Source organism: Aplidium turbinatum, chromosome 5 (assembly GCF_918807975.1).
Source record: "Aplidium turbinatum chromosome 5, kaAplTurb1.1, whole genome shotgun sequence".
NCBI classification, from domain to species: Eukaryota; Metazoa; Chordata; class Ascidiacea; order Aplousobranchia; family Polyclinidae; genus Aplidium; species Aplidium turbinatum.
In genome coordinates, this window is record NC_137476.1 from 11,097,864 (window position 1) to 11,204,607 (window position 106,744).

Here is a 106,744-nt window from a genome sequence, read left to right on the forward strand (position 1 = left end):
GAAGCCTTACTGTACCGCACAAAAGTAGGTTACGATGGCTGTCTCGTGGCAAAGTGATAACCCTCCTGGCCGAACTTCGTGAGGCTGTCCATGTTTTTCTGATAGAAAAGAAGTCCGACTTGGCTGAATACTTCTCTAACTAATGCTGGATTTCCCAGCTGTGCTACCTGGCTGATATGTTTGGTGAGATGAACAAAGGCAATCTTTTAATTCAAGGCAAGAATGTAACTGTGATCGACACCAATGTAGCCGTAGCAGCATTTATCTCAAAGGTTTAATTGTGGAACAAGCGAGTTAGAAGAGGCACAGTGGCGCAGTTTCAAACGCTTGACATGCACTTCGAAGGCAATGGATTTGAGTTGACAGCAGTGTTAAAGGAGAATATAGCTGACCACTTTGGCCAGCTAGCCAAGAAGATGGACAACTACTTTCTGAATTTGGACACGGCTAGTCTCTAATGGTGCACTGAGTCTTTCACATGTGATGACAGCCAGGTGGATGATGATGACTTTCCGGCCAACGAATCATTTATCACTCTCCGAATGAACGAAGCGTTGAAACTTGATTTCAAGGGGAAAGGCTTGGAACCTTCTGGTTTAGCAGACTTCAGGACGCACCAACATTAGCGACAAGGGCATTAAATATCCTGACCTCTTTTCAACAACGTATCGCTGTGAACAAGGATTTTCAACTGTCTTGGGAATGAAGACAAAGAAACGCAATGGCCTGGATGTCGAAAGCGACACAAGAAGCACCCAGTAGGCCACAAAGCCCAGGATCACAGAGCTGGCTGCTGAAGTCCAGGCCCAATCTTTGCATTGAATGTTTACCACGCATCGTAGCCTATCTTGTATTCAGTATTGTATTTTGCATTTTGATTGTCATAGTTAGCCCTTTGAAATACATAGCAATAAACACTTTGTTTTTGAAAATTAATCGTGAGAGTAATCGGCTCACTTCAAGGTGGAGATTAGGGTAACAGCCAAAAAAAGGTTGGGAACCACTGGTCTAATCTCTGGAAAAACCCAACAGACGAGAAAAGCATCTCTGGTGAATTAACATTTCACACGGGTGTGGCAGACTTGATGACCAGTTAGGTCCTTCTGCCACTCCCATCATTATCAGCAAACAACCTAACTCACATTGTAATCTTGTACTGTTTTTTGTTTTTTTTCACATGTGTTAATGATGCAAAATAAAAGAACTTCTCTCTTTTTAACATTGGACGAGTTCACAGTCGCCTTCCACTCAACCAAGACCAGTAAGGCCCCTGGCACAGACAGTATCTTTCCCAAACTTGTACTCTTGTACATGGGAAGTCTTGGCTGCGCAAATTCCTGTCTTCGTGCTTACGCCAACTTAAAATCCCCAAATTTTGGAGACGAACTAAAGTTGTCGCGATCCCTAAGCCTCATAAACCACAAGAGGGCCCGAAGAGTTATTGGCCTGTATCTAGATTAAAGCTCAGCGAAAGCAAAATAGTGACGACAGCTTTCCACTTGGCAACCGGAAAGCAAAGCGTGAGCTCAAGATCTACCCGATGGAAAAACCTTGTCTTTCTGCCCAAACTTACCGTCAACATTTGGAATCACGACGAAAAAAGATCTCAACACGCACAGTTTTGCTAAGGCGTCTGGTCAGCTTAGGCTGGGGAGCTGAAGTGGCCGTGGCCGAGTGGTCGTGGCCGTGGCCGAGGCCGAGGCCGAGTGGCCGTGGCCGAGTGGTGAGCGCGTTGGGCTCGCAGTCGAGAGCCTGCGTGTTCGACTCCAGCCACCCGCACTTGCTGTTGTTTCTTTGGGCAAGAAACTTTACGATAATTGCCTCTACCTAGTGATCGATTTCGAGTAATGGGTAGTACCAAATTTAAGTCATAAGTTAAGTAGACAACCGGAAACAGACATTGCTGTCGGCTGCAGCGTGGGTCAGGTGTATGTCGGAAGGCGTACACCGATGCATAGCGCTCAAGTCCGCTTTCCCGCAATGCAGGATAAAGATAAACAAACAAACAAACAAGTTGACAGCCTGCGCATTGCCGTCATTGCGTTAGGTTCACGCTCCAGCAGAATGCTGTGCACCTGTCTGCAGTCGCAGTGTCCACTGCAATAAATAACCCCTTGCGGTTCATGACTGGTTGCCTGCGACCTACACCATCTGACAATCTCTTTATCCTTGCAGGTGCCCATTGTCCAACCAGCTGAGCTTGGTCAGGAAGAAGCCATCATGTCTCTTTCTCACCTCGCTATGAACCCTAACCACTTAATTGTTCCACTCAAGCCTCTATGACTCTGTAGGCCTAATGTCTGTATGCGAGCAACCTCGTCGACTGAAATCGAAACACCTATTTGTACAAGCCGCACAACCAGGGCCTCCGAGAGAAATCATGACTGGTCGGAAAACAATACTAAAAGTGGGTCCTAAAAAAACATTTTTCAGCAAAAATACAAGTAACGAATTTGTATCATGCGTTGCATCATGTGTCTTAAGCTGCACTTGGCTACTTGCCTCATCGTGAAATTGAATTCTTTTAAAGTTTCGATTTTAAACAACGTAATATATATATCTACTGTATATGAAAAAACTTCTTTCAATATGAAAATCAACAAAAATCACTCGACTACACTTGCAGCAAAATTGCCATTGTTGCGCAATATTTTCTCTTGAAAGAATTGCAGTGAAGCTATATGATGTGCACAATGCACATGCACATCTCATACATGGTGCCTTATGCCACAGCCGTTGGGAGGAGAATTTAGGTCCCCTACTAAAACGATTCTCTGGCCCCAAATAAAAACACTTCTAAGAAAAACGCACCATATCCAAAGAATGCAGTAGGCTAGTTTGTGCAAACTCTCTGGTGTTTGGGCAATGTGGGTGTGTTTGCTAATGAATTCTTGTCTGTTTGTTGTGTAAAGTCCTGAAAGAGCCGCTTTTGGGTCGGTGATGTCGTCTCCTCCTTTGACAAGTCTGTGTCACTGCGTCTGCGTTGGTTCCAGTCATGTTGTGAATCGAAATTGTTATAGGTGGTAATTTTAGTAAAACCTACAGTAGATAGAGGAAAAATTGTAAACACACAATGCGGGCAATGAAAATAGCTCAACAAAGCATTCAATCCATTCCGAATCTTTTGCAATGCAAAGTTACGGATCACAGCATCAAACAATAAAGATTTTGCAAGGTCTAATTTGATGCACAACATGCATAAACTGTTCACTCGGTTTTGAGTCGTTGTGGAGCGTAAACGATTCTTACAAATTTCAGTGTGCTAAAACCACGTTTTCAACTCGCAACCGTTGGAGGTAGGCTATTGGTTTACGGAACAAATTTTTAAAGAAACAAAAATATTTGGAAAAGTGTTTCGAAAGTTGCAGTTAATGATTTTCTTGAGTAGATATCATGAGGTGATGCGTTCCGGTTTGCAGCTCAAGTTTGCAAGGTAGCTTTCTTTCAAAAGTAGCCTACCAACCAGGGCTGGGGAGCCACTGCAAAAAAGCATAGGCTTTCGCTCTAGCTCCGGAGCTATCAAGCATTCATCCACTAGCTCCAGCTCCGGAGCTATAAATTTTTAAACAGCGGCTCCGGCTCCATGCTCCGGCTCCATACTTTATCCGACTTATTCTTTTAAGCGGTATGCGCTTAACCGATGTTTTTACTTTACAGTGCCGGCAAAACAAATTTTTACATTCATCATCATCATCATCGGCCATGCCTGAATAAGGCGTCGGCTACCGTGAGTCTCCACAACGATCGATTGTCCATACTTCTAATTAGGTTTTCAAAATTTTGGTTTGTCCATGTTGAAAGATTTTTGAAGATTTCCAAACGTGGACGTCCCCGGTGCTTCTGACCAGGAAATCGCCCCATCATTACCGAGTGTTCAATTCCGCGTTTGCGGTAGACATGCCCGATAAATGTCATTTGCCTTTTTTTGATAGTTGTGATGAGGACGCCAGGGGTGCACCCAGAGCGTCTCCACACTTCTTCGTTAGTGATTTTATCCATCCAGTTAATTCCCATCATTCTACGAATGAACCAAATTTCAGCACTGTTGATCTTCTTCTCTATCTTCGGGCATACCTAGGCTACAGTCCAGGATTCACAGCCACATAGCAGAACTGACCAAATGTACACATGTAAAATTCTTATTCTAGTGTTTAGAGAGATTGAATTAGATTTCAGTATTTTGTCCATTTTGATGAAAGCTTGTTTGAATTGTGCAATTCTTGATTTTACGTCGCTCCAGCATCGACCATTCGAAGTGACCATAGAACCCAGATAGTTGAAACTATTTACTTGTGAGACTGTTGTATTTTGTATTTTGATAGTGCATAGGCCTACTGGAGTTATTTCTTTTGATGAGATGGTCATGCAGAAGGTTTTTGTTGCATTCAAATTAAGTCCAAGGTTTTCACTTTGCTTAATGACTATGTTGCAGTGTTGGGCGCGATAACTCATTTTTCAGTTAAGCGATAACGATAATCGATAAACGAAAAATGCCTAAAGCGATAACGATAAACGATAAATCAAAAAAAAGTTAAGCGATAACGATAAACGATAAATTATCGCCGATAATGTCCGATAACGATAATTTTTTTTTTCTTGATCAGCGCTGCCCCATCCCATGCAACACGAACTGTTTTCATCAACATGACGAAAAATCGAACATAATGTACTGTAAAGGGACAAAACTTTTTGTAAGTTATGCATAAATAGAATCGCAACAGCGGCAGTAGGTATCGAATCTTCAACCTCTTGATCCAGAATCAAACCACTGAGGTAACCGCCGTGCTTATAATTATACCTTCAGATACCACTTGGATGCTTTTATCAATTGAGTTACACTGCCGCTTACGTGCAGTAGGCAAAATAATTAAATCAAATGAAAATACTATAAAAAATTCCAAACTTTGTATTTTGCTTTCTACGGGCTGTTTACAGTAAAGTCAGCAATAATTGAAAAAAATCCAAAAAACGCAAAATGCTTGAAAATTTATCAGTAATCTTAAGCGTTATTGGTAGTAAAAATGTGCATACTGTGAAATCCATCAAGCTTGTCAAATTAGTCGTGTTTGTTCAAGAACAATAACATCATTATCGTATTTTACTGATAATTTCAGATAAATTTTTCTGTTTTCTTTTTGAACACCATCATAAAAGCAATGGCAGAACGCTGAGTTGTTGAGATAAGAATTACGGCACTGTATTATTAGTGGGAATAAAAATATTTGATTGAGCGTTGGCTATGTCGCATAGGTAAATCGTCGTCGTATCCAGGCTTACGCCCGGTGGTTGAAGATTTAGATTAAGTGGACGGGAAGGCAAGGAAGCCAATCTTCATGTCCACCTTTAGGCATGCCTTTAAGTGTCCTGCAAAAGACAGTGTCCTGCCCTTTCGATTGTCGTTCCAGCGCTCTCACCACTCGGCTATGCAGCATAGGTAAATGAGAAAGGTTATACTGTATTTAGCATAATTTTACCACGCAACTCGATGCGCAACTGTATGCTCATGAGCGGTGTCGAACCGGCGCCCTTTCGATTGTCGTTCCAGCGCTCTCACCACTCGGCTATGCAGCATAGGTAAATGAGAAAGTATTCTGTATTTAGCATATTCATACTGTATTTAGCAAGTATTCATACTGTATTTAGCATAATTTTACCACGCAACTCGATGCGCCTATTGTCATGCAAAAACTACTACAAGATGCAAAAAGTGTGATGTCGGTCTGCATGTCAAATGCTTCAAGCAATATCATATTCTGCAATGACTTGTTTCAGTGATGGTGGCGCGAAAGACCATGTTTCCGATGTAAAAGCGGCCTCGTATTGCGACACTTTCATAAACCACTTGCCAATTTCTTTCGCTTCGCTTCAAAGGAATCTGTACCGCCTGTGCGCTTACATTTTAATTGCAAAATTCACTCGCGATTGCCGATTGCAGCAAAACAACAAGAGACTTGTTGCATGCATGTCATTGCATTGCAATTTGCAACTTTAAAAATTATTGTGTTGTCAGGGCCGTCGCAGCAGGGGGCGTGCCCCTCCCATGACAACGACTTGTGCACACACACTTCAGGCACTGAAGAAGAACTGGTTTTAATTTTAGTTTCATGAACTAGGTGGCTAGTAAAAATATTACTTTTCATGTTCTTTCCACTTGTGTGTTGATCCGAAATAAAATTTATCGGCGATTAATTATCGGCGATAATCAAATATTGCCTTTGGCGATAACGATAAACGATAACTGAAAAAATAATTAAGCGATAACGATAAGCGATAAAAATTTATCGCCGATAATTATCGCCGATAAATTATCGCCGATAATGCCCATCACTGCTATGTTGAGTAAATTTTGTAAACTGGAGTTTGATGTGGCGATTAGTACTGTGTCGTCTGCGTATCTTATGTTGTTGAAGTGTTGTCCGCCTACAGAGACGCCTTCTTTGTCATCTAGATGTCGTAAGATCATTTCGCCGTAGAGTGAGGTGTTAAAAAGGTGAAATATTCACTCATTGCAAAGATTTTGGTGATACATTGCCTCTCTGGAGACCCCAGTATCTCTGGCTACAGCAATCACAGAATCTCCCTTTTCTCACAAAGTCAAGGCACGAGGTTTTTCTTCCATTTGCTTCTTCTTTCAACCCATTTTAATTTTTGAAAAAAATTTTGCAAGACCTCGAAACATTGAAAAAATGAAAAGTTTGTACGATTTCACCCCCTTACTATTCACGAAGCTGGAAAGCAACACTACGCACGTAGAGCAATGGCTTTACGGCGAAGTGTTGCAAGAGAGTAGATAATGATGTAACTATAAGCGTTTTTGGGACGCAATGCTTTTGGCGGGAACAGTAAGCTAAGAACTTGTGCAGATTTTACATGTAAAGTTTTTTTTTGCCAAATGAATGTAAAGATTTTTTTTGCCGGCACTGTTGCCTACATCAGATTGGATTTGGTTTGGGATTTCAGGTTTTGATTCAAATGAACGATTGATACGTTTAAGCAGTATACTATTAACCGATTTCGTCTGTATTCAATACTGGAGCTGATAAATATTTTGTAGCTCCAGCTCCGGCTCCACAAGAAATGTTTAAAAAGGCTCCGGAGAAAATGCTTGGCTCCAACGCTCCAGCTCCGGCTTCCCAGCCCTGCTACCAACTCATCCAAAATGTCATTGTTGTAGGCTACAACTTGTTTAAATTTGCTTCACGTGCCTGCAACTACACATCAGACATAGGCTAGCTTACAATGATATTTCCATAGGACTTCACTTATCGATATCTTTGAGTTTGTTGATACATTTGTGAATAAACTACCAACAGCTGGAAAACCCTTTGCAACATAGCGTTGTAAGATTGAGCTGGTGAAGCGGAGTAGTTGGAGCGTTCCGTCTCCAGAAAAATAAAATCTTTTTTTAAATTCATAGTCCCTATAACAACTTAAGCTTGCGAGTAGCCTAGCCTATTTTTCAGCTTTCCGTAACTTTGATTACATCTTTCTTTAATATTTAATAAAACTGCCATTCAACGTTTTATAGGTAGAGAAAACTTTTTTCTCTCTACATTGAGAAATTCCAAGTCTGATTACTTAGATTGCTGGAGGACGGAGACTTCCGTTTCTTCGACTTGTGTTGTTTTTCTTTAGTCATTGCAAACAAACTGTATTTATTCAAAAATGTCTGCAAATAAGCAGGCACTAACCGATCAATGCAATAAACAAAGAAAAACGAAACACATGATTATACACTGCTTCAACGCGTGACGGAAACCTACCAGAAGTTACCATCTGGCATTGGAGCGTGCAAAGCAATGTTGCAGAACGCGTTTTCGAATATTAAATTTTGGAATTTCTCAATGTAGAGAGAAAAAAGTTTTTTCTGCCTATAAAACGTTGAAAGGTAGTTTTATTAAATATTTCTGGAAACTTCCTTGGTTTCATATTATCTGAATCTTCCTTTAACTTCATTAAATTCATCAGCTTATTGTCCATTCGTCGTTGTCCTGTGAGCCTCCTCTGAGGCTGAAAAATATTGCTCTTTATCAGAGATGTAGGCTACGTATACGCCGCAAATTCTACGCCGTATACTTGCGGCGTAGACTTTTTGTTTGCGCTAACGCTTATGGCCACATTTTTTTGGATAGTTGTCGCTTGAGGCTACGCCGTGAACTTTTCGCGGTTTTTTAGCGCATAGCGTCAACACATACTTTTTAATGTCTTTTTCCCCCTACAACACGCCCATATACCTTCCAGCGCTGCAGTTGAAAGAATGTTTTCAATGGGCAAAGACATAGGTTTATTGAAACCAAAACGCATCAAAATGTCAGATGAACACTTTCAGATGCTTGTGTTTTTTCGTGGAAATTCAAAATAAAACTTTTTGTTTCGAGCGTTTTATACCGTGTGAATGTTTGGCACCTAGCAAACAAAATGAGTTTACGCTAGTGTAGCCTATGCGCTGGCGCCGTCAAGTTTTTTTACAAGTTACGTTGACGCATGCGGCGTATGGTTTTTCGAACGTTTGCGCTGACGGCGTCAATATTTTTTGTATGCGCGTACATCACTGACCTTTATCGCTGCATGAATAGGTTAGTAGAGTGAATCTCGCTTAGGACTGTAATCTACATAGGCCTAATGGAGAGAAGCACAGGTTTGAAACTGCTCAAGTAGGCTGCTTGGAAATGGGATAGCTTTCTTTAGAATTTTCTGTCTGGCTTGGCTCCAATTGAAAATAACATAGCCTAAGCTTAGTCGATCAATTAGAGTCCAGTGCTTCTTAAACAGGTGAATGGTTCACCCCAGGGTGAATAAAATTTTTGCAGGGGTGAACCGTCAGAAAAAGATGATAGCTTGCCAGCAGGGCGGATATTCCGGGTGTTCAACCTGTTTGGGAACGTTCAAATATTACGTAACGCCTTCGAGGGGGAGGGGGGGGGGTTATGCAAAGCGTTACGTTAGCGTCACATCGGGGGGGAGGGGGTTCAAGCAAAACGTTACGTAACGCTTTGGAGTACGGAATGGTAGTTTTTTGTGCTGAATTCGTAGTGAAAAAGCGTTACATGGGGGAGGGGGGGGATTGAAAAAAGCGTTACGTTGGCGTTACATGGGGGAGGGGGGGGTCAAAAATTCGGAAAAAAAGCGTTACGTAATATTTGAACGTTCCCTGTAGTGACCAGGTGAGAATTTCCAAAAACAAAATCAGTTCTAAGTTTTTCATTTTTTAATCAAAACTAATTGTTTATTATAAATTTCAATATTTTTTTATATAAATATCAAATATAGTTATTACTATCTGAAGCCTTTACAAATTGTTTTACCTAACGGATCATCAATATTTCAGATAGTATTTTTTTTTATCAATCATTCAGATAGTAATAACTATATTTGATTTAATTCGCTCTGCTTTGCCTTTTTGCTTGGCATTGAGCACTTTTTGTAGTATTAATAGTTTTCATTGTTTTAAATATCAAATAAATATATTTTGTTATATATAGACGAGATAGTTTTATCATAGACTTATCATGAAACAAGGGTGAATGAAATCTGGAGATAGATGCTAGGGGTGAACAAATCTAAAAAAGTATAAAAAGCACTGAATTAGACTACTCAAAAATGATATAATATTTGGACAACACTGCACAGTGCACACCATGAACTCCAACTCTAGTGCATTTAAGCAATGACATCTATGTATAGGCTAAGCAGGAAATAGGCAAGAAGGGTTTTCTTTCTTCAATCTTGCTTGGATACTTTTCCAAATATGTTGGATTCATTATCATATGCCTGGCCAACGCAGTTTTTCATGTCAAGGTAGGCTAAGTTGTTCAAGCAAACATAAATACACGCTTAGTCAAAGCAGCACTAGTTTTCAAGTTAGAACAACATAAAACGTTTAGTGATACTGAGATCATCAGGCTTAACAGCAACAGATTTCACGTATTGAAGCAGTTTAACATAGCCGGACTCAATACGAGAGTGGTTTGTTCTTGACGAAAAACATCTAAAGTAGCATCTACAATACTCGAAAAATACTTGTAACTACGCATTTCATTCAAAAATTTGTTTATTTTTAAGTTGATAAATTTTTATTTTAGTAGTAAAAATGGGCCCCCTCAAAAGTGACAAAACGAAAAACTACTCGTTTTTCCTTTACAATGTTATGCTAGGGGGGAAATTAGCCCGACTTTCCCCCCGTCTCGGAGCCCCTGCGCACAACTCTTGATGAAAACTGCTGAAGATCAATCCATTAGTGCGGCTACCTGGGCGGAGCACCAATGGAGCTCAGAGTAGATGAAGAACTCCTCAAGACTCCAAAGCTTCATCTTCGACACCTGCCCCTATCTAACCGGAACGCTTTTGCTAAGGAAGACCGGGGTGCGTCTCAACTGCCTGCGCACTGGCGTCGGACTATTTCGCTCCAACATGTACAAAGGGGAAATAGTTTCATCGGCAATCTGAGGGTGTGACAAGAAGTAGAGACTTTATATTACGGGACGCGAAACTCCGCTTATCTGCCAACACTAGAAGGGTCACTACACAATTTAAGTAGATACACAGTCACATCGAACAGCACCATCAATTTTGAACATATGAATGTATTGTCACTAAAGAATGGCAACAACGTTCTAATAAAGTAATAAATGTATCAAAACGCTTATATGACATTTTTTAATAAAATGATATAGGCCTATGCCAGTGGTTCCCAACCTTTTTTTGGCTGTTACCCTAATCTCCACCCTGAAGTGAGCCAATTACCCCCACGATCAATTTTCAAAAACAAAAATGTTTATTGCTATGTATTTCAAAGGGCTAACTATGACAATCAAAATGCAATACAATACTGAATACAAGATAACAATGCGTGGTAAACATTCAATGCGAAGATCAGGCCTGGACTTCAGGCGCCAGCTTTGTGATCCTGGGCTTTGTGGTAGGCTACTGAGGACAATTCTTTCGCTTTCGACATCGTGTCGTGTCGAAAGCGTGTCGCTTTCGACATCCTGGCGATTGCGCTTCTTTGTCTTCCTTCCCAAGACAGTTAAAAATCCTTGTTCACAGCGATTTGAAAAAGATGTCAGGATATTTAATGCCCGTGTCGCTAATGTTGGTGCGTCCTGGAGTCTGCTAAACCAGAAGGTTTCTAAGCCTTTCCCATTGAAATCAAGTTTCAACGCTTTGTTCATTCGGAGAGTGATAAATTCTTCTTTGGCCGAAAAGTCGTCATCATCCACCTGGCTGTCATCACATGTGAAGGGCTCAGTGCACCATTGAAAACTAGCCGTGTTCAAATTCGGAAAGTAGTTGTCCATCTTCTTGGCTAGCTGGCCTAAGTGGTCAGCTATGTCCTTCTTCAACGCCGCTGTCAACTCAAGTTCATTGCCTCCGAGATACATGTCAAACGTCTAAAACTGTGCTTCTTCTAACTCGCTTGTTCCACAATTTAACCTTTGCGATAAATGCTGCTCCGGCTACTTTGGTGTCGATCACAGTTACATTCTTGCCTTGAATTAAAAGATTGCCTTTGTTCGATTCACCAAAGATATCAGCCAGGTAGCACAGCTGGGAAATCCACTGTTGGATAGAGAAGTATTCAGTCAAGTCGGACTTCTTTTCTATCAGAAAAACATGGACAGCCTCACGAAGTTCGACCAGGCGGGTTATCCTTTGCCATGAGACAGCCATCGTACTTCTGTGTGGTACAGTAATACTTCGTATATTTCTCCCATCTTCTTGCACAGTTCCTTGTAAAGACGACTGTTCCATTCCTTCGCTTTTATAAAGTTTACAACCTCCGGTCTCGTTACCCGCAGAAAACAGGCAAATTACCCCCCGGGGGTAATTTACCCCCAGGTTGGGAAACACTGGCCTATGCAGTATGCATATTATATGCCACAGGCTATATAAAGCTATGTTGCATACATTTCACATACCATAGCATTATAAACAATATTCATAAATCAAAAAAATGTCACGTACAAAAGTAAATAATTGCACAATGTAAATAAATATGGTTCTTCTATAACCAAGCAACCTCTTCTCAATATATATTAATGGTTGCTTACAGTTAGTTTTTTGAAGATAATTTTTGAATTTTCCGTGATGAACTGGCAACCAACCAAATCTTTTTTAATGTCTTCAAAACATTTAAGTTCATTCTTTGCGAAACAATTGAAAGCAGTTTCTATCATCTTAAAGTTTGCATGACCAGAATCACACCTTAAAGATACGATGCCAAGAAGGTGATCAAATTGAGACACTGACCCTGTGAGAGCGGAAACAAAAATATTACGTTGATTCCCAATAGTGAACAGTCTCCTTTTAATTTCCCACTCTGATAACACAGCATAATAATGGTGCACTGCAAGAGAGGTTACAATAAAACATAGTTCTGTTGGCTTGGATAAGCCACCACGATCAGCTAAAGCAAGAAGCTTGCAATACTCATTGCTTTTTTCCACTAAAGTGTCATCTTGACCGGCAACAAGAAGTTCCTTGCAAGCATTACATTTTCTACGACGACAAATGCTTCTGTCAATATACCCAGCAACATAGTATGCCACATTCATGTCAGATGTGGATAGGGCATCTAATGTCACAATCCTAAAAAAATCAACCCGCCAAGTTACTGACAAGGCAACTTTTGTTGCTGTAATTGCTGGGAAATTTAAGGATGACAATTTGGCTCCAGCTGGTAAAGCTTGTTGAAGTAAAGACAGCATCATCTCGTATTTTGTTACCTGAAACATTCAGTAAGGGAGCGTTCAAATATTACGTAACGCTGTTTTTCCGAAGTTTTGATCCCCCCTCCCCCATGTGACGCCAACGTAACGTTTTTGTCAGCTCCCCCCCCCCTCCCCCACGTGACGCTTTTCCATTACAATGCCCGTTTTGCCAGTTTATATCAAAATTATGACGTGGAAACACGTGCTAATAAAATATCTTGGTTTGTATGCAGCTAAAGCTTACTTTTGAGACATGAAATTTTAGCTATATTCTTTTTTTGGAATTAAAACGTTATGTAGCCTACCTACTGAAAACGTTTAGTAGCCCACCCGTTCAACTCAATAGAACCACCCTGTCCAGAGCTAACACATTCTCTACTCTCTACTTAGTAATTAAAACGGATATAGTTCAGGCTTTAAGTCAGTGGTTTTCACCCAGTGTTCCGCGGAACCGTAAGGTTCCGGCAGTAAGTCTAGGGGATCCGCCAGTTTACATTTAAATCCGAGAGTCTATTATATTATTATATGCATATTGTTTAAATATAATCAAATATTGATTAGATTTGCCACTATTAATAAATTTTCTACACTTTAACACGTTCGCTGCGATCTCGAATTTTCGTTGTTTTCTTGTGGAGCGATAGCCTTTAACTTTCTGCTTTCCCGCCAAATTTTGTCGACATGTTTTCTTCGCTTCAAGGAGTTCTTTCAGACAGTTCGTTTGTACACCGGTGCGTCAAATTGCCGTGAACGTGTTAGAGATCATTTTGTTTTGCCAGTGGGCTATTAGGTTTTTTTACAGTTTGTATTTTTATTGTACATAAATAAATCTGAACATGAGTATTTTAATTTAAAGGGGACCTGAAATGAAAAATGAAAATTATTTTGGTGATTCTTTGGTGTTTAAGCATTATCTTTTTCGAAAAATTTTTTTGATATACTTTTTTGTTTGGCAAATATAACGAAAAGAAAATCAGCCACTGGATGGCGCTATGTGCCTTATGACGTGTTTGGTTGTTCACTCAGTTGGCAGCTTCATACATTAACACTGGAAGCGTTGCACAAGTCGTCATTTTTTAAGATGTCTGAAATCAGAAAAGGATTTTTGTTTTAACCAAAAAGACAGCGCCTTGACAGAGGTGCAGAGGTGACTGTGATTCGGATTCGAGCTCCGACAGTGCCAGACCCGACAGCAGTCGGATGGAGAATTTGAAATGGTGTAGGTGTGGAAATTGTGCCATCATGCCAACAATGATGGAAAATGAATGTTGCCAGGAGATTGACGCCGTGGTAGCCAAAACGGACATAGCCCGCCAATGCATAAACCAGGTCGGCAGCATTGAAAAGATGTGCCTGGATACAGAAGTGTTAGAAGCAATTATGGCTGCACTAAAGGATGTGGTCGGCGAAGATCTCCGAGATTCAATCTCAAACAGGTCAGTTTAGATAGTTGTAAAATATTATCCAAACTTTGCAGTTTTAGAACCCACTTGGTGAACTTTGTTCTTATATATGTGTGTTACACATAGCCTATGGTAGTGTAAAAAAATCCAGAGGCCAGAATTACCGTAGCTTACCGGTACCATTGTACAATGTAGGCTACATGCACCCTTGCCTGGGTCACAAATCCCAAGGTTTCCAACTTTCCATTCTTACTCTATGTTGTAAAGTTCTAGCCTAGGGCTTTTCTACATTGTGATTTACTGATAATGTTGCAATGAAAAAAAATGATGATTTTACACTTCTCGGTAAATCACATTTTCTTTTACAGGTCGTACAGATATGTTGCTTATCGCATCTTCAACTTCTGGATATATGGAAAATTGGGTCGAAAGAAGCGTAAAGTAATTCCTGCCTGTGCACTGTGCAGTCCTTGCAATCCGCAACAGATTTCCTGAAGAAGATGGCCAGTACGAAGGATACAAGGAAGCCATTGATGACCACTTGCCTGATGATTTTTAATGAAAATTATCTTGCTGTTTATTGTATTCCGGTTATTAATAAAAATTTTTTTGTAAATAAAGTGTTCACCTCTCCAGAATTTTGCTTGGGACAGTATTTATATTCAAACTGTCAGTCACTCAGATAAATGCCTGTCATCTCTCCAAAAAATGTCAATAGAGAAATAGGAAAAATTGATGTGTGGATGAAATCCAATAAACTTTCATTAAATTATAGTAAAACTACTTATATGATCCTCTGCAACAAAAAAATGCAGCTGAAAATTTTAGTCTGTCCATCAGTGGCTGATCCATCGAAAGGAAGAAAAGTATAAACTATTTAAGTGTAACTTCGGATGAGCGATTGACATGGGATAGTCATATTATTAATCTTAGAAAGCAGCTTGCAAAGGTCTGCGGCATAGCATTTAAGCTGAGATACATTGCCCCATTAACAATATTACAAACTTTATATTATGCTTTGTTTCAATCCAAGATCCAGTACCGTACTCAATTATAAATTGGGGAAGAGCAAACTCTACATTGCTTGTTCCACTTCAAGTGTTACAAAACAAGTTCATCCGATCCTGCCTATTTTTGCTGAGGTCCACAAATACAACTGTTCTTTATCACCAATTTAACGTGCTCAGAATTAACGATAGTATTAAATTAGAGACTGCAAAATTTATGTACAAATATGTGCACAAAATTCTGCCCTGGGCCTTGGCTGGCTGCTTTATTTTTGTAAACAAAATTCACTATCATAAAACCTGTCAGAACCAAAAGAATGATTTATATTTGCCTTCTGCAACGTCAAACTCTGGTAAGAAGATGCTATTTTTTAATGGAGTGAAACTATGGAATCAAATACCAAAAGAAATACCGTACAAGAAAAGTCTTATAATGTTTTTAAATTTAAATATAAAAGTTTATTAAAAAATTTATACAATGATCACTCCTAAAACATATCATCTGCTTATTTCCCCGCACAGTTTTTTTTATGTTGCGCTGTGTTATTCCGCTGTTAATGTATTATGTAAAGTGCTGGTATTGCATATGTGTTAATGTTCTTAATTGTGGGTCTATTGTTTAAATGTTTGGGTGGCAGCTGAATTTGGTGACCTTTTGGTCTTTCACTGCCATCCTTAATGTGCGAATTATTTGTGTATTTGTATATGTTTGTTTTTTTTTTTTTCTTTCTTTTTCGCCAACAAAACAAAAATAAACTGAACTGTTGAAAGAAATTTACACCAGTCTTGTTTGACAAGGAAATAATAGTTGATAGATTGAAATGTCCTTCCATTCGTGATGAATTCGCTATGAAACATTATGATACATGGTTAACAAACTTTTTTTAGTCCTGGGCAAAGATCAAAATGCTAATCTTATTCCTAACTCTAACCCTTACCTTAACCCTTCCTAACTTTAATCCCAACTTTGGCAATGCCTGATTGTAAGCATGGCAGTAAGCGTGGAAAAATAGCCACTTCCAATTGAGTATATGGTGAGGAAAAATGTACAAACACTGATAAAATGTAACTTTAGTATAAACATTTCACTTATAACATTTAAAATCATAAGGCTACGGTACATGGAATCGCCAATATTATAAGACCGTATTCATTTTTTTGGAAAATTAAACAAAGATGATTAATACTGCTGCAACGCCGACATTGTTAGGCCTATGTGTTTTCCGGGGCTCCAGGTCCCCTGCTGCCACAGGCAAGCATATTAACCCTTCAAAGGGGGGTTTCACGACTGCCAAGTCGCTCATTGTTGCCTGGTTTCGGAGGATGTTTGAAGTTCCCTGATTGGGGTAGGATCTCTACACAAACATGTAGTGCAGTCGAGCATATGTAGGAGCAGATAAACCTCCACGAACAGCTAAATCAAACAACTGGGCATATTCCTCTGGTACACAGTCTTGGATTTTATTCTTTGCAAGCAGAGCACTTTCTTATTACACTATATAGTGTAAACATAGCCATAGCCTAATTATAAAGTGTAAAGACAGCATAACCTATTTAACCCACTTGTATAAAATTCCTGTACCGTATCCAGTCTGCTAATAGGAACGAGACAAACAACATCCTTATAACTGCCATGTACATGCTAACACTGTCTTTGCAGGTACCGTATGCCATCTTCTATATACATATGCAACAAACCTACGGTATGTGTTTATAGTTACGGTATCTACCCTGCCAATGTTTTACTGACCTGTTTTAAAGCTTTGTTCATTTCCCTCTTTGTAATTCGATCCGAACGCCCACTCTTACTCAGAGATTTGAACCCAGGTCGATCAATTTTTGGGGTCTGCTACTATTCGGCGAGTCCGATTCGGCGAGTCCGATTCGACTAGTCCGATTCGGCGAGTTCCCTATTCGGCGAGAGCCTTTTTCGGCGAGTGCCCTATTCGGCGAGTTTTTGAAATTTTTGAAAGGAAATTATCGGGTACCGTAGCCTAATTATAATTGCCGTTTTTACATAGTTTTAACGTCGCTAAACGTTGAAATTGTGCAGAAAGGAATAAAAATAAAATGTTTGAACTATTAAATTAAAATTCGTCATGTCAGTTCAGTTCAGTTGTTTTTATTTCTGACCATCATATGAAAAACAATACACGTCAACATAGCAAAGGTGTAAAAAAGGTAGAAGCGACAAAACGCGAACGTTAAAACGTGCTTGTGACCGAAGTAAGTTATTGAGTTGAAAGAAACATACGCGCCGACTTCAGGGGGGGCCGGCGCCCCCGTAAATTTATGGTTGAGGGGCAACAAAAATGGTGATGACAAGTGGTGTTTCAAATATAAAACACTTCGCGAAGGAGATTTAGATAATTTAAACGGACTTAAAGAATGCCGAAAGCAAGAAAAGCCTACGTTGCTCTTGCCCGCAAAACAGCAGCTCGCATGGCTATCTCATACGGTACGGAAATTTCAAAGTAGATGGTAGAGTACTGCTGGAATAGTCACGTAACTATTCATTGCAATATTAAGTAAACCAGCTAAATTAGACGCGCTATTTTCAACGAGGTCTTCCCGCTGTGAGATCAATTATGATTCAACAGAACGCATTGTTTTGTTCGCAATGTGTGTGAATTAAATCAAAAACCGATAAAAGAAAAGGTGTTTAATGGTCTTGGTCGCAGATATTGCCTGCATTAACGACGTCTCTTACCGCTATTATCACCTAGCCAACCTGACATCATTGTTTTATGCGCCCGCTAAGGTTGACATCGACTTCAACCATCATGAAATGTTACGTAATAAGAACGATTATATCCTACACGCAAAAATAAAAAAATGATCTCCTCTTTCTGTTTTGTCTCGTGAGCTTTGCATATTGCTCAACAAGTGCATAAAGTTTAGAATTGACAAGAAATCATTGAATTTGAAAATTAAGTTTGAATCACTGCAAATAAACGTATTCAAAACTTTCACTTAAGCCGACGCGATTTCACACTCCGTAATCTACGTCGACAATGATTTTTAGTGCGTTCATTTTGAAAATTGCTGAGCTGGAGACAACAGCTTGTCCCGTGTTAGTTGAACTTGTTTTTTTGAGGTGAAAATCACTTGCGAACATCTCGACCTTTACTCGAGTATAGCCTACCGTATTCAATAAAAGACTATAAAGACTTTCGATAAAAAACAGAAGAGAAAACACTTCGCCGTTGTCAACGCTTTGAAAGTAAGTAATTAGCGAAACGAGGTTAATAAAACTGATACCAGGTTTTCACTCTGCTTGAGATCATGATTTTTTGCGTTTTATTTCGATAACTTCACTGTCTTGATCGTTGTTGTTCACTCGCACGAAAAGGAAATGAATCGGCTTGTTTTCCAACAGTTCCAATTATGAGCTAACAATATCAAAATTTTTACGACTAGGCGTACTGCGTGCGTAAAACTAATCCTTTCAAGCAGCGCTTCTAATAAATTCGGTTTGCGACCTATTTGTTAATATAAACACGACACTAAGCTTAATCAAAGACTATTTTAATTGAGTAAATAGCGCTATGGTTATGACGTTATCACCTTTCTCGCCCCCCAAGGTTTTTTGAAAAGTCGGCGCCTATGGAAAGAAATTTGGCACGGTTGCAACACCTTCAGAAAAATTTAAGATATGAAGGGAAAATAAAACAAAGAAAATGTTACAAAAAAAAATAAAATAAATCATGTTTATGTCTGTAAGTTAGCACTTTTGAATAGTTAAAATGATTAGTTTGGATCAACAAATGTGTGGCCTACAGCTTGGATTTAAAAGAAATTATCGGGTACCGTAGCCCAGTTATCCCAACCAGCAAAAATTTCCGTTTTTACATCGTTTTAACGTCGCTAAATGTTGAAATCGTGTAGAAAAGAGAACTTTGCTGACTAGGATACGTTGAAGCTGAGAAACATTCACAGAAGCCCTTCGAATTGTTCCAAGAACCCATTTAGCATAACATTTCATTTGTACATTGATTCAACGTCTGAATACATTATCTTAAAAATGCAACGTATCGTAGGGCTTCTGTGAATGTTTTTCAGTTTCAACGTATCCTAGTCAGCAAAGTTCTCTTCTACATGATTTCAACGTTTAGCGACGTTAAAACGATAGGCCACACATATGGTTAGCCTTTTCATTCTGTTACTACAATGGGTTCTCATTTGTTGATCCAAACTAATCATTTTAACTATTCAAAAGTACTAACTTATACACATAAGCATGATTTTTTTTGTAACATTTTCTTTGTTTTATTTTCCCTTCATATCTTAAATTTTTCTGAAGGTGTTGCGACCGTGCCAAATTTCTTTCAACTCAATAACTTACTTCGGTCACAAGCACGTTTTAACGTTCGCGTTTTGTCGCTTCTACCTTTTTCTACACCTTTGCTATGTCGACGTGTATTGTTTTTGATATGATGGTCAAAAATAAAAACAACTGAACTGACATGACGAATTTTAATTTAATAGTTCAAACATTTTATTTTTATTCCTTTCTGCACGATTTCAACGTTTAGCGACGTTAAAACTATGTAAAAACGGCAATTGTAATTAGGCTACGGTACCCGATAATTTCCTTTTAAAAATTTCAAAAACTCGCCGAATAGGGCACTCGCCGAAAAAGGCTCTCGCCGAATAGGGAACTCGCCGAATCGGACTAGTCGAATCGGACTCGTCGAATCGGACTCGCCGAAACGGGCCATTCCGCAATTTTTGTGGCACTTCAGTAACAGTGGCTTTCACATACCTCGAAAAATCAAAGACAGAGGGGACAGCTTCAGGGATGAGCAAATGTTTAGGTGTGGTGCCCTGTAGCTCTGCCTGTAGATCACGCTGGTAATCGCTGGCCAGAAAACGGTCGCTGCACAGTGCACACACAGCAGTGCTTGTTGACTGGTGGGTTTTTGAGTTTCATCGCAGAGATCCATTTCTTCAGCTTCTCTTGATTATTCCGAGGTAAACGATGAAAGTGTACCCCTTTCACGTTTCTTCCATTACTACAACCGGGAGCCATACAAAAAAACATCTCAACGCGTAAAACTCAAGTATAAAATTGTTCTCTGTATAATATGTAGCCCAATTGTTTATAGTTTGTTTGTATACAAACTAGTGGTTCTGAATTATTCTGCACAACCAATTACGTCATCAAAGATTTTGACCAATCAGAATTCTTTAAATCAATATCCCTTTTATTAGATTTTTGAGCTAATGACAAACTCAAAAAAAATTTTATTGTTACAAATCGCTTTTTCTCATAAAGATCTATGAATACAAAAGCTATATATTTTCGTTGCAGTGCACCTTTAATTTTATTAATCAAATGATGTTTTTTGCATAAGGTAATTAAATTATTGAACAGGGGTTCCTCGAGCTTTTCGAATGTTTCATTGGGTTCCGTTCCACCAAAAAGGTTGAAAACCACTGCTTTAAGTGATGATAAGTGATACTTTTAATTGCAATTTACTTAAAATAATACTTTCTAAACCGTCAAAATTTGCAGCCATAAAAAGAGCCAAATAAGGCCACATTTTCTGGCCTTATTTGCATCAATTTTTTTAAGCCAACTGCAATTTAAAAAGGATAGATTTTTGGAGTTTGGCCTAAAAAAAGGTCATCTGGCAACCCTAATGTTGTTCACTCACATCAAAGCAAGCTTTGTGATGTAAGAATGCTGCCTTGCAATTTCGCAATGCGAGGTTTTGAGCACTTAGAAAGTCTTAGAACCTGTATGGAATTACGGGAATTACAGTGCCATAGTTGATACTTGATAGAGATTTGTTGGTGCTGAATAGATGCAGTTGGATATGATTTCAGCTTAATTTAGTATCCAAACGACGATACCAGCCAGCACAAATAAACTACCGTACCGTACTCGTAAGTGTTACGTAACGTTTTGCCTGAACCCCCTCCCCCCCGATGTGACACTAACGTAACGCTTTTCATAACCCCCCCTCCCCCTCGATAGCGTTACGTAATATTTGAACGGTCCCTAAATCTATCTAAGAAGCTTCAACTAATTTCGGAATTTATAAGTACAGTATAATCTTTGGGTAATGACAGTACTTTATGGAGACAATGTGTTCTAATATGTACATTTTTTCTTTGTAATCAGTCATACAAATTTTGGAGGTAACATGCCAGAAAGCTTCAGTCTCCACAAATAATTAAACAATTAAGAATAAACAAATACACTTCTTCATGTGTGCCTTTGCAGCAAAATGTTAATATTTATGTAAAGTTGCTCTAACCTTTAAACGAATGTTTCACAGACGTCACTTTCCACAAATTTTCCACCATTTTGATAAATCGAGCGGTTTCAAGAAAAGATGGGTGATCCTCAGCATGAAATTCCAATCCTCGACTAGTTGATTCATAGAAAATGCCTTAAAATGAGTCATATGTTTAAGAATTAATACATTGCAACTTTCAAGAACACTGAAGTTAATGTGAATGACAGTCATGCAAAATTGATAAGCAAGCATATTTCTTTATATTGCAAACAAGCATATTAAATTACAATATAAAATACAGACAAAACCAGATAATTGCATAGACCAATTGTCAATTTTTTTATGATACATGCGATTATCCAATTACAGTATGTTATGGTTTGGTATTCAAAAATCTCATGCAATAAAACGGTTTGTGTATTTAACCAAGATATATGTGATAAATACCAAAGACTCGGGTCATACCAAAGACTTTCTAAAAATGGTACTGAATCCAATTCCTGCTTGGCACTGAGCAATGGAGTGGATTCAGGTAATAATGTACTCAGTTGCGCCTCTATACGGCTGCATTGACACTGTCTGCTTTGTAAAGTGCTGAGGAGTAACGCATTCTGCGATGGATACAGCGGCACAGCGCTATATAAAAACTAACATTATTATAAATCAATTTTATCTGCACAAGTCAAAATTTCAGTTTACAATTAACACAAAATACTGTAAACATACTTTTTGACTTACTGAGAGCATGTGTCAGAAAAACATGGCCTGCATGAGTGTTCCAAAATGTGTTCAAAGCCAGAAGCTGGAATATCTAAGTAATACTCTTGCATTCTTTGTGACAATCATTCAACTTCCAATTTTTTTGTGGTATTACTCGCACCCATTTTTCCTCAGTTCAACATCAATGGGAAATTTAAACAGAGAAATTTTAACCTCGCTACTTGATTTATATCCAGTTGTAGGCTCCATCCGAGTACATAGCAAGGGTTAACCATTTTGAGAATTAATGGTTAAATGCATTAGATAGTTATAAATACTACTAAAAGTATAAGAATGATTAGTATGTTAAAGCTACAGAATTACCTATGACATCAATACCTTGCTTAGGTTTTATGTGTGAAGCATTATCTGGTATAAAATCTGTTTTATTTGAGACAGGTGACAGATTTTACTTAAATAAAACAATCAAAAAGTATATATATATATGGGTAATCCACTAAGTTTTCATTCTGCTAATAACAGGATTTCTGCTTTATTTGAACAAATGAATTATATTTATTACATGACATCTACGGTTTAACAAATATCAACATACCTTCAATGTCACCATTATTATAAACTAATTGACTTACTGTCACTGACTGACTAAAATATACAGCAGACTATAAGACTAAAGAAAAGTTTAAAAATAGTCTTCACTGCTAAACTGTGTTACTGGTTTAAAGTGCAATAGGCTGGTCAGTGACCAGTGGTCACACCAACAAATTGTTGCCACAGTTGATACCTATATGATTATCCCACACCAAATTAACGTGTTGGGCTTTACTAGAGAGTGCTACAGTCCATAAGCAAAAGGTGGCCATAGATTCAATGCAGACATTATAACTTACTATATAGCAAAGTCCAACACCAACCAAACTATAAGCCTGCCTTGGGTTAACGTACTTTTCAAAAGCACTTTATCAAATTTGTATAGTTAACACATTATTTCCTTTAACTTCTTCAAATTGAAGTACCACAGCAACAATCTTTTGGTCACTTCTCACTTTCAGATACGCTGCACGCTAGCGTACTGCTAATCACTAAAAGGAAGTATCCTGAAACTAACCCTTCTAGTGTGCGGATAAGGAAAAAAACGGATGAGGCTTCGTATCCCTAGACAAGGAGGAACAAACTGCAGACTACACCATCTGCAACTCCGCCATTTGCCATGCGCCAAATGGTGTGCGTAAACTAGATGACGAATCTAATCAGTGGCTGCTTGACACTTTCCCAAACAGCAAGACCGAGTCGCTGCCATTACCCAAGGGTGGTAAAATACAGAGCCCCTAGACCCTAGAGTGGCGAAGGATCATCGAGGTTCATACGAAGAACAAGGCTTAGTTTTGAAGTTGATTCAGAGTTGCCAGGTTGCTAAAAGAGATTGTAACCACAAGACACAAAAACATAGCCAAAATTAACCAGTCCCTACATCGACCCTAATAAAAATTAAAAGTCATATGAAGCAATTAAATACACTTCAATAAAAACAACTGACATAATTAAAAATTCATACAAACAATGTCACATTCTTGCTCAGCAAGTTCCCCGTTAGCTCAGTGGCTACGCGCCCGGGTCAAAATCAAGCCGTGCTGGTTTGAATCTCGGGGTGTGCGCTTGAGCAACGCATTTCAGGACTGCTTTCCATTCAGCGGAACCTAGTGAATGGAATAATTCCCCGAAAATAACACTTTAACAGTCAGAAAACTTCACTCTGCCAATCTCGATAACCTGCCCTGCGTAAAGAGCCTCTGCAAGTAGCCTATGCGAAGCTACCGGGAATAACCAATCAAGGCTTAATCAGTCCGAGGATAAAGATTCAAAACCAAACAACCATAAATGGTTCTGGTATCTCCCTGTATTTGATTCTTTGATTGTTGATACATATCGTTTGTGAACAGCTTCAGCATTCTGGCTGTTACTTTAAAATCTTTGCAGCAGTTCTGATTTAAAGTTAACCAGGACTTAATTCTTAATATTGAATCCAGTTTAAAGAGATTTAACTCATTTCTTTTTTTGCTATTGACATTGGTGATAAAAGAAAATACCCGTTCCACAAATGCAGTGCTTGCAGGAATTGAAAATGCATTGAGAATGGCCTGAGAAACTGCACTAAATGTGTGGTACATCAAAAAAGCGTTGAAAACTTCCACAGTTCCACTAACACTCTAACTTCTTGTAAATTAGCCTAATTTAGCCTAAAATTAAGTGGCTAAAACTCAATTTTTTTTCTAGCCAAGCGCACAAGAAATTAGCCACAATGGTTAGTTTTAGCCACATCTGGCAACCTTGAAATGATTTGGATTCTAAGTTTTAGATCCGGCAACTCTGTGTTTACTGCAGTGTTTTCTTTTCGGCTTGCTTACACTTGTCACTTGTCAGTGTCAAGTTTGTCAACTTGTTGTTGTCGCAGTGTTCTTATTCTTAAGGAATATCATTCTTTCATTCACTTCTTCATTTTATTTTTTGTCATTAACGGTTCCAGGACGGAAAAGATACTACTAGTAACTACTAACTACAGTTAGTCGATATAGCCCTACCGCTACCAGCAAGTTAATGAACCGGAATAGATGGCAAAACCCTGAAAGGTTTAAAACGTACCTGAATAGTTGGTTTGGTTTGGTTGGTTTTGTTTTTTGAATCTTCATCTTCGAACTGACAAAGCCTTGTTTGGTTATTCCTGTTAGTTTCACATACTTCTAGAGGCTCTTGAAGCAGGGCCGGTTACTCATGCACTAGGCCAGTGGTTCCCAACCTTTTTGACCTTGCGGCACCCTATCAAAGAGATAAATAGTTTGCGGCACCCTGGCAAAACTGGATCAATTTTATGAGATTTCTGTATTTCAAATAACTGTATGAAATAACACAGAATGATTTGTAGCCTACAGTAGCTTATCTTCTTCTTTTATTGTCGCACTTGATTCCAAGCATTGACTGCCTCTTGCATGCAAAGTTTCCAAGATTCTCTGTTGTTTACAGTAGCCTATAGCGCGCGTAAATAAATGTATTTATTCAAAAGTTACTGTGAAATTTGGGCTTGACTTCTTTCACAAAGTCCCTTAATATCTGGAGGCACATTTGATAAAGCCACCTGCATTTCTTCCTCGACTGTAAGCAGTCGTTCTTGTTTTTTAGTTTTTATGTTCGTTAATAATCCACTCTCACATAGGTAGGCAATGAAGTGGAAAGCTGCAGAAAAAGCACAATAGCTTTTTTTCAAACGCAAGGATATTCATTTTGAATTTTTATCCAGAACTCGTCGAGAGGCATCTGCTTGTGCATAAGCTTAAAATTTCCATCGTTACGAATGTCAATTAATTCTTCTTCTTTAAGATTCAAGGCAATATGAGAGTCAAGTAAAAATTGATTTCTTACTCATGCTTAATTTTCCGTAGACAAGCTGGGAAAATACTTTTCGATTTTTTCTTTCAATGATTATAGAAAAATGTGAAAGCATGTCAAAGTTTCCGTTCTCACTTTTAAGGACCACATTTGCAGTTTTTCTCTCAGTGCTATCATTTTATCGGTTGAAGTTCAGAGAGTTTCATTTTTACCCTACATTTTGGCATTTACGTTATTTAAATGGTTGAAGATATCTACTAAATAGCCTACACTAATTTAGAGACCCAATTGTAATCGCAAAGCAATTCACAAAATATATTCATAAGTATAAAGAACAAATTAAGTATAACTTAGGCTTTTCTCGATTACCTATGTATCGTGCTTGTATACGCAGGCATCCCCCATGCAACAGTTTCCTATTTTATAATGGTTTGCAAACAATCGTGTAATTTTAGAATCGTGCTGGTTCACACAATCCGATAAAATCCATCACTGCAATTTGACTTTGTGCGCCGTGAAACGCAAAATAAAATCATGAAACCTGGCGATAATGATGCATTTTAAACGTTTTTATAGAAAGAACAGCAACGAGTCAAAATCTCTTTCACGCTCTTTTTCCTGGGCAAGAAAACAAAGGCTTAGGCTACCGGTACCGCAGATTATAGTTAAAATAAATAAATAAATTCCACTCTTAACGGGTTAAAGTTAAAATAAAGAATGGGCCGGAGTATTGCAATATCTCACGGCACCCTTGAGCATTGCAATTGGCACCCCGGTTGGGAACCACTGCACTAGGCTATGGTATATGTCTATAATTAGCACGGTCACAAAACTCAAAAAACAAAACCAGGAATAACCAATCAAAGCTTTGTCAGTCTGAGGATGAAGGTTTAAAACCAAACCGTAATAATCTATGAAAAAAATCTTAATAATGATATGTTTGATGTTGTAATCTCACTGAACTATTTTTTGTCATTCTAGTGCACATAATGCAGTTGGTTTAACTTATGTTGTGATTTTTATATCTTTTATGTGAATTGCATTCACATACAAATTGTTGTATTTAGCTTGATAGTATATGTTATATTTTCTGCAGTGCTTTTGCTTTGTTCTTACTATTAATCTATACTCACTTATTGTTGTTTTTATTATTATGTTTTCTGTTTAATAGAGGTAAAATGTCTCTTAGAAATTTGTCCGATGAATCAGACAACTTAAAGACAGCTGAGATATCTTATCAGAACAAAACATCAGAACACTTGGAGAAACCACCACCAAATGGTAATCAGAAAAAAACAAAGTTTTGTTGAACAGCCTAGTGGTAAAAAATATTGTAATGCAAGCTAGGGCATTCATGCGGATATGCCATATATTGTAGTGTAAATAGCATTATTACTTTTGTAGAAAATTGTCTACTCCTTGAATTTGGTTCTGCTCATTTTAATTCTATAAATATGGTACAGCATGTATTGGGTTGGTTGGCCAATGGCCATTGTTTGAGTGGGCATACTATCACATCGCAAACTAAAAATGCACAATTGTTGAATAGAATTGTGAAGTTGTCAACTTGCTTGGTTTAACTTACTGTTAAGTTGCTTCAACTGATGTATAGGCTATACAATACAATATATCGTATATGTTTACAGTGGGAACATGGATATCTGCTCGATTTGGTCTTGCTTACTTAGCATTTTTTGGGTTTGTTAATGTTTATGCCCTTCGAGTCAACTTGAGTGTAGCCATACTATCAATGGTTAACTCTAGTTATTTCGAGCCTGCCAGTAATGGAAATCATACTGATGACACTTGTCCTAAAAGTCCAGACCAAGCTAATCACACGGTTAGTGCTGATCATATTACTTATTATCATGTAATGCAGATAGTTTAAAGAAAATGGGAATTCAGCCATGTGCAATTTGTGCATGTCAGTATAGGATACTTGTCTAGGATAAGTATAGGATAATGTCAGTATAGGATACTTAATTATGAAACAGAACGTCTTTTGCAACAATGAGTTTTTGTCATAACAGTAACTGTTGTGTAAGTGTATGTTTTAAAACGATTTTAGCTGGTAATTTCTAACTTTTTACCTGTTTAGGGTGGTGAATTTAACTGGAATGGGCAACAGCGATCTCTTGTTCTTGGGGCTTTTTTTTATGGCTACATATTGACTCAAATACCAGGAGGTTACCTGGCCAGCAAGTGAGTAAATCAAATGAACAAGTCCGGGTACTGCAAGTTTGTTATAACACGAAAGCTTAATTTCAAGTACTCTTTGATAAATGCACATCTTGTTTAGATATGGTGGAAAGCTTTTACTTGGAGGAGGTATATTGTGGACTGCTGTTCTGACTTTAATAATGCCAATCGCTGCTCGTGCTAGTTTTCCTTTGCTTATTGCTGTACGTATAATTGAAGGAATCGGAGAGGTATAATATTTTGTCTACTTTGCAATTGCATGCACAGTCAGACCTTGTTAGTTGGAACTTATTTCATGAACTATAGAGCAGCTATCTTCACAATTTCAAATTCTTTTGATGTAGCTTTCATCATTACGTTTTATCAATTTTTTTTATTTTTTATTATCAGGGTGTCACATTTCCAGCAATGCATGCAATGTGGGGTGCATGGGCACCACCTATTGACAGAAGCCGTCTGGTTTCATTAACGTATGCTGGCTCCCATTTTGGAACAGTGCTGGCGCAACCAATATCTGGTTTGCTGTGTTCTTCCAACATAATGGGTGGATGGCCGTCTGTATTTTATATATTTGGTAAGTATATCAGATGTTGCGCAGTTGCTTGTCACCTAAAAACCTTTACAGTCTGTTTCATCAAAATTGGGATTATCAGAAGGTTCTGAAAAACAGGCAAAAATATTGCGTCTTGCATGCATTATTATTTGTTTAAAATACAAAAATATTTTTGATTTTTTTCAGAACCTTTTAATGATCCCAACTAGGCATAGGGTGTATAATTCGCTCTGCTTAGCTTTTTGTTTGGCATTTAGAACTTTTTGTAGTATTGGTAGTATTTATGGTGTATTTGGTAAGTACATAGGCGTACATTACTTCCAATATCAAAATTTTCGAATGTTTGAAGGTAAGCTTTTTGATGAAACAAACTGTTACCAGGTGATCTTATTGGCAAAATATCATTGATTTGAAGTGTAGTATCGGAGTGCAGAGAACTAGTTATTAATGAGGAAATGAATTACATGGAAGTGAGAGATGAACTGCAGTACTGTTGCCAATAGCCAATTAGCCATGTCCATTTTTGCGAGTAGTGGTTGGTTGCTGGCAGGGTAGCCAATCTTACAACAGAAAAGTTCAACATTAGCTTTTCAAGACTTTACTTTCAACAATTTAAAAAAAAAACTTGTGACATGGTTGGTAAGTCTTGCAAAGCTAATGTTCAACTAATTTTCAACAATTTTTTAAAAAACTTGTGACATAGTTGGTACGGTAGTATAAAAAAGAAAAAAAATACTCATATGACTGGTTGCATTGGATTAGAATGCAAGTGGTCATGTTTTTCCCATAGCCTTAATTTTTTTCTAATTTTTCTGTAAATTAGCTATAATTTCTTGGGCATAATTCGGGACAAACTCAAAACTATGAATCGCCTTCGTATGTCTAAATTCTATGAAATCTGAGACAAGACTTCTAACACCAAATCCGCTTTTAATTCCATTCTATACACAACTTGAATTGCTGTATATCTAGATTTCGAGTAAATAACTGGACGAAAGGCCGAAGGCCTGAGCTTGGCAAATTTTTATTCCATATTTATATTTATAAGCTTTAATATTGCATAATAAAGTATTGTACTTAGATTGAATAAAACATTTTATTACTTTATTTAAAGGAAAATATGTGTTAATTTAAGCAACACTAAGTCACAAATCAGACATTTATAAGAAAAAAAGAAAGAACAAACACTGAGAACAAAGAAATAACGCTAACTCACAAATCAAACATTTATAGGGGGGTGCATTCAGAAACCATTGGCTTCATCGTTTCATTGAAGTCAATAGAATAAGACGCAACAAATGTTACTCATTATTCCCAAACTAAAGGATTTCTCAAGCTATGCGCGATATTTTACTCAACCTAATAAGCTAAAAAAATTAAGATATTAAAATAAGCCTCGAGTTAAAGCAATCTTATGCCTTTTGGAACGGAATTATTTCATAATTTTGCATCAGGTTGGAGTTAATTTTGAAAATTTCACTAAAGTAAAATTCCGGGACATTTTGCTAACCGGGACGGGACACCGGGACAGACGTTTAAACCGAGACTGTCCCGGCCAAACTGGGACATATAGCTATATATAGCTATACCGGGATAGCTATATATCGTACAAGTTTCACCATTTGGTATCATTGCAAGATAAATTGATCTTCGTCGTTTGTTAAAACTCTTCCCAGTGGTAAGCTCTGATCAACCTGACTTTGTCAGTTACTGTCACAAATATGCATTTCAGGTGTTGTTGCTATATTCTGGTGTGCTTTGTGGTTTATATTTGCAACAAATTATCCTCATCAGTTTAAATGGATTTCGAAAGCTGAGTTGGATTACATAAAACGAACTGTGAAGCCGGTAGGTTACGATGTACTGCAAGTTAGCTACTAGTTCAATTTGTGAACAACTTTTCATGCAACCCATCAGTTTTTGGAATGGTTGAACGATAAATACAGCTACCGCAAAATGACTTGAGACCTACCTTATTTTTAAAGAAAAACACATGTTTATTTGTTATAAACGCTTTTATTGAAAATAGTCACTTTTGTTAATATTTTGTCATGTTGCCCTTGTTTTTAATAACCATTTGCAAGCGTTTGGGCATAGAGTCGCTTAAAGTTCTAAAATAATCTGGTGTCATTTCCAGGCACCACACTTTTTTCAGCTCTTCTTTAAGAGTATCCAGGTTAGAAGTTTTTTTTTCGGCCATTGCTCTCTTCATTTTGTGCCAGCAATTTTCGATGGGTGCACTATCTTGTTACTTTTTTGGCTTTGTGGCAGGGTGCACTATCATGCATGAACACCTCAAAGCCATGAATGTGGAAGAAATTGCTGTATATCAGCGTTCATTCTTTTGTTTTTTGGAAGAAAGTGCAGGCCTCCCCTTCCCTTCTCTCCAGAAAATTTTCCCCACACCATGACTGACTGTGGGTGTTTAACAGTCGGAACCGTATGTCATTATATCAAGGATCAAAACGATCAGATGACCTTGGACGCTGCACCGTTGTAGACCCCATCTTAAAGACCTGGAAGTTGCTCTCATCAGATAACATTACTTTTCTCCATTGTTCAGTGGTCCAATGGGCATATTTCTTGGCAAATGCTAGCCGTTGTTTTTTCATCCGCTCATTGATAAGAGGCTTTTTGGCAGCTTTACGGCTCGGAAGATCCAAGTCCTTTTGGAGGCGGTGCTGAACTGTCCGGATTTTTACATGCTGCAGCAGATCTGGATGAAGATCTTGCAGGCCTAATGCTGTTAAACGAGTTTTTTTTTGTAGTTCTCGTTTCATGATGGTGTCAGTTTGTTTAGATGTTTTTTTTCTTTTTCCTCCACCAAACTTATGCTTGGCAATTGTATTGCATGGTAGATTTTTGGCTACAGCCAAGAGCCTCATAATGGTTGCTTTTCCTCTTCCACTTCGTTTGCATATGACTTTTATTGGCACATTTTCCTGCCTCCATGCAAGAATACAGGGAGCAAGTCTTTTAGGCGTAGACAGTTAGGCGCTGGTCAAATGGGCGCGCACACTGTGGCGTCAAGATATTTAGGTGCGGAGCACTGTGGCGCTGGTTCATTTAGGTGCTATTCCTAGTAAAATCTGCAGATTGTATCAGGTTGGCAGGTAGGGTAATGCTTTTCACACAAAATGTTATATTGAACAGAAAAATATGTTGTTTTGTTAATGCGTGTGCGTTTATATGTTTTTAGTCATAGCTTCAGTGAGTGAAGCTGCTTAAACTGGCAATGCCTTTCACACAAAATGTTATATTGAACAGAAAGATATATTGTTGTTTATTCCGCGTGTTCGGCAATTATTTGTTAGTCCAGGTTTGCGTCGGCGAAAGTTTTATCAATAAATTATTCAAGTTACCGAACATTACTGAGTTCACTTTTAGTTAAGTCAAATAATAACTACACTAAACATCAGTAAAAAAATATACCGTAGCCTATATTCAAGCGGGTGGTAGGCTTGAGTGAAGAGTAACTTAGTTTTCCGTCAAAATCCGGACTAGGTTTTGTCAAAGCTGAGCTGATGCAATCTGCAAACTTTACTAAGAATAGCACTTAAATGAACGGGCGCCACAGTGCTCCGCACCTAAATATCCTGACGCTACAGTGTGCGCGCCTATTTGACCGGTGCCTAATTGTCTGCGCCTAAAAGACGTGGACCCAGAATACAAGCCTTCTCTTCATTACTAGTGTACTTTCCAGGCATGACAATTGACAAGTTTACTATAAAAATATTTACTCACCTCCGAAAACTTTTACTTTTGATTCTCTTATGCTTTCAAATTAACTATGATTCTCCCAGAACTTCCTCTGAATTCTCATCACTATTTTATTCTAATAAAGTGCCCAAAGCAATTCTACAGTAACATTGTCTTGCTAATAGCCCATTGTGTACGTATTATACATCATAATTGATTTGAGTGAAACAATTGCCTTTTATGCAATGGTTTAATACTTATTGCAATTAAAACGTGTGAAAATGATCGACGTCTCAAGTCATTTTGTGGTAGCTGTAGTTTCACTGATAGTTTTTTGGACTTGTATAAAACCCATAGCCTACTTTAGAATAAACCATATTTATTGCTAAGATGTGCGGAAGACCGTTTTTATTTTCTAATGTCACGTCAAGATATAGAAATCCAGGTTTCTTTTTCTTTCAGAGTCGTTATTTTGACTGTTAAACTTGTTTTTTTGCTAGAGATCGAAATAGTTCATGATTACAGAGGGCTGTGATGAGATCATTTTAAGCCTAGCCTATTGGCTTGGAAAAAAATATTTGTTTTCATAAAATGTTTGAACTAATTTTGTAGCCGGAATCACCACCACCAGTTCCATGGAAGCAGATTTTTTTTAGTAAACACGTATGGGCGATTAGCATTGCGCACTTCTGCAACAATTGGGGATTTTACACCCTTCTAACTTGCTTGCCGTTATATTTGAAAGATGTATTACAGTTTGACATCGCACAGGTGAGGTTTGATCTTTTCCAACAATATTTACATCAGCTTAGCTTTGAAAGCGACATGGTTGCATTGCATACACTACAAAATCTAAGTTGCTTATGGTTCGAAAAAGAAAATTTGTTAAGATTATTGCATTGGTTCAATTTATCCTTGTCAATATACTATTAGAGTGTTCTTTTCAAAGTGATAATAGCAAGAGATGTACCAATACCAATATTTTTGCCTGTACTTCATAGCGTTGCAAAAATACGCAGCAAAGACAGTAAATTTAAAGAAAAGAAAATTCATTGAGCAGTTGAGCACCAAGACGAGTATTGGTTGCACAAAACTGTTCAAAAATGCTTCATGCCATATTTGTTACGTTCCACCATTGCTTCTTTAATGTTTTTGTGACGTCATCGTGCTAAAGAACAAAGGAACGCATACCACCATTAAGCGGTTTGTAAATTAAACAAAGGTCTAATAACGGGTCTGCTACTATTCGGCTAGTCCAGTGGTTCTCAAGGGGGGGCGGTACCGCCCCCAGGGGGCGTTTTTATTTGCAGAAGGGCGGTATGATTGCCTCGGCTTAAGGGTACGTTTTGACTATTAGGGGACATTCTGGTTTAACCCATCTACCGCCCAGCGTAACGATTTCGTCAAAGAGCTCGTATCTTCGTGGTAGCATTTCCTACTTCATACCTGGTGGAAAAGGGATTCAGCTGTGTTGTTTTTCTACATACCAAACAGCGAAACCCATATGCATAAGAGGTGATCTTCGAATGTTTCTCGCTGGCTTTACACCGGTTGTGAAGAAACTGGCACTTTCTCATCAAGCCGAAGATTCACACTGACTACCAGTAGGCCTATACTGTTTTCATGCTCGCAAATATATATTTGCTTTTCATCGAATATAGTTACTATAGTCTCTAAAACCCTTGGCCTTACAGCCTGTTTCACCCTAAAAGGGGGGGGTCATCAAAAGGTCCTTATTCTAATAGAAATAGAATTCTGTTTGAATAAGGACCTACTGATGATCCCCCTTTTAGGTTAAAACAGGCTGTAAGGATTTTAGAGACTGGTAACTAGCCTATATTTGATGTAATTCGCTCTGCTTGGCTTTTTGCTTGGCATTGAGCACTTTTTGTAGTATTCTAAACTTTATGCACTTGTTGAGCAATATGCAAAGCTCACGAGACAAAACAGAAAGAGCTGTTTTAAGAAATCTATTTTTTTTATTTTTGCATGTAGGATATAATCGTTTTTATTACGTAACATTCCATGATCGTTGAAGTCGATGTCAAACCTAAGCGGTCGCATAAGACAATGATAAGGTTAGCTAGGTGATAATAGCAGTAAGAGACGTCGTTATTGCAGGCAATAGACCATTAAACACCTTTTCTTTTGTGGGTTTTCAATTTAACTCTCACACATTGCGAACAAAACAATGCGTTTTGTTGAATCATAGTTGATCTCACAGCGGGAAGACCTCATTAAAAATAGCGCGTCTAATTTAGCTGGTTTACTTAATATTGCAGTGAATAGTTACGTGACTATTCCAGCAGCGTAAGTTACTCTATCATCTACTTTGAAATTTCCCGGAATGGCCCGTTTCGGTGAGTCCGATTCGGTGAGTTCCCTATTCGGTGATTTTTTTTTTAATTATTGGGTACCGTAGCCTAATTATCATTGCCGTTATAGGGTTAGGGGTTAGTGGTTAGGGGTTAAGGGTAGGGGGTTAGGGTCTTATTTCAACGTTTAGCGACGTTAAAACGATGTAAAAGCGGCAGTTATAATTAGGCTACGGTACCCGACAATTTTCAAAAAAAAATTCAAAAAAATCACCGAATAGGGCTCTCACCGAAAAAGGCTCTCACCGAAAAGGCTCTCACCGAATAGTAGCAGACCCGAAATTTCCATACCGTATGAGAAAGCCATGCGATCAGCTATTGTTTTGCGGGCAAGAGCAACGTAGGCTATTTTTCACTTTCTGCACTCTTGTCTGCACAAGTCCGTTTTAATCAGTGGTTCTTAACCTTTTTTCTATCAAGCCCCCCTTCATTAATGGTCATGTGCCTTGCGCCCCCCTAGATTTTGAATATGTATCATTCCCAAAAATTGCATTTTTGTCTGTTTATTGTACATATCAGTGAGGTACTTGACACTGCTTCTTAACGACTAGATTTCTAATGCGAGGTTTTACTCCAGAGTGTGAACAATGTAAGTCTCCTTCAACTGTCAGCTTGTTTCGTCTTGATAGCAACGAGAGCAGAAAATGCAGCTTCACAAAGATACGTGCATCCAAACATTGTTAGAATTCGAAGAGCCCGAGTTGCGATAAGAGGGTAAACAGGAAGGTAAATGGCCCAGAACGTCTCAAGTTCCAGTTCTTTTAAGTCTTCTCTAGCTGTGGAGTTGAACTTCATCTCAAGAAACTCCTTTTGTCCTTCTTCAAAAATATCAACTACTTCGCATTGAAACGGGTTTCTGATGAACTTTCAGGTTTCACGCTTCTCATCCTGATCTGGAAAGTATTTGATGAACTCCGCTTTCAATTCATTAAAGTGGGTTTATATTTGTTTCTTCAACTCAGACTCAAAGTTACCATCTTTGAGAGCAGAATCCAAGTTACTGAAGCTCGCTGGATTTCCTTGTTCAATTCGACTCCTCCAGAGGTCGAGTTTGGCTATAAAAGTTCGAATGATGTCATGATGCTATAAAAGCAAGAATTACTGAATGCAATATAAAATAAGATAAAATACAAAATATGACGAACAGCATAAGTCCTAGGACATTAAAGTAATTTTAAAAAAATTGAAATTTTTGTAGAGCTCGCGCCTCCCCTGAGAGATGTTTCACACCCCCCTGGGAGGGCGCGCCCCCCGGTTAAGAACCACTGATTTAAACGATCTAAATCTTATTCGCGAAGTGTTTTATCTTTGAAACACCACTTGTAATAACCATTTTTGTTACCCCTGGTTAGTGGTTAGGTCTAAACCCCACTCATCTAAAGCTTCGATAATTTCAACTATAAAAAAAAAACGATATTGTGGAATAAAATACAACATTCTCTAAATAAACGAAAGGCGTCGTTGGAGTTGGAATTTTGTAATAGTTGAGGATTCTAATATATTCTAAGTTTGCATACAGACGGTGACGTAGGATACATGTCGATTTTATGTGAGCAAACATTTCAATTTAATAGTTCAAACATTTTGTGCTAAATTCATTTCAATTTATTTTTCTTTGTCGGAATGCAAACGAAACGATATTGTGGAATAAAATACAAAATTCAATTTAAAACTGTAGCCGAATAGGGAACTAACCGAATCGGACTAGCCGAAACGGGCCATTCCGCTAATAACAACTATGAAGAAATGCTTGCCACAATTATATATTCTGTAAATAAGACAGTCGGTCCGAGCGAACCTCCAAAAATAGTATCTCGGAAGTGCATGAAATGCAGTCAATTGTTCAAAAATGTCTCGCGTCAGCGCGATTCATTTGATACGTTACTTCATTGTCTATGATTCGTCGTAATAACAACAGCTAATAGACACCAACCAAATTTTTCTGCAAATTAAACTTGGGTTTTAAGCGTACCCTCCTCTAGTCTGAGTATTATCACTGACATTGCAACTAACTCGAACACGAGGTGATCAAAAAGGCTTCTGGTCTACGCAGGTCATTCGTTATGTTATTTGCTTGTAATGATTTATGTAACGTTATAACAACAATAACAAAATGGACACCATAATTAAATGTTCTGCAAATTTAACAAAAGATTCGAAAATATTCTGTAATTATCACCACAGGCCAGTAAAATCAAACACCGGCTGTTCCAAAAGATGGCTGTGCCATATCAGACTAATTCGTTAAGTTATATTCTGCTTCTTAATTGTTTATATCACATCACAAAGAAACAGCAAAGAAATAGATAAATTGTTCTGCAAATTTAACAGAGGATACCAGTGAACCTTCTGAATATCGTCACTGAAAGTAATAAAACCAATAAATCAAGTGGCGCTTTGTTGCCGTACAAAAATGACCTAGCCAAGTAGCGTCAGAACGAATTTAACGTTTTGCACTTGATGGAAAGTTTTCGCGAATTTCAGTGAAGAATGGCGCTGTTCTCCAAGCAATGCCAACCATGAAAGGAAATTTTAAAAAAATATTCCATTACCGAAATTTGCTTATCATGTGGTACACTGGTACTTAGTACTTACGACTTCAAGTATTAAGTAATAATGACATTGCGACATAAGTGTGTAACGAACTCCCTTTACAACAACAAGAACAACAATGTATCACTAGTGATGGTGCCATTTGAGTGCCGAGTTTGTGCTATCGTACGCAATGGAATACATTAGCTTAAAGCCTCGCAGAGTTGCTTGCTGCTTTTTATTCTTGTGCCAGTTGTTGAGTTTTTTATTGTTCTGTTTAGAACTATCATTTTGTATAATGGGTTGAGTTAATGTAGGTTCCTGTTCCTGTATAATGCAGGTTCGCTTTGGTAATGGCGTTTATCACAAGCTTTTGGAACACAGTTCCCTAGTCATGTGCAATGATGAGTGGTGTTAAAGTCAGGGTATCGTTGTTTTAATGCAACGATTTTGATGCAAACAACAATACTCAGACATCAACACCACTCGTCATTGCACATGATTAGTGAACTGTGTTGCGAAAGCACGTGATAAACAGCTGACACCATCAGCGAACTCGCAGCGTTAGGCTGAAACAGATTGTTTGTATCTACAGTTATGAAATATGAAATAAATCTACAGTTATGATATAATATCATTTTGTAGGTAGTGCATAGTCAAAGACTTTAATTTCATGTTGCATTTCAGGATGGCTTTGTTTCAGCATTGCCGTATTTGGTGATGTGGATATTTGTAAACATAAGTGGAGTTATCGCAGACAAACTCCGTGAAAAGGGAATCCTAAACACCACACAAACGAGGAAGACATTTAACACAATATGTGAGAGCTTCTTCCATATTGAGTCAGTTATTTTCTTTTATCAAATCTTATCGGTAGCTTTCGAATGAATGTTCTCCTGCAGTCCACTCTGTGAGAACTTGAGAAGAATTGGTGTGACAATGCTAGTTTGAATGGGTCCACGTCTTTTAGGCGCTGACAGTTAGGCGCTGGTCTAATAGGCGCGCACACTGTGGCGTCTGGATATTTAGGTGCGGAGCACTGTGGCGCCCGTTCATTTAGGTGCTATTCCTAGTAAAGTCTGTAGATTGTATCAGCTTGGCAGGTAGGGGCGTAGGGCAATGCTTTTCACACAAAATATTATATTGAACAGGAAAATATATTGTTTTGTTAATGCGTGTGCGTTGTTGGTCATGGCTTCAGTGAGTGAAGTTGCTTAAACTGGCAATGCTTTTTCACACAAAATGTTATATTACACAGAAAAATATATGGGTGAAGCTGCTTGAACCGGAAATGCTTTTCACACAAAATGTTATATTGAACAGAAAAATATGTTATGGCTTCCGTGAGTGAAGCTGCTTAAACCGGCAATGATTTTCACATAAAATGTTATATTGAACAGAAAAATATGTTGTTTTTTTTAATGCGCGTGTTCAGCATTTATTTGTTGTTAGTCCAGGTTTGTGCCGGCGAAAGCTTTATCAATAAATTATTCAAGTTACCGAACATGTATGAGTTCACTTTTAGTTAGGTCAAATAGCAACTAAACATCAGTAAAAAAATGTACCGCAGGCTGTACTCAAGCGGGCGGTAGGCTTGAGTGAAGAGTAACTTAGTTTTCCGTCAAAACCCGGACTAGGTTTAATAACGAGCGAAGTCTCACCATTATGCTTGCAACTTGTAGCCAAGGTGTAGCCTATATGCCCTGTAGAAATGTATTCATGTGAACAGTAGTAGAGCGTCTTACGCGTTCTCGTCACATGGCCAATCCATCCCGAACAGAAGTAATTTATATTTAATCTAAATTACCAGACATTTTTCACACAAAACTGTTGTATTTACGCGGTAAAAACATGTCATGTGATCGACGTAGACGCACAATCTTGACATCAAATGAAAGCATACATCTTCAGCTATCCGAAGATGCAAAGCTTTGCAATAAAATTTAAAACATTCTATGTACAACTAGCAACTCCAAACGGTATTTTTTCTAATTTCTAAAAAAATTAAAAATTGGCAGAAAAGTGTACTTCATTATAATTTTTACTACCCAAGCATGATACAATAATATGAAAACATATGTAGTTTAATCGAATGCCAAAACAATTCTGCACATGAGAAAAAATTTACTTCGTTTCTGCGCGCAATGCTTTAGGAGGTACAGCAGAATGATTATGGAGAAATTTGGAAAATTTTACGCAAAAAGTTTACGTAATTTAGCCTACAGTCTTTTTGATCGAGAAATTCCAAAGTAAGGGGTTGCCTAGCCAGTTTTGACTGCCAATTCCAATGAGTGAAAGAAAAAAAATCCACTGTGTCCCCATCTTTAAGAAGTCCTCATCTGATAACTGCACCGCCAAAATATTTTTTTTAATTAGCCAAAAAAGGACAGGCAAAGACGATGGATCTGCCATCATTTACATTATTTTTTTGCTTGAAATAGGCTACCTTTTAACCTTGGACGTAGGGATACTTCCTTGGTCATCATGGCAAAAATCCCAAGACGTGTGTATACGTCCGTGGTCGCGAAAGAGTTAACTAAAAATGAACTCAATAATGTTGGAAGCTTCAATAATTTATTGATAAAGCTTTCACCAACGCAAACCTGGACTAACAACAAATAAAACAATAATAAATCAATAAAACAACAATATATTTTTCTGTTCAATGTAACATTTTGTGTGAAAAGCATTGCCGGTTTTAGCAGCTTCACTCACTGAAGCCATGATATAATTTTCTGGCAAGCTGCCAAGCTGATACAATCTACAGACTTTACTAGGAATAGCACCTAAATGACCGGGCGCCACAGTGCTCCGCACCTAAATATCCAGACGCCACAGTGTGCGCGCCTATTAGACCAGCGCCTAACTGTCAGCGCCTAAAAGACTTGCTCCCGTTTGAATATGGTTTTGTTTACATTGTGGCAGCGTTAAAGTTACGTGAATTTGACGAAATCAAGTTTAATGCAGTCACAAGTTCCCGAACCTGACTGATTTTGTTTACTTGTTAATCTCAAGGTGTGTGGTTTTGTTTACGGGAAGCATAAGTACCGCACGCTTCTTGCCACACGCTGCAGGAGATGTCTATCACGACATGATGCGTTAACTTTTGCTCCACATAATAATGATATGATCACATGTCTGCACGTGATGGTACTTGTTTGCTTTCATGACAAAGCAAATGTATTTTACAGGAATGCATTCTGTTTGTTTTCTGCTCTTGCAACTTGTGTTGCCAGTGTAGCATCAGAAGCTTGTCAATACATCATGTGCATGTCAACATTTTAATGTGCAATGTGCATCGAACCTTAACACTTTGCAGTAAACAGTCTGTTTACTTAAGATCTTATCAAACTTCTCTGACAAACTCTTTTTGAAGCAGATTACACAAGTCTGTCTTTTTATTTACTTACGTTTCAAATTTGTTGATGTACGTTTTTCATACGTGCTATATTGGTGGATGCATTTGTCTTTACGCTTGTTTTTCAGCTTTGATTGGACCGGCGGTGTTTCTAGTCGTGGCTGGCTTTGTTGGTTGCAATAAAGTCGTTGCCATCACGTGTATTTGTATCGCGACCGCTTTAAGTGGATGCGGTTTCTCTGGATTCAACTCGAATCATGTGGATATTGCACCTCGGTGACTTTATTTTGAGCATTCTTATTTTATTCTTTATTAATTATTATTATTGGCTCTGTGGGACTGCATCTACCAGTTGCTATCGGGTCGGTTTCAGTACCATTCTTTTTGTATTTTTTTTCACAATTTTCAACATTCAGCAATCTATCCTTTCAATTTCAACTTCAAATTGAACATACGATGATGGTTAGGGTTAGTTATGAAAATTGAAAGACGATGATTAATTATATAGTTTCATTCGTTCTGTTGGCCTTTTTAAGTGCAGCTTTACAATGCTTTTCCGAAGTCTCATACAAGATCATGATTTTAATTAAATCTTGTATTTTTATTGCGAAAGTCGATGTATTGTAAACTCATTCGTTATATTCCACTCAATTCCAAATCACGAAATTGTATAAAGTTTATGACCGATTGTCAAACAAGCCCGCGTGACATTTGTTTCACTGTTTAATTTTCAATACTGGTAGCTATTTTATTGAATACCTTCTTGTCCTGATCCTTGTTATTCTCTAGATACGCTGGCATATTAATGGGTATCACAAATACCTGGGGGACCATACCCGGATTTGTTTCACCAGCCGTTGTTGGGATCTTGACTGGAACCACAGTGAGTGCCGAACCGCTTTAATTAGATTTCGATTTTCCATGCACTGTATGATATGAACGACGGGATAGACACTGTCTTGTTAAACCGAAGTCTTATTATTTATCCTAAAACAACTTTTTCTTAAATGAGAAATCTTTTTGAGAATGAACGAGAATGCGGCATCGGCAAACGTGCAGAAAGAGGGTCAGTTTTAAATCAAACACCACTGCCACAAGTTGTAGTTTGATTGCCGGAACGTGGTCTCATGGTCTCATTATTGTGTTAATTAAAACTCGGGTTTGTGACTTTTTTTCTTGTCTTCAGCCGAGTCGTGAAAACTGGAGGATTGTCTTTTACATCGCCGCCGGTATTTATGTGGCTGGAGCAATACTTTATCTTCTTCTTGGTACTGGTGTGGAGCAAGATTGGAACCGCCAGGAGCTCAAGGAAGAAGAGCGGACTCAGTTATTGAATGATGATAGTCTTTCGGCGGATGAATACAAGGAATGCTGATTTTGAATCGATTTCAAAAATATGTATCGGATTTTTTCAAATATCAACTCGACTACAATTGTGCATTTTGTACAACTCAAAGGCCTCATATTGCCCAAACAACATCTCATTCTGTACGTTTGGTGACGTCTTTGGCCGTAATAAATTTAGTCTGTACCCAAAACAAGGTATAAAAGTCAATTATAGCTCACCTCGTACGCACATCTTGTGAAGTGACAGAGTTGATTCTGCACTGGGAGTAGCGTTGCTGAGTATCATTTATTTTGCTGTGTGTACTTCAAATGCATTCAAACGCCTGCATTGCATATATTGATGTTGCGTGAAGCCAGGATCAGCTCATACTAGTTTGTTGCTCTCAAAGAAGCATAGCTGTTGTGTCGAATTAAATCTGGTTTAACATTGTTTTGATTGAAACACGATCTTTACCGGTCGTTTTTAGACTGGTCTTATTGGTAGATTGGGAAAATCGCCATTAATTTACTTTTGTTTGAAAATGCAATGCAAAAAGCTACAGCGTTATTGCCAAATAGGTTTTTGTGCATACAATGTTCCGTATCATTTGATGTGCAATTGAAATATTTTTAATTTTGTTTGAGAGTTTAACGTTTATCGTTACACTTGGCTGCTTATATGTTTTTCCTCTACAATGCTGGACGTACTTAAACTTTTGAAAATGCTTCAGTATAAACCACTCTTGCATGGTAGAGTTTGAAACACAGTGCGAGCATGGTTAGTTTATATTATCTGATCAATAAGATGGGACAATCAAATCATGTCATGTTGTGTTACGCAAATGGGACATATAGAAATTTTATGTAGTTTTTTTTTATTCATATTGAACATCGTAGCCTGTTGTTGATTGCCATGCTTAGACACTACCAGTACTTCTTTTAAAGTTGGTTTTTTGATTTTATAAGGTTGTATTGAAAACATTATTTTACGTCAATTTTAGCCGAGCTCGTTTTTCAAGCGACACAGCTTCGTAGCCTTGCTTCAAAGTGTTTCTGATCGAAGTATCTGTAATGAAGCTGGGAGTCGAACCAGGATCGCATGATTGCAAAGCGAGCACCTTATTCGCTTCGCCATCCCACCTCCTGAAGTGTATGCGCTTGATTGAAAAGAAAGTTTATTTTTGCAAAGTCCTTGAGACCTTTCATTGTAAATAACATGCAACCTGTTTGTGATTGTCATGTAACTAACGGTGTCTCATTTTTAATTGCCTATAATGTGCTATCTTATCAAAAACTAAGATTTGATCAATTTTGTGTTACAATTCAGCTGTATTCGATGCATGCAAGTGTGCATTTAATTTTTTTTCTGGAACTAATTTCCTCCATGACAAAGATTGAACACAAAGCAATGAGTTGTGTGCATCCAACCCGTTTAAAAACCAACAAACATTTTGGGGGTGTGAACAAAATTTGCCCAAATTTACGACGTCTTTGTAGCGGGAGCGACTTCCCCCCATCTCCTACGTCTATGACTGGCACCACGATTCAGAACTGCCGGCTTTGCATCTGGAAACTCAGCTGCGGAATCCGGGAGTGCTTTGAAAGTTGCGCATTTATCAAAAAGCGGTGATCGCTGCTTCTTGTTTTGCAACTGCGTGGTATTTTGTACAATGGAAGATTTTATTTCAATGATGTTGATCAGTAATTACCTAAACATAAAATTGGTGCCATTTTATATGATCTCACTAATTACCAAATTGATTTCGTTAAATTTTTTTCTAAATAGTTTGTTCTCACGATCCACAGTAGCCTACACTGGTTGCCTACTTGATGTTGTGTTGGATGATCTATATGGATGTTTTTAAACACTGTTCAGATCGCGAGTGTTATTGTTCTGCGGATGATTGTAAGCCGACAGCTCAACAATTCTACTGCAGTGCTTTTCAGTGCAATAAATGCGCAAATCGTCTATTTCGTGATAACCACAAAGGCAGTGCCGTATCAGTCCTGATACTATTTCCAGTCAGCAAACACGTGCGCTTTCATTGTGTTAAAGAACTGATTTTGCAGACGAGTCCGGGCCAATAGTCTTGCGTATAAAAGTCACCAAGGTGACTCTAATAGTTCACTCAGAAGGTTTTCTTGCGTTTCAGTATTGAAATCCTTGAAGCGTACCAAATTTATTTATGAAAAATAACAGTGTGTAAAGACAGAGGTGTTGCAAAATGCGATTTCGGAATTGCGCTTTAGGCGACTTCATCAAAAACACAGCCCTACTGTCAAACAGCACCTGTGTTCATGTTTAAGGAACAGGGGATCTTTGACAGATAGATGTTTGTGAACAAACTAATGCAAACGTGGTCTTGGACCAGCAAAGTATAATATAAATCGTAGAAATCAAAAACTTTCACTGGCCATTACTTTGGCAGCTTGGTGGGGTGAAGTTTTCTAATTAGCCTAGTCACAATTTATTGAACGAATTAGGGAAAAGACAATATCCAGTTTGTCCACTAAAGTAGGCTCGCAACAGAAATCAATAACTCAAATAAAGGAAACGGAATATACAAATAGCACTATTGGAAATGAGTCTTGCAAGAACTACAAAATATATGCTATAGCATCAGTCTATCATAGGTTATTGATGTAGGCTTCTAGATGAACAGTTTGTATTTCCTCGAAAGAGTTGAAAAACAAAGAATTCGTGCAAAAGCGTCGTCATCTCATATAGCGGAAGCTCTGCAAAAATAAAATCGAAGCTATAAAGTTTGATCAGCTAATTTAATAGCACTGAAGGAGTGAAGGTAAAGACAGTTTGATTTTCGAAACGTTTACTGAACATGAGCTTCATGGCCTATTTACATTTTGGGTTCTTTATTTTTTGATAAGTTTAGATTAACAGGAGTTCCAACCATTTTGTTCTTAATGCTGAATTCTGTTGAACAAAATAAATACAAACTTTGCGGGTTAGGTATTCAATGACAAGTGAAAAAAACGTGCCTTTTCTCATGACATGCACAAATTGCACATATTAGTTGTAGACTGAGATATTCTGGACTTGGGAGTACAAAAAATCAATTTTGAGAGTATGGGAATGAAAACCCGCATTATCATAATCACTTCTAGACGTAGTTTGTTGTACTAGTGAGTGGTTAGCATTACATGATGCTGATCAAATAGAACCTCTTCTTTTATACGACAAAGCAAGCTTTTTACTTTGTTGGTAGTTTCAATTTTGCCAGTCCTACCACTCTAGGAGCAGTCGTCCGTTAATCGGGAATTACGTGGATGATCAGCAAAAATTGAAGTCTGCACAAAATGTGGTTGGAAACCAGTAAACTGTCGAATGACACATGTAAGTAATTACCTTGAAAAGGTACACACGGAAATAAGCGCGAAAAGCAGTTCGAATCCTTGGATGCCAAGCAAGATACCACACAGGACGACGTCGACTCTCAACACGTAGACTTGCCACAGCAAAAAGTAAACAACAAGAATGATAGAAGCGGCAGCGAGGATCAGAGAGAAGATCGTAGACACGGTATGTTCAGTCAAGTTCCCTTTTGAAGCTGAAACGACGCAACATTTATAAAATTGAATTTTGAACAGTACACAATTGCAAATTCTTGGTCATTAAATGATGCTGGTTTAAAGAATGAATCAGAAGTTTTCCATCTATTTCCAATTTTTCGCTTCTAAACACAAACCTTTTCATTTAATAACAATTCATTCAAAACTCTAGTATCGCAGTATCATGTGTTACTCATCTGCTGTTCTGTTTGGTTTTACAATGGCATGCTCATTAAAGCACGCGTAACAAACCTATAAATATTCGAAGTGCTTCCACGCCTGCCAGGATGAAAAGAAGAACCAGGTCCAATGCCAGGTTACTTGGTGGGTAATACAAAATCTCAGCCTGTTATGCACAAAGAATTTTAGCGATTTTTTTGTTAAATCCAAGCCAAAATATTCCCAGTCTAGAAACCCAAATCATGTGGACTCTAAATAAGAATTCCTGTTGACTGAAATAAGACACATATTCATGCCAGCAGCTTAACTTTTAATACACGAAGAACAATAAAGTTTGGTTGTTTGATATTCTTATATGTGTTTCCTAGTTCAAACTATGTATTGATTGCTTAAACCGCTAACAAATTAGCAATTAACCAAAAATAAAAGCACATATCCATCGTCTTGCAGATTATTGTATTTTATTTATTTATTTGGTTCAGACCAGAAGATAGAGGTCCATAGAAACACGCCAGCACACACATACAAATAAAATAATTGAAAATCAAACAACAAGCATTGTACGGTTATAATGTTGTAAATACATTGAACGAGCGAAACACTCAGAGGTCATTAACGCTTTTGATATAGGAGTTAGAAGAGCTGGTACATATGTATTACGGTACATACTGATTAAATTCAACAATTGATAATTTTAATAATAACACATGAAACAGTTGTACCAAAGGCTGTATCTATATTTACACTATATACTGGTAGTGTAATAATAGCCTCAATAGCGTTGCCAGATAAGGAATTCTGCCCTAATTTGAGAGAATTTTAAAGCTGTTGAAAACAAAAACTTGTACTTTGGAAATTTTTCTTAGTCCTGGGCAAAGATTAAAACCCTAACATTATTCCTAACTCTAACCCTTACCTTAACCCTTCCTAACTTTAATCTTAACTCTGGCAACACCTGATTGTAACCATGGCAACAAGTGTGTAAAATAGCCACTTCATTTACCAAAACACTATGTAACCAAATTAGATCATAAAGTCAAACCTTGTACACAAACAGTAGAATCTCAGCCACCATAAAGAAGGCAAAGTAGTAAGCGTTGAGGTTAAGAAATATTTGAAGAGGAAGTGATGACAAAACTGCTTTTCCTGGATAGAAAATAAAATAATGCATGGATTGCATATAATTTTTGTTTATGACATTTAAAGTTCAAATGTTATTTGCTAGGCTACTGTATTAAAACACATTAAACAAATTAAAATGTTGCAAGACTACGGCAAACATTATTCTGGTCCAGATGGTTCAATAAAATATGATAAACTTGTCATTACTATTTGTGCGCATGATTAATATGGCAATATGCATGTGTAAAAGTGTGACATAAATGCAAACAGTTTGTGTGAAGTTAACTATTCTTTAGGAAGCTGTTCAAGATCAAAATTCAACTGGAAGAATAACCTACTTACCTTGCATGTTTACTAAGTGAAATTGATCAGTCAAAACAGAGCAAGTTGTCAAAAGTTCAGCTTGTTTAGCATGACTAATTAACTATTAAATAGAAAGTACCGGTAATGACAAATATCACTTTTGTGGGTAACCAATAACTTAGAAAAATCTAAAACAGCAGAACAGGTTTAAACTGTTATTTTCAGATTTCTAAATGCAAATACAACAAGGCTTTTCATGCATTTCTGGAGACTTGCAGGTTTTAAGTCACACACCTCTGTGAGTGTGACAACAAAAAGTGTCTCAGAGCTGGGCGACTGCAGCTATCTACAAGCTCCATTTTTCTTTTCAGAATAGTAGTTCTTAACTAGAAGTGTTCACATTGCAAAAGGGTGGAAGTTGGGTTGCAAAGAGGTGCATGAATGCTGAGTCACGAAGGTTACTGGTAACATAGTACGGTAAGTCTATATGAAGAGGTCATTTGCTTATCGGGCTTGAAACCATTTTATTATATGTGATTATTAATTCGAAACCAATCTTTAAAAATGTACAAAAACTGGTAATGGAATTTATAGTGGTAGGCTACTGACTGGTACCACATTAAATCAATGTCTAGAAAACAGACAGTTGTTTTTGACATGCAGAAAGTCCAGATATAGGCCCTTCTTTTTTCACATCTTCGCTGAAACTGGCAGATGATATAAACAAATTGATTGATAACATATTCCATCGCAATAAAATATTTGGTTGTACTAAATAAGTATATATTTTATCGATTATTTGGGACTGTTTAGTACATTTCCGAACTAGTTTATGTTGGCAACGTATACACAACACTAACAAAACAGATTGATTTACTGGTACAGTAGAATTCGCCTATAGTGACACCTAAAGGGACCGTGGAAAAACTGTCACTATAAGCGAAGTTTCACTAAAGACGAATGATGACGTCGTTGATAACTTTCACTTGTGCAGTATCTGCGCAATGCGCATGCGCATCCCATGTTGGTTTAATTCAAACCCAATCCTTTATGGTTCAACCTCTGCATACGTTAAATGCTTAAATCAATGTAAAAAGATGGATTTGCTGGCTGGGAACTGGCGAATGCTGATAAGGACAAAATATGATTCCAACTTAAACTGGAAATACACCGTAAAGTGTCCTTATACGGAAATTTTTGAGCCCAAGGGACAGAAATGTGGTGTCACTGTAAGCAAAGTGTTCTTATACACAAAGTCACGATAGGCAAAGTCATTTCTATGTAAAACATATGGTTTGCAAGCGGGACTTTGCAACAGGTGTCACTATAGGCGAAGTGTTGCTATAGCCAAAGTCACTATAGCCGAATTCTAAGGTACTGTATAGTATAATCTCATGCTAACTTAAACTACATCGATGTTTCGAGTTTAAAATCTCAACAAAAAAATTGTCTCACAGCATATCTAAAGTAGCTTATTTGTGTGAAAATGTACCAAATTTTTGGTGTAAGGTAAACGCAATAAAAAATTATTTGCTTTTTGAAAACAACCGTCCTAGACTCTTAGCAACATTGCAACAAGTTTGTGCCAAATTACAGAGTTGCCAACCTGTCTTCACCAAAAAAAGCCAGACCAAGTCACAAAAAAAGCCAGAAGAAAATACCTAAAAAGCCAAGAAAAAGCCAATTAGTATTCATTAAACATACACATATAAAAAGTGCACAACCAAATAGTGTCTCACTGAACTTTGACTTCAGCGATAACGGAGAAATATAGTTCAGTTCAGTTGTTTTTATTTCTGACCATCATATCAAAAACAATACACGTCAACATAGCAGTTAATGAAAAGACAAGCAACTAGAAAATTTTCTAGTTTCGGCTTCAAAACAACATTCGGTCGGACACTACAACCAAACATAAGGTAGAAATTACTGCTACGATTGACGCTGATTAAATTTTTTTTCTAAAAAAAATCTGAAAAGAAAAAATTAAACCAAAAAAAGCCAAAATTATGTTGGCTTTTTATTAATTTGACAAAAAATTGATGAAACATGAAAAAAACCAGAAAAAGCCTAATTTTTTTGGCTTTTTTTATTTAAAAAAAATAAGCCTAAGGAGTTGCAAAACGGCCAGATTCTCAAAATCTGGCTTCAAAAAAGCCAAATTGGCAACTCTGCGGCAAATTAAACAGCTTGATTTAGTGCCCTCCACTGGAAACTTAAAGCTACCAGAGCGTAAAAAAAGTGGACAAGGGGTGACGGCGGATGGGTATCGACAAAGCCGTATCGATCAATCTACCAATGGCGGCTGGCCTACTTGTCACTTGTCAGAAACAGGAATAGTACAAGGTAAACAAAAAGTCCTTGGAAATTTTCATTTTATGATTAAACATGTTGAATGTCACTTATAACACAAATGTCACTTATAACACCTTTTTCCCGCGCTTTTACAAAGTAAGCAGCAAAGATTTTGCTCTCCAGGTCTAAATATATAAATTGGATTAAAGAAAAACTTAGGCCTGGAGAATAGCAAATTTTAGTCAAATTTAGAAAGGAATTTAATTGTGGTCATTTCAGTCCAAAAATTTTCGAAATCAATAAAGAATTCGCAAAGACAGAACAATTCAAAGAAACCCATATCAAGAATCCAAGTCTGCGGTTGCCGCATGTAACAAACAAGCAATTGACTCGCCAGCCTCAGCTTTGAAAGAATAGGGATGAGGAAAGTAAATTATTATCCAGTGAAGCAATTGAAGTACAGTACGGTAGAAAATTTATCAAACAACCATTAGTAAGCCATGTGGATTAATTGTTTTACATTCTATTGTGTAACATCTTGTTTGCTGCCCATTATCAAATCGGTTCAAAGTTTGTCCTAAAATTTTTTGTTTTAAATTCAGTTGTTTTTTAAACTTTTCTGGATTAGTGTGTTTTGTATCGGTATAAATCAATTTAATTAAACCAGCGCAAGAGTTTTTAATGATAATTTACTTAGTTTTTGACATAAAAATCGAACGTTGGCCAGCAATCAAGCCTAGTCAGTTTTTAAGCAGGGCTGCCAGACAAGTTTGGATCAATCGCACTTAGCCTAAATCGACAAAAATGCTTTTTTTTTCTTGCTTTTATTTCAATGCGAAGTGTTTGATTTTTTTAATTGAATTTAAATTTTGTTGCTTTATGTCAGTGGAAAAGTGACAAAAATTGTCATAAATTGTTATTTTGGGCTCAAACTTTGTAATGATACGTCGTCTGGATTTGATTTTTGTTAAATTTTGTCTGAAGAAAACATTATTGACCTATTGTGTTATTCGGTTACACTCAATTATTTCTCATTTACATTCTATTCAATTTGTTTGTCAAATTATATGGTCACATTGCGCTAGTTTCATGCAGCCTAACAGGTACCACTGAGAGTCACTCAACCATTTCTTTTATGACAGAACAATAGGCCTAGGCTAGCCTATACCTGTTTTTTAAATTGTGATTATTTTTGTATTGTAATACTGTTACTAAAAATGTTTTTACTCGTAGCCTTGAACTATTTATTGGCTTGAACTTTTCTTGGTTGCACTGAAGTTTAAACGCCCTTGCTACAAGAGTTTATTGATTTCAAAAGTTTTTCCTATTTTTAATCACCCGGAATAAAGTTTATATTTGAATAAAACCACAGGACTTCACTTAAGGATCGCAGCAGCACATGATTTTTTTTTTTCTTTCATTAATATTACTGAACATCAGCCTATCTTGTTTCAACGTAATTTGCCGATGCTTGACATTTGTCACATTAAGAACTGGGAAGCAGCTGACTCGATGACTGATATAGTCTTTCGCTGCTTCCTGTCTGTTGTGGTATTTAGATAGCTATGGTACTATTTTATTCGTATTGTTTATAATTGTACCGTACTATTGTCGCAACAGACGAAATAAAAGGTTTCTCTCTCTCTCTCTCTTATATACCGGTAGGCTACCTTTTAATATTTTGATGCTTTATTGAGAAAAAAGTGTTTTTGTTTATCAATCGTTGCATTCACTCCTCAAATCGCTTTATATCAGACCAGAACTGATGTCATCTGATTGTTTTTATCGTTCTGAATACTTTCAATTCTTCCAACGTTCATTGTATGTAAATTTGTAACATTAGATAGCCTATTTAGTGAGCTTTAAACTGACAACATCCAAAGTGGCTCTCTGTGACCTTGTGCATTTGCAGTTTGTGTATTATTTCGTTGATTTGTTTTCGATATGGACAGCTTTGTCTGACGTAGATTAATAATATGCTAAATATATGACTAAACTCTTTAGGTCTAATTGTAAGCATTAATCGAGAGCCTGCATGTTCGACTCCAGCCACCCGCACTTGCTGTTGTTTCTCTGGGCAAGAAACTTTACGATAATTGCCTCTACCCAGTGATCGATTTCGAGTAATGGGTAGTACCAAATTTAAGTCATAGCCTAAGTAGAGTAGACAACCGGAAACAGTCATTGCCTTCAGCTGCAACGTGGGTCAGGTGTACGTCGGAAGGCGTACACCGATGAATAGCGCTCAAGTCCGCTTTCCCGCAATGCAGGATAAAGATAAACAAACAAACAAACAATTGTAAGGCCTAAAATGAGCCAAAGAGAAGCTATCATTCAAGTCCATCGCGCGGAGAAAACCAACCGTGAGATAATCAAGCTCTTAAAGGTTGCCAAATCTATTGCTTACTATGTTGTGAGTAGATTTAAGAACTTAGTACATCTGAAGACCGTTCTAGGAGTGAAAGATCTCGCACTGCTAGAATAGAACAAAGAAAGTGTTTGAGGCTGTCCAAGAAAGGGTGAGGAGAAACCCAAACAGATCCATCCGTCAAATGGCCAAAAACATGAACGTGAGCAACACTTCAATGAGAACCATTGAAGAGAAGGATCTTCAGTTGTCTTTTTACAAGATGAGAAAACGGTAGTTCCTTACATCTCACCACAAAGAGACTTGAAAGAGCACAGATTCTTCTCAGAGAACTGAAGGCAGGCATGGCAAGGCAAGAGATTATTTTTTAAGGCGAAAAACTCTTTACAATCAGAATGCTAGAAGATGAAGAAACACTACAAAGATCAGCCCTTCACATCTCAACAAATGGTGCACTATTTCCCACACCCCAAGAAAGACTCAAGACTGGTGCTCACGTCAACTTCTAAGATTCTGGAGCAAGGAAATGTGGTCTCTTTCATGGCCTGATTTGAATCCCATGGACTTTTGTGTGTGATCGTTATTGGAAGCAAAGTTGCTCACTTCCGTTGCTCACTCAAGTGTTGATGTTCTGAAGCAATCACTCCTGCGGGAATGGACCAAAATACCCACGATGAGTTACGGTACGTGCTTCGGCCGAAAGCTTCCGACAAAGAATTAAGAAAGTTATAAATTTAAAATTATCCAAGTGAAGGGCGGCCACGGGCCACATTAAAAATAAATAAATAAATGTAGCCTATTCCTAGTAGACCTATTGTATAAGCTCTCATTGTGATACGGCATCTTTTTGATATTTTATTTATTTTTTATTAAATAAATCGTTTATAGCCTATTTTATAAGTTCGTGAAAAATTGCTTTGTTACTACGAAAACTATTTTGTTTGTATGAAGAATTAATTTTTGTAGGCTACATCATAATATAAAAACAAATTGTGTAGAAAAGACACATTTTTCGTGGATTTTCACGAATGGTCAAGACCAATGGTTCTCAACGTTTTTTAGTGCTGGGGTCAAATTCAAAACCTAAATTTGGAAAAGGGCGGCAACAAAATAAAAGAAATTATAGAATAACATATTAGCAGAAACAACAAATAATTTAATCTGAAACTTTAGTGTAGCCTAATTAATGTTGATCTTGAGATTTTGTAGAAAACAAAAATGCTCTCCAATTATGCTTGTTCAAATGTTGCCATCTAAGTGAATTGCGATATGCAACACTAATATTTTCAGATTCCAGATGAGGGCTTAAGTTAAGGCGAAAATGTTCAATTGTTAAAACTATTTGTGAATATAAGAGATTTTCATAGAATCAGGATCTAGCAGGACCATTAAAAATTGGCAGGATCTTGATTTTTGCGAAATATGTATAAATATTGTTATAGGCTAATGCTAGGCTTGCCATACGTCCCGGTTTAGCCTGGAGAGTCCCGATTTTATGGAATTATCCTGTTGTCTCACCCGGTTAACCAGTTTGTCCCCGAATTTTCAGTTTGAGATTTGTAAAAAAAAAATTTCTTTGACATCCTTGTTCAAAACTACTGGCACCAATGCTGCGCTGGTTATAGCTGCAAAAATAAATGTTGTTAAAATATTGTTATAATGCTCAACCTTATTGTGTCTTGCCTGTGGCCTACAAAAAAGCAAACTCTTTCACGAAACTATAGTATAAACTGGCTAAACGTTTGAAATTCTTCATCGCAGAGTGTCTGACATAGGATACTGTCTGTAGATCATAGGCCTATTGTTTTTAGCAGAGCGAGCAAAGCTGGAGCGGTGGATTCGCGATCCCTTCTTGGCAACATCCAAGTGGTCTTTTTCTCACCCAACACGACAGCCAATTCTCAACCAATGAGTCAAGTCAAGTCAATTTATTTTGTTTTAACAGCGCCATATATTAACATATAATCAGAGTGAAATGTAATTGTCAAAACAATGCATTGTACAACTGTTGGTTAGATTATGGCGCAATCAGGATGGTAGCGAAAGACCATAAGCAGTCATCTAGTCAGCCACCACCCCATCACAGTAAATCTAACTACACATTCATACACACTAGTGTGCAGAGGCAGGCACACTACTTCATTGAATAAAAAGGGTTCGCCACTGAGATTGAAAAACAACTACTGTTGGTTTGAATCTGCATTCTCAGACTGAGTAAGCCGAGGATAAAGATTCAAACCAACGACCAATGAATCATAAAAAACCTCAAGTGCCGCTACAAGAATATTCTACTGTGTCGCCGGCTCGAGGTCTTGGACGTTTATCATTTCATTCGTTACTATGCCACTCTTGCAACTATGCTGCTTTCTCTCGGTCCCAACGGATGGCATGGTAACGACATTTGACTGTATTATAACTTAGTACTAACACATCTGACTAAACACGTCCAGTACTAACAATGTCAATCTAAACAAGCAACCGTGGTGTCTTCCGTGGGCATAAAGTTTGGTTTAAATTGAGATCACAGTCTTTAAATCATTGATTACAATGAATGCTTATAATTGAATTCTTTTTACTAACAAACTGCATTGAGATACCGCAATCAATTAAAAACCAAAAGTTTTTCATTAGTAATTTTCAACCGATGGAATGTTTTTCATTTATCTTTGTTTCATGATCAAGGGATAATGGGGAGCACAGCAAACAACTCCAGAAATTCCTTCTAGACATGGAACAGAATCTTGCTCATTGGGACAAACTTTAAATTTTTGCAAAATACTGACTAAAAAGAGAAAAATTTCAATGCGAGCTAAATTTTCTCCCAGGCAATTTCGAGTGCCAATAGAGAACGGTATGACTTTATTAGATTTTACAAATTTTCCGCTTTCGTCCAAATGTCTTGTTGGATCGAATTGATTTGGGTTAGGCCATACCGTTGGATCGTTATGCACATACCAAATGTTTGGAAGAATCTGGAAAACATAAGTAATTTTACTTAATTCAACTGTTTCAATTTGAAGTTGGATGGTTTGTTGATCAACTAACACTAACAGCAATGACGGCTTCTGGTGTCATGAACTTGGTTAAACATTTTGCCTAAAACATTGAATCATTTAGGAAATTAAACCGAAAAACAGGGAAAAATGGACATAGGCTACTAACTTTAACGAGCTTTATATGGACAGAAACCCGAACAGAAACTAAACATATATCGCTTAGCCGCAGCCGATTTATCCAATTGACTGAATTGGTATATAAGCTAGGGTTACCATATTTGAAAAAGCAAAATTCCGGACAGAGCATGACTATTTTCATGAGACCATGCACTATCGAAATGCTAAAGCTGCAAAAGTTGTACGATACTCATGCTAAAGCGCCGGCTACCGAAATGAAAAGTATTGTCTTCTGTCACGAGCAGAATCTCACACCAGGCAGGGTAAGCACTTTCTAAATATAGCTACGGACCATCACTGAAAAAAATCTCAAGTTCAGAGTGAAAAATAATAATGAGAATTAGGTTGTGCCGAAAAAGGAAGAACAGCAATTACATGCTTAAAACAAATTAAAGTCACGCTTGTAAGTCAAGTCACTACAAATTTATTCTTCCGACGATGCATATTTTTCTGAAAATCTAATTCTTTTCTATAGGGCCTTATGTGATTTCAAAATGAGAAAAATTCACTACAGCACATATCTGTGAAATTATATTGAAGAGTCAATATGCCTTTCATAGTCGCAACTTGTTTCTTTCTTTAGTCCACTGACTTTGCATCAGTGAAAAGACTCTCTCTACATTGGCGTTGTGGGATGTAACAGCAAAGAAAAACTGTACAATCCTTAAAATTTCTGAGTGACATGTGATGTTCGTAGACTGATCGAAATATTTGCACCATGTCTTATGCGTTGGCAATTTAATAAATTCTTCGTCCTGTAGGTAACTTTCCACAAACTGCTTCAAGTTACAGATTTGGTCAAAGCACTTTGCATCGTCCACATCAACCCCCTTACCAATCAGATATCCAAGGCAAGGCTCTACATCCTCCCAACTCGGTATTTCGTTCAAGGTCATCCATTTAAAACAAGCAAACTTTTCCATTGGTTTCATCCATTTGCACAGGTACTCCAAGCATCTCTCATAGAGGTTTGCAACTTCGGAAAGAAAATTGTTACATTCATCTTCATATCCCTCTTCTGTTTTTTCAACTAAAAGCGTTTTAACTTTCAAAGACATAAAGTTTTCATTCTTCCTTTCCACAAGCACATTATGAACCAGCTCCAAATTTTCTAGCACTTCTGCAACGGAATTGTTTTCTCTCTCAACTACTTGAATACGTCCATGAAACACGGACATTAGTGAGTGCATATGCCAAAGGTATAACTCGATCATTTCATTCTCAAAGAACCGTTTAATAACTATTGGTGGATGTTCTTGTGACAAAAAGTAGGACTTCAGGGGTGAAAACATTTCTAACAATCTTGAAATTCCAGGAAACAAGGAGAGCCAGCGAGTCTTGCTATGAGAGAGAAGTCTCTTGTATTCACAATTTGCAAATTCACAGCATTCTTTCAGTTGTTCAGTTTTAATTGTGTAAATAGAAAAATATTGATATATCTTATATTCCCCCAAAACGCCCATCATAAAATTCCGGACATTTGAGCATTTTTTAAAATTCCTCCCGGACGCAAAATTTAACCCTAAATTCCGGACATGTCCGGAATTTTCCGGACGGTATGGCAACCCTAATATAAGCCAACAAATTTTATTTACCACACTGAATATGCCTTCATGTAGTTTTTTTGTTTACTAACTGAAAGTGACCTTTCCATGGTTATCCGATTTATCATCAAATGCAATCACTATGCATTAGGTGAGTGGTTCCAAAGCACTAAATAGCCTAAATCAGCATAAAGTCATTTAAACTTTACAAAAGATTATTGTAAAAAGCGTTCTAAACCGCTCTAGCGTCTTGCTGATTAAACTACAATCTATCTGATTGAACACTGTTAGCCTTTTGGTGTTAGAAGATGGTCTTACAAAAGAACGACGTTTTCTTCTTCGCATGGCGCACATGCTGAGGAGTGAGTTTAAACTCGATAGGCTACGTTTTAGATTTATAGCCAACCTGGGTATTTTTCGGAATCGTGTAATTCATGATTTGAATATCTTTTGTATTTCTCCTTGGAACACCCAACGGAGTAACAGTACCAATTCTGTATCCTTCTTGAATGACTGCTTTAGTATATGGAAGATCCAGGTCTTGTTTTATTTTGCCATTGCGCCCTGGAAATAACATACACAAGATCTGTCAATCTCGACTCGATTGACAGCTTCGATCAAAACTAGCCTAAATGGCATTTTCGGATTATTTTCTATACCACTTCAAGTTGCTTACAGGCTTTGTAGTCGGGGAGGGGGCATATTAGCTAACTCTATTTTGTGAAAGCACCCAGCTTAAATTAGGTTATGTAGATTGGACACAATAAAATCACCAAAAATAAAAATTATTTTTAATTTGAACCCAGGGATAGTCTTTTGTATTGTAATTGACAGAAGGGAAGATAAATGGTAAAAGAAACAAAGGCAGATCAAGAACGATTTGAACAGCAAACATCTCTAAATGGACAAAATTTAAATATAAAAGTGCGGTACGAAAAGCTCATGATCGTTAACAATGGCACATTGTATCCAACCCTAAATACGAGGTAAAAACGTAGTAATGATGACGATTGCAATAACTTTTAGTTGTTTATTATGTTGATTTTTACCATTACAGTGCGCAGGAGCGCCGGAAGCGGGGGGGCAGGGGGCGGATGCCTCCTGCCCTCAATTTTTCTGCAGATGGAGGGCAGGGGGGTAATGGTGCCCTTTTAAAGTCATGTAAGCTACTGCACATTTTGCAATACAACAATTTCTGCTATTCGCTTTTAGCCTAATTATAATTATTCATTTTTGCCTCAAAGTAATATTTACGGCACAAAATTTTGCAACAAAGTACAAGCCTTAAAACTCGTTTTTTTCCGGCAGCCGTCGTGACCTAGCGGGAGCTCCTTCTTGGCGGCCAAACCTGCGTGCTTGGAGGCCAAAATACAAAATAAAAGTAACGATAACACAAGTAAATAGAATTAAACTTGCAACAATGCTAAAATGATCGCTTAGCGTTGTTGAAGTCTGGGCCTGGGCGACGTCCTACAGTAGAAACGTTGCACCACGCAATAACTTCTTTATCGGGATTGTAATCCAGTAACTTACTGCGGGACCATCTAACGACACTCGCACGAGTGTCTCCAATGTGGCTGATTTTAAAGAAGTTCGCCACTCACCTAGAATTCTAGAATGAAAAACAACGTTCGACATATTGTGTTGACGATGACGGCAAGGTAATAAAATAAGTATTTCAATGATGTGAAGGACATTACTAAAAGCATAATTTTGCAAAATAGGATCAAAAAATGTTTTCCCCTCGGATGTCAACTAACCTAGTTCTCCTTTTTAACAACGATTCAATGTCCGACAACATCGAATCGACATAAAAACGACAAGATTGCCAGCCGATGTAAATTAGCACTTTGGATTAAGACGTCGGGAATTACAAACAAGACTTACAGCGCTGGTGATCGCAGATGGATATATTCCATCAATAACAAATATTCCCGCACAATGCAACAGTGGCGATTATGACGCGCCGACCTAGTTTTCCGTCACTCTTTGATATTACATATTTTCGACAGTTAATCCACGATCATTCTATTGCGAAATTAAATAATTGGCTAGAAGAGACCGGCGGCCAAACTTGGCCGATTGAGGAGGTAGCACTGGCGGTCATTCAAGCACTACTTAGCGGCTATGGCCGCAGGCTGCTTTAGGGCTTGACAGTAGGTTACATCATTATAACATAGCATGATGCCCTTCTTTGTATACCGGACACTTGTAAGCTATCATTACTCAATACATAGTGAGCTGATAGATTAGCATTGTCGCTATATCTTATCTTAAAACTTGAAAAAAATTGCACTTTAATAATCAAAAGTGCCCTTTTTTGTAATCTTGCCCCCCCCCCCGTCAAAAATCGTTCCGGCGCCCCTGACAGTGCGATATTTCTTTTTATTATAAATTGTAAACGTGTAGGCTACATGAATTACGGACAGGTTTGGAAATTGCAACATGTCAAACTAAATAATCATTGCATCGTTATAATGCATTTTTAGGCTTTAAAAACAATGTTACAATAGCGATAAAGCATTCTAAAAGTTAAGTTTAATCTTTGCAGGCTATGGTATGTCTATGTCGTTTAACATGTTTAACATTGCACTTTGTTTATGAAGTTATCAAGGTAATAAAATAATAGAGAATGAATTGCATTATTGTACACTAGTTAGATACAGTCATGTCTTGATTTAACTGAGTTTATGAACTTTTGACTGTTACCTATTACTTCATCTATTTCCTTATGAATCTTCTTTTGAACATCTGGATATTTGATTAAATAAAGCAAAATCCATCGGATTGTGCTTGTGCTTGTTTCGGTTCCAGCAGCAAATAACTGGCCCAGGTAGACTTGCAGTTGCACCAGATCCTAAAAGTGTCAACTATATAGATAGATAATCAGGAATTTCTAGAAGTAGCCTACGAAATGTGAAAGAAACTCCCTTCTCAGAGGAAGATGCATTAAATAATAGTGCTGCCAAGTGTTTTATCAACTTAAATGCTATTCTTGACTTGCTCAAAAGTAACGTAATGCTTGTCTTTTAATAGTCCGGCAGCCCGTGACGTTTTTGCAACATCATAAGGTACAAAAGGTTTGAGTGTTTTATCAAACTTGCCCCACTGTGGGATGTTCAGAAACCCACATCCGAGGTTTCACTGCTGGGGCGTTTGGGGGCTACGGCTCGGTAAAAAACCCATTTTGGGGGTCAAAAAACATCATAAGGTACAAGAACAAAACCTACGCCAGAGTTTATGCCTTCACTTGTAGACTTTGGAACAAGTCGATCTGGGTGCCCTAGGTGGGGCATTCCCGAATAAGGGGCCCCAAAGTTGGGGCAAAATACGTAAAAATAACATCATAAGGTACAAAGATGGAACTTATTTCATCAGTTAGGGCATGTTCCACTGACTACGAAACAACTTTTCTTATGGCCCCAAGGTGGGGCTTAACCTTATTTTTGGGGTATAACCCCTAAAATTCACAAAATTAACATCATAAAGTACATGGATAAAACCAAGTGTAGGTGATAGTACCTCAGTTACGGACTTCAGAACATTAAAATTTGGTCGCCCCAGGTGGGGCATTCTCGAATAAGGGGCCTCCAAAGTTGGGGCAAAATGCGTAAAAATAACATCATAAGGTACAAAGATGGAACTTGCATCATCAGTTAGGGCATGTTCACTGAGTTCGAAACAACTTTTCTTATGGCCCCAAGGTGGGGCTTAACCTCATTTTGGGGGTATAATCCCTAAAATTCACAAAATTAACATCATAAGGTACATGAATGAAACCAAGTGTAGGTGATAGTAGCCTACCTCACTTACGGATTTCAGAACATTCAAATTTGGTCCCCCCAGGTGGGGCATTCCTGAATAAGGAGCTCCCAAAGTTGGATCAAAATACGTAGCCTACCGGTAAAAATAACATGATAAGGTGCAAAGATGGAACTTGTATCATCAGTTGGGGCATGTTCCACTGAGTTTGAAACAACTTTTCTTATGGCTCTAAGGTGGGGTTTAACCTCATTTTGGGGTATAACCCCTAAAATTCACAAAATTAACATCATAAGGTATAAAACCAATAGTGTCTCTCGTGTATATTTCAAAACGCCTGCAAATATTTTGAAAAATCAACGAAGCATGTAAGATATAATATCTGCACAGCATACCATTTGCTTATTAGGTTAAAATTTATCACTATGAAAATACATTTGTACGCAGGGGTGGATTGGCGGCTAATCGTTAGCCTACTGGGAATTCGAGAACGTTCCCGGTTGGCCGGTCAGAGGGTCACTGTCCTGTTTTATGTACAAAAGAAAATTTTATTTGAAATATAATAGTCGTAGCGCTATATCCTTATTCTTTGTTTGAATAACACTGACAATGATTGAAGTTACAAATCGAAGCTTGCTATACAAATACGTACAATGTCTAACTTTATAGCCTACATCATATTACCGGTGAAAGACTTTTTCTGAAATGAAATAAATTGTTTGTGAAACGAGCATTTTTATGCTAAATCTATTTTGATAGAAGTGGACCGTTATTATTTTTAAATTTCCGGGCTAATTCAATTTGCTAATCCGCCCCTGATTGTACGTAGGCCTACCTACATTTAAGTTTCTTTCAGACTAAACACTGAACAGAAACAAATCACACTATGTGGTCTCATTTAAACAACTGAGAGGATTTCTCGAATAACATGTGATTTGTGCTGAAAGGAATGGAAAAATTGCTCGCTACAAAATAACGAAACCTGGAACGGCGTGCGAAAGAAACGTTAAATTATATACTAGTAGAACGAAAAGATGCACATTGAACTATTTAAAAACGTATGCCCTGTTCATCAAGTCAAAGGGCTTCTTGAAAAAGCATGCCTCCTGCATAATCTCTCTCGGGTAGGCTATGCATCATTGGCCCCGGTTTGCAGCCATGTGAAAAGATCAATCCTAACACTTTGTTCTATGTGGTTTCGTGAGTTCTGGTGGTAACCGTAAAATTAATACAAGTTCAAATCATACTCTATCCCCATGTTTACAAGAATAAAAGTAAAAAGTTGCTTATGTAGGCTATAGCCTACAGTTTATTTATGCTTGAGGTGGAAAAAGGCAAAAACATCTATTCATTAAGGGTCTGCAGGTTCGTCGTCAGAAAAGTCGCATTCATCCGTTTCTGTTGTTTCATCATCTGATTCTATTCCGTCTTGGTCCAAACCCTTCTCACTTTGCAGAACATTGTCCAGCGTGGACGGAACTGGATCTCCGTGAAACCAAACCAGTGAATTTACCATCTTCCAAACGCCAGCCGCTTTCAACTGGTTTCTGGAAAAAGCTTCCTTTTTCAGCAGCATGATTCCAAATGCCACAAATGTAATTCGCTCTGAGTATTTTCTGATGGAGCACAGTTTTGCACGGGGGAAAGTTGCTTCCATCTGAACCTTTCAGTCGTCGCAATGGATTGGAACCTTTCGGTTTGTATGTCTCAATGAATTTTTTAAATCGTAATTCATTAACGCAATGACCACTTTTACATCCATACATCTGGCACACAAATTTTTCAATGCCTTTTTCATTGTTTTCATCAAGATTTTTCAAATATCCCAAAGCAGCAAAGGCATGTTGAGCATGCACATTTTTCTCCAATATATTAAGGGGTCGAGCCTTCTCTTTACCCGAAAAAGCAGCTGTATGATCACAGCCTGTAAAGCAATGAAAACCGGGAAGCGACCGAAGCATGTCTGGAGATAAAGTACTGCCAAGCTTTGATACATCAATATATCTCAGAGTGTTGTTTGTCTTTACACCAACTTCCATCCGTATGTTACGTCTTTTTGTACAAACGACAAATTTCCCAACAATATAATCAGAACATTCGTGTCATTAGAGCGAACTACCACATTTTTCACATCTTGGCATGCGGTGACGATGTGGTACATTAGGCGCGTATCTGCTTCTTCGTGGTAGCATAACAAGGACTCCTCTTCACCACACAACATTTTTTCGCCATCTTTTTGATAAACATAACATTTTTCATCAAGTGTAGCATAAAAGAACCTTAAGTCGAGGAAGCTGGAATACTCATCTGATTTTCAAGAATTAACAAGAAAATGCACCAATGCTTGCTTGAAGTTGTCATTCCTCATTGCGGCTGCAAAATTAGCAGGTCGTTTTATGGCCTCTCCTTCGATGACGTATTGCTGATCGCAAAAGCCATGAATTGCTCGGCGATCTCGCTCGGCATCTTTCATGGACGGCGATACAGTTCTATCGAAAACAACGTGTATTGTTTTCCCACTGTGTCTGCACAATTTCTTCAAAGTCGTCTTTGCAACACCTCCGAACGTCATCGGAAAATCTCCAAGAGTGTGAAGAAGAAACATACCATCGATTTCAAGAGCCTTCAAAAGCATTGACTTTTGGGTTTATTTTATCGTTGCATCCATATGGCACAAAGACAGTGGTACTGGTGTGAGGGGGTAAGACAGCATCAATTCCACGTCTACCTTGTGATCTACTGCTAAACATAAGTTAGAAGCTTTCCCATCAAATTGCGTTCCATTCTCAACTGAGAAAATTTGCCTTCGCGGGTTATGCTTTTCACAACGGCAACTTCAGAAGCAAAGTTGCAGATTTTGTTTCTACGTGTTGGCTTGTTGAAGGTGCAAGCGTCCAGGTGGCATTGACTTATAAATTTGTTTCTATCCTCAGTTCCTTTTTAAAAAACATTCAAAAGAAAATTTGAAGTGGCAGGAGCGACTGCTTTCCCTGTGCTAATATTGAATAGAAAGAATACATCGAAGCTTGCACTAAATGGATTAACTGTACTGCTTATTTTTTTGCATTAGTTTATCCAAATGTCTGCGGTCTCTATCGATGCTTGAAGGACGAAGGTCAAATGATGCTTCCTCTGCTGATGTCATCCCCAGATCTTCATAGAAGTGATGAAGGATCGATCGGCTCATAAAGTGGGTAAGTGCCCATCTCTGTCTGGCACCAATTGAATTGGTGAAAGACGTAATCCCAGTGAGTCGATTGGTGGATTCTGCATTGATTGTTTGCTCCAAAGTTTGATCAACAGCACATCCGCAGAAGTTTATTTGAGTTTATTTTACGGACAAGATGCCTTATTCAAACAGATCGCTTATTCCAGGGTGAGTTTCTTCCATTTTTAGCATGTTATCCTGCAGTCGCAAAATCCATCTTGCATAATTTGGTTTGTTGAAAATGAAGAACACGCTTGACATCTCTCCTATGCAGTGCACAAACAACTGATGATTTGCAGAATGAATGCTCCGAGCAAAGAGGAGGTACGTCTTGACAAGTTTTAAGTATCCATACCAGTACTGGGCAGTCTTGCCATTTTCTCCTGTTTCGGTTTTCCTTTAAAATTCTTGGTAGGAACTCAAAAAGTCTTTAACATCGTCATCCAAAAGCCAATCGTTGACTTGGATGAACGAATACATAAACGACGTAGTTCTTCGTCCAGATTTTCAGGAGCAGGGCATTGTAACAAGAATTGATTAAAATGCAAGATTTCTAATGCTGTTCCGAAAAGAACGTGTATTCGTTTGCACTTATTGTAATGAGTATCACGCAGAAATCCGTTAAGGGATCCTTCGGCAAGAATACCAGCTTCTGTTAGGATGTATGGACCACCTGAACCATCCAAGTACTTACCCTTAAAGAACGCCATACAAATGTAGAAACCACCCAGTAATATGAACAAGCGGTCACATTTCGGACTTTTTTGCTCTTGAATGGTGAGGGCATGTTTTGCAATGGCCAGATCGTATGTAACACACAGGTACTCTTGCTACCACATGTACGTATGCTACTGTACACTACAGTCTTCAACCGGTGAAATATTAAATTATAGTTGCTTATTAAGGAATTATGACTTTCGCACCCGGTATCAGTCTTTGTGCTAGGAAAAATCCTCAAGTGAAGCAAAAAAATTTTTGACGTTTTGCAAACACTTGGTTCCATCCAAATAGGCTACAACCTTGAATTTGGGGTTGTATATCCTAAAATGAGGTTAAGCCCCACCTTGGAGCCACAAGAAAAGTTTTTTCGAACTCGGGGGAACGCGTCCCAACTGATGATAAAAGTTCCATCTTTGCACCTTATCATGTTATTTTTACGTATTTTGTCCCAGCTTTGGGGCTCCTTATTCGGGAATGCCCCACCTGGGGCGACCAAATTTTAATGTTCTGAAATCCGTAAGTGAGGTACTATCACCTACACTTGGTTTCATCCATGTACCTTATGATGTTAATTTTGTGAATTTTAGGGATTATATCCCCAAAATGAGGTTAAGCCTCACCTTGGGGCCATAAGAAAAGTTGTTTCGAACCACCTGGGGCACCCAGATCGACTTGTTCCAAAGTCTACAAGTGAAGGCATAAACTCTGGCGTAGGTTTTGTTCTTATACCTTATGATGTTTTTTTGACCCCCAAAATGGTTTTTTCACCGGGCCGTAGCCCCCAAACGCCCCAGCAGTGAAACCTCGGATGTGGGTTTCTGAACATCCCACAGTGGGGCAAGGTTGATAAAACACTCAAACCTTTTGTACCTTATGATGTTACAAAAACGTCACGGGCTGCCGGACTATAAAGCAGTTTCAAAATTTGCAAACAACAAAATTTTTAAAAAACTTACAATTTTAATTTATGAGTAAGCTACTATAGTGTTTATGATTTTAAGCTGTTCAAAGCAATTAGGCTATGCTACAGCCTGAAAATATATGAACGTAGCAAATTAGCCGCTGTTGTGCAGTGCAACATTATTAGTTTATCTAAGGGTAGCATTTCTGGATAAGTCAGTTGATAAGTATAATGTTTATTATATTTGTGACTTCTTTGTAAGTTGTTATTGTTAGCCTACAAAGATGATTAGTCTCAAGTTATCAACACCCAGTGGCGTAGCTAGGGAATGTGCCGCTCGGGGCGGATTCAGATTTTGCCGCCCCTTCAAGAAAAAGCATGTGAAAATGAATTTTTTTTAATTGACTTAAAGTGGAATTATTGTATGTTTTGAACCAGTAGCGTAGCCAGTGATTTTGAAAGGGGGGGTTTTAAGGGCCGGCGGGCGAAGCCCGACGGCGTCATCGCCAAAGACGACACCCAGCGGCGGGGTGTCTGGGGGGCCTCCCCCAGAAAATTTTAAAAAATTACTCTGGATTTGGTGCATTCTGAGAGCATTTTCAACAAAAATGTGGGTATATATCCCCTAGTATAAATATTCCTGTAAAATGGTGCTGTCCGGTGGCATAGCAAAAGGATAAGATCATGTTTTCTAGGGAAATTTTCGGCAACTTAATAAAGCTAAGTCTCTATGTTTTCTTGTTGCTAATTCCTGGCTGAGATATTTGAACGTTTGGTATTAGCAAAACTCGCTCTTTTAATGGAGTTTTGTTTAAAATTAGTCAAACTTTGTTTTAGAGACATAGAGACTGAAAGCATCATTCTCAATATCGTGACGTCACATGCGTGCCAAAGGGAAGGTTGTAACCCCCAACCCCTCTTCCCCCTTGGCTACGCCACTGTTTTGAACGTTGCCATTATGTTTGCTTTTATTTTCCGTGTACTTTTGCATTATCAACAAAAAAACAAAACGTCTTGTCTGAAAGTGCCGCCCCCCAGACGTGCCGCCCGGGGTGGTCCGCCCCCCCCCCCGCCCCCTAGCTACGCCACTGTCAGCACCACTACATATCTACATCGATGAGCTATTTTTTTCGTATCAAGGCTTAGGCTACCCCTGATTGAGTTGAGTTGACTATAGATCACTTGAGATTAATTCGTATAGTGGTTTCAAATTTTGATTGAGGCTAGACTAGACATTGGCTGGTATTTGAGCTATTGTGTAGAAACGTACTGAAAAATTGGCAACACTCTTGCATAACACACCCATTCTCAGAACCAAAATGGCGTAAGTTACGCTTCCAGGGTATCTTCTATTGTAGAATTGTTATGATCATCACAACAGAATTGAAATTACATCAGAATTGTTATGTTTCACAACGTTCTGGTCAATCGACAAATGATAACTTAATGTTTAGCCAAACTTTGATTTACACGCAACTTTCCTGTAGGAGTGGCACAGTTGCACTATGCTAGAATCGCTTGGAAGAAGTAGTAGCTTTGAGGAAGATATCCAGTGTTGTACGCATCAATGAAATAAATTGACGGCGTCAGCGTCAGCACGAATTGCCTACAAACTTTACGGCGTAAAGTACTGCGTTAGCTCATAAAGAAATTGACGACGTCAGCGCTAATTTCTAGCGCTATTTTAGCCAGGGTCTCACAAAACGGAAGTATTTCAACCAAGTTTAGGCTAACAATAGCCATAAATAAAGAGCAGGTATTGTAATTAGCTGCTTAGCTTATTAGTTATTTCCTTGTAGGCTTGTAGAAACACATGCATTTCAAAACGTTTGTCTGACAATCTGCTGCGTTTGGAACGCACAATGTCCTTTCCAAGTGAAAACATGCGTTCCACAGCAGCGCTGGATGGTATTCAGTGGCGGCTCGTCCATAGAAACTGCAAAACTGCAGCACCCCCTGCACATTTCAGTATTTTATTTATTTTTATTAATTTTACGTTTTTTCTCGTGTTCTCTATAGATCCTACCGACTAGAAGTTTCATAATTTCTGGGTTTTAAAAAATATGATGATTTTTAAGTTTTGTATTTGGCAGTTCTGAACTGCAAGCCCTGCAGTTGCGATCTTATAAAAGAAGAACAAAGAGAAATTGTGACGTCATATTTTGGCTTAGGTTGCTTCAAATCCCACAATTTCGAACTGCAAATTTTGCAGTTGCTGGTCACGTGGTCAGGCTAGCTACTGTTGCAAATACTGTTGTTTTCAAGCACGATATTAGGTGGCTGCGACTGATGCTGTTACATGGTTAGACTAATGTGCTTTGCTTTCTCCACAAAAAGATAAAGCTTAGACTAGGTTTTCATTAGTGTTGTTAAATTAAATTTAAGAAAAGCTCTACCAATAAATTTTTGTGGTTACCAAACCTGGTTGATTTTTAAATGTAACCTAGGTTCATTGTTAACTTACGATGATAAGTTAAGGCCAAAGGTCACATGCTAAAACAGCCTATTTAAACTGGATGAACATCAGGAAATTAATTGCTCAAATAGCCTCAGAATTCATGAAATACCACTAAAATAAGGTAAAATCTATGGGGGTCATGTCCCTAGACCCCTTGGCATCGCGCCTTTGGCGCTCGCTCTTTCACGTATAGGCTCCCTCCGGTTGCAGCACCCCCTGCTATAAATACCACGAGCCGCCACTGATGGTATTGGTGTGTTGTATTTCAAAAACAAGCCTTGAAAACGTTTACTCGGAAAAGTATCACTGTTCCAAGCGTGCTGTGATGGCTTAACATATAGGCTATAAATCATTTAACGAGGTCCACTGCACCAACATCGCTCTTTCAGGTGCATAGAGCTCTTGAAATAAAGTATTTTCAACCTCCGCGATGACATTTATTGATTTTCCTCTTTCTCTCTCTGATCTCTCGTTCTCGATACTGCTCATGATATGAGTGATCACCATTTGGCGAACTTCTTCCGCTTGTATTCCAGGTAACCATTCCAACCAAAGCGAAAGCCGGTAATTCAGATGAGTCGCGCTGGCCAGAATACATTGTGAAACTCTCATTGTGAAACGAACAAAAAATGACGCATAGCGCATGACGCTTAAAATCGGCAAAATAGTTGACGGCGCTATCACTTCCGTCAACTAAAAAATAAACTAACGGCACTAGCCTCTAGCCTATCCTAGCCTTAAATGACGCCGTCAAATTGACGGCGTCAACGTACAACACTGGATATTACATGAGCACAGCCATGTTTAGATAGACAAAGATGCCTGTCAATCAATTGTCAACACATCTGCAACTACAAAATAGCTTGTTTTGTAAATCTGGTGTTACTTGTCGTCGAGTGAGAAGTTTCACCCATGCGGTCAACTGCGAAGCTGAAATATCTTTTTTTGACTTGCTAGATTGTCACCTCAAATCCAGGAGTCTTTTTCTTCCACTCAATCAAGTATAAATCAATAAAGTCTCGAGGATCTTTCTCATCCAGATCTTTTATATGTTCATCAATTATGTTTAAAAGGAAGACTGAAAGAAGTAAATACCATCTATAAAAACTTGCGTAGGCTTTGGCCAAATAAAGTAGTTTTCCTCTTAACACGTAGACTACGCTACATATAATTGTTATTGTTTGTTATCAAAATGTAATTCTTTACTCGATAATAAGAAGTATTGTTCTTTTATTGCAAATTATAGCAGAAAATCTCCCTCACGTGATATCTTCCAATTTTTTTCCATTTGTATATAGCCTTATTCTGATTCGTGTAGGCTACCCAGTGGTTACAGATTTAAGTTAATTTGATAAGAAACCAATATATTGGGTCCACCTTCAAGCATGTTTCTTACAAAGAAGCATCCTTATGTTCTCGGTGAATGTCTGTAGCCTACTTTCTGTTGCTTCTGCTTTAATAAGCTTAGCCTACATTATCTCTGATGTTCTTTTGTAAAATATTAGAATAACATGACGAATAAACTTGGGCAAAACTGGATATATGAAACAACTTAGCTATGGTAGACTACTTCAAGCAATCAAGCTACATAGATTACAATGAATTTAATTAAACCAGAAAATTGGCAACTAATTTTAAATAAAATTCTTATACATGCATAAAATAGGCCTAAGTTAATAAAAAAAAACAATTTTTATCAAAAACCGCCATTTCATGTAAATTTAGTAAAGGCATTGGTTCATTCAGCCGTCATCAAACACTGCTATTAAAACGAACATTTTTTACCTTCTCCGAACTTTTTTGATTTGTCAATAGCTTTCATCTGATTAGAAAAATAAGGCCAATATCTAATCCATGGTAGAACGGACAACATCATGTAGGCAAAGCCGTTTCTACGGAATCTACAAGAAAATTGGATTTCGAAATATTTTTATTTGGGAAAAAGATTGGATTTTAAAAAATATCTCAAGAAGACTGTTCATTACTGTAAAATCTCTTATGCTATAAGTAACAGTTGCATTTTTGTGATTTTCCCATTTCTGCAAGAATCAGTAACCTTTGTGAAATCAAATCAATCTTTGTGCAAATACCTTCTGGCACTGCCGTTAGACTACATGTAGGCTATAAGCTCCGAATTAAACAGACCGATGTTGAGTTAACCTGCTCATTAGGCTGCTGTAGCCTATGTTACGATTCAGTCTATAAAAAGAAAACCATCAACAGCACTTACACAGAAATAAACTATCCAAAGTGTTTCGATACGACTGCAAATTTAGTTTTACTTACCCTTCTACTATTTTCTTCACATACTGCTCTGTTTCGCTGTTTTTTTCATGGTCACATTTTGCAAGAAGAAGAATTGAACTTATCACATTGCCGACCGATTTCATTAGATCCGTCTGAAACACAGTTCCATTTTAAATTTTCAATCTTTTATTTATAATTAGCCTAGCCTACTGTAAAAGGCAGTTTTAAGATCACTCATCGTCTGTCTGGTGTTGCAGTGCATGTTTTTACAACATCGACACCCCCCCCTCCCCCCATGAGCAATATAGGTAACCAGGTAGGCTACCGGTGTCTCACACTCTTGGGGTATTTCCGTATTCTAGCAAGCATCCAGTCTCCTGACCGTTGCCAGCATTCTGTTCTTCCAATCAGCATTGAAACCAAACTACTTTCCCAACTTAAAAGTATATGCTTCGCCAATCAAACAGTTCCGTCGTCTTACATCAAGACAGCAAGCCGTTCAACTTCCACTAAGTAAAATCGGCAAACAAAATATATCTAGCCATGGCCACCTGGAGATGTGGCCTGATTTGTCACATTTTGCAGATTTTGATTACAGCTACTGCTAGTGCTTGACTGACATTTTTTGAGATGTTTTTACTTTTTGCGGTTTCCTAATGACATAAAACTTTTTTGTTGCCTTGGGGAAGCAGTAGCAAATGAGAAAAAGTAAGTTGAAAAATGCCAAATCAGACTGTTATTGAAAATTAACAGTCTGACTAAAATCTTCAAAATCAAATTTTCTTTGTTTTTCCACATGTGAAGATGTTAAAACCTATTGTGTCATCTGGGGAAAAGAATAAAGAAAGCGTAAAAATATAATTTTTAGAAAAATGTATTTAAACGTTCGCCCAAAGTTAGAAAAACCTGGAAATTTCTGCAAAATGTGACAAATCAGGCCCTATCTTTAGGCTTTAGGTGGCCATGATCTGTAGCCTATTGCCGCTAATAGAAAGAACCATAAATTAGAAAACAAAATGGAGCTGCGTTCCTTTGTCCCTGACGCCAACACCAACATCAGCCAACTGTCAATCATCTTCTCGTGTGCATCAAGATTTTCTTCTTAACCCGCATGGCCTAAACGAGGAGTAACATCTTCCACATCTTAAGAGTGTGATGCTGAGGAGCAGATCACAAATAGGCTAACATGATCAACAATTGTGTCAGATTCTGTTAACTAAAGCATAAAGTCTGCATGCAGTGTCGGTCTTAGGGTACTTCGGGCCCTGTGCAGAATATGCTTTGCGGGCCCCAATGACAATAATTCAATTCAGTAGCGTAGCTAGGTATTGTGAAAGGGGAGGGGGTGGTTTGACGGTCGGCGGGCGAAGCCTGACGGCGTGATCGCCGAAGGCGACACCCAGCGGCGGGGGTGTGGGGGGCTTCCCCCAGAAAATTTTGAAAAACTACTTTGAATTTGGGGCATTCTGAGAGCATGTTCAAAATTTGGGTATGAATATTACTGTAAAATGGTGCTGTCCAGTGGCATAGCAAAAGGATAAGATCATGCATTCTTTGGCATTTTTCGGAAATAAAGCTATGTTGAGTCTGGATGCAACCTATTTCGTCACCTGAAAAATTCGTACCCCGCTTTCGTACCCTGAAATCGGAGTAACAAAATCAAATTTCGACCCTTTTCGTCCCCTGAAAAGATCGAGAGAAATTTGAAATTTTTGCGGCAACTCCGATCAGCGACTTCGGCTATGTTGTTTTTTTCTCGATCTTTTCAGGGTACGAAATAGGTTGCACCCGTTGAGTCTCTATGTTTTCTTGTTGCTAATTCCTCTGTTGAATTTTTCCATTGGAAATGACAAAATTACTGCATTTTCTGAGTAAATTGCGGGCCCCCTAATTTGAGGGCCCTGTGCGATCGCACGGTTTGCACACCCTAAAGACCGGCACTGCTGCATGTCTTAGAGCAGTGGTTCCTAACTCGTTTTTAAGGCGATCCATTTAAAAAAAAATTCAGTTCGCTAAAATCTTGCGACCCAAGCAAATTGTCGTAATATTTTAAAAGCCATACAAGATTGTGTTGCAAACATACAGCACTACAAAAGCAATAACTTTTTCCGAAAATAATATGTTTATCAAATCACTAATGAGATAGCTGTGCTGGCTTTAGGCTGGCTTGCTATCAGTGAGTTTTTAAAATCGAAGCGTTGTTTTGCTTTGGCATAGCCGCATGTAAGCTTTAAATTCCAGCCGGTTTCGCTGTTCAGTTTTCAATACACACATGGCGCTAAATCCAATCTTACAAAGTCAAGTTGTTGCAAATGGAATCTGTTTTTGAAACCCTAATTGTGAAACTGTGGGATACACTTTGTACATGGAAGCCCAAAAGTGGATGTTTGCAGAATCTTTGGGGTATTTGTCTTTGAAGGACGCAAAAGAAATACGGTTTGCTACTTCTGTCGTTATGTCCATAAACTGTTCTGGATGGAACATGGATACATGGATGGAAAGTTGAGGCAGATCTTTTCCAACAAATGGATCAATTATCTAATCATTTTAGTTATTAAGTGTTAGAGATTCTCCATAGTAGTGCACAAGCTTTTTGGCAAGCTGTTCCAGGTGTCTAATTATCGCTTGCTTAATATCAACTTCATTGCCACAGATATATTGCGTTAGCTGAGGAAATATATGGTACTCATCTCTGGTGACATAACTTTTCCAGAATATGAGTTTTTTGTGTTAAGCAGAAACTTTTGCGGCGCAATCAATCACTGTAAAACCGTTGCCTTGCATATATAAATTTAGAGAATTCAGAGAGTCAAATATATCGGCAAGGTAAGCAACTTTTGCCTTGGAATCTTCTTGCAAAAACTTCTCGCTAATCTCACACAGTTCTGTTGCCTCAGGAAGATAGCAATCTCCTCTCGCAAATTACAAACTCGCTTCAGGACACGACCTCGTGACAACTATCGTACTTCTGTGTGCAACAGCAATGCTTGATAATAATCAGAATCCACAAAGACGAAAACAAATGCCGATTTAGTGGACTTGTTTTGATGAAGTTTACACACTTCACATCATTCAACACTTCGTGCAGCTCTTGAGACAGCTTTTTTGCAGCAAAGGCCTCTCTGTGGAGAAAGCAATGAGTCCATACAGCACTTGGGGCTTTGTCTTTGATGCGTTTTACCACACCAGACCATGCGTGATCCAACGTGTGGAAAACTTTGTCATAGTTTGTCCGACATAGCGTTCGTGAGATATAGTGCACGTTACAATATATATCCCGTAACTTTGTCAAGTTAATTTATGTTTGAGACTGAAATTTTTTTTGGGTTTACATTTAATAATAATAATAACAATAATAAAAGCGAAAATTGTTAAAACTTCTTGCACTACGATCATGCTACAAAGCTTTCCGATGTCTCGACATGAAACGCTTCTTGACTTGTGTGTATATTTTCCAGTTTTGTGATCGATCTTTTCACGTTTTTAATTTTTTTTATTGTTATTTCTTTTGCCCAAGATACAATATGCCTGAAAAACAAGCGACCCAAAAAAATTATCAGGCGACCCAACTTTGGGTCGCGACCCATGAGTTGGGAACCACTGTCTTAGAGTAAACGATAAGACAAAATATTAAATATTCTGTAGCATCCTCTCAAAGTTGAAATAATCCGATGTAGTGAAAGGATAAACCCTCGGCTGCAAAGGCTCAGATGACGGCAACCTCAATTATTAACCTCAAATCCTATAACCTACAAGTGCCGTTACGTAATTGTATGACTGCAACAAACTGGGAGTGACGAAATCTTCCTGAAGATTTCTGCATCTTTTCATTATCAAGCAAAAAGTTGAAAACACTTCGATGTCAACCTATGGACTGGCGGTCCTGTTGTCTTGTCCAAGACAAAATTTTTTAGATTTTACGCTATTAGTACTACGCTATTATAAGCTATTAGACAAGCAATAGCGTTAAAAATTTACACTAAAGATTAAAATGTTTGATTAAGTAAACGATTAAATGATTGAATCTGTTTTGAAAAAATGCAGAAGCTGAATTAGGCATGTTTGCATTTGACTTTACAGCTCTTGTAAACTGCAAGAAGCAAAATTTCTATTGCAAACTAAAGGTTGCCATGCCTTCACTTCTATCTTTGAAATCATGTTTTGGATATTAAAATTGTTAGCTGCTGGTATAACATTTAAAAGATAGACAGTGTTCAGGCAATAGAATATAAAAGTAAAAGTAACCTCTAATATGAAAGGCTTTTCGTTCTTGGACAAAATGACGTCGCACAAGAGCTCGGCTTCTTCCAGCACTCGCTTTTCAATAGACTTCCCATGCAGACCAGCACTTGTCAATGGAAAAACAGCGCAATGTGAAAGCAAGCAAAATCAATTAATAGAGAAGTATTACCTTACCAAGGTTGGGCATTTCTTGGCACAGCAAGCATTTTCGTTTTGTTATCCGTGCTAACAATCCGTGTATCGGTAATCGTAAATATCTAAGACATGATGTAGTGATTTGTAGCATGTAGTGTATGCTCCGTAGCCTATGAAGGCTACAATGGCAGTTAACTTTAATAAGCCGGGATCTCTGTTTTATCCAATGGTTCTTGTCACCATCGTGTTTAGCAAAACTTTTTACAGTTCACTAGGCCTACATTCAAATACCGACATGCCAATAAATATAAACGAAGCTAAATCAGTTTTGGGTATGGTACGCCTACTAAAAATTTGTCTCACAAAATTAAAGAAATTGAATTGGAATTGAAAAACTTTGTAACAGAAAGCAATATGCATGCAATGGATTAGTCTAGTCTTAACTTCTTTTAGCTGTCCCCTGTTACTCTCTACATAGGTTGTACATTATACTGGTATAGGCTACATCGACTATTGTAGCTAGTAGCATCTTTTTCGTTTCAGACGCGTTCATCATCATCATCATCATGTGCCATCTCAGATACGAAGTTTGGCTGTCAATTGTTTCTTCACGTCACGTTCTTCCGCTACTGTACTGTTTTGCCTTTCCGATGCTTGACAAGTCACCCAACTGTTTTACATCATCTCCCAAAGTTCGTCTCCTTCTTCTTGTGCACCTCTTTCCTTGCACCATACCTTCAATAACCACTTGATGTAGCTGTCCTGCCGATCCTTTCAAAATATGTCCTGTGAATTTCATTTTTTGTTTTGCTTAATCGTTTGCCCATAATATATCGTGCACTTTAACTCTTTTTCTAATTGTTTCGTTCGTAATGTGTTTTTTGTATAATATTTTTAATACTCTTCTTGTAGCGCCAAAGTTGAAAAGTATTAATTTTTTGTGAATTTCTTTGTAGTAGGTCCAACTTTTACGTCCATATGACATAACTGGTTTGATATAACAGGATAATAGTTTCAGGTTTTAATTGCAAATCTATATTTCTTCTTAAATAATATTTATACATTTTTAAAGTGACGCTTTTGCTTGACCGATTCTTCTTTTTACATCATTGGTACATCTTTCATCTTGTGTAATGTGAGAACCTAGGCATGTGTTGGTATAGTGACCTGTTTCAATTGTTTTCCTTCCAGCTTAATTTTTATTTTCATTGCTTTTTTCTATCAACATTGTCTTTGTTCTCTTTAAATATTAGCTTTATTCAGTACTTTTTGTGTTAGTGACGAAAAATAAGATGATGTGGACATGATATGATTATACAACCAATCTTACCCTGCAAGAGCCCTTGATCCAAAGCGTCTCTGTGTTCTCCATTTTTTTCCATCCACAAACATTACTCCATAATCTTTACCAACATAGTCAGTAAAGAACGTATGAAAACGACCAAGGAAATGTTGGCCCTTTGCGATGAAAGCCTGATGATAAGTAAAAAAACATCAAAGCTTTCGATGATTAGGCCTATACACTTTACAACCAACAGCGGAAGTCAGAATGTTAAACCTATATCAGTTTGTGGTAGGTCTGCAACATTTTGTTGCTTTTGTAAATAATTAAATTGAGTTATAATGGATGTAAAAAAAAGTGGTTAGAAAAAAGCTTTAATTACGATTATTTGGTATTCCGCAAAATGAACAAGCCAAAAATTGTATATTTTGCCGTCTTGAATATCCGGCCAATCGCTACTTTGTGTCTTGCTCCTGATGTAGCCTACCTCTTCTATAGCTTCATAACTATTCAGCACCACTGTGGAGTTACTGCCAAGCCGTACAGAAAATACTGGTCCGTATTTTTTGCTCCACGATGCAAATGTTTTTTCTGCTTTCGGTTCCATAAAGAGGATGCTTCCAATCAGCGGCAATCCGATCGGACCTGGTGGCACGTTCTTTCGCTTTGGCAATACAAACCATAGCACGCACAAAATGGCAAACAAAATAGAGGTTGTAATAATAGTAAAGGAAGGAGTGCCTTCCAAAAACCACATCTTGTTTAAGGGGCTACAAATCTGAAAAGAAAATTTTGCACCCAGTTTTACACTTAAATTAAATTAGTAATGTATTACCAGACAAACAAAAAGGTTGACACAAGCATTTAATGGAAAACATTTGTAAAGCAAACACAATCTGCAATGTCATGGTTGTAATCCTATTTTCTTGTAACGAGACATTAGACAAAAGACTGGAGAAATTTGGATAGTATTCGAGTCATCAAAACAACATATTTTTATATACACAATAAATCTACAAAAAAGCATTATATTGAGATTGCATATTGCTATAGGCTAGGTACTGCACATATTTACAGTATATTCTTAAAGGAGGTCGGCTTATTTACATTTTTAATGGTAGCTAACTAAAAAATCTCACAGCTCTAAATAAACACTTAACACTTTTGTCGACATTTTCTTTTGTAAGGTTTGGATGCAATCTACTGTTGATGCTAATGTGGAAGGGATAAAGTTACCTAATATGATATTGTATTTTTTCTTTTCGGTACCGGTAATAAATTTATTTAGATTCTGTTTGAATAAGTACCTTCTGATGATTCATTTAGGTGAAACAGGTTGTCAAGGGTTCAGATAGTATAACTATATTTGATTTATTTCTTCTTATACTGTATATTCGTAGCAATTTAAACAGCATGATTGATCTACTAACGTGTAGGCGAAATGACCCAATCCTTGACATCACTAATATAGAGTTTTAAACTCCGGAGTTGCAGACAAAGGTTACACAGTTTTCAAAAATCTAGCTTTGATTTGATAGTTAAATATAAACAGTCCGTTTTAAACAAGAAGCGTTACTGAACAAAAAATACGCAAAAAGTAATTAAACCAAGTTTAAATTTGTTAAAATGTTTTTGAGAAAGTTACCTATAGGCCTACCTCTCTGTTAAAACTTTTTCTGCTGTATTTGGGACTTCAACTTTCACCTTTCCCTCTTAGAATTTTGCTTCTCTTTAACTATGGTACCGGTACCACAAAGTGTTTATAGACCCGCTTCTGCTTACATCTAACCACCTGTGTTGAACTTGGGAGAAGTTGGAAAAACCTAAAAGAACAGACTGAAGGAGACGTAAATAATTATTATCTAATTTCGCTCTGAGAAAGTAGATCTCATACAAACTATTGGGGCATTACAGCTTAAATTAGCTTCATTTGAACCCGAGCTGCAGCAGGGCAAGTATGTTCGTTGGAAAGTTTTTCTCTTAAATGACATTGCAAATCGGTCGCTGTCTCTTTCCTGGCAGCTTTGTTTGTTGTGAAGCAGTGCTGTGGACTGTAACTTGCTTCTGGGTGATATTTCACCAAAGTAATGTTTGATTAACCGCAGCTTAATCAATATTTATTTTGTATAGTATCTGGTTCCATTTCTCAAAAGTAACCTTGATAATTGTTCATTTCCTTTGAGATTTTTATTTTGTTTAAACTTTTGTTATATTTCTAGCGGCATGGGGTCGGGGACCCATAGGAAACAAACTGTTCGAGCTAAATGTCATAAAACGTTCTCAGCGTTTCAGTAAAGCACTGTTGTGAAGCTATCTTGTTTGACTACGTATCTACCCTCTGGGGTAAGTCATACTGTAGAAGTCTGCACTGGTCTTAAATCGTGACACATGGATTTCGTCACGTGAGTTACAGCCCTGCGTAAACGCAACTTGAAAATAGGGAAATTGCTTATTATAATTATCGTACAGGAAAGTTGAGAGAAGCCTATTAATGCAAATGGTAGCCTACGTGAAACCAAATTCCTACAAATAGGCTTCGCTGTATTTCACGGTAGTTGTTAATGATTTATTTAAATAAAGAGTACAAGTGACCTATAGCCTACTCGCACGACGTTATATGCAAATTTAAGTCGGTTATTTCGCGAGAACTATGGGCAATCTATTTCCACCTATCCAACGCAAGACGTAGTTTTCCTGCCGCGCAGCCGCAAACAGTTTTGCAACAAAAGAAGAAAGACATAATTAAGTACCCAACAGAACGGCAAAACATTTGGTAAACAATGATGGTTTGAAAGCATTTGGAAATTTTCCTGGTGATAAAATATGTAGCTATACGACGTATGTAAATAGAAAATATGTACAGTAAAGTATGTACCTCAAACTTTTCCCAGTTTGATCTTCTTCTTGCGTTTGAGGCCGCCACAGATCACGTTGTTACATCCAGGCGCAGCAGCCAATGGATTGTGTGTTCATCGAGCGTTGTGAGGTCCACATATCTGTCAAGTGGCTCCTCGTGCCCCATCCTGTGAGTAACATCTGCACCCAAGCAGATGCCAAACGAAACTTGTCAACCAAGAGCCTCCACCCGGACGGCACAGCTGCAAGGGGCAATGGACAAGTTCAGACGCCCCACCATTCTGCAGCTCAACATAGAAGGCTACACAACAAGCAAGATCAAAGTTGTGGAGCAGCTTGCCCATACCAACCGGGCACTCGTCATCCTCCTCCAAGAGACCCATTGCACCTCTGCAGATAGGCTAGCTATTCCCAACTGCACGCTAGCCGGGTCTACCTTAAGCAGGAAGCACGGCACTGCCACGTTTGTGCAAGAGAGCCTGAAGTGGACCTTTGTCGACCAATCTCCAATTGATGCTGAGATTGAGTGGGTGTGCATTTGTATCTCAGACCACAACATCGTCAACATCTACAAAGCCCCACCCTCGCAAATGTTGTCATTATCCCTTCCAACGTTCCCCTTCCCCAGTATCTACGCTGGCGATTTCAACTGCCAGCACATTGACTGGGGCTACAACAACACAAGGAGCGACGGAGAATTGCTGGCTGACTGGGCCTCTACAAACCATCTTGCCCTCCTATTCAACCTAAAGGAACCAGCCAGTTTCCACTCCGGCCGCTGGGGAACAGGGACAAACCCTGACTTGGCCTTCGCGAGTGTCGACAGCTCTCTTCCAGACAGACGTGTGCTTGAGAAGTTCTCGCGGTCCCAACACCGGCCGTCTCTCATCATCGCCCCAAAACTTATGGCTCTTGTCCCGAGTTCACCGGTGAATCAATGGAACTTCAAAAAAGCCGATTGGAATCAATACAGCCTCCTGACCAATGAGTCTGCTGCAAAGTTACCATCACCTGAAACATGCAACGCAGATGAGGCATACCAGGACTTCTGCAATGCCATAATAACTGCGGCAAAGGCCACAATACCACGTGGCCATCGAACCAGCTATACACCATGCTGGGACTCTGAGTGTGAAGCTCTCTTTCGCTCCTACCTAAGCGCCACAAGTGGTGCTGCTTCTAACGAGCCGCCACCAGACTACTTGAGCGGCTGGACACAAAGAAGCTTGAGCGATGGAACGAAGCTGTCCAAACCATCGACTTCTCACACTCAAGCCGCAAAGCATGGAGCATCATCAACAACCTCACTGGACGCTCAGCAAACTCCCCTTGTCAGTGCCCCGTTTCTGCTAATGCCATCGCTTCCCAGCTAGTCCAGAACGGCGTCTACAAGACAAAGGACCGCAAGGCATCCCGCCTTGTTGCCAAGGAAGTATCTGCCCTTTGGCAAGTGGAAACACCACAAGAGGAAGCAATCTCTGGAGACTTCACCCCAGAGGAATTCGCCACCGCCCTCCTCCTAGTGAAACCACACAAGTCTCCAGGGCCAGATAAGATCTGCCCTGAACTTGTGCTCCATGCTGGCCATGCCCTAAAGTCCTGGTTACGTAGATTCCTCTCTTCCTGCCTGCACCACCTCACAATCCCAAAAATCTGGAGAAGAGCTTTAGTAGTTGCGATCCCTAAGCCTCACAAGCCACCAGAAGACCTAAAGAGTTATCGTCCGATATCCCTCCTCTGTGTTCCTTTCGATCCTCGAAAGACTGATCTACGCACGCGTCAACCCAATTATCGACCCGCTCCTTCCAAAAGAGCAAGCTGGGTTTCGGCGCGGAAAATCCACCGTAGATCAAGTCACACTCTTAACCCAAGACATCGAGGATTGCTTTGAGGCAAAAAAGAAGGCCGGCGCTGTCTTTCTAGATCTTACAGCTGCCTATGACACCGTATGGCATCGCGCCTTACTTGCAAGCTGCTTCGCCTGCTTCCTGACCGACATATGGTTCATATGATTATGGAACTTGTCAGGAATCGAAGCTTCACCTTCACCACCGGTAGCTCACGGCGAAGCTGACTGAGACGCCTGAAAAACGGCGTCCCACAGGGATCGGTCCTGGCTCCACTTCTTTTCAACATCTACACCCACGACCTGCCAACTACGGTCTCTGCAAAATATGCTTATGCCGACAACCTGGCAATTCTCCACTCCACAAAGTCGTGGAAAAATTTAGAAGACACCTTGAGCCAGGACATGAAAACTCTCTCAGCCTATCTCCAGAACTGGCGACTGAAACTCAGCGAAACCAAAACTGTGGAAGAAGCTTTCCACCTCCATAATCGAGAAGCTGATCGTGAGCTACACGTCCAGAACAACGGAAAATCTCTGTCCTTCTGCCCCGAACCAAGATATCTTGGGGTGACACTGGACAGATCGCTCACATACCGCCACCATTTGGTGTCACTGCGCAAGAAACTGACATCCCGCGCTGCGCTACTCAAGCGCCTGGCAGGCTCTAGCTGGGGGGCGAGGGCTGACACTTTGCGTATAATAGCTTTAGCCCTTGACTATTCTTCAGCAGAGTACTGTGCACCTGTTTGGTGCCGCAGTGCTCACTGCCATAACATCGACACTGCTATAAACAGCGCACTGCGCACAGTGACCGGATGCCTGCATCCCACACCATTGGACAATCTCACCATTCTCGCTGGCATCCAACCCGCTGAGCTTCGTCGCGAAGAAGCCACTCTGTCCCTCAGTCGACGGGCACTGGAGCCTAACCACCTTCTCCACCACAAGATCTCTGCTCTCCCAAACGAGCACCCACGTCGACTGAAATCAAGACACCCATTCGTGCCAGCCGTTCAACTTCTTATCAACGAAGCTGATGTACAAGACATCTCTGCGGCTGCTTGGTCGACCATAAATGGAGTTCTGAATGGAAGTCAACCGCCACCAGACTCTATTCGTTCATCCCCGACGCCGACACACGCCCCATCGGTCTAACACTACCAAGACAGGCATGGGTGCGCTTCAACGGTCTCCGTACGGGCGTCGGGCTTTTCCGCTCAACCATGCACCAATGGGGAATGGCCTCTTCCTCCTCCTGTGAATGTGGTGCCGAGAAACAGACCGCAGACCACATCATCAATGACTGCTCCATCTTCAAGCCACCTAACGGAGTGGAAGGTCTGCGTGTCATGGATGATGAAACCAAAGACTGGCTGCTCTCTAGTAGCCTTCCAGTGTAGTCCGAGAACATCGTGAATCTGGGGTGGTAAAAGGATAGACCCTCGGCCCCAGACGCTCACACGACGACGACGATATCTGTCCTGGGGTTGATATACAGGACAATGGTAGATAATGTGCTGTGCAGTCTGAAAATCTGAGCCACACGCACAAGATGCTGAATCGGCGAGGCCCCAGTGGAACATGTTGCTGTTGAAACGGACCACTGCAGTCCGCAGGCGATTGAGCTTCACCCATTCCTTCCGAGGTAGTTCTGCTCCGGGTGGAGTGTAGGTATTGGGAAGGACAGTGAATTGGGTTGGTCTCGCAACTTCTCTCCATTCACTGTTCCAAACTTCGGAAATGTAAAAGTCGGATTTACAGATAGCTGCAGCATGTCGGGAAAACGGGCGTCGAGATTTCAAGCGCTGGGGCTTTTGGGAGTGTGAGTTTAGGACAATCTGGTTGAGGAGGTGGTCATCCCTTGACATAGTTTGTAGGAAGACACTGCGTACGTGGTTTTCCCTACGAAGTCTACCTGGGGCGATGCCTTATAGTACCGGCAAAAAGTCAGTGGGAGTTGGAAGCAGAAAACCAGTGATTATTCTCATGATGGTGTTGAGGGCAGTGTCAATTTTGCAAGTGTGTACGCTGCGGCACCAAGTGGGAGAAGCATATTCGGAGGTGCTGTAAACAAGTGCAAGAGCACTTGTACGGAGCGTGGATGTACTAGCACCCCAGGATGTTCCAGCTAGGCATCTCAGCAAGTTGTTGCGTGCTGATAGCTTAGCATGGAGGGCTTCAGCATGGTGTTTGTAGGTTGATTGTCGGTCGAGCTTCACTCCTAGGTAGGTGGGACACGGGTTGTGTGGGAGTGGGTTTCCGTTGAGAGAGACTGACAATGGGCGCGTAGATTCCATGTTGCAAAGGTGAAAATGTGTGACAGTGGTCTTCGCCAGGCTCAGTTTCAGCATCCACAGCTTCAGGTGAAAATGTGTGACAGTGGTCTTCGCCAGGCTCAGTTTCAGCATCCACAGCTTCAGGTAGTCTGCGATTTGGGCCATGTCATCTGGAAGTGCTTCCTCTACCAGATGCCAGGACTTGTAGTCCAATCGTTGAAGCGAAAAAAAGGGCCGAATCTTGACTTAATTGGTGTAAAGCTGAAACTTTGCACATTGTTTCTGTTGGTTATGTACATTGACCAAAAAAAAATCCCCATGAAAATCTTATGGTGAAAAAAAGTTATCCGCCTGTTTTGAAAATCCGCCATGTTTTTTTCAAATTGGCGGATAAATAAAATTTGAATATTTTTCCGAAGTATCGTCATACTACGGCTTCTTTAAAATATGATATTATCATTGTCACAATCAATAAGCAAGTAGGTACTCAATAACAACTATATTTGACTTTAAACGAAGTGACATTAACAAAATATTATATAATAGCCTAGGTACGCTATAATGTATAATAGTTCTAAAAACTATAATTTTGTTTACTTGTAGTCAGGTCAATATATGGTTTGACCCCAAAAAATTCCTACAAAAGGTTTTTCAACGTTTTTTTCTAGTATTTATCATCAAGAATACTATATTAAAAATCTAGGAAAATCAGAGCACCGGAAAGTTGTCATTTTCAAGATGGCCGCCAAAACAGTATAATGACAATAATTCACTTAATATTCATGCTAGAGCTCTAATTCTGGCGTCTATCCCTAGGTTTAAGGTGGTAAGGAATTCATTAAAACAATTCAAAATGAAATTAACTAATTAGTTTAATGGGAAGACTTATTCAGTTATATGAAATAACACCAATAGTGAAACACTGGCAGTACAAGAATCGCAGACCACTTATCAAGTTATTTACATTCAGTTGCTTAATAAGTCCTGGTCATCATCTGTGATGAAACATTTAATAACCAATTGAGGCTTTTATTCACTGAAATATAGAAATGCAAAACAATAAGAACTAAAGACAAACTGATAGCAATAGGTAACGTAGTAGGCATACAACACAAACTTCTACTGTAACATATAGTTTCAAACACAAGACTGCGACGCTCTGGCAAAGCAGTTGAAAGGAAAGAATGCTTGTGGTGCCAGAGGCATCGCGCTTCTTAATCAAGCAGCAGATGACAAAACTACCAAACACAAATTGCAGATGTTGTCAAGACGTAAATACCACATTCTTCCCTCCTTCATCTTCGGAACACCATCTTCGAATAATACAATAACAAATTGACAAAACGATATAATAACAAACAGATACATTTCATACATGATAGATAAATGCATTACCTACAGGCACCTCAAACATCGTATATATTGTGACCATATCTTTCAGGTGGTCTAGTTACTCTAGAAGAACGTCTCGGGTGCGTAGAAATGGTTAAGGGAGATTTAGTCATTTCATAATTAGATTCCGAAGAAGTATGAGCATCTGCATCAATATCTGGTGTAAGATTTTGCTGTGTACCTGCGGTTTCTGGTGAAGGGTTTTGTTGTGTACATGGAGGTTCTGATGTAAGATTTTGTTGTGTGAGTGAAGTTTGAGAGGGAGATTCAGAAGGAGTAGAAATCATGTTATCATTGTTTGATCTTTTTCTAGGTGTTGGGGCAAGATCGTTGGTTGAGACGGAAGATTCCCGACCATTGGGAAATCGCACATGGGCGAAACTCGGGTTTGCGTCCAATAGCTCGACCTCTTCCACAAGCGGATCGCTTTTATTTCGGACAAAACGTCGGAGTAGGACTGGTCCTGGCTGGATAAGCCAGCTAGGAAGAGATTGACCGAACATACTTCGACGACTAAACCCCAGAAATCGTTCGTGGGGAGTGGTGTTGGTTGCAGTGCATAAGAGAGATCGTACTGCGTGTAGAGCTTCTGGTAGAACTGCCTCCCAGCAGCTCTCAGGCTGGTCATACGTTCTTAACAAGAGTTTGACAGTTCTCCAAACAGTTTGGTTAATTCTTTCACATTGAGAGTTGCCGGTAGGGTGGTATGGTGTACTCCGACTACTCGCAATTCCTCTGTCTGAAAGATATTGCTTGAGATCTTGAGACATGAATGAAGAGCCTCGGTTGCTGTGGATATACAATGGATGACCAAATAAAGAAAAGAGTTGACCAAGGCATCGAATAACAGTGGGCGAAGTCATGTCTTTACATGCAAATGCGAAAGGATAGCGACTATATTCATCAACAACAATCAACATATACTTATTCCTGCCATCGAGGGGTCCTTTAAAGTCAATGCTAAGTCTTTCCCATGGTCTCATCGATTTAATCAACAATTTGGCTGGTTTACGATAAAATCGAGGTTTTAATTCAGCGCAGACTTTGCAGTGCAAACAAACATATTTGACATCTTCCATAGAAAAAGGCAGATTTTTAGTGCGAATGAAATGGGACAAACGTGTAATGCCAGGGTGCCCAAGTTTTTCATGGATTTTGGTAAGATCGGGCGAGTTAGAAGATAGTGTACACGCTCTGGATAACGCATCTGGAACTAGATTGCTTTTACCGGGTCGATGCAAGATGTCGTAATCGAAATTTCCCAATTCGGCACGCCAGAGCTGGATTTTGTTGTTTTTAATTTTACCTAGTCGTTTTGGGTCAAACATGAAGGAAACGGCTCTTTGATCTGTCAGAAGTGTAAACTTGCGGCCATGTAATAAATAGCTCCACTTTCTAACCGCATCCATGATAGCCGAAGCTTCTTTTTCTACGGTTGAATAATTTGCTTTGCAACGAGAAAATGTTCTAGAGTGAAAGGCAACAGGTTGCCCTCCCTGATTTAAAGTGGCAGCTAAGGTATGCTCCGAAGCGTCGCACTCCACTACAAATGGAATTCCTTCTTTGACACTGGTGAGGCAAGCAGATGCAAGACCCTCACGTAAAGTTTCGAAGCTTTTAATAGCGTCAGAGGGTAGAGGAAAAGAAGATGATAGATTGGATTGTACTAAAGGTCTAACCTTTTCAGAGAAATCAGGTACCCATTTGGCATAGTAAGAAAACATTCCCAAAACCCGTTGTAATTCTGGTTTAGATTTCGGCAAGGTAAGTTCGAGCAAGGGTTTAAGGCGTTCGGGGTCAGGTTTTATTTTACGGTGTGAAAGTCTATAACCCAGTAGCCTAAGTCAATCTCATTACGAGCAAAAACACATTTCGATTCATTAAAAGTTAAGCCCTCGGCTTTAGCTGCAGCAAACAAGGCGTTTAATTTCGCGTCATGATCTGCTCGATCATTGCCACACACAGTTATATTATCAAGATAGGCATAGGTGTCAGTCAAATTATGCTTTTCGATCAGTTTGTCAACAATTCGTTGAAAAAACGACACACCGTTAGTAACACCAAATGGTAAACGCGTGAATTGAAATAATTTTCCTTCGGCTTCAAAAGCCGTAAATGGGCGGTCAGCAGGACAAAGCGAAATTTGATAATAAGCGGATTTTAAATCTAAAGTGCTAAACACAGATCCTTCTGCGATTTTCGCAATTTGATCACTTATTTTAGGAAGCGGATAAGCATCAAGTAACGTAAATCTATTTATAGTTTGCGAATAGTCAACAACCATTCTTGGTTTATGTCGTCCATCTCTTGCAACCAGCACTTGCGCTCGCCAAGGTGAATAAGAAGGTTCGATAATTTTCTCGGACAAAAGTTTGCTTACCTCCTCCCGGATGAATTTACGATTTTCTTGATTGAAATTCCGAGACTTAGTAGCGATGGGCTTGGAGTTAGGTTCCAAACTTCGGAATAAACGAGGAGATTCCATGATTGAGGCAGATACTCCGCAGTAAGAGTTTCCGATCACTAACTTTCTTTGTGATCCATCAAGCTTGAACACAACTTCTTCATGCTGGTTTAGAAAACCTTGGCCTAGTATGATGTCGGCACAAAGTTTTGGTACTACTCCAAAGACGACGTTGGCATACTTTCTCTCTTGAAGTTTGACGTCAGTACACACCTTCCCCAGCACTTGTGCAGTGAGTTGGTCCGAAGCCATTGAAACTTTAGATGGCTTGCCTTGAGGTTGCAGTTTAATAAATTTTGCAGCTTTGGCACTCATGAAGTTGTCGGATGAGGTGTCCAGCAAGCAATCGAAATCCACCCCTTTAATTTGTGTACGTAGTGTGGTTTTGTTTAAGCATTCTGGGACTGTACCAAGAACAGAATACAAGTGAGATTTTTCAGCATCATCATGGGCTGTGTTGTCATCGTCAAGTGGGGACTTCTGGCCTGCAAATGGTATTGCAGCTGCTTTCCGAAGGTTGTTTTAGCAAACACGTTGAAAATGACCGATCTTGCCACAAGCATTGCAAAGCTTGTCTTTCGCTGGACAGAAGTATCTGCCACCGGTATGGAGATTACCTCCACAAAAAAACACTTGGGCTTTGTGCATCGGTTAGAAACTGTAGGTTTCATTGTTGCCGTTTTCACATCGCTGCTGGATTGCTTAGAATTGGATGAAGCACGCTGGGGTGAATTAGTTAAATAAGAATTTGAGTGTTTTTTGGCTTGGTCCAGCATTTGAGCTTTTCTAATGGCAGTTGGTAAATCCAATTTTTGCTCTTCAAGTAATCTCTGTCGAATTGTATTGAAGTTGATGCCATTAATAAAAGCGTCTCTTGTAATTTCGTCTTTGTAGGTCTCGGCGTCTACGTTTTCGAATTCGCATTCTCTTGCTAGTTGACGTAATGCGTGAATGTATTCATCGATGGTCTCTTCAGGATTTTGAACTCTGGTCATTAATAAATGTCTAGCAAACACAACATTTTTCTTTTTATGATAAGCATTGTCGAGCGCTGTCCTTGCTGCGGCGTAGGTCCCTGCATCTGCGATGAAGGCGTAGGTTCTGTGTGAGAGTGAGTTTGCTAGTAACCCCAGCTTGTCGATGTTTTCTTGATTTCCTTCGTTTCTTTCAACCGCAGTTAGAAAAGTTTCAAAAGTTTTTTCCAGTGATCGTATATTTTCTTTGCTTCGGGCTCCTCTGGAAGGAGTTCCAGTCTGTTGGGTCGCAGCAACTTATCCATTAATACAAGTGAATAAAATTGTGATGAAACATTTAATAACCAATTGAGGCTTTTATTCACTGAAATATAGAAATACAAAACAATAAGAACTAAAGACAAACTGATAGCAATAGGTAACGTAGTAGGCATACAACACAAACTTCTACTGTAACATATAGTTTCAAACACAAGATAATAATGTTATGGTTTTATTTATTGTCGCTCTACAACAGCTAAGGTCTTTTAGCGACAGGGCTCATTTTTAATTTGTATCAGGTTTACGATGTTATCACATTATTACCCGATTCATTCTCACTGCGCTATGCAGGATAGAACACAATCGGTACCGTTTTTCAAGTCTTCGGTTTGACCCGACCTGGAATCGATCTCAGATCTACCAGCACCAGAGCCGAAGGCAAAACCACTCGGCCACTAAGCTGGTGTCAAACACAAGACTGCGACGCTCTGGCAAAGCAGTTGAAAGGAAAGAATGCTTGTGGTGTCAGAGGCATCGCGCTTCTTAATCAAGCAGCAGATGACATAACTACCAAACACAAATTGCAGATGTTGTCAAGACGTAAATACCACATCATCTTCATCCAGTAACGACTGATTGTAGCCTACGTATTGTCACAGGCATCAAGTTGCACTGACAACATGCTGAGGTACAGGGTAAATTATTCTGCCTGCAGCTACACCTGGCAGTGCTGCAGGCAGTTCTGCAGTTGCAGTGGATAATCTATAAGAGGGAATCTGGGTCCGCATTCATGTCCGACTCTGTTGTCACAAACTGACTGCCTTCCAGTTTCCAACCCCACCTGCAAGTTTCCATATCACTCTCCTGTCCTAGCCAGACCAATATTTGGTAGTAAACCCTTAGACAGTGAAATTTTGTTGATGACTCAGTAGGTTGTAGGTGTTCTGGTGTCACAAATGATTGGGAAGAGACGACTTTTTTTCTTAGTACTCTGTAGTGCAATGCTGACGAGAGGAAATCCGTCCGCGTGCCCCCAAAAATCACAGCCATCGCTTGACAATCTTTGTTCACAATAGATGCTGCTGTCTGCTTTGGAAGAAAGAAGTAATTGGCATAATGAAGAAGCAGGACCAACAGATCTGTGTCTTCTGCAATCAACGTTGTCGAGTGTTACACTGCACTAACAACGGTAGCCTTCGCAATCGGAACATCAGCATCACCTGGGGCATTGATCACTTCGCAGCCTTTAGGCTACCCCGAAGTGTTTTACTGATCGATTAGGTCGATCATTTTTTTGTTTGTTCATGTACATTAACGTTATCTTCGGCCACAACACCATTCACAATATTCCTCAGGGTTTGATCTAGCGAAAAAGCTACATAACCAGCCAGTGATGTCCTCTGCGCTTCATTGGCAAAGCGGAGTTGCATGATTTCAATCCTAGTCTTCTCTGTGATGTTGAGTTGTGATATGTTGTGCCTTAGAATCATACGGTTTGCATTCTGACCCGGTGTCAAGGCAGCAATCATTCCCATCCCGTGGAAAGTCCCCTTCCCATCCAGGGTGATAATATTATGATCAACATTGTCAGCTGCAAATAACATTGTACTTTCGAGTAGGTCTATGTTCTCTAGAACAATGGATTCTGACGCTACACAATCAGCTGCATTCTTTTCAAACCTCAGGACTTCTGCGTAAGAAGTACAATATCCCATATAGTGTAAGCTGTAAAGTATCAACAAGAAATCTCGACCTGTACAAATGATCTTCTTGAACAGCAAGACCAATTTGCAATGTGGCAATCACCGCTCGTGGTCTGACGATCTGGTCGGTCGAGTGGTGAGTGTTCCAGACGGTTGTTCGCCTGGTCAAACGTCATGTAGAAACCGTTCGGGTCTACTGAATATTACGTCATGGAAATTCCTAAAACATGAGCCAAAATTGCACCATCGTCCGTAAGACTCGTGTCAAACCTGTTTAAACCTGTTTCAGTTGAAACCTGTTTGGACATGAAATTGCGTAACACGAACTGCTCTCGTGCCTTTGAGTTATCACAAATTTTTCTGATTCATTCTCGAAGTTGTTTGTTGGAAGTCGGTCGCACATTTAACTGGTTTATTTGGTGCTTGCTAGCTGGACAAATTCTCCGTCTTTTATCCAAGTAATCTGTATCGTAGTGACAGTTTTTAGAGGTGCAAGGCGTTGCATTTCGATTTCGATAACCGCGGGCTAATTTTACAGGAATACAGTTTTGAAAAGACGTTTCGAAAGAGTGTTTATTTTTCGGTCACCTACATGCAGACGAACGGATTCGGGAATCTTATGTTACAATTTTCCCACGAAGAGATTATGGTTTACCGCTGTGACCATAAAAAATAAAAGACGAGTTCTTGTCAGTTGGTAGGTCAAGAAGAAATTAAAGCAAAAAAAAAAAAAAAAAAAAACGATTTTGTTAGCTGGTAGGCCAAGAAGCACTTGAAGGCATAAAAATAAACGACGTGTTTGTTGTCAGCTAGTGCAGAAGAACTACTTAGAAGTACAAGAAATAATAAAAGAAGATTTGTTGGTTGGTAGTCTATCACTCTTACAGAAGCAAAGAAAAGCAAAGACATTTCTTCTCAGTTTGGTACAGAAGAAAAATAACTTTGACATTCATTGGCAAGAAAGAAGATTAAAAGACAATCCATCTGTGCTTGTAGATTCAAGTGGAAGAATCCAAGCAAGTTTTGTGGACTTTATACTCGTACAGCTACGGTATCGTGCATTTAAATTCTTTTTTGTATTTTTACGGTCTTGGCAAGTTAAGTTTTTTATAACTACTGTAGCCTAATAATTTTGTGTGTTTGTGTAACTTAATTTTTTTAATTGTTAATTTAGCCCCAACATTTAATATGTCTACACTCGGTGGCGACAAGGACTCGACCGCCGTAGACTCGACTGAGTTTAAGCCTGATGATGTTCTTTGCGGTCGGGCAGGCCATTCTGGGGAGAGACCCAATAACGATGAGGCTAAGTCAGTTCGAGAGGCCCGGCATCTTAGACGGGATATTTTGACTCAAATTGGGAAACTTTCTGTAGCCCTAGGTTCTTTGAGTGATAAGCAGGAACTGTTAATTTTTAGATCTAAGTTATCTACTTTAGAAGAGGAATTGCTGCATTTCCATGCTCTTTTGACTAAAATCTTTAACTCTGCAATCTTGGCAGAACTTCGTGATAGGGTAGATCCCGAATTTAACTCTTTAAAAAATAACTTTGAAGAAAAAGAAAGTGAGTTCTCAGATATGTTGGATGCTGACATACATCCTGAGGATAGCGCCTCAAATGTAAGCACTAGGATGTCTGAGAGCTCGTCACGGATAGTTACACAAATTAACCTACATTTAAAACGAGAGGAGCTCCAGATACAAGCTGAGGCCGAAGCGAGAGCTGAGGCCATACGAGCTGAGGCTGCTGCGAGAGCTGCAGAGGCCGCCGCGAGAGCAGCTGAGGCCGCCGCGAAAGCCGAAGCGAGAGCTGCTGAGTTCGCACTCAAAGACGCTCAGTTGAGGGCTGAACAACGAAAAGAGGTAGTTTTAGCTGAATATCGATCAGAGGCGGGCTCCCGGCGTAGCTCTAAGAAGGGCTCTTCTAGGCATTCCAGAAAAAAACATCAATCGCAGTTTAATTTACATAACCTTTTCCAAACGCCCGTTCAACCTGTGAGTGGACCAGGGCAATCCACACGTTTTCCAGCTGTTTCAGGAGGTCTCGGGGCCGCGGCTAAGGGTCTTCCGAATGCTGTAGAGCCAAGGTCTGCGAATTACAACCGAACTCCTCCCCCAGAGCGTACAGGTCACGGGGCCGCCATTAGTAGTAATGCTTTGCCCCCTTCACAGTTTTCTGCGCCGCTAGGTTTTGATCGCCCAGCTACACGTAATTTGGGTGGTTGTGAGAGGCGTATCGCGTCTCCTGATTTTAACGTGTGTGAGGATCGTGATCGGGCTGTGCATGTGACTGAGCCCACTCAGCCCCTTAAGGGATATAGCTTGTCTTCTCCCGCTAAATCGAGTTCTCAACAGCAGGATTGCTTTTTTGAATACCAAAATAGTAGGACGTTTTTTGATAAGGCGGCCTTGATTGGTTACGATGGTAATAATATGCCATTTATCTTCTTTAAAAATCGTGTTACGGCCTTAATGGCAGCTTCGCCCTTTAAGGGGACTCGTTTGACTTTGTTACAAGCAGCTTGTGTTAGAACAGCTGCGCAAACGATTGCTAATTTGGTTTCTGACACCCCTGGCTTGTCAGAGGAAGACAGGATAGAAATGTCGTTAGCTCGCTTGTCCCAGCGTTTTGGGGTTCGTGGAGGTCTTTTTGCAGAACCGGAAATTAGAAAGTATCGCTATGGTAGCAAATTGACTTCGACCTCTTCCAGTGATCTGAAAGAGTTTAAAGATGAATTATCGCAGTGTTTGCTTTACGCGCAAGCTTATGGTCAGCGTGACAAATTGGAAGGACGTTTTGTTTTGGATTTGGCTAAGCGACTCCCGTTTGACGCTAAGCAGCGTTATCTTGACTTTTTAGGTGATCAGTATGGTGGCACTGATGAGCCTACCTTTCAGAGTTTGTTTGAATTTGTAGTACGGGAGGAAACGCGTAAGTCGACTGATTTTAGCATTATGCTAATGGGCGATTCTGGTGAGTCGCAGCAATTTAAAAAGTTTGGCAAAGGAAAATTGCCTTCATGTCCGGTTAGGCAGACGTCCGTAAAACCCCATGATGATGTGATGTCAGGGAGTTCGCAGTACTCGACTGTTGTTGGCGCACCGCGCGGTGGTGAAGCCAGACGTAAAAACCTACCGGCATGCATTTGTTGTTCGTCACGTGGTCAAGTTGAATATCATTTTTTGTCTAATTGTAAAGAATTTTTGCGCTTGACACCTAAAGATCGGAGAGATGTCATTGTGAAAGCTGGCAAATGCTTGAATTGTTTGCGCCAGCATATGGATAGGGATTGCGTTCATGCAAACAACTGTCGTAAGTGTGGGCCTAACAACGATAGGAAACACTATTTTCTTCTGCATGATTTTTATGTGACGTCACGTGATTCTCTGGATTTGGTTGGGAAAGATGATGCTCGTGCCAGAGTTCCTGTGCGTAATGTTAAGATTGGAAATGTTAAAGCAGCCTTTAACCGCGTTACTGCTGCTCGTGTTTTGAATCCAATGACTGGCAAATCGAAGTTGGTGTATTGTCAGCATGATCCTGGTTCGCAGTTGACGTTTGTTTCGAGTGATTTGGTGTGTGAACTTGATCTTAAACCGTACGATAAAGCGTCGTTTAAAATGGATACCCTGGCTGGTCAGAAAGCTACTTGTGCTGACCTTGTCAAACTCAACATCCAGTCGTTAGAGACAGATGAACTGTTTTGTGATATAACCGCGGTGGTTAACCCAGCTTGGGCTGATGATGTTAAAACTTTACCGCATAAACAAGATTTAAATGGTTTCCGTCATTTTCATGACGTGAATATGTTTCATTTGAATGAGTGTAGTACTGTAGATGTACTGATTGGCAACGACAACGCTTATTTGATGTGTGCAAAAAAAGAGCGTGTTGGTGAAAATCGTAGTGAACCACATGCTTTGCTCACTCCTCTCGGCTGGTTGGCTTGTGGTGGTAAGTCACCCTTAGATGAAAGCGTTGCTAAAGTGTGCAGAGTGCAGACGTCTTCAGAGTCGGATGTCATCTCTGGCTTTCAGCGTAAAATTGAGTCTCGCGATATGGAAATAGCAGACCTGAATAAAGTCATTCAGGATTTGACGTTGCAAAATGAAACCTTTGAATTGTCTGGATAATTTGGCTAGAGAACTTGTCGAACCGAATATTGAGTTGAAAGATGGTCAATTTGAGATACCTGTTCCGTTGAAGGAAGATATTGATCTACCTAACAATTTTGTGTTGGCGTCATATAGAGCTGCTGCTTTAAGAAAGAAAGCTTTAAAACAACCTGAACTTCGTGATTTCCTTACTGACACCATGAAAGATCTTAAATCAAATGGCTATATTGAGCGTACTGGTGAAGCAGGAAATGTCAAGGGATTTGAATGGTATTTACCATACTTTGTTACGTCACAATTAAAAAAGCGCATTGTTTACGATGGCAAGTCTGAATTTCGAGGAACTTGTGTTAATGATGTAATGTTTTCGGGTCCTGACTTGTTAAACCCTCTGGTAGATGTCTTGGCTAGATTTCGGCTTGGTAGATTTGGTCTCATGGCTGATGTGACTAAATGCTTCTTTCAAATAAAATTACCTGAGTCGCAAAGGGATTTGTTTCGTATATTGTGGTTTGAAGATGATGACCTTGAAAATGGTAGGATGGTACCATTTCGTTTTTGTGTACACCCTTGGGGAATAAAGAGTAGCCCGTATATCGCTTGCTTGGCTATAAAGAAAATGATCGAGCAGAATCCCAGCAGTGCTGGTGAATTGACTCTCTGCAATATTGCAAATAATATATACATGGATGATTTTATATTTTCGGCTGATAGCTTAGAGGAAGCTCAGCAAATCACTCATGAATCAATTGCTTTGTTTCATAGCCGTGGGTTTAAACTTGGTAAGTGGAGTGCTAACAAGGAGGCTATGATTGTCTTGTCAAATTTGGATAATGAGATGCTTTCACCTTTGATTCGTGACATTGACTTTCAGACTGAAAATATGACTTTGCCATCAGCGAAGACATTGGGTTATGTGTGGCAAACCGAGTCTGACGAGATGCGTATCGCATGTTCCTTAAAGCCCTTAGCTAAACACACGCGCCGAAGTATGCTCAGTCAGCTTGGACAAAATTTTGATCCGCTAGGCTTTGGAGCGCCATTTTTTCTAAAAGCACGCCTTATACTTCAGCAATTGGCGATAGACAAGTTTGATTGGGACACCGAGGTCCCTGATAGCTTTGTTAAAGAGTGGGAGTCGTGGCTTCGCTCTTTGGACCTGCTTAAGGATTTTTCGTTACCGAGATGGTATTTTGCAAACTCTGGTGTGTGCAGTCCGGATGATATTGTTTCATATCAATTGCATGGGTTTAGTGATGCTTCGGCGCAAGGTGGCGCCTGGGAGGCAATGGTTAAACAATTTAAAATCGCATTTTTTCACATTTTGGACTCTTCAATTCGTAAGCCCAATTTTATTGAACTGCTTACGTACACAGGCAGTGCCGTTCGGATCGTGAACGAACGCCCTTTGGTACCTTTGAGTGACAACCCTAAGGATTTTACTGTCATCACCCCTGCCTCACTTTTGACCCCATACTTAGACCCATACTGTGCTGTTGGGCAACCACATGATCGTGACCAACTAAGAAGGGATTATCGGTTCAATTTGTCACTTTCTCAGCAGTTTTGGAGTAAATGGATCGATTTTTACCTGCCAGGTCTTCAGGGCCGGAAAAAATGGTTAAAAATGGCCGAGAATTTGGAGCCTGGTCAACTTGTAGTGGTAGGTTCTCTCCAGGACATTGGTAAACGTGGGAAGTATCAACTTGGGAGGGTGCATGAGGTAGTTCCACAAATTAGGAAAGGGAAGCCTGTGGTTCGTAGAGCTAAAGTTGCCGTCTGCAACTATGATGAGAGTACGGGGAAAGTGAAAGTAGACTGTGTGTTGAGGGATATTTCGTGCCTCGCCCCCGTAAAGAACACCTAAGTGTTAGGGTTTGAGCCTGGTTTTGTCTGCGGTGGCCGACACTTGTCTGAGCCCAGAACAGTCGGTTATTATTGCAACCATGGTATATAGCGTCATTTTTTGCGTGTACCTAATACCTATGGTACCAATTTCATGTATCGTCGTGTTTATTCTTATTGCTGTTCATTCTTTGCATGCCCTTTGTATTTGCGTATTAACTTAAACGTGAGTGATTCAAACAATTTGTGTATCATGTGTTTTTATTCATTGGCTCACAATTGTCGTCAATTCTTTTTTAGTTATGCCATGTCAGACTGTCATAACTAGGGGCCGCTATGTTCCAGACGGTTGTTCGCCTGGTCAAACGTCATGTAGAAACCGTTCGGGTCTACTGAATATTACGTCATGGAAATTCCTAAAACATGAGCCAAAATTGCACCATCGTCCGGAAGACTCGTGTCAAACCTGTTTAAACCTGTTTCAGTTGAAACCTGTTTGGACATGAAATTGCGTAACACGAACTGCTCTCGTGCCTTTGAGTTATCACAAATTTTTCTGATTCATTCTCGAAGTTGTTTGTTGGAAGTCGGTCGCACATTTAACTGGTTTATTTGGTGCTTGCTAGCTGGACAAATTCTCCGTCTTTTATCCAAGTAATCTGTATCGTAGTGACAGTTTTTAGAGGTGCAAGGCGTTGCATTTCGATTTCGATAGCCGCGGGCTAATTTTACAGGAATACACTTTTGAAAAGACGTTTCGAAAGAGTGTTTATTTTTCGGTCACCTACATGCAGACGAACGGATTCGGGAATCTTATGTTACAATTTTCCCACGAAGAGATTATGGTTTACCCCGTGACCAGTGAGAACGACAGCTTGGTCAATACTTGCAACTTTTTGCTTTGTGTCTTTTCCTACAAATAAGGAACCCAACAGTGTTCGCAAAGTTTCAGGCAAGTGGGCCACATTAGAGCAGGACCGAGATTGAGTGCCGCTTGCGTAGCCGAGTGGTGAGAACGTCTGCGCGACTTTTGAAAGGACGTGCGTTCGACACCGCTCCAAACGCGGCTGTGTCTCTGCAAAGACACTTAATGGCAAGCCAAAATAAGGGGAGCAGCTGACTCGAAAACTATATGTCACTTCGCTGCTTCCTGTCGTCTGTTGTATCGCGTATGTGATCGCAGTGTTACTGTATGTTATGTATCGCAATGGGCGCACATAAAACACGATTACTATTATTATTATTGAGTGCGTCTATGCTTGGATAGCAGAATGAACATCATTTTTGATGAGCCTTGCCGCAGTTTTAATTATTTCTCTCTTTTGTGACTCTTCATTATCTTCATGCCTTGTTTTTAGGTAATGAGATCGGAAGATTTCGGATGTTTTCTTTCATATAGTAACAATGTCATGAAGGCCCTGACCTTCAGCCATATAAATAGATTCACCGTATACTGTTTCTATAATTGGGTCTTCAGATATTTTGAACCATAAGGAAGGCAATAATCATTTGCTAAAAACTCCTTCATTTTAGATCTGAGGTCTGATATCGTTAACTTTTCTTCGTCATTCTGTTCAAGATGGGAACACATCTTTAGAAATGCCTGGTCCTGTTCCTCATCCTTCGGTCGCCCAGATTTTCGACGTTTTACCTCAGGTACTCTGCCGCATTACAAAGTTACGTTAAATCCATATATAAAATTAACACTACAAGAATGATGGTATAAACAGTCTGCAGCATGCAAATCGCCATCGTAATATTCTATACGACCTTTCACGGCGAATGACCAATCGTCAGAACGTCTCTCACAACACTCTAATAGGCTATAGTCCTTGCAAAAACATCTGTTTTAACAGAGCTAAAGCCAGGTCTGTTCGTGAGAACTCGAGTCCCACAAAACAAACAATGAGTCTTACTGCCGAAATTGCCATCAAGAATTCGAACACTTCGTTTCCTCGTGACGCAGGACCCACTGTCCTCTCTGTTCTTCTGTATATCGATTGGGTTGGTGTAACGTTTAGGCCTACGACAGTCTATGTGTACTTTTCGACCAGCTGTCGCAACAGTGTTGTCCCCTCTATTAGTACTGGCAGCATTAATCCCATCAGCACCCTTTTGACGCAGTATACTGGTGGCTTCAGAAGCTTGAATTTCCTTGTCACAGATCGTAATTTCTTTGCAGGCATTTTCCCTGAACCCTTTTCCGTGTATCTGTAAACTTCCTCCGGCAATCACGGTGGACCAAAACTTTGCCAAATAAAATAATTGCAGTTTGAAATTTACTTTTAAATGAGCACCAACACTAACACTAATTTTATAAAAATTGAATAATTCAGTATTTGTACATCCACCATTTTGAAAAAAATGGCGGAATTTTGAAAATAGCGGATAACTTTTTTTCACCAAAAAATTTTCACGGGGATTTTTGTTTGGTCATTGTACACAATGAACAGAACCAATGTGCAAAATTTCAGCTTTACACCAATTAAGTCAAGGTAAAAGCCTTCAACGACTGGACTATTGTCAGAATGGAGTAATGCCAGATCATCAGCATAGCCGTACTAGCGTGACGTAGTCTCTGGCATGTCACTAATGTAAATGTTAAATAGTAGAACTGCCCGTCACTCGTCTTCAGCCAAAAGGTCCGCTTGATAAAAAGCTGGACGTTCTTTGCTCACTCAGCAAACGACATGCAATAAATTGGTCATGTTACTAACCACGAACCAGACTTGACCTGGGTATAGAAATCAAGACGTCAGTGTCATCCTTCACATTACCTGTGTTTTACAAAGTTTGTAGATCTGTTAATTCCTGATGGAAAAGTAGTTAATTTATACAGCCTAACTTATTGAATGCCATGATATGTATATAGGCTTATGGAACAAAATACTTGAACATAGGCTACATATGGGTTTGTTATATGAAAATGACTGTTACAGACGGTTGTTCGCCTGGTCAAACGTCATGTAGAAACCGTTCGGGTCTACTGAATATTACGTCATGGAAATTCCTAAAACATGAGCCAAAATTGCACCATCGTCCGTAAGACTCGTGTCAGACCGGTTTAAACCTGTTTCAGTTTGAGAGGCATGAAATGCTGCGTCGCGCTACTGCTGGCGTGCCTTTGAGTTATCACAAATTTTTCTGATTCATTCTCGAAGTTGTTTGTTGGAAGTCGGTCGCACATTTAACTGGTTTATTTGGTGCTTGCTAGCTGGACAAACTCTCCGTCTTTTATCCAAGTAATCTGTATTGTAGTGACAGTTTTTAGGTGTACGGCGTTGCACCAGTCATTTCGATAGCCGCGGCTAATTTTACTGGAATACACTTTGAATAGACGTTTCGAAGGTGTGTTTATTTTTCGGTCATTACGTACAGACAAACGGATCCGGGAACTTTATGTTACAATTTTCCCACGAAGAATTATGGTTTACCGCTGTGACCATAAAAAATAAAAGACGAGTTCTTGTCAGTTGGTAGGTCAAGAAGAAATTAAAACAAAAAAAATAAAAGACGAGTTCTTGTCAGTTGGTAGGTCAAGAAGAAATTAAAGCAAGAAAAATAAACGACGATTTTTGTTAGCTGGTAGGCCAAGAAGCACTTGAAGGCATAAAAATAAACGACGTGTTTGTTGTCAGCTAGTGCAGAAGAACTACTTAGAAGTACAAGAAATAATAAAAGAAGATTTGTTGGTTGGTAGTCTACACTCTTACAGAAGCAAAGAAAAGTAAAGACAATTCTTCTCAGTTTGGTACAGAAGAAAAATAACTTTGACATTCATTGGCAAGAAAGAAGATTAAAAGACAATCCATCTGTGCTTGTAGATTCAAGTGGAAGAATCCAAGCAAGTTTTGTGGACTTTAGGACTTCATACTCGTACAGCTACGGTATCGTGCATTTAAATTCTTTTTTGTATTTTTACGGTCTTGGCAGTTAAGTTTTTTATAACTACTGTAGCCTAATAATTTTGTGTGTTTGTGTAACTTAATTTTTTTAATTGTTAATTTAGCCCCAACATTTAATATGTCTACACTCGGTGGCGACAAGGACTCGACCGCCGTAGACTCGACTGAGTTTAAGCCTGATGATGTTCTTTGCGGTCGGGCAGGCCATTCTGGGGAGGGACCCAATAACGATGATGAGGCTAAGTCAGTTCGAGAGGCCCGGCATCTTAGACGGGATATTTTGACTCAAATTGGGGAACTTTCTGTGGCCCTAGGTTCTTTGAGTGATAAGCAGGAACTGTTAATTTTTAGATCTAAGTTATCTACTTTAGAAGAGGAATTACGGCATTTCCATGCTCTTTTGACTAAAATCTTTAACTCTGCAATCTTGGCAGAACTTCGTGATAGGGTAGATCCCGAATTTAACTCTTTAAAACATAACTTCGAACAAAAAGAAAGTGAGTTCTCAGATAGGTTGGATGCTGACATACATCCTGAGGATAGCGCCTCAAACGTAAGCACTAGGATGTCTGAGAGCTCGTCACGGATAGTTACACAAATTAACCTACAGTTAAAACGAGAGGAGCTCCAGATACAAGCTGAGGCCGAAGCGAGAGCTGAGGCCATACGAGCTGAGGCTGCTGCGAGAGCTGCAGAGGCCGCCGCGAGAGCCGAAGCGAGAGCTGCTGAGTTCGCACTCAAAGACGCTCAGTTGAGGCCTGAACAACGAAAAGAGGTAGTTTTAGCTGAATATCGATCAGAGGCGGGCTCCCGGTGTAGCTCTAAGAAGAGCTCTTCTAGGCATTCCAGAAATGAACATCAATCGCAGTTTAATTTACATAACCTTTTCCAAACGCCCGTTCAACCTGTGAGTGGACCAGGGCAATCCACACGTTTTCCAGCTGTTTCAGGAGGTCTCGGGGCCGCGGCTAAGGGTCTTCCGAATGCTGTAGAGCCAAGGTCTGCGAATTACAACCGAACTCCTCTCCCAGAGCGTACAGGTCACGGGGCCGCCATTAGTAGTAATGCTTTGCCCCCTTCACAGTTTTCTGCGCCGCTAGGTTTTGATCGCCCAGCTACACGTAATTTGGGTGGTTGTGAGAGGCGTATCGCGTCTCCTGATTTTAACGTGTGTGAGGATCGTGATCGGGCTGTGCATGTGACTGAGCCCACTCAGCCCCTTAAGGGATATAGCTTGTCTTCTCCCGCTAAATCGAGTTCTCAACAGCAGGATTGCTTTTTTGAATACCAAAATAGTAGGACGTTTTTCGATAAGGCGGCCTTGATTGGTTACGATGGTAATAATATGCCATTTATCTTCTTTAAAAATCGTGTTACGGCCTTAATGGCAGCTTCGCCCTTTAAGGGGACTCGTTTGACTTTGTTACAAGCAGCTTGTGTTAGGACAGCTGCGCAAACGATTGCTAATTTGGTTTCTGACACCCCTGGCTTGTCAGAGGAAGACAGGATAGAAATGTCGTTAGCTCGCTTGTCCCAGCGTTTTGGGGTTCGTGGAGGTCTTTTTGCAGAACCGGAAATTAGAAAGTATCGCTATGGTAGCAAATTGACTTCGACCTCTTCCAGTGATCTGAAAGAGTTTAAAGATGAATTATCGCAGTGTTTGCTTTACGCGCAAGCTTATGGTCAGCGTGATAAATTAGAAGGACGTTTTGTTTTGGATTTGGCTAAGCGACTCCCGTTTGACGCTAAGCAGCGTTATCTTGACTTTTTAGGTGATCAGTATGGTGGCACTGATGAGCCTACCTTTCAGAGTTTGTTTGAATTTGTAGTACGGGAGGAAACGCGTAAGTCGACTGATTTTAGCATTATGCTAATGGGCGATTCTGGTGAGTCGCAGCAATTTAAAAAGTTTGGCAAAGGAAAATTGCCTTCATGTCCGGTTAGGCAGACGTCTGTAAAACCCCATGATGATGTGATGTCAGGGAGTTCGCAGTACTCGACTGTTGTTGGCGCACCGCGCGGTGGTGAAGCCAGACGTAAAAACCTACCGGCATGTATTTGTTGTTCGTCACGTGGTCAAGTTGAATATCATTTTTTGTCTAATTGTAAAGAATTTTTGCGCTTGACACCTAAAGATCGGAGAGATGTCATTGTGAAAGCTGGCAAATGCTTGAATTGTTTGCGCCAGCATATGGTTAGGGATTGCGTTCATGCAAATAACTGTCGTAAGTGTGGGCCTAACAACGATAGGAAACACTATTTTCTTCTGCATGATTTTTATGTGACGTCACGTGATTCTCTGGATTCGGTTGGGAATGATGATGCTCGTGCCAGAGTTCCTGTGTGTAATGTTAAGATTGGAAATGTTAAAGCAGCCTTTAACCGCGTTACTGCTGCTCGTGTTTTGAATCCAATGACTGGCAAATCGAAGTTGGTGTATTGTCAGCATGATCCTGGTTCGCAGTTGACGTTTGTTTCGAGTGATTTGGTGTGTGAACTTGATCTTAAACCGTACGATAAAGCGTCGTTTAAAATGGATACCCTGGCTGGTCAGAAAGCTACTTGTGCTGACCTTGTCAAACTCAACATCCAGTCGTTAGAGACAGATGAACTGTTTTGTGATATAACCGCGGTGGTTAACCCAGCTTGGGCTGATGATGTTAAAACTTTACCGCATAAACAAGATTTAAATGGTTTCCGTCATTTTCATGACGTGAATATGTTTCATTTGAATGATTGTAGTACTGTAGATGTACTGATTGGCAACGACAACGCTTATTTGATGTGTGCAAAAAAAGAGCGTGTTGGTGAAAATCGTAGTGAACCACATGCTTTGCTCACTCCTCTCGGCTGGTTGGCTTGTGGTGGTAAGTCACCCTTAGATGAAAGCGTTGCTAAATTGTGCAGAGTGCAGACGTCTTCAGAGTCGGATGTCATCTCTGGCTTTCAGCGTAAAATTGAGTCTCGTGATATGGAAATAGCAGACCTGAATAAAGTCATTCAGGATTTGACGTTGCAAAATGAAACCTGTGAATTGTCTCGCAATGATAATTTGGCTAGAGAACTTGTCGAACCGAATATTGAGTTGAAAGATGGTCGATTTGAGATACCTGTTCCGTTGAAGGAAGATATTGATCTACCTAACAATTTTGTGTTGGCATCAGATAGAGCTGCTGCTTTAAGAAAGAAAGCTTTAAAACAACCTGAACTTCGTGATTTCCTTACTGACACCATAAAAGATCTTAAATCAAATGGCTATATTGAGCGTACTGGTGAAGCAGGAAATGTCAAGGGATTTGAATGGTATTTACCATACTTTGTTACGTCACAATTAAAAAAGCGCATTGTTTACGATGGCAAGTCTGAATTTCGAGGAACTTGTGTTAATGATGTAATGTTTTCGGGTCCTGACTTGTTAAACCCTCTGGTAGATGTCTTGGCTAGATTTCGGCTTGGTAGATTTGGTCTCATGGCTGATGTGACTAAATGCTTCTTTCAAATAAAATTACCTGAGTCGCAAAGGGATTTGTTTCGTATATTGTGGTTTGAAGATGATGACCTTGAAAATGGTAGGATGGTACCATTTCGTTTTTGTGTACACCCTTGGGGAATAAAGAGTAGCCCGTATATCGCTTGCTTGGCTATAAAGAAAATGATCGAGCAGAATCCCAGCAGCGCTGGTGAATTGACTCTCTGCAATATTGCAAATAATATGTACATGAATGATTTTATATTTTCGGCTGATAGCTTAGAGGAAGCTCAGCAAATCACTCATGAATCAATTGCTTTGTTTGATAGCCGTGGGTTTAAACTTGTTAAGTGGAGTGCTAACAAGGAGGCTATGACTGTCTTGTCAAATTTGGATAATGAGATGCTTTCACCTTTGATTCGTGACATTGACTTTCAGAATGAAAATATGACTTTGCCATCAGCGAAGACATTGGGTTGTGTGTGGCAAACCGAGTCTGACGAGATGCGTATCGCATGTTCCTTAAAGCCCTTAGCTAAACACACGCGCCGAAGTATGCTCAGTCAGCTTGGACAAAATTTTGATCCGCTAGGCTTTGGAGCGCCATTTTTTCTAAAAGCACGCCTTATACTTCAGCAATTGGCGATAGACAAGTTTGATTGGGACACCGAGGTCCCTGATAGCTTTGTTAAAGAGTGGGAGTCGTGGCTTCGCTCTTTGGACCTGCTTGAGGATTTTTCGTTACCGAGATGGTATTTTGCAAACTCTGGTGTGTGCAGTCCGGATGATAGGCTATTGTTTCATATCAATTGCATGGGTTTAGTGGTGCTTCGAATCAAGCTTTCTCTTCTGTTGTTTACTTACGTAGACTGGTTAACGGAGTTCCGAGTGTGTCTTTCGTTCTGGGTAAATCTACCATTGTTGTAAAAAATCAGTTTTCTTGGCCGATAGCTAGGAAAGAGCTTGTTGCCGCTTTGAATACAGCCAGACTCGTGAAGCAGGCCTACGAGGCATTGAAGATGCCAGACTGCCTTAAGTATTTTTGGTGTGATTCTCGTACTGTGTTGCAGTGGGTTAAAAATCCTGATTTACGTTTGAATAAGTTTATTACGCGTCGAGTTGAGCATATTTTATTGTTGTCTGGAGCCCAGGAGCGTTTTTGCCCTACCGATATGAACCCAGCTGATGTTGGCACAAGGCCAAATCTTATTACAAAGAAAGAATTTCGAGAGTTGTGGTTAAATGGTTCTAGTCTTCTCTACCAGTGTGAGGAAATTCCATCTGTAGAAAATGCCACTCCAGTACCTGTCCACAGCCTATATCTTCGTGACGAAGAGGAGTCGCTTGACGTTGGACAGGGTGGTCTTCACAGATTGATCGAGGCCGCACCTTCTTTGTATGTTATGAAAAAGAGAATCGCTTATTTGGTTGCTTTTGTTGAATTTTTGTGCTGTAAAACGAGAAAGCGTAGCTTTGTGAAGCCAAAACTGGATGCATCTTATCTTAACAGTGCTTCAGAGTTGGCTGTGAAGTTTGTTCAGAAGAGCGTGTATGGCGATGTGGTACATTTAATGACCAAACAATCGCCGGATGCCCTTGAGGAAGTGATAAAGCGAGGTAGTGTTGGCGCTTCGCAACGTGAGAAGGAACGGTTGAAAGAATTACGTTCACTTAAAAAGTACAGACCTTGTGTAGATGACGCTGGTGTAATCCGCATTGAAGGGCGCTTAAGTAATTCTCCCGAGATTTCTCTAGAAGCAAAGCATCCGATTGTTTTGCCTTCGAAACACCCCTTCACTAGGCTTGTTGTACTGTCGCATCATAATCGAAATGCGCACTGTGGAGTACAGCACACTTTGTTGTCTACGCGACAGAAGTTTTGGATCGCTAATGGTAATGCTTCCGTGAAGAGGTATCTTAATGATTGTGGTGTATGTGCGATTGAGAAAGCTCGGCCTATAAGGCAGCTCATGTCTGATTTACCTTTGTCTCGCACAACTGCGCATAGGAAACCCTTTTTTGATTGCGGCTTAGACTATCTTGGACCTTTAACTTTCGTTGAAGGTAGAAGTCACAAAAAAGCTTGGGGACTCTTGTTCACATGTATGGCATCTCGCGCTATTCATGTTGAGCTGGTTACGTCATTGTCGCTGAGTGATTTTTTACTTGCCTTTACAAGGTTTACAGATTTACGTGGGCAGGTTAATGCTATCTATTCCGACAATGGAAGTACCTTTCAGGCAGCATCTAAGAAGTTACCCGAGTTGATAGAATCAGCTGAATTTCACAACGCCCTGAGACAGAGAGCGATAAACTGGGAATTTATACCTCCGTATGCTCCGGCGCAAGGTGGCGCCTGGGAGGCAATGGTTAAACAATTTAAAATCGCATTTTTTCACATTTTGGACTCTTCAAGTCGTAAGCCCAAATTTATTGAACTGCTTACGTACACCAGTAGTGCCGTTCGGATCGTGAACGAACGCCCTTTGGTACCTTTGAGTGACGACCCTAGGGATTTTACTGTCATCACCCCTGCCTCACTTTTGACCCCATACTTAGACCCATACTGTGCTGTTGGGCAACCACATGATCGTGACCAATTAAGAAGGGATTATCGGTTCAATTTGTCACTTTCTCATCAGTTTTGGAGTAAATGGATCGATTTTTACTTGCCAGGTCTTCAGGGCCGGAAAAAATGGCTAAAAATGGCCGAGAATTTGGAGCCTGGTCAACTTGTAGTGGTAGGTTCTCTCCAGGACATTGGTAAACGTGGGAAGTATCAACTTGGGAGGGTGCATGAGGTAGTTCCACAAATTAGGAAAGGGAAGCCTGTGGTTCGTAGAGCTAAAGTTGCCGTCTGCAACTATGATGAGAGTACGGGGAAAGTGAAAGTAGACTATGTGTTGAGGGATATTTCGTGCCTCGCCCCCGTAAAGAACACCTAAGTGTTAGGGTTTGAGCCTGGTTTTGTCTGCGGTGGCCGACACTTGTCTGAGCCCAGAACAGTCGGTTATTATCGCAACCATGGTATATAGCGTCATTTTTTGCGTGTACCTACTACCTATGGTACCAATTTCATGTATCGTCGTGTTTATTCTTATTGCTGTTCATTCTTTGCATGCCCTTTGTATTTGCGTATTAACTTAAACGTGAGTGATTCAAACAATTTGTGTATCATGTGTTTTTATTCATTGGCTCACAATTGTCGTCAATTCTTTTTAGTTATGCCATGTCAGACTGTCATAACTAGGGGCCGCTATGTTACAGACGGTTGTTCGCCTGGTCAAACGTCATGTAGAAACCGTTCGGGTCTACTGAATATTACGTCATGGAAATTCCTAAAACATGAGCCAAAATTGCACCATCGTCCGTAAGACTCGTGTCAGACCGGTTTAAACCTGTTTCAGTTTGAGAGGCATGAAATGCTGCGTCGCGCTACTGCTGGCGTGCCTTTGAGTTATCACAAATTTTTCTGATTCATTCTCGAAGTTGTTTGTTGGAAGTCGGTCGCACATTTAACTGGTTTATTTGGTGCTTGCTAGCTGGACAAACTCTCCGTCTTTTATCCAAGTAATCTGTATTGTAGTGACAGTTTTTAGGTGTACGGCGTTGCACCAGTCATTTCGATAGCCGCGGCTAATTTTACTGGAATACACTTTGAATAGACGTTTCGAAGGTGTGTTTATTTTTCGGTCATTACGTACAGACAAACGGATCCGGGAACTTTATGTTACAATTTTCCCACGAAGAATTAAGGTTTACCGCTGTGACCAATGACATTAAATAATACCATATTGCTAATTCGCTATATAGGCATCTCTCTTTACGCAAAACAAGATTGATAAAGGCTGTTGGCCCGCAGGCAATTCCGCATTATCAAATCTGGTCTGCTTGGACACCAGTCTCTTAGGCCTAGCCTATAACTGCAGCGAGTATATTGCGTTTCATTAACCATATCGTTGTAGCTTCCAACCCTTAAATGTAACCCATGCTATTTATAAAACAATTACATTTATACGTGAAGTAAGCTATATTAAGTTAATGACGCATCCCAAGTAGAAAACAGTAGATTTTCATAATTGAATCGAAGCGACTTGTTTTTCTTAGAATTGAGTCAAATATGGGACAGCAAACTCTTTTCCGTTTATATTCTGACATAACTTGCGTGGTGCACAGGATATTATGGTGTAGTAAAGCTCTTTTAAATTTGATTGACAAACATAAGTTCATTCTGCATATCAGAGATTCAAAGAATTTGTCAGATGAATCGAATCTAAAAAAACACAACTGTTAAAATGTTTAACATTTTTTAAATACTTAAAAATCATTTACATGGATGACTTATTCAGTTAGGATGCATCTGGCGTCGTTTGATTGGCAGTTACCTCTTTTAATAGCTTGCTACCATTATCACTTCCTTGTCAAACTCCTCACAAATTCATCAAACATAGATGCAAAACAAATTTCTGTCCATGTATTCAATGGGATAAATATTGCAAGAGATGGGAACTTAAAGATCTATATTTAACTAACTTTTCACGACTATATAACACGTTTGCAAAAGGGCAAGTGATCTAAACTGAAATGATTGTATTTAGCAACAAGACAGAGTGTTG

General features: G+C 39.3%; 5 protein-coding genes across 5 annotated transcripts; 2 read left to right on the forward strand and 3 right to left on the reverse strand.

The window, feature by feature from the left end:
- The first annotated feature begins 13,952 nt into the window (after nucleotides 1–13,952).
- On the forward strand, nucleotides 13,953–14,608 carry LOC145770936 (uncharacterized). The gene is made up of 2 exons (XM_082582678.1): nucleotides 13,953–14,146; nucleotides 14,482–14,608. The coding sequence occupies exons 1-2, from the start codon at nucleotides 13,953–13,955 to the stop codon at nucleotides 14,606–14,608; spliced, it is 321 nt and encodes a 106-aa protein (XP_082438804.1).
- Nucleotides 14,609–26,644: 12,036 nt separating this feature from the next.
- Nucleotides 26,645–43,482, forward strand: LOC145770319 (sialin-like). Its single transcript, XM_082581920.1, has 11 exons — nucleotides 26,645–26,750; nucleotides 27,116–27,309; nucleotides 27,568–27,671; nucleotides 27,769–27,898; nucleotides 28,059–28,242; nucleotides 29,954–30,069; nucleotides 32,533–32,691; nucleotides 37,515–37,647; nucleotides 40,314–40,461; nucleotides 40,975–41,068; nucleotides 41,372–43,482. Exons 1-11 carry the CDS (start codon nucleotides 26,648–26,650, stop codon nucleotides 41,558–41,560), a joined length of 1,554 nt encoding a protein of 517 aa, XP_082438046.1. The 5' UTR covers nucleotides 26,645–26,647; the 3' UTR covers nucleotides 41,561–43,482.
- A 190-nt stretch (nucleotides 43,483–43,672) lies between these two features.
- Nucleotides 43,673–46,866, reverse strand: LOC145770720 (transmembrane protein 216-like). The gene is made up of 5 exons (XM_082582417.1): nucleotides 46,723–46,866; nucleotides 46,301–46,404; nucleotides 45,331–45,424; nucleotides 44,876–45,077; nucleotides 43,673–44,247 (listed from the first exon to the last, which is right to left on the reverse strand). Exons 1-5 carry the CDS (start codon nucleotides 46,727–46,729, stop codon nucleotides 44,232–44,234), a joined length of 423 nt encoding a protein of 140 aa, XP_082438543.1. The 5' UTR covers nucleotides 46,730–46,866; the 3' UTR covers nucleotides 43,673–44,231.
- Nucleotides 46,867–53,259: 6,393 nt separating this feature from the next.
- LOC145770176 (cytochrome P450 2C4-like) lies at nucleotides 53,260–75,667 on the reverse strand. The gene is made up of 9 exons (XM_082581762.1): nucleotides 75,506–75,667; nucleotides 75,067–75,209; nucleotides 73,605–73,707; nucleotides 69,399–69,511; nucleotides 68,898–69,013; nucleotides 68,078–68,190; nucleotides 58,773–58,920; nucleotides 56,470–56,627; nucleotides 53,260–54,318 (listed from the first exon to the last, which is right to left on the reverse strand). The coding sequence occupies exons 1-9, from the start codon at nucleotides 75,623–75,625 to the stop codon at nucleotides 54,007–54,009; spliced, it is 1,326 nt and encodes a 441-aa protein (XP_082437888.1). The 5' UTR covers nucleotides 75,626–75,667; the 3' UTR covers nucleotides 53,260–54,006.
- Nucleotides 75,668–85,195: 9,528 nt separating this feature from the next.
- Nucleotides 85,196–88,805, reverse strand: LOC145770937 (uncharacterized). The gene is made up of 3 exons (XM_082582679.1): nucleotides 88,401–88,805; nucleotides 86,487–87,108; nucleotides 85,196–86,340 (listed from the first exon to the last, which is right to left on the reverse strand). The coding sequence occupies exons 1-3, from the start codon at nucleotides 88,803–88,805 to the stop codon at nucleotides 85,196–85,198; spliced, it is 2,172 nt and encodes a 723-aa protein (XP_082438805.1).
- Between the last annotated feature and the right edge of the window lie 17,939 nt (nucleotides 88,806–106,744).

Excerpts from the sequence above, each read along its gene's own strand:
- LOC145770936 (XM_082582678.1), top strand. The coding sequence starts at position 13,953 with ATGCCAACAATGATGGAAAATGAATGTTGCCAGGAGATTGACGCCGTG. Across the intron at positions 14,147-14,481 it reads CGAGATTCAATCTCAAACAG|GTCGTACAGATATGTTGCTT; the intron begins GTCAGTTTAGAT and ends TTTCTTTTACAG.
- LOC145770319 (XM_082581920.1), top strand. The coding sequence starts at position 26,648 with ATGTCTCTTAGAAATTTGTCCGATGAATCAGACAACTTAAAGACAGCT. Across the intron at positions 26,751-27,115 it reads GGAGAAACCACCACCAAATG|TGGGAACATGGATATCTGCT; the intron begins GTAATCAGAAAA and ends ATATGTTTACAG. Across the intron at positions 30,070-32,532 it reads TAAAACGAACTGTGAAGCCG|CCGGAATCACCACCACCAGT; the intron begins GTAGGTTACGAT and ends CTAATTTTGTAG.
- LOC145770720 (XM_082582417.1), bottom strand. Across the intron at positions 45,425-46,300 it reads TTCTACTGTTTGTGTACAAG|GCTGAGATTTTGTATTACCC; the intron begins GTTTGACTTTAT and ends TGTGCATAACAG. Across the intron at positions 45,078-45,330 it reads AGCACTTCGAATATTTATAG|CTTCAAAAGGGAACTTGACT; the intron begins GTTTGTTACGCG and ends GCGTCGTTTCAG.
- LOC145770176 (XM_082581762.1), bottom strand. The coding sequence starts at position 75,625 with ATGGAACCGAAAGCAGAAAAAACATTTGCATCGTGGAGCAAAAAATAC. Across the intron at positions 69,512-73,604 it reads AAAAGCCTTTCATATTAGAG|ACGGATCTAATGAAATCGGT; the intron begins GTTACTTTTACT and ends ACTGTGTTTCAG. Across the intron at positions 54,319-56,469 it reads CGATTCCGAAAAATACCCAG|ATTCTTCCAAACATTTGGTA; the intron begins GTTGGCTATAAA and ends TATGTTTTCCAG.
- LOC145770937 (XM_082582679.1), bottom strand. The coding sequence starts at position 88,805 with ATGGGATATTGTACTTCTTACGCAGAAGTCCTGAGGTTTGAAAAGAAT. Across the intron at positions 87,109-88,400 it reads TGGCCGAAGATAACGTTAAT|ACTGGAACTCCTTCCAGAGG; the intron begins GTACATGAACAA and ends GCGACCCAACAG. Across the intron at positions 86,341-86,486 it reads CCGATGCACAAAGCCCAAGT|GCCAGAAGTCCCCACTTGAC; the intron begins GTTTTTTTGTGG and ends TACCATTTGCAG.